At 44.4% G+C, this 124,161-nt stretch overlaps 2 protein-coding genes across 2 annotated transcripts; one reads left to right on the forward strand and one right to left on the reverse strand.

Annotated features, from left to right (window-relative positions):
• Positions 1–1,281: 1,281 nt before the first annotated feature.
• Positions 1,282–2,777, forward strand: CT47C1 (cancer/testis antigen family 47 member C1). The gene is given in 3 exon segments (XM_057537688.1): positions 1,282–1,819; positions 2,637–2,751; positions 2,753–2,777. Coding segments are annotated over 3 exon segments (678 nt in total).
• Positions 2,778–7,103: 4,326 nt separating this feature from the next.
• On the reverse strand, positions 7,104–59,429 carry KIAA1210 (KIAA1210 ortholog). The gene is made up of 13 exons (XM_057537689.1): positions 59,255–59,429; positions 48,405–48,493; positions 47,781–47,847; positions 37,556–37,626; positions 31,759–31,927; positions 25,082–25,208; positions 24,617–24,766; positions 21,135–21,290; positions 17,988–18,096; positions 13,525–16,224; positions 12,188–12,351; positions 10,639–10,741; positions 7,104–9,181 (listed from the first exon to the last, which is right to left on the reverse strand). The coding sequence occupies exons 4-13, from the start codon at positions 37,581–37,583 to the stop codon at positions 9,006–9,008; spliced, it is 3,882 nt and encodes a 1,293-aa protein (XP_057393672.1). The 5' UTR covers positions 37,584–37,626; positions 47,781–47,847; positions 48,405–48,493; positions 59,255–59,429; the 3' UTR covers positions 7,104–9,005.
• Positions 59,430–124,161: the final 64,732 nt, after the last annotated feature.

The raw sequence follows: 124,161 nt of genomic DNA on the forward strand, positions 1-124,161 counted from the left end.
ACAACTAACATTATTTGAATCAAAGTAATGTCAGGCTGCTTTATACTCTTCACATGCTTTCTAAAGTTAAACTAAGAAGCAAATCTCTATTCCCATACAAATTTACAGTAGATATATATTCAAGCTCAGACTATAGTTCCAGCAGCTTTTTTTCAGACCTCTATGCAAGTACAAAGGAAATTTCCATATTTCAGACCCACTTAACTCTGCAGTTGAGGAGCTTCCACATAAACTTCAATTGGAAGGGATTATTCTGCAATGTAATGACATGCTAAAAGGCAAATATCAAAAGAAGAACCTAATAGAATTCTACAATTCCCTTCCAAGAGATGAATATGCTAAATTAAAATCATATGCTTGTGGATTGATACTAGTATTTAGAAGTACCTATCTCATGGACTGATATCAATATTTGCCAATATCTGTGTGAAAAGACATTTGCAAAGGTGAACTACATAAAACTTCATTTCAGAACAACAGATGAACATATGCTATTTTGATAATAGAGAACACAAACTCTGGTTGTCAATTAAGCAAAATGTTATCCTCCCAAAAGAATTCCATTCTTCTCATTAATAGACCTATATTATTAAAAAATTGTATGCGATTATTAATATTTTTTAGTTTCAACAGTAAAATATTTGTGGACATTTGTTTCCTCTTCTGTTATGTAAGTACCTACATAATAATCTCGATTTTACCCCTGAGCACCTCCAAACCCAAAATGTTAACTCTCTTCCCTTTACAGAAGTTTCCTCAAACCCAGGTTGTCAATATATTGGACCACTATGGTTTTTTGGACAATCATAAAATTAAAAGGACAGGAGCCTTGTGAACCTGAACTTACGGTAACACCTGAGGCGTCAAAGAACAGGGAGGCGACTGACCAATCCTACAACCGAAGGGCCTTGGTCGTTCGCTGGGCGCAGGGCACGTCAATCCTCGCTTGTCAGCAAATAAGCTTGGAGCTCGTGACGAGGGGGCACGGCCCACTGGCTACTCTTCTGGCCCCGCCCCCCGTCTGCGGCCTAGAGGAATCTTTCCCACACGGCCTGGCCGACTGCTATCTGAGGCCCAGCCTCGGTGGGCCGCTCCCGGCGTCGGCCCCCTGCCCTCCCTGTCGTGGGGCCTCCTCTGTTGTCCCGTCAGCGGCCTCCCCGTCCGGCAGCCACAGCCCTCAGCCTCCCCTCAGGGCAGCCACCTCAGCGGCCACCGCCTCCGCGGTCGTCGTCGCCGCCACAGCAATCGACGCCCGCCTGGTTGAGGTAACTGCCCGGTGTCATGTCGGCCACGGGGGATGAAGACCCGGCCCTGGGAGGCCCAGAGGGCCCCGCGGGCGCAGTTGGGGCCCAGGCCGAGGCGGCCGGAGCCGGCGACCGGGGGCACCGCGACTCGGAGCCTCGCGGGGGCGACGCGGCGCCGGAGGCCGGGGCAGCTGGAGTCGCGGGGGCCTCGGGAGGCTCTGAGGAGGCGGCCCTGGAAGGCGGGGGCGCCGAGGAGGGCTCAGACATCGGGCCGGCAGAGGAGGAGGAGGAGGAGGCAGGGGGCCTGGACCTCGTCGTAGAAGTGCACCAGTTCTCCATGACGGGCTTCCACTTCGTGCTCCTGGGGCTGGTGTACTCACTGCTGCGCCGCATCCTGTACAACAACCACGTCCTCGTCCCGCTCCCGCCGAGATCGCACCACGGCTTGGCCTGGCTCCCCCAAGTCCCGGCGCCCGACGGGCAGGGGCAGGGGCCCGCGGCCCAGGAACCCGAGGAGGCGGAGGAGGCTGCGGCGCCGGAGCCTGAGGAGGCGGAGGAAGCCATCGCCCCTGAGGGTGAGCGGCTGGCCGGGGGGTCGGTCGGGAGACCCGGGATCCCGAGGGACCCAGGCTCAGAGGGGGGCCTCGGGAGGTGAAGCCGGGAGTCGGGGCCTCCAGGAGCTGAAGGCCAGAGGGGCCCAGTAGAAGCCCAACTCCATAACGACCTCTCCAGTTTCGGGGTGGGGGGGGGAATAAGCTGCCCTCTACCAACCCCTGGTAACAGGTCTGAGATGATCGGTGCCATTTATGAGGCCACAGGTGAAGGTCAGTGGAGGCAGGTGTTCGGGAGGGAGCTTGGGAGGAGATGGAAGAGAAAAGAGCAAGCAAACGGCTTTTGGATCCTGGCTTTTAAAAATGTCAAGATTCTTAGAAAGTTGATCCCAGTACATTATGCACTGATACGGGAGCACTTGGTCACGTGAAATATCCAGGGGGGTGAGGAACTAATGAGCTTCACCACAGATTTTTGTCGTCGAGGCAAAACATGTTTTTGCAACAAAGTTCTGACCAAAACATACAGAATGCATCAGACCCCGACGATTCTGATCCATTCCCTAAAGGGCCAGAAGTAATCAGCAGCACAGGGCGACAGATTTACTGGAAAAAGAGAAATAATGTCACTGTGAAAATGGTCAAGCAGGAGCAAAGTGAGGGCCATGGAAGTGTGACAGCAGCCAGAAGGAAGGTGCCCAGCTACTGTTTTCTTAGTTGCTCCTATCCTTCTGCGTCTCCTGAGGGTAGAGTACTGGATGTTGGTTGCTATTCCTTTTGAATTGGGATTTTTTTTTCTGTGAATGTCTCGTCCCAAAGTCTGTATTATTATTCACTAAAGGAACAACTAAATATCGGGATGAGAACGCCAATGAAGAGGCCCAAGGTGCTGAAAGTGAGGGGGAAAGAGAGAAGTTTAACAAAAAACAAGAACCTGAAAAGGATCTGGACCCAGCAGGACAGACCCAGAAAGCCCAGGTAGCTGTGTATAGCTTTGAAAATAACCCAACGGTTCCCAGGCACTTACCAATTTGTTTTCGTTTTTTAATTCTACCAGTGAATTAAGAAAAAATGCGTTTAAAATTAGTTTAACAGTTCAAATTTACCTAATAGAATGTTAATAGAACATTCATGCATCTAGTAATATAAAATGCATTATATACTGAAATATACTTCATGGCTACTCATTTGTCCTTGTGAGCTCTTTTGTCCTCTACCTGTAAGACTACTAACAAGTAGTAAATGTATCAATGCCTAAGACCAATCTTTGTTTAGAAAACAGTTACTAGAAGCAGCAGCAAAAGTAGCTGGGCTGTGTGCACTAGTGGGGCCTTCATTACTTGGCCACAGAAGTGCAGTCTCCTGTACTAAGAGATGACGACTTTTAGAATGTGACTACTTACAAATAGCAAAATGTTCAGAATTTCAGGTAGGACCACATTTAGTGATTAATACCTAAACATTTGTTCGGTTGTAGATTTTTGTATTTTATGTGACAGTCAAAAGAAAAGCAATTTAGTCACAGGATGACTCTCGTTTATCACTGAATTGGTAATGAAGTCTTAAGGTATATCTTGTCTTTGAGTATATTTAAATGATTAACATTTTTTTCTGCATTTTCACAGCTGTGTATTTCATGGTAATAGCCTTTTTCTCATATGGTAGATAATAGAAACTGAAGGTCTGGGAGGGTAAGGGAGTATCATTTGTGGAATGAGCATAGGCTTTTAAGGTGGAGAGAGTGATTTAAATCCCAGAATCGCCTCTCAAGGGGGAAAAAAGCATTTATGGTGTTGTGCAAGAGGGAGACAAGGTTGGTATGATCACATGATTGAAGCCATCGGTTGTACAAGCACCCTGTATCCAAGGTGCAGGTTACAAGAGGAAAACGTGTTCTTCTCTACTTGTTTAGATAGAGCCCTCAAATGCAGCACATACACAAAGGGCTGACCATTTTCTTAGATTTAGAAAGTCTCTGGTGCTGGTTAGTGCTGCATAATTGTTAATTTTCTCTCATTTTATCCTGCAGTTGGGAGGAATGGAAAGAAAATGAAGAAAGAAGAAAGGATCTGTTGTTCACGATTTTTAGGTTTTTCATTTTTCAGAAGCCCATGGGAATGTTAATAACAATGATTCCATTCCAAAGTTCATTACCCCAAAAATGATATCCAATAACATTTGACTTTTGTCTTTTACAGATATATTTGACAGCATTTTTTCTAGTTAAAAATTAATTTGTTTTAAATTAATAAACTGAAATGCAGGCAGATTTTATCTACATAAATAATCCTGACTCAAATCTCTTTTACCTTTCTTTAACCCACTTTACCTTCATTGAAAGGCATCACTTTCTACCATTTGGTAAGCCTGTTTTAAATTCTTTTACTGCAGCCCAAAATAAACTAAAATTTCAAGTTTAAAACAATTTTTGTGAAGACAGAAATGGAGGTCGAGCCTTTAGAGTTGTGCTGTTTACTACATTAGTCACTAGCCACGTGTGGCCGCTGAGCATTCAGAATGTGGCTAGTCTGAGTTGAGATGTGCTGTAAGTGTAAAAAATACTGTAAAGTCTCATTAATAACTACACATTGAAATGATAATATACTGTTAAACAAATATAACATTAAAATTACTTTCTCCGGTTTCTTTTTACTTTTTTAATGTGGCTACCAGAACATTTAAAATTACACATGACTTGTGTTATATGTGTATTTCACAGTACTGCTGTGAGCTTCTGAAGGAAACCTGATGGATGGCCCAGCTTGCGTGGAGGCCAGATGGTGCTGCAGAGCCTGAGCCCAGACACTGATTTGGAAAACTGGTTCTCAAAGTTTGGTCCTTAAAATAGCTTTATCAGCATCACCCAGGAATTCTTAGGCTCCACCCAAGACCTGCGAATCAGAAACTGGGAGTGGGGCCCAGCAGCCTGTATTGTAACAAGCCCTCCAGGGGACTCTGATGCAGCTAAGGTTTGAGAAGCATTGGTTTAGAGCCACACGGGGAGAAGCTGAGACCCACCTATGGTGGGACCAGCCTTCGTTCACTGGCTTGGGACTGTTTTAGGTAAACTAAACAGGATGGCAGGGGCTGGACTGGAGAGGAGATTAGAACTCACAGGGGCTGAGACACAGAGAGGTTAAGAATGGGTGATGGCAGGAAAAAAATGCATAAGGGAAAAAGCTGGTTCCAGAAGGATGCAAACATGATACTGTGTATATGAAGTCTAAGAAAACATTCAGTCACCATATACTGATTGTGGGTACATACAGAGAGTAAAAGGCAATGCATGTGAAAGATGTATACAAATGTAGCATACAGAAGGGCATGCAATGGAAAGATGAACACCACACTTAGGATATCGGTTACCTCTTGAGAAAAGAGAGGGAGGGGAATTCTATTGGGAAGGGCTCCGCAGGGGGCTTCAATTATATTTGTAATGTTACATTTCTTAAGCTGGGTTGTGGGTAAGTAGACATTTACAGTATTATTCTTTATAATTTTGTGTAGATCTGAAGTATTTCAATAAATAATGAGTAAAAATAAAAAGAGGAAAGGGAGAAAATGGACTTAATCTCTGAACTCTGTTTAAGGAAATAGAAAGATAAAGTTGTAGATGACCAGAGTAGAGGATCAGAGAAGGGGAAGGGCCTGGGGATTTGAGACCAGACAGCCTCATTTCTGCATTTAGTTAAGGCTTCCTAGGTACCTGAAATATGGTCTACCTGGGGTACACTTTGTTCCCATGGGCTTGTCTCCTGGCCTCCTTATAGATAGCTGATAACCTCTCATATTCTGTGGTGGCATGTCTTATATTCTAACTACACACACACACACACACACACACACACACACACACACACACACACACACACACACACACACACACACACACACACACACACACACATTCCACCTATTCCACCAACACCAGCCCCTGGACTGAACCTCTAAATGGTTGGGACCTTAAAGGGTTTTATTTATCTTTCTTTCCCAAAGCACTGGGCAATGAGTTTTCCTCTTAGTAGGTACTTAATGTCTATTAAAGTAAAGTAAACTTAACATCCCCACAATCTTTTTTTGGTCACCAGTGTTGACATTTTAAAATGTATTATCACATATTATTCCTTATGGCTAGAACCCCATGGTGAGACAAAAGGCAAAGCACTCCCTGTCACCGTTATTTAAACTGAAAGGGCAGGCCAAGTAGTATGATTTGAGGACCTTCAAACTGGTTCTGATTTGTTAGTGTTTATGCCGTGCTAGTTGTAAATATAGTATTGCTTCTAGACCCAGGCAAGAGGGACCTCTGTCCTGAGCTCTATGCTTTAGAGGGCCCACTTTGGCCTTCTTCCAACCACACCCGTCCCTATAGGGCCAGGAGCCCAGCCCATGGGAACAAGAGGTATGCCCCTGCTAGCCCATGCTCCAGGCACCTGGCACCCCTGAACAGTCCCAAGCCTGCTTCCAGGGCCTGTGTGCTCCTCTTAGAGCTGTCCTGGGGAGGGCTGACTGCGCTGCCGGGGTATGTGCTCCCAGGCCTTAGGGGAGGGGGGATTGTATGCCCAGAACAGGGGATGGGGCCTGGCCTAGGAGCCAGGGCATAGGCAGGGGGAGGGGAGAGGGGGCAGCTCTTCCCACAGCATTGGGGCAGAACTTAGAGATGTTGGCGAATTCTAAATCCCAACCTGGCCTTTCAGGTCATTATGAAAGTACATTTGTCTTGGAAGGAGATCCAGCATGTTTTATTTAATGGTTTATTAGGTGATTTAAACATTTCAAATATTCAGATATATCTTATGTGGATTCCCAACTGAACTCTTCTTCTGAACGCTGCAAATACTACAAATGTTACAGGAGGGCCAGGTTAAATATTCACTCTATCACCCCTTCCCCTTGCTCATTCTGTGTTACACTGTTACCTGAGCATAGCGGGGCCCCTTCCTTTTGATAATGGCTTGTTCCAGTAGCCCATCTTGCAGTAGGACTCAGGCCTAGTCCCGGGGCCAGGCTGGAGTACAACCACCATCTTGTCCCCTCTACTCATCCCCATCTGCATGTTCTCTCCCACCCATCTCTTTGCTCCCCAGGTATTTACACATGTGAACACCTCCTCTTCAATACCACCTCTCCCCCATACAAACACCCACCTGGAGGCCATCAGCTTGGTCAGGCACACCTGCGTAGGGGTCCTTTATGCTCCGCACAACCTCTTAAGATCAATTTGGTTTTCTGGCAACCCTTGGGTCTAAGTTGTCAATAACCTATTCAATTTCCCTCCCCACGTGACAGACGGAGACAGACTACAGAACAGGCTTTATTGAATTTATTTGCTTTGCATATAGCAGAAATCAAGAATGCTAAAAGAAGCTGAAAACTTGTCAAAATGTGCCTCTAGGCATTAAAAAAAGACTTAACCTCTTTACTGAAAACAGATTTTTGTTGCTAACTGTGAAAAGGAAATTGTTAATGGAGAGTTCTTAGAGTAAGAATAACCTAATAGTGGTCCACCCTGAGAAAAGGGGGAAGGGAGGTATAACAGTTAATCTACCAGCATTGCCTGGGTAAAGGGCATCTACCTTAATGAACTGTTCACTATGGGAATACAAAGGAAATCAAACCCAATCAATCAATCAAAAACCTAGCATTATCAAAAAGGTAAAGATATAGTATGAGGAAAAATAGATGTTTTACAGAGAAAACGCAAAACCAGCACATGATTGTACAATATCACGTTATACCATCATCAGGAAAACCAAGCACCAAGGGTTTAAATTAGCTCTGGCACCTCACAGCCTCTCTGAATTTGTTTTTTGCATGAGGCAGCACCCTGCTTGGGATTTAAAGGCACAGTTATGTCTAGGTCTGCATTTCTGTTTAAGCAAAGTAGCCCCAAGGTGACAGAGGCAGACACAGTGAAAGGTATACTAAGACACTTCTGGGTTTCCTGAGAAAATGAGCTAGGTACTGTCCAGGCATCCAAAGGGAGCTCTCCATTAGTGTTTAGTGTGTTTGGGGTTGGAATAGAGGGGAAGGACTTGGGGTGGCTGGTTCACTGGGGAGGTGGGGGCTGTCCAGCCTAGTGACTGTTGAGGTGTGTGTGCCTCTAGGAATGAGGGGAGGGAAAGGCTGCTTCAATCACTTCAGGCTTCCCATTAGCAGAAAGTCAGTTGTTCTGTGGCTTTGAGGGTGCAGTCTTGTCTTAGGTTAAAATCTTCTGAAACAGAGACTGCTGAGGGAAACGGACAAGAAACTGGGCTACTCGGAGGTTTCCACCTTAAGGCTGGAGACAGGGCATAAGATAGCTCTCTAGTGGCCCCAGACTTCCTTGTGGAAGGCTTCCCATCTGCTCCATTGAAGGCACAGCTTTTGGAATTTGCAGAATTTTGAATTTCAACAGGGTCTTAAGTGCTTTAAAAATAGGATATGTATGAAGTGCAGTACACTTCTGAGCAACTAGAAAGGGTCACAGTGGCACTGGGGCAAAAGGTCAGACACTGATGGGCTAACCATCCAGAGGAATATGATAATCCCCAAGGAATGTTATGCCCCATAGGAAGGTGCTCATTGCCGCCAGACTTGTGACAGGTTGACATGGGACGTGTGCAAAGAGAGGTCTGTATAAGTTGCAGGTGTTGGGAGCCCTCAGGGATACAAAGAAGGTGTTTCAAAGGGCAGTGGGCTGATTGGGGGACTGGCTGTGCAAAATTTTTCTTGGAGACCCAGAATTTTCACTTCTACCACCTCTTCTTAGGGGGCTTTGCAAAGTTTGGAGCAGCAACCAAAGAACTGAAGCATTTAACTAGGCTCATAAAACCTAAAAGCCAATCCTTGGACCAAATCATCTGGACATTTCCATTAGAATGAATTTATTTGATCAAGGGAAATGACCACCTCTTAGTTGCTCCAACAAAATGCTTTCTCCCTTCTACAGCACATTGTTCAAAGTTAAAGTGTTCTCAGTTCGACAACAGTGCAAACATTTTACACAGTTTTTATAGAGGAAATGCTGGGTTTTCAGATGCTGGCAGTGACTGTACTGAAGGTTAGGCATTCATGGCATCTGTGTCATTCAAATAATTATTAGCTTGATTTCCCCTTTTAAGGCTCTTATGCTTAATAAAAATGGTTACAGTAAATAATTCACTACGTGGCATTAATACAGCTACTGGGAATTATCATTTAAAATGCTGATACTCCACCCAGGAGCTATTTATTGCGTGAGTTTTGCTACATGGCTCCGTGCTTTGGCTTTCTTCTTGGCCAGGGAGAACCAGACTGGCTCAGCTGGCTCAGCCGGCTGTTGTAGCATGGCTGGGAGAGTTGAAGACCTTCTGGTTTCTTTTTCCATAGAAGGTACTTGAAATATCTTCTCATCTTCGAATCCCACTGGAACCATAGCAAATAACACACAAGCAGTAAGAAGCCCCAGAGATACTGAGGTATGTTTATGGGATGCAGTAAAAATTTTCCTCCTTTCAGGTTTCCTCTGGCTTCAAAAAGTCAGTGCATGCGCAATGTCATAGGGTAGTATGTGAAAAGGGTAACATCAGTATGGCTAGAGCCACAGGGGCCTGACATGGGAAGGTCTGAGAGAAAATATCTACAGCTATAACTGCCAATCTTTGGGTGGTTATTATTGGATTGTCTTACACTTTTGAATTGAGACCAGAGAGGAAACATGTTGTATCTGTTCAGTTTTTTAAATTTCATATTAGGTAATATTGTTTTTGTTTTGCCAATCCATTATGTTGTATGAAATGATTGTTGATGACTCAATAGATACACCCAGTAAAAGTCTATGCTAAATAACATTATATCAACTACTCCTACCTAGCAGCCTACTTCACTATTCCCCAATTCTACTCCTTCCCTCATCCTGCTTTACGGTTGATTGACTTAGTGGCTTAGACTCAACCAGTGGTTCTCAACCCTGGCCACACATTAGAACCACCTAGGGCTCTTTTTAAAAATACAAATGCACATGCTATTTCCTGAACTAATTGAATTAGAATCTCTAGCAATGGATCCAGGGCCATCTATAATTTTTAAAAAGCACATCAGGTGATCCTAATGCACAGTGAGAGTTGAGAACCGCTTGATAGGATTACTGTGCCCATGAGACTGTTCACAGCTATAAGCAGGTCAAGTGCTGCTATATCATGGCCAGATGGTGGGTTCCTAAATTCCTAGTTTAATTTCTTCATGAGGCGGACTAAGGCAGAGAACAAAGATGACTCAATATAAATCTATCCTCCCCTCCCCCTGCTCCTTCTGAAAAAAAAAATTCCTCTGGCACATGACTCTACTGATGAGACCCCATTCTGTTCTATCACAGCACAGTGTTTTTTTTCAGCTTTCAACATTTCCCCACCTCTCATACCTCTGCTCAGAATACAGAGGGGCTGAAACAAGCCTTTTAAATAGTTAAAAAACAATTCAATACCATTGGACATTTATAGTGGATTATTTTCCGCAGCTTCACTGGGAATGTAGAAGGTGAGAAAATACCGTTTTGCTATGGACTAGAAAGTGGCTTGGTTCTTTCCTCTTGAATACCAGCCACAGGAAAGTTCTAGTGAGTGATCACCATTTTGTTCCGATACAGCTTCCTCGATGGGGTAAAAGACTGGAAGACCCTCTGAAAATTACACATTGGACTGACTTATAGTAGTCATAATAATTGGATTTTCCTAAAACAAGCTAATATCTGTATCTAATGGAAGACCCATGAGAGAATCATAAGCTGATTTGGGGGAAGAGACATGTATTGTCTGAAATTGCAAAAGTTTTACAACTTCTGCCAGGGCTATTTTGGGAGTGGGGGGTTGTGGTGTGTTTTTTACCTGCTTTGGTAGACTTCGGTGGCTTCGGTGCTATCTTCTCCCGTCTGTTGACATCAGAAGTGAAAACCCTCCTTGGTTGGTTTTCATCTGCAAGGCCAGTTCTCTTTAATACAAAAATGAAAACAGAAAGCTTGTAAGTCCTGACATGAAAACAGCAAATTACTTATTCAGATCACAAGGTGCAAGTCCTGTCCTGGGTATTATAAGTTCAACATTAATCAAAAGGAAAGAGAGAGATAAGGAAAGAAATAGCACAGAAAGCACCTTGGTTCAGAATTTAGGTTCACAAAATCTAAGCTGATTCAACTTTATCACCTTTCTGAGCTGGGAGAAAAGGCTGTCTAATCATACAAACAGTGTAAACAGGTTAACATGAGAATTATGTAACTTGACAACAACCTTTTCTCTAGGACTTTGCCAGCACTTAACAGAAAGCTAACAGAAATGCGGTGGTCACAAACAAATCTTATCAGTTAACTGACGTGAGTTCCATAGATTTCTACGTAACAAAACCTATTTACATCTGACTTGCGCTCCTTGCATTACAAAGTGATATAACAATAGGTCTTTTCAGAATTGTACAGTTTAAGCTTTTCAAATTAACCTCTCCACAACTGGTCTAAATTAATTAGTTTATATACCCTAGTGTATTTCCCTCTGACAAAGCTTTAACCAAAGTGGACTTTGCCCCCTGTATGATCCTGCTCCCTTAAAAATACTAATAATGAAATGAAAAGATCTTTAAAGCAAAGAGTTAAACAGATTTTCACATGATCCCACAACAAATTCAGTAAGCACCTAAAAGTATAGGAACTTAGACATGTCGATACATAAATTTCATTGAGTTTTCTTGAGTCAGTTTTATGTAGTTTTGACAAGAGGGGTTCTCATTCTAAAACTTCCAAAGACATTGAAAATGGGACATTGGAAGCAAGACATCATCCCAGCATGCCTGATCCACATGTGGTACCATTAGCCTAGTTCATCACATAACTTCTCTTTTAACCTATAGGGAGGTACCAGACCAAACCAAATCAATATATGGAAACCCAAACACCAAACATTACCTTTATTTACATAAAGTTAAATCATTATGTACTGATATGGAAAGGTGCCCAGAAATAAAATAAGTGAAAAATAATATGTATAGTTTAATTCCATTTATATTTTCTTAAATACATATTTATAGGCCTAAAATATCTGTAAGAATAGTTACTCAACTCTCACCCCAGTGGTGACCTTTGGGGATTTTTAATAACTACTTATTTCTCAACCAATTTCATGGAATCCTGCTCTAGAACATTTAGGACAGGATTTGATTTACAGAATCTTCTCGTATTCATTACTTTTCACAAATCCTTTAAGAACATAAAGTGGAGCACATTTCTATGAGTATAAAGCAAGTCTTTTCCCCCAAAGAGTTCCCTTGCCTTGATTAATACATCCAAAGAGCTGGGGAGCTGCATGTCTGGGAAAGTTCCCAATGTAAGCTTAATCAGTTGGCTCCAGCACCCTTTTGGAGTGTTTTGTGGGCTGCTCCTGGTCTTACCCCATATCTAGGTTCCTCAGTCTCAGCCTTGGCTCCAGCTCTATTCTTGGTTTTTGGCTCTTTCACAGGAATGTTGGCCTGGAAACTCCCCTGCCTCTGCTTTATCATAGTTATCCAAGCTGGCTCTGAGGTGGCATGATCTGACTGTCGACCAGGAGCTTTTTCTGAGAAAGGAATGAAAGAAGTTAGAACTAAAGTGAGGCAGGGGCTTCCCTGGTGGCACAGTGGTTAAGAATCCGCCTGCCAATGCAGGGGACACGGGTTTGAGCCCTGGTCCGGGAAGATCCCACGTGCCGCGGAGCAACTAAGCCCGTGCACCACAACTACTAAGCCTGCACTCTAGAGCCCGCGAGCCACAACTACTGAGCCCGTGTGCCACAACTACTGAAGCCTGTGCGCCTAGAGCCCGTGCTCCACAACAAGAGAAGCCACCACAGTGAGAAGCCCGCGCACCACAACGAAGACCCCCCAACACAGCCAAAAATAAATAAATAAAATAAAGAAATTTATTTAAAAAAAAAAAATAAAGTGAGGCAGGCAGGGTCTTGAGACTGGCTGGGACCTACCCACAATAATAATGTCCCAAATGGGGATCCTTGTTAACTGCCAAATGAAAATAAAAAGATAACATATAGAGAAGGGCCCCCTTCTTTTGTGCCCTCCCCACAACTTGGCAAGGCAGGAGTTCCTTGAGTAGATAAGAAGCTGTACTTCAAAGTTTGCAAACCATCCTCTTACTGGTCCCTTTGCCTCCCTTGTCCATCCCTCTTCCTATCCCCATTTCAGGGTAGGACAATGGGTGCCAGGTGAGCTGGGAAAATTCCTAGGAGGCCAGACGCTTAGGTCACTGATGTCATTTCTCTGACTCCAAGGAAAATCTTATTGCATTTGTTACTTTGTGGTCTCTAATGCAAGTGTGTGGTTAAATGGATACGGTTATAGGCATGGACAGGACTGTGTGATGATGAGTCTGAAGGTACAAAGGCTTTGAGAGCGATAAATGCTCAAAAAATCACCTAGCCGTGGATTCTTAGACATTTCAGGTGAGTTAAGAAGCTGTGGAAGTACAAACATTTACAATAAATTAAGATTTCAAGCTGAGGGTCTGAACATAGTGCTCTGTTAATGAGCTGGCTTTTAAAATCTACATGGTGTTGAGGGGAGCATAATCCATGTAAAGGTATTTTGAGAAAAGCATAAACTCCCATCTACATGTAAGGGGGATGGGGAAAGGGGGATGGGGAGATGGTTATGTGTCCATTACAGAGTGTGGACAAATGTCCAGAGGGGACCCCTTTGGGAAACAGAAGGAAGCTTGGTAAAATCTTTTTTCTCACCCTTATACTTCTGTGAGGAAGAGGTTTTTCTCAGTCGGACCCCAAAAACGTTTTCAATGTCAGCCCAATTGGTGGATGAATTTGAATGGCTGTTATCTTGATCACCACTCTCAAGAACTTCCTCCTTAGAGTAAGTGCCCCCAGAAGTGGACGTTTGCGAGACAGGAGCATCGGTGAACTTCACAGCTTTGGTAGCAGGAATCAGGATGTTCTTAATGAGGTCTTCGGAGCCTTGGCTGTGTTTCTTGGTTTTGTCTGGAGAAGCTGGGTCTCTCCATAGGGACCAGCAGCTAGGATCGCTCTCCAAAATGGTTCCCTCAGCAGCAGCACTCATGGGACTTGAATAAGCCTGTCGCTGATGTGCAGGGACTGCAGGAGCCTGAAAAGGGTGTCTGGGACGCAGGTGCTCCTCCGAGCCGCTCCACTCCGCAGGTGCACTCACTGGGCCTGTTGCGAAAGCCTGTGGCTGAAATTCAGCCTCATCTTCGGCTTGGCCAGGGTGTCTGCCAGGCAGCTGCTCTTTAGAACCACTCCACTTTACAGGAGTGCTCTCTGAACGTGAGAAGACTTCTTGCAGGCCTTCAGGCCTCCCCAAGCACGGTAAAGGGCTTTTCGTAGGCAGCTGCTTCAAAAAAATGCCTCCCTCAATATCGGTACCCTCGTAGCCTGAGAGAACTTGGTGCCCGACTTTAGGCCTCGACAAAGATTTGGAAGGTTGATTTGAAGACAGAGGATCCTCGTAGATTCCCTCCTCAGTAGAAGGGCTCTCTGAAAAGATTTCCTGGACCATAAACTTCATGAACAACTGGAAAAGATGATTGGAAAGCAGCGATTCCTTTGATATGCCTTCTTCAACTGCCATGCTCTCTAGACGTGAGGACATTTCCTCAACTTTAAACTTTTTAACCAACCGGGCAGGATATTTGGGAGGCAGTGACCTCCCAGAAATGCCCACCTCAACAGCAGCACCCTCAAAACTTGACATTTGCTGGAGTTTAGGTCTCACAGTGGACTGGGAATGTTTGGAAGGCAGGAGCTTGGTAGAAGCACCCCCTTCAATGTCGACACTCTCTGGACCTGCAGAGATTGGTTGTTTGACTACTGGTCTCATCGGGGCCCGAGAAGTCACTCTGGGAGGCCGCGGCTCCGTGGAAATGCCCCACTCCGCAGCAGCGCTCTCTGGACCTGCAGAGGCTTGTTGCTCGGATGTAGGGCCCACCCAGGACTGGCAAGGGTGCCTGGTAGGCATCTGCTGCACAGAAGCACCCCACACTCCAGGTACGTTCTTTGAAGCCCAGGAGACTTCTTTTTGGTCTTTGGGCCTCCCCGAGGCCTGCGAAGGGGGTCCGGGAGGCCGATTTTCCTCACAGCTGCTCCAATCCTCAGCACTACTGTACTTTTCGACATAACTATTTGCTCCTGTGGAGACTTCATCTTCAGGCTCCCCCAGAGCCTGGGAAGCACATCTGGGAGCCAGCTGCTCATGGGAACTGCTCATTTGCACGACAAAACCTGATTCTGCAAAGACTTCTTGGCCATCTTTGGACTTCCTCAAAGGCCGGAGAGAGTGCCTGGGAGCCCGCTGCTGCCCAGAGCCGCTCCCCTCTTTGGAAGCACTCTCGTAACACGAAAGGACGGCTTCCACTTCTGGCTTCCCCAAGGACTGGGAAGAGTATCTAGCAGCCCACTGCCTAGGAGCCTGCCGCTGCTTGAGACCGCTCACTCCCACGGCTGAACTTTCTGATTCTGGGAAACCTTCTTGTTCATTTTTGTGCTTCTTCGAGGGCTGGAAAAAATATCCAGGAGCCAGCTGCTGCTCAGAACGACTGCCCGCCTCTGAAGTACTCTCTGAATCTGAGGCAACGGCTTCAGCTTTCAGCTTCCGCGAGGACGGGGAAAGGCTTCTGGGAGGCAGCCTCTCTGCAGAAATACCTCCCTCTACCAAAGCTCTCACGGTATCTGAAATGCTTGCTGTAAAGGCCTGGAGAACGTTTCCAGGAGACTTTTCTTTGTAGGTATCTTGATCTGACTTCATTTTAAATTGGACACTTTTCAAATCAAAGCTGGACGCTTCTTCCTCTTCTGACTGGCTATGAGAAGGATCCAGAAACCCCTGATCCTCCAGTGTCACTGAGAAAATATCTTGGGTTGTAGAAGGGCTTCCTACCACGGGTAAAAGAGCAGCTCCGGCTTCCGTCTTCTTGGCTCCAGAAGCCCCATCTTCATGGGATGGTGACAGACCACTAACCATGGACTCTTCCATGTCTTCAGTTATGGGTTGTGATGCTGATGCTTTTCTGGCTTCAAAATCTATACCGGCACTTCTCCTTCCCATGTCATCTTTATCTGAAAGCAGCTCCTGAGGAGTAGCGCTTTCTGTTCGTGCCGTTGGGGGCTGCTCCGCGACTTGCTTCTCCAAGGGCAGGTGCCAGGAAAGGAAATCCCTGGCAGTCTTACCGGCAGGTGGGGACCCAGCTCCATTACCTAGGCCAAGTGCTCGACTGGATGGTTTAAACCTTCTCCCTTTGGATCCACGCTCACTTGCTTCTGAAGTACTTGAGCCTCTATTGCCACATTGTCTTCTGTACGCTGCTGGAAATGCATAGCCCTGACTCTCAGCAGCTTCTCTGTTTGCAGCCTGACCTGTTGTCTTCTGTTCATAAATCCCAGCTTTGTTTCTCTGTTCCCAGCCTGAGGCACCTGTACCAAATAGAAGTAAGGAAAGGAAAGATGTGTACTTTTGATTTTGTAAAATAAGAATACTCCTCCCTGGCCCAATGGGTACCTATCTGCTACTGAATTCCCTAGCATGGATAAGTAGCTATTCAGAAGACAGAGAACAACTTGGTCATTATTAGCCTTCTGTGGTGGGAAATTTTTAAATCAAAGTAAAATCCGGTTTTATGAACTGATTCCAAGGTTGGCATGTCACCATTATATCAATACTCTGTTCCACCATTAGATGTGAGACACAGCAAAAGGCAATTTTTGAACTTGTAACAACGATTACCTTTTAGGAAACTGACTGGGGCAGGGTGAAGGGAAATTTTACTTCCTACCTAGTATTTATATTTTCTACTTAATTCTACTTAATTTTTATATAATATGCAGGTATTGCTTTATTTTTTAGAAAGGTGTCAACAGGGGTTATCTGGAAGGTAGGATTATGGCCCCCCATTTCTTCTGCTTTCAACTCTCTTTATTAAAATAATCTGATGTAATATACATGCAAAGCCATTCTTGGAAAGCCTTAACAATTGCATCGGTCCACAGGCTTCAGGTCAAGCACAAGGCAGCAGTTCTACAGACTGCTCCTCTCCTCTCTACTACTTTTACTAAGGAACTTATTTTAATCCCCAGGTGGGAGGGTCCTCGGGGGCCTCCCCTCCCTCCCTCATCATCCACTGGTCCCTAGCTCCATCTAGTGGTTTCACATCCAGCATATAGTGCCGAGCATGGGGTGCTGTACTCCAAACCACTCCCATGACATGGAAAACCAAAGTATCTGCCTTCATGGACACTGAATAAGTATTATCCTCTGTGTGTAAAAGTGACAGCTATTAAAAATAAATATGAAAAGAGGATAAAAAGAAAGCAAAAGAAATTACTCATTTAATTTCTTTCTTGTTTTGTCGTTGTTATGCAGAAGAGTTTTGTGGTTTTGTTACTTTTCATGGGAAAACGTATTTAGGGATATCCTGCCTTTGAACCCACATGTGAAATCCTTTGTGGCAAAAATATGAAATAGCTGTTTGACTTAATTTGTGGAACAGGAATTTTGGTTTATCAAGTATTGCTTGAAATTAGATTGCCATCAGCTGGAGCTAACATCCACGTACACACACACACACACACACACACACACACACACACGCACACACAGAGATGTTCACTCCAGTGGTATTTGTTGTTTGGGGATTTGATGGGTGTTGGCTGCCAAGGACATCTGTCTGCATCTGCCCAAGCCCTCTTTGCCCATGGATATGGGAACTGGTCTCACTGTTAACACAAGACCTTTTCTCTCTACTGGAAGAGAAAAGCAACTTTAAAAAACCAGGGTTTTTTTTCGCCCGTTCTGTTATTATTGTCTGGTTCTGTTGCTGAGGGGGAATGCTGAAGGGGAAATCACTGGCTGCCCTCAGATAGCTGGGCTCACTGAGGAACTCAGCACGTACATTAGACTTAGAATTAAACAAACTTACAAACAAACATAAAACACCTCTCTGGTTGGAAATTCATTTAGGTACAATAGGAACCCAGGTAGGACCCTTTACCTAAATCTCACACAAGTGGCAACTGTATTAATTGGGCAGTTTAGATGGATAAACTTGGACCACATTAGTATGCATCTTAAACTGAAAGCTCTCCGAGGACCAACAACAGCAGGCCTGGGTTCCTGTCGCGTAGCACCATGCCATTAAGCTTGAGGACATGTTTCTGGGTGAGGGTGAAGATGTGCCAACCTGTACTGTCTTTCTTCGGCTTCTTTTGGTCGGCTTCTTTCGGTTCGGTTGTGCTTTTCTCTTCTTCAGAAGCCAGTGGAAGGCTTGGCTTCTTCTGCTTTGGTTTTGCCTAAAAGAGGGAAAGAAAGAGCTTGAATCAGACTTAAGTGCTCTGAACCCACCCCTGCATGGTTGCCAAAGAAAAAAGCATCAGGAAAAAAGTCCTTACTATCCAAATGGCTCTGTTGGGAGCATAATAATACAATTCACAATGGAAATTATTTCCAATGGCGTCCATAACCTGGTGATCATTTTACCTATTGGGAGTGGTTCACCTAGATTTGAAGTTTCTGATCTCTGAGTGATATGCTGCAGGGAACTCTAGAAAACACCCCAGAAATCACTGACCCACACTGCAAGGCCATAAATCTGAAAACAGGGTTGCTGGGCCTGACAACAATCATACTCAACCAAAAAAGGTAATTAAGAAAACACTTCCATTTACAATAGCATCAAAAAGAATGAACTAATTGGAAATAAATTTAACCAAGGGGTTCAAGACTCGCACACTGTGAACTACAAAATATTACTGAAAGAAATTAAAGAACTAAAAAAATGAGAAGACATCTCATGTTCATGGATTGGAAAACCTAATGTTAAGATGGTGATACTCCCCAAAGTGATCTACAAATTCAGTGCCATCCTTATCAAAATCCCAATGTGTCTTTTTGAAGATATGGAAAAACTGATTGTAAAATTCATACAGAATTTCAAGGGATCTCGAATAGCCTAAACGATCTTGAAAAGGAAGAATAGAATTGGAGGACTCACACGTCTTGATTTCAAACCTTACTACAAAGCTACAGTAATCAGGACAGTGTAGTACTGGCATAAGCATAGACATATAGATCAATGGAATAGAATTGAGAGTCCAGAAATAAACCCATTCATCTACGGTTAAGTGATTTGCAGAAGGGTGACAAGACCATTCAATGGAGGAAAGAATAGTCTTTTCAACAAATGGTGCTGGGACAACTGGATAGCCACATGCGAAAGAATGAAGTTAGACCCTTATCTCACACGATATGTAAAAATAAACTCAAACTGGATCAAAGGTCTAAATATAAGAGCTAAAACTCTTAGAAGAAAACATAGGGTAAATCTTCATAATCTTAGATTTGGCAATGGCTTCTTAAATATGACACCAAAAGCACAAGTACCAAAAGAAAAAAATCAATAAATTGGAATTCAACAAAAATTTTAAAATTTTGTCCAATTTCGTTCTCTTGATAAAGTTAAAAAACAACTCACAGAATGGGAGAAATTTTTTGCAAATCGTATATCTGATAAGTGTGTAGTATCCAGAATATAAAAAAAAACTCTTACAACTCAACAACAACAAAAAAACAACCCAATTTAAAAATGGGCAAAAGACTTGAATAGACATTTCTCCTAAGAAGATAATACAAATGGCCAATAAGCATATGAAATGATGCTTCACGGCATTAGTCACTAGGGAAATGCAAATCAAAACCGCAGTGAGATACTTCACACCCACTAGAAACACTGTATATAAAAAAAGGAAAATAACAAGTGTTAGCCAGGATGTAGAGATATTGGAACCCTCATATATAGTTGGTGGGAATGTAAAGTGGTGTAGCTGCTGGGGAAAACAATTTGGTGGGTCCTCAAAAAGTTAAGTATAGAATTACCATATGACCCAGCAGTTCCACTTCTAGGTATATACCTAAATGAATTAAAAACAGGTGTTCAAACGAAGACTTGTGTATGAATGTTCACAGCAGCAATAGCCAATGGTGGATAGGACCCAAATGTTCATCAATGGATGAACAGCTAAACTAAACATGGGACATCCATACAATGGAGTATTATTCAGCCATAAAAATGACTGAAGTACTGATCTGTGCTACGACATGGATGAACCTCAAAAACATTATGCTAAGTGAAAGAAGCCAGATACAAAAGGCCACATATTGTATGATTACATTTACATGAGGTATCCAGAATAGGCAAATCCAGAGACAGAAAGCAGATTAGTAGTTACCAGGGGCTGAGAGGGAGGAGGAATGATGAGTGACTGCTTAGTGGGCCTGGGGCTTCCTTATGCAGGAACCAAAGCTACTCTGGAAGTGGAGAACGGTGATGGTTGCACAACATTGTGAATGTACTTAATGCCACTGAATTGTACACTTAAACATGATGAATTTTATGTTATGTGTATTTTACCATGATAAAAAATGTTATCTAATTCAATCCTTCCACCAATTCAGACTGTTCCAATTTGTCTGACTTAGTGCTATTGTCGTAGCCTAAATTCATAAATCAGTGAGCATCCTAATTTGGCTTTGAGAGTTTGACGGCCATCTGTCCTGAGCAGGAGCAGAGCCTATGACAGAAGCAAGCATGTCAGCTCCATGACAACAAGGAATGCTAAAGCCTGTGCTTTAACTTTGGTCCTAACCAAATTGTTCTTTTGTTGCCATATCTAACTGAAGGCTGCTTCCCTCCATAGAATCTTTTAACATCAAAACAGAGTTTTGCGCTGACTGGCCAATTATCTTCATAATAAATTACCTTTCTGTATACTTTTTAGTCCCCAAGGTTAATTGTTCTAAACTCTACTTCACTCTAAAAGCCCTCTCAAGTTCAAAAACAACCAATCAAATTAACCACACAATAGTATGAGAATGGAAGTGTTGATATGAGCACAATCTGCTGATTTTCCAATTGTTGATGGGTATTTTTTGGTTGGCAAAGCTAGACGTATGAAATACACATACCTGCCCTCTTGTGTCAAATGACTTTTCATACGAATGTGTGTCTATCAAACAATACTACATGATCTAACCTTTGAGATTTTGGCATTTGAATCTGTAGAGGCCTTACTTCCATAAAAATCTCTATTGTTTTCTTTGTGAAATAACTGAAAACATCCACAAACTTTTTTTTCAGAAATACGGTCTTCCATTGCTTATAAATTACAGTGCTAATTATTTGGTTTGTAGAATTGGACAGAAAATGTAAACCACCAGGCAAATCAAAAGCAAGAATGGCAGCTCCTTCCCCAGACATCCCCCTAGTATTGAGCTACAGCAGGAATAAAAGCGTCCCCCACAACCTGCGACTTAGGATGGAGCTAACACTTGCCTTCTTCAATGTCAAGGTCATGTGTGATGAATGCTTCTTTCGTGGGCTCTTCGGTGACTCATCATCAACAGAGATTTCTTCAAAATCCTTAGAGACTGTGTCAGATCGAATAAGAGGTGGGCTGATGCTGGGTTGGCGTGGGCACCATGGTGGGATCTGTCAAGGAGGAGGATAGAAGGAAAAAGTTAAAACTTGTGTGCCTTCCTCCAAATTACTTGTTGCTTAATGATTGAAGGGCTAAGAACCCAAAGTGAAAACAATGAGCCAAGGAAAGAATCTCCTACCTCCTTGTCTTCCCTTCCAGTACATACTCAAACCAAAGACGAATAGCCTTGGTTCACTCTCTGGGTTGCTGCACACTTTTGCCAATCCCCAAAGACAGAAACTTCAAATTGCTTGTTTGATCAAAACCAGAATCCTGGTGTTACCTCCTACTGATGCCAACTATAAATCTTGTTTGAGTCTGATCTTTGTTTTGATCTTGGCCCTGTCTTTGGAAGTCCAGATCTTGTGAAGGTGAGTCTTTGAGTTATGATCTGGGCTTGGCATCCAAACTCCAATCCTGATTTCTATCACTCTATCAGTCCAGGAATTGTCTGGATCAAATCTTGACCGTGGTGGTTGCTTATCTTAAGCCTGTCAAGATTGATTTTCTGGGATTTTTAGAAAATCTACAGAACTAGTCCTGGTTAGAACTGGTTTACTAGTTTTCTGAAGTAGATAAAATTGATCATTTGGGTTTACCTTGAGCTTCAGCAGACTGATTTAGTTGATTCCAGTTTGAAGTTCATGGTACACTTGAATTTGAGGCACTGGTCCCTGACATGGTCCTCTTGATGTGGATCAGAATACCTGATTTTATCTTTAACAAATACTGGCTAAGCATGTACAGTGTACCATACCCATTTTAGGCAGTGGGCCTACAGCAATAAACAGAACAAAATCCTTGTTGTCATGGAGCTGACATACTTGCTTCTGTCATAGGCTCTGCTCCTGCTCAGGACAGACGGCAGTCAAACTCTCAAAGCCAAAGAAAAGGGGCCACAGTGAGTTTCTGCCTGTGGGGTACTCCCAGCCAATGTCTAAGGTGCCCTCTTATTACTACCAGGCCCCACTGGGGGCTCTTGAGGAGAGACCTTGGGGATTAACCATCCCCAAGACCAACAGTGATAATAATCACTATACTAATGGCAGCTAACTTTTACTGAAGGCTTTACTCTGCTTTAATCTTTATTATTTCCTTCCCCTTGCTAGCTTTGGGTTTAGCTTGCTTTACCCTTTCTAGTTCCTTAATCTGGAGAGTTAAGTTATTGATTTGAGATTTTTCTCCCTGCCAGGCAGGGCGTGCTCTCCATAGATGTATTTCATTCAAACCTTACAATTCTTTGAAAGCATTTGCTCTTGTGGTCTCCATATTACCGATGGGGAAAACCAGGTCTGAGAAATTACATGACTGGCCCTAACTCTCACAGTGGCAGAGCAAGCATCTGAAAAGGTCTGCTTGTCTTTAAGCCTACGTTCTTAACCAATCTGCACTCCTGTCTCCTAACTACAAGGGCCAGGAAGGGGAAGTCCCATACTCAAGTTCAGGAAGTTTAAAGGCAACAGCCAGAAGAGGTGGTGTGCCTGCTTCCTTAAGAAGGGCTGCAGAGGGAGAGTTGGGTCTGTGAGCAATAAGAAAAGCTGCTTTGTAGTCTCAGTTTCTTAAATTACTGAATTCAGTTTGATTCAACAGTAAGAAGATGCTAATAATCTGCTATTACCTCTTCTTGTCAATTTGTCCTCAAATAAAGAGAACATGAAACATCTTGAAGAGTAATCTAAGCACCCACATTCCTAACACTTCAGATGGGACCTCAGGTGAAAATTTGCCAGTAGCATATGCTTGTCAGAGATGAATCCATGCGTGTCTAAGTATGCACAGCTGGGGCGGTGAAACTCCGAATGGCTCATGAAATCACTTATGGTTCCTTTGGCCGTTCACTCCTCTCCTACTTAGATAACTGTGGTAATTCTAGAGCTAATACATGTCGATGGGCGCTGACACCCCCTCTCGGGGGGTGGGGGATGTGTGCATTTATCAGATCAAAACAAAAAATTGGCTCGGTCTTGGTATTTCTAACAAAACTGTATGCCTGGATTTCCTCTCCCGCAATCTCCCAGTTGCTCTGAATGTCACTTAATCCATTAAGAATCCTGCTCCTTCAAGGGACCCAACCATTGGCCAAGTCCGTATTTACCCCAGCTTCTATGCAACACTGCATGTCAGGACCATTGACTTAATGCTATCAAGCACCCTGTCATTTAGGAATGTCACCCTGGCACTTAAGGGAAGTTTCCCACGCAAACATCAATCTGGTTGTTGATGACTCAGCTTCTGTTAACACCCTACTCTATCTTCAGCCCTGTTTCCCAGGGGAGGGACTAAGGGAGCAAACCAAAAGTATGAGGTCTGGGCCCAAACCAGACATTTAAGAAAACCTGTCTTTGGGCTACTGTAGTTTTCCCTGCCCCCTTCATTGTGGGAAGAAATGCCCCTAGAATCTTTTTCTTATCTTTTTTTATTTTAATGGGCTATCTCTTCTATAAGAGTCTCTTTGTTTCTGGGACTGAGAGGAGGAAGAGAAGGAGGAGTCCAGGAAACAGTTTTCCCCTTTCTGAATATGAGAAATAACCCCGTGGCATTTGGTCATGTGTACCTGGATTTTTGCCACTGGATGCCAAGGGAGTATAGCTGTGGAGACAAGGGAAAGCTGGTGTTGATGTTTAAAACTGAAGAAGACTGGAAAGTTCATGGAAGTGACTTTTCCTGCTGTAGTGCAAGAGGCCAACAGTCTGCTGACCTAGGGGCTGCTTTACAACCATAAGATCAGCGCTACTGGTGACCATCTCAATGTTTGCTTCTCCACCCTTCACGGCTAATGTACCCAGCAGAACTTCCACACACAGTATGAAAACCAGAGCGAGAGATAGGGGGTCTTAAGCAGACATGTCAGAAATAAGCCCCAGTTACCTCTTGCCAAATGCAAAATAATCAGCTCTCTAGTGGAGAAGAGTCTGACTGAGCAATGGGTAGGGGTAACTGGAGGTAAGAGACTTTTCTACGTATGTGTTGCATTTTACAGAGACTAAAGATGTACCCTCCTTCCTGTGAAGGCAGGGCCAGAGAAGCTCAACATCTTAGAGATTGGGGTAAGGGAAAGACTATGGGTTTGGAGGTCAACACATCTGGGTCAGAGTTCCAGGTCTACCACTAACTATATGGGTCAGCTTGAGCAATTTCTTTAATCTCTCTGAATCTTTATTCAATCCTCACGAGCAACCCTTTGAGGTAGATATTAATATTATACCCAATGTAGATGAGGAAAGGAAGGCTTAGAGAGGTTAAGCAATCAGCCCAAAGTCTCAGAGTCAATAAGTAGCAGAGCAAGGATTCAAGTGTAGGTCTATCTGTCCGACTTTGAACAATTCTCCTCGATTACCTCAGTGATCTTGGAGCCTGCTACCTCAGTGATCTTGGTGCCTGCAACCCAGACTCCACTTCTGGGCACATATTGCGGTGTAGCTCCAAACACAGCCCCATGCGGACTACCAGTCCAAACTCTAGGCAGAGTTCTAAAATCATGAGATCTCTGTGGAAGAAAGAAAAAACATGGGGGTTGGAATGCCTGCACATTAACAGTAGAATGTCACTGTCATAATACTTAAAGCATTCTTGGGGTGTGTAAAGAGAAGTGAATATGGTGATACCAGCCAACACTGTGTGCCGGGCACTAGGTAAGCACATCATGTATTTATTTGTTCTCTCATTCAATGTTTCCAACAGTGGGGTAGAATCAGCTGAGAAGCAGGTCCAAATTCCTCCCTCCTTGTTTTTTGACAGGAGAGGAGTCGGGAATGGAAGATGAGTAGTCCAATTAGGCACTGATGCTCGAGTTCACTATTACCTGAAGCAGTCTGCCTCTCTGGACCTCTGGAGAGGGGCATATTCTGCTTCCTGATCTTTCAGACTCACACTCCAACATGAAGATGCTGTCATGGGACAGGGCTTTGTTCCCCATGCTGCTCTTGGCCCTGGACAGGAAGGAAAAAGTCTTATGAAAGCAGCCAAGGGAACCAAAGGAACCAAAGACACATGTATCAATATGTCTATAATATGGCCTACCATAGACACCTCAGAAGCATATGTGCTGACACAGAAAGTTGTCCGTGAGATATAGAGTGAAAAAAATAAAGAATAGTATGGTCCCATTTAATACATATACATATATTACATACATATGTAGTTTGTGTTCATAGAGAAAAGTCTGGAAGGATATCCACCAAATTGTTAGTGGTGGTTCCTTTTAAGGAATGGCACTAGGAACAGGAGGGGTATTTTCATTTTATACTCTATGTACTTCTGCATAATTTTGATTTTTTTAAATGATCAACACGTATCTTTTTTATATAATAGCTTTACTTTTACTGAGATATAGTTTACATACCATACAATTCACCATTGAAAGTATACAGTTCAGTAGTGGCAACTCTGTGGAAGGGGAGGGAAGACCCTGAATCTTGCTATTATTAAGATGAGAGTTATAAAAGATCTTTCACACCCAATTTGTGTCTAATGTTTTTGTTTTGATTAAAAATATCAAATATGTGCCCAGATGCTGGATACTTTCATTCACCAGGTCTTTTCCTCTTTCACACAAGGGTTCTGCAATATATTTGTCCTGTTTTCAAAGTCATCTTATGCACCCACCCTACCCACCTCCAGCTTGCTAAACCCAGATGGAAACACCTTCTGATTGGGAATGGAACCAGGTTGATAAGAATTACATTAGGACAAATCAGGGGAAAGTTAGAAGCAAATGAAAGGCTAAAGGCACAAAACACTCCTTTGGGGATGTGGGAATATATTTCACCTTTTAAAATTTTCAACCAAAGACATCACAAGAAAAGAAAACTACAAACCAATATATCTTATGAATATAGATGCAAAAATCTTCAATGAAATACTAGCCATCTGAATCCAGCAACATATAAAAAGAATTATACACTATGACCAAGTAGGACTTGCAAGGAATGCAAGGTTACTTTAATATATGAAAATCAATTAATGTAATATACAATATCAATAGAATAAAAAGAAGAAACCACATACATGGTCACTTCAATAGATGCAGAAAAAGCATTTGTAGAATCCAACACTTTTTCATGAAAAATACACTCAACCTTGACGGAGAACATCTGTGAGAAGCACACAGCTAATATCATAATGATGAAAGACTGGATGCTTCCTCCCTCGGATCAAGAACAAGACAAGGATGTCTGCTCTCACCACTTCTAGTCTGCATTGTACTGGGTTCTAGCCAGGGAAATTAGGTAAGAAAATGAAATAAAAGGTATCCATACTGGACAGGGAGAAGTGAAATTATCTCTAATCACGGATGACATAATCTTGTGTATAAAACTCCTAAGGAACCCATTAAAAACTACTAGAACTAATCAATGAGTTCAGCAAGGTTGCAGGATGCAAGACCAATATACAAAAATTGATTGTATTTCTATATACTTGCAATGAACAATCCAAAAGTGAAATTTAGAAAACACTTCCATTTACAATACCACCAAAAAGAATAAAATATGGATGGACCTAGAGATTATTATGCTAAGTGAAATAAATCAGACAGAGAAAGACAAATACCATATGATCTCACTTATATGTGGAATCTAAAAAACAAAACAAAAAACAAGACAAAACAGAAACAGACTTATAGATACAGACAGCAAACTGGTGGTTGCCAGAGAGGAGGGGAGGTGGGGGGCTGGGCTAAATAGGTGAAGGGGATTAAGAGATACAAACTCCCATGTATAAAATAAATGTCACGGGGATGTACTATACAACATAAGGAATATAGTCAATAATACTGTAATAATTTTGTGTGGTGACAGATGGCTACTAAACTTATCATGGTGATCATTTCATAATGTATTTGATCAACTCAGTATGTTGCACACCTGAAACTAACATAATATTGTATGTCAACTATACTTCAATTTAAAATTTTTTATAAAAAAGAATAAAATAGGAATAAATTTAACAAAAGCTGTGTAAAACTTATACTCTGAAAACTATAAAACACTGATGAAAGAAATTAAAGAAGACCTAAATAAATGGAAAGACAACCTATGTTCACAAATTGGAAGACAATCTTGTCAAGAGGGCAATACTCCACAAATTGATCTACAGATTTAATGCAATCTCTTTAGAAATTTCAGCTGCCTTAAATTTTTTTTTGCAGTAATGGACAAGCTGATCTTAAAATTCAAAGCGAAGTGCTAGGGACCACAAATAGCCAAAACAATCTTGAAAACGATGCATAAAGTTGGAGGACTCACACTTGCCAATTTTAAACTTACTACAAAGCTACAGTAATCAAGACAGTGTAGTACTGGCATGATAGTCATATAGATCAATGAAATAGAATGGAGAGTCCAGAAATGAACCCATTAATCTATGGTTAACTGATTTGCAAGAAGGGTGCCAAGACCATTCAATTGGGAAAGAATAGTTTTTTTAATAAATGGTGCTGGGACAACTGGATAGCCGCATGCAAGAGAATGAAGTTAGACCCTTATTTCATGCCATATATAAAAATTAACTCCAAATGGGTCAAAGACCGAAATATAAGAGCCAGAACTCTTAGAAGAAATCATAGGGGTATATCTTCATGACCTGGATTTGGCAATGGATTCTTAGACATGACACCAAAAACTTAAGCAACAAAAGGAAAAAAAACAGATAAATAGATTTCATCAAAATTACAACCTTTTGTACTTCAAAAGACAACCCACATAATGGGAGAAAAACTGTATACCTGATAAGGGACTTGTATCTAGAATATATAAGAAACTCTTACAATTCAATAATAAAAATAAAAAAGAATGAAATTTTGCCATTTGCAGCAACATAATGGACTTGGAGGAGATTATGCTAAGTGAAATAAGTCAGACAGAAAAAGACAAGTACTGTATGATAGCACTTATATGTGGAATCTAAAAACTACAACAAACTAAGAATAAAACAAAAAAGAAGGAGACTCACAGATATAGAGAACAAACTAGTGGTTACCAGTGGGAAGAGGGAAGGTGGAAGGGCAATATAGGGGTAAGGGGGGAAAAGGGTTACTATGGGATTATATGAAATCATGTGTGTGAAACTTTTGAAAATTGTAAAGCACAATAGAATTTAAAGAATATTTCATTCAAAAAATAAAAAATAAAAATATAGATAACCTAATTAAAAATGGACAAAGGATCTCAATAAACATTCCTCCAAAGAAGGCATACAAATAGCTAACAAACCCATGAAAAGATGCTCAACATCATTAGTCAGCAGGGAAATACAAATTCAAACTATAATGAAATGCCACTTCATACCCACTAGAATGGCTAGAAACAAAACTAAGATAACAAGTATTGGCAAGGTTGTAGAGAAATTGGAAACCCCATACACTGCTGGTGGGAATGTAAAAGAATTCAGACACTTTGGAAAACAGTCTGGTGGTTCCTTGAAAAATTAAACATTAAATTACCATGTGACCCAGCAACCTCACTCCTAGGTATATACCCAAGAGAAATAAAAATATATCTATCCAAAAACTTATACACAAATCTCCACAGCAGCATGCTTCATAATAGCCAAAAGGTGGAAATAACCCAATATCTGTCAATTGATGAGTGCATAAAGTGTAATATATCCATGCAGTGGAATACAATTCAATTTTTAAAGGAATAAAGTACTGATACATGTTACAACATGGATGACTCCTGAAGACATGCTAAGGGAATCAAGCCAGTCACAAAAGACCATACATTGTATGATTCCATATATATGAAATATCCAGAATAAGCAAATTTATAGAGGCAGAAAGTAGATAAGTGGCCACCTATGATTGGACTGGGGTTAGGCAGGAATGGAGATTGACTGCTAATGGGTACAGGGGTTCTTTTAGGAAGGGATGAAAATGTTTTTAAATTAAAGTAATTTTTAATACTTCAAATACTTTTTTTCCATTTATTATCTTTATTACCAAATTATACATGTAGGTTGGCATTTTTAAAAAGAATCTGTAAATGGTAACTAGAGTAGCAGCTCAGGCAGTGTAGGGCTAGCACCCACCTTGTCATTGTGCCTGGCTGAGGGATGAGCACGTGGGATATTTGATTGTGACACACTCCGAGGACAATGTGGTGCTCTGGGGATTAAAATGGCACCCACGCTAAGGTGGCTTGTGGGCCAGCAGGGGAGGAGAGGAGGCAGATGTCTGCCACTTTGAAGTAAAGTCCTACCCACATTTTCCCTAAAACTCTCCTACCCAGGTGGCCCTGGTGGTGAAGGTAAGATTCTCTGCTTTATGAAAATAGCAGAAAATTAACGTGACTCTAGAGAAACACAACGGAGTTGTTTCTGATGCAGCACTGGGAGAGCATCTCTACACGTTCGCTCATTATGCACACATACACACTTCCACTCACTGCTTCTCTATGACCTGCTGGCTCAAATCAGGCTCGAGATCAGTGTAGGATCTGTGACTACCCCACCTCCCCTGCTTTGTGCAGAAAAACTGCAAGGAAATGTTAGGCCATAAGTGGGCTTAGAAACTCTGGCCTTTCCATGCCGTGCATCAGCCAGAGTATAACCATTGAACTGGCTCTCGAGTGTCAAGCCCTCCCTGATCAAAGGATTACATTAGCACCAGCTGTGGTCAGGGTTCTCGGAAACCAAACCTCCTGTCCACTCCCTGGAGGCAAAGAAAAGAAAACACATCCAAAATCCAAATAAAATCTTGGCCTTAATTAAAGGCAATAAAGTGTAGTACACCAGCATCCACGAAAAAATCAAATAGAGGAATGGGATTTGTCCGTTCTATCAGATACAGCTTAAAACACTCTTGGAAATAGATACTGGACCTATTGTACAGCACAGGAGAGGGCTGGCCATAAGTTTTGTTATGACTGATCGCTTCAATGGATGAAAAAAGCTGATCTCCCTAACTCCCGAGTGATATTCTCCAGGGTTTCTCCCCTAGCAATTAAGCAAGAGGTTCGGGTCAGGGGTGAACTTCAGGCCTCCTAAGGTATATTCTTAATTAATTTACGCTCCTTGCCAAAAAAAAAAAAAAAAAGACCAATCTCAGGTCCTTAGAAAAACACGCTTCCTCATGTATGAACTAGTTCATGCACTTATACTCACTCTCTCTCACTCTCCCTTCCTCCCTTCCCCTCACTCTCCCTTCCCCTCACTCTCCCTTCCCCTCACTCTCCCTTCCTCCCTTCCGCCCCGCCCCAGAGGTGCGCATGCACACACCTTCTTAGTCTGGAGAATACATCACACTAAGTGGACCATTTTGAAGGGAGAGGCGCAAGTAAAAAGGGGCAAGGTAGAACTTCAGTAGAGACAGCCCTTGCCAATTTGTAGAGACAAAGCAGAATAAACCCAAACTTCCCTCTCCCACCTCACTCTCTGGTTTTTTTGTAGGGCTAGTCTTAGTTTTCCTTAGACCTCTAATGCAATGGTCTATAATGGTATGATTTGTGAGGTACGAGGCAAGCCCCTTTGCAAAACCATCTCCCTTGCTAGTAAAGCTATCTGAAATACCTCACATTCAATGCACTCATTAAGGTCCTTTTTAAGGAGACCTACGTGCTGTTAGTGGGCAGTATAACATGTTTGCTAACTGTCCCATTACCTCCAAGTAAAGCCTTGAGGGAATGGGTAGCAGTACACGTGAGCTCTGTAGGGAGTCCAGATAAGCCTGGAGTTTAAGGCCAGGGGAACAGACCCAAGTGGAACTCCATAGACAGGAATCCAACTGATCCAGGAACAGCTGCAGGTACTGGGTGTCCAGATTTTCCACAATAAGATGTGGAAGTTGAGGCTTCAAAGATGAAAATTTGAATAGGAGTGGCAATGGTGGCTGAGAAACAGCCTTCCCCACCTCCTGTGACCGCTTACGGCGTTTCCCCCAGTCTCCCGGGACGGAGGGAGAAATGCATTTGGGTTCTTTGCTTGCTTGCTTTTTTGTTCTTACATTAACACAGTGATTTCACCCTTATGCCCCAACCCAGCTAGATGGCTTCACTATCTAAGACTTTAATCACGCATTACGAGATCTGGAGTCTGAGGGCTGGGCAAGCAAACCAGATCAAGCTTCCTAAACGACGGAGGCCATCCTGACCTTATGAAAGAGAATCCTCCAGCTCCTAACTAATGGTAGGCCCCTACATCTCACTGTAGCTGTGACAGCGCAGGTTGCCCTGATCTACCCGCACCCTCTCACGCAGCACTCTTGGGGGAGGGGGTATGCATTTGTCACGCTCCATCCAACCCACTGAGCTGTGCAGCCCAGACAGCAAACATATATATATATATATATATATATATATATATATATATATATATATATATACACGCGCACAGGGAAAGGCCTCCAGACCCAGCTCCCACAGGCAGGGAGGCCGAGAGTCCCTGGGACCAAAGGCCCATTGGAGATTTGGCTGCCAAAGGGGGACCTGGATCTAGCTACCTGCCCCTTGCCCCGCCCCCACTCCCCGCCCCACCTGAGCTTACCCAGGCTTGGTTTGTTGACGTTCCGAAACTGGCTTCACAGAAGAGATGTTAATACTGTCACTGGACAAGCTTGGTTTGAGCCTCCTCTTTCCCTGGGTATCTTCAGGCTCTTTTTTCTTCTTCTTGCCAAAAAATCTCTTGAAGCCTTTAAATTTGGATTTCTCCTTTCCTGGAAGTTAGAATTGAAAGTGAGGCAGAGTGTGATGGTGGAAGGGAAGACAGGAGAGGAAACGGCCCTTGTTGCAGGAATGAGCACTATGATCCCAGAAGCCCTCCAAGTCTCGGCCCTTGGCCCCAGTGCCCACAGCACCTTTCATCTGGTTTGTTCTCTTCTTAGTAACTCACTAACAAAGTATCTGAGTCTCTGGTGAAAGCAGAAGCTCAGATCCCAGCTTGTGGCCTCTGGGCAGCCTCTATTCTGGCTCAACTCACCGTGCGTTCACTTGCCACTCAATTTCAACTATTAACACACACCTCTTTAGAAGTTCATTCATATGCACTAAGAAGTTCATTCATATGCAGCAATTCTTGAGCCAACATAAGCACTTGGTACCCCAGTCGCTGGAGTCATGGTGATCCAGTTGGGGAGCGAAGCTTCCACATGTGACAAACTCTTCAGGACCCTTGGAAATCCCTGTGGGAGTTGGTACTGCCCAACCTGTGCGCTGAAAGGATGCAGACCCAAGGAGTGAGTGCAGTGGGGTTGGTGCAGTCAGGGAAGACGTCCTCAAGGAAGGGATTTATGAGCAAGGGAGAGGGCTGGGAATGGGGAAGAAAGGGCTGCTGGGCAAAGAAGCTCCCTGTGCAAAAGACATGACAAAATCACCTACCAAAGAGTTTTGCAAGGGAGGATGTGTGTGAGTGTGTATGTGTGTATGTGTGTGTGTGTGTGTGTGTGTGTGTTATGTGCATTGTGTATGTTCTTCAATTATTACTGATTGGTTCAGATTATCTACAGTGCTGATGCCCTCTGCACATGCAGATAATTGAAAGTTTGCTCTATCATAATAAAAAACCAGGGCAGCAGTGAGGAACGTGAGCTTTAAATGCTCCTCAGGCTCTGTTTGGGCTGATTAAACAGAGTTTAAGGGTGTGCTTTGCAACAAGACTCTTCTGAAACTTCAGCATGCCTATGTGTATGGTGAAGCGCCAAGAAACGGGGTAACGGTGTTGTCTCTCCGATGCATGTATGCAGAACGTCTGGCAAAACACACTTTGGGAAATGCTGAAGTAGGGCTCCTTCTAGAGCTGAATGCTATGGCCAGTTTGTGTACTGATTAATCCTAGGCCTGCCTATTCAAAAGGTTTCTAAACTTCAAGGCCTCTCTTAAGTCCAGTTTCCCACCATCACTACAATTCACGCTCCTCTCTGTACAGCTAAAACTTGACTGTCGGCACCACAAGTTTTACATCTGAATGTTCTCTAGTCTGTGCATTCATTTATTCATTCACCTATTCAATGAACGTTTATTAAGGTCAAGCACTTACTATGTTTTGGGTATCAGTGAGAAAGGAATAAGATACAGTTCTACGTCTTAGCTACTGTCCCCCACATCTAGGCTGTAGGCGGGCCCTCTTTAGCAGCCTCTTTAGCAACTAGCACAGTGCAAAGCACGCAGTGACACTCAAGAGACAACTGAGTCCATTGAGGGGTGCAGAATACCAACACAGCTTGTCACTTCCCTTAAACTGAGATCACTGAGCAAAGCCATCCTTAAGCACCCTATAATTTATACACTGGCCCTTACTGGGGTTGACATAAATTATAAATAATGTGGTAAAGAGCTTGGCATAGGATCTGGCATGTAGTAAATGCTAATAAATGTGAGCTAAAATTAGGGAATCAATAATTGTCTATTAAGACCAGATTCAATTCTATCTGTAGAAATGATCTATCAATTCTATCCATCTACTCTATCTATCTAGCGATAAGGGGAAGAACCCCATATCTATAACTCAATAGTTAACTCTAAAATATACATGATTAGAAGCAGAAGCCAGCACGGGTTGGGGCAATACAAGAAGATGGTAGGGCTGTGTGCTTGGTAATCGTTGCTTAAGTAACTTCAGTTTTGAATGATTTGAGGAATTTCTCATCTACTAGGATGTACCTATATAGATAGGGTCATGGTTAGGATAAACTTGGCAATTCTACCTTGAGATAGACAGAATAAAGAGCAAAGGTACAATAGGAAACATGTTTTCCCAAGCTTCCTTCTTCAATTTTTTAAGGAAAAAAATTAAACTAATTTCTATGATAATAAATTATTTTAAATGATATTTGACCTCATAGAACCACTGTGAGGATTCAACGTGAAAGTGCTGAAAAGTATACAGGATGGAGTAGGCTGGCTCTAAAGTAATCTCTATTTTGCTCTCCGGCCTTCTTTCTTAATCTTCCCACCCCCAAAGGATTTCTAAAATCCATGAAATAGTGAAATTTTTATGTAAAATCCTGATTACTATACTATACTAATTACTATAATCAGTTTTTTGCTGGGATGTATTTACCAACTGGACCTCTGGGGAAAATGCCCTTATTTGTAATATTTGCCTACTTCTGTGGTGTAAATCCTCCCATCATGGTCAATTTCAAGCTACTAACATGACATTTAGGGAGAGATGTGCACAGCCTCCCAAGCCAGTGTAAGGTAGCTCCAACACACCACTAAATAACTCCTGCCCAGTGAGGATGAACTGGGCAGTGTCCCCTCACAAACGGGAAGGAGCCTTTGCAGGCACTGCCATTGTTCAAACAGAAGGAATGAGACTTATTGATTCTTGACAGGTGGATCCTCTTCTGGCCTTCTGAAATGAGAACAACTTTCTGCTCAGAGTGTTTGGAAACATAATGATTATTGCCCTCCTTGCTTTGAAATCCCAGAATGGAAGGGAGGAGGGCAAAGCTAGACGATTTGGAGTTGCAAACCTGCTTCTCACAAACCAGCAAAGACAGAGGGGACAGAATCAGTAGGTGGTAGCTCAGTCTGTGACACAATCTACAAACACTTAATAACTGAATAAAAACACTTCTAATAAACTTTTCAGGCTGTAAAACTGAATGTACCAAACATAGTCATTGCATGAGCAAACCAAATTATGCATTAACACATTTTTATGTTCCTAAATTAACCAAACGACTAGTGACTATAGAACTGGAAAAGGTGTTAAAAATTAAGTATGCATATATTCCAATGTTTCCCTAGTCTTCCATTTTTGCTCGGCAGAAACAACTTATTTTCCCACGAGGATTTAAAATACCTTAAGCAATGCATGTTTCTTTCAACCCTGGCCACTAGGAGGCAAAGAATGTTTCCTTTTCTCCCTCGGGGGTAGCTCTGGGTATAGTGGTGGTATAGCTTTGTTGGTAGGGAGTTGGGGAGACACCAAGAGGTGGGTGGGCTGCCCATGGATCTGGGGCAGTGACTTGAAAACTGGACATAGCCTTACTAAGCAACCCATTGCCAGACATCCAGTTCAGCTGCAAGAGTCCAAGTCTTCAGCCTGCTCTGGCTTAGGAGAGCTCTCCACCCCCAACAGCATCAGACCCCGTGTATGGAGACCCTGGGAGTGAGATACAAAGCTGGGAACTGTCCACGTGCTATGTTACTTTCGAAACCCTAATGGAATCCGAGACACTTGCCATATATTCACTGGTGTAAATTGGCCTTTCAAACTTTCTTTTGCAAAGGGGTGCCTTTAAATTGCCAGCAGCTGGGGCTTCCCTGGTGGCGCAGTGGTTGAGAGTCCGCCTGCCAATGCAGGGGACACAGGTTCGAGCCCTAGTCCGGGAAGAGCCCACATGCCATGGAGCAACTAAGCCCGTGCACCACAACTACTGAGCCTGTGCTCTGGAGCCCACGAGCCACAACTACAGAAGCCCTCGTGCCACAACTACTGAAGCCCACGCGCCTAGAGCCTGTGCTCCGCAACAAGAGAAGCCACCGCAATGAGAAGCCCTCGCACCGCAACGAAGAGTAGCCCCCCCGCTCACCGCAACTAGAGAAAGACCGTGTGCAGCAACGAAGACCCAACGCAGCCAAAAATAAATAGATAGATAATTAAATAAATAAATTTATTTATTTTTAAAATAAAATTGCCAGCACCTGAGCCCTGTGTGGGCTGGTTTCCAAAGTTGCTGAAAGTGTAAAGGTAGATAGACCTAGACAGCAGGTTTGGGTCAAAACCCACATTTGTATCCAACAATGTCTATGGAGGTCATCTATACACTGGGTAGCTTATGCCACCACAAGGCACAGCAGTGGTGGTCAGTGAGCTGACAGCTGTTTGGACTTCTCCTGTAACAAAGCCATTGACTTCCCTGTCCAAGCCCAAGGACTACATATTCCCAAACAGGCAGTAGCTTTCAACATCCTCATCCACCGAGGGCCTGCAGTGCATCACATACCAGAAAACAGCCCATGGAAGCAGTCCTCTCCCCTTCCCCCAGACAAGAACACACTTAAATCCAATGAAGAGATCATTGCTTTGGGTTGTATATTTGCTTATTTACCATGCACACAGGCAGCCCTTCTGGGTTGAACTTGAGCTTTCAAAATGCATCGCGCATAATGGTGACCTTGTTCTCTTGTGTTGCTGCTTGGAAAGAAGACTCCTCTAACCAGCCTTTCTTCCCTTCAACCTCCCAACAGCACCTTATTCTCTGGCTGGCAATGACTAATACTAAACATGTACCCAAATGCTTGGTCTCTGTAAGAAAAACATCTTGGGAACAGAGAAAGGGCATTTCCTTACCTCCACTCTTTATCAAGATGCAGCGCATTGACATCTTTTTTTCTAGGCACCTGTCTAGCTCATATCCAAAAAGATAGATCAGTTTATTTGGCAGTTGGGGTTGCCTTGGTGAGGAGGCCTATCATTCATTTATTTATTCGTTCATTCATTACAAACTTTTGAGTGTCTAATCACTCTCTCTGAGACCCAATACTGAACAATGGTGACACAGAGATGAAGCGCCAAGCCCTGCCCTCAAGGATCCATGCACCATGTTCAGATTCCCCAACTCACATCATTAGTGAAGTCAGGCCTCCGGGAAGCCACAAGAAGGTTCCCCTCTCTCTGTCCTTCCAGACCGAGTCTTCTGCACCACACTAAGAAAACTCAGCAAACATTGAAGAACAACCCAGTGAACTGTTAAATTCAGTTCTGCCTTTAAATTCAATGGCTCATCTTATGTCTTATGGTTCCTCCCCTTCCCCCCCACCTTTTTTCAGTGTCAATAAAGCTTATCATTGTTTAGTGACCTTTGCCTCTCTATTACCCCACTCATGGTCTCCTATCATTCACAGGTGGCACCATAATTTATGCAATGGATAGGTTTTGCGAAAGAAATTTTTGTAAATTGATTCCCATTTAACAGAAGCCTATGGTGGCTTCTTCGTTACTATCCCCCCTTTACTCCTCAAATTACAAATTTATCTGTTGGTTAAGTCTGGATTATTATCTACAGCAAAACCTCAGTTGAATCTCTCAGGTCCTGGCCTGCTCTGATTCTTTTTTTTTCTGATTAAGCAGAAATACTTCGCCTGCCTCAGTAAATGGAACCTGCTAACCATCCCCAAAGAAGATTGCAGGGCCTAGACAAAACTCTTTTGACTATCAGAGTTTGAGATGAAAGAGAAGAGATTAGAAGATGGAAAACTAAATATGGACTGAGTCTAGTGTCATTAGAAATTTGATATGAACTTGTTTTCTTGTGACTTGATTCTTTTTTCTAGGGGTTAAACACATTAAACAAATCTAGTTCTAGTTATCAGGATTTTATTGGGTTACTTACCTTCATCACTGGCCTCCAGAACTTCCATACTGCCAGAAATTTCACTTAGTGATTCAGCTATAGTTCAATCACTAAAATAAAATATAGAGCAAAAAACAAAAAATCATTTACTATCTAGGATATAATACAATCATTTTACCCTACTCCTTATCCTCCAGTTAGATTCTTAAACTATGCAAGAAAAGATATACAAAGGGAATTGCCATTAGAGAGAATTATTCTTCCTTAAAAAAGACAATGATTCCACATATATGAAATGTCCAGGATAGGCAGACACATAGACACAGAAAGTGCCTTGCTTAGGGCTAGAGGGACGAGGGTGATTTTTTGAGTGATAGAGGACAGGGTCTCCTTGCTGATGACAGTGTTCTAAAATTAATTGTGGTGATGGTTGCACAACTCTGTGACTATATTAAAAAGCATTGAATTGTATACTTTAAATGGGTGAATTGTATAATATGTGAATTGTAGCTCAATAAAGCTGTTACCAAAATATAAAAGACAAATGTACAAAACCTGATCTATTGCTTTGTGTTGGGGCCCATTACATTTGGAGGCCTGTTACTATTCATGGGTGTGCCCAGGCAGACAAAATTGTATTGATAAGCCGTAAAGAAAAAAATTGAGATATTTGACTACATAAAAATTTTAAACTTTTGGCCAAAAAGAGTAAAGAGTCTACAAAAGAATAACAAATGAGGGAGCAATACTTACAACAAATATAGATAAAGGTGCCAATTTTCTTAATTTGTCAAGAGTGCATGGAAATCAATAAATGACCAGCAACTGGATATAAAATGGGGCAAAGGATACAACAGGAAGTTTATAGAAAAAGAAATACATAAAGAAAAGCTCAGTCCTACTCATAATTAAAGAAATGTAAATCAAAGTATCAAATTAACATGTTTACCTGACAAGGATGAGAAAAATGGACACGCTCATACATTATGAAGTGTAAATTGCTCTCTGAAGTATCAAAAGTTAAAAATACACATACCGGGCTTCCCTGGTGGCGCAGTGGTTGAGAGTCTGCCTGCCAATGCAGGGGACACGGGTTCGAGCCCTGGTCTGGGAAGATCCCACATGCCGCGGAGCAACTAAGCCCGTGAGCCACAACTACTGAGCCTGCGCGTCTGGAGCCTGTGCTCCGCAACAAGAGAGGCCACGATAGAGAGAGGCCCGCGCACCGCGATGAAGAGTGGCCCCCGCTTGCTGCAACTAGAGAAAGCCCTCGCACAGAAACGAAGACCCAACACAGCCATAAATAAATAAAAATTTAAAAAAAATACACATACCTTTTGATCCAGTAGCATCACCACTAGAACTTCACCCTGTAGCTGTACTCACACTTGTACACAAAAATATATATGCAAGAATGGCTATCACAGCATTGTTTTAAGCAGCCCAAAGTGGGAAACAACCAAAGTGACCATCAAAAGGATAATCCTCCCATGACTCTGATTCTATATCACGGGAGAATTGTCTGTCCCTGGGCTCCTTTCCATTAGTGCAGATAATCAATTGAGAGCCTACTGTGCACTTTCAGTCTAGCCTTCTAGCCAGGGAAGCATGTCAGTTGATAATCAAACCTTTATAAATCAATGCTGACATTTCTGATGGGAGTCTGTGGGTGGAGGGGAGGGGGATCTGATGAGCAGGCCCAGAGAAAGGAGCAAGAGCGCTGCGGAGAGGCCAGCAGAGACTGCGCTCATCATAGCTCGCCTTGGGGTCTGGATGTGACTGACTCAAGTACCATCAAGTTGGATTAAGTAGATTCTGGAGCCCCCCTCCCTACACTAGATCTGTCCTGCTCCCAGAAACAGTCAAGCTGCCATTGCTGTTTCATGGATGGGCTCCAGGCCCATCCCGTGCTGCCCTCTAGCCGTTAAGCCCCTGATACTTCTCTGGAGCTAGACAGGGGTGACCACAGGCTCTGAGGTTAAGGTGAATTTGAGAGGTCACTCACTGAGAGTGACTGAGGCCTTGGAAAGCAAAAGCTTCCCAACCACAGGGAGAGCCGACAGGGTCCTGGTGTCAAGATGGCTTGAGACCCTCTCACTGAGAAGTCCTATGGTTCCCCACAGTGTATGTTCTTTCTCGCTGCAATGAGTAATAAACCTAGCTTGTTCAACAGCAGGTGTGTTGCAGGTGGGCTTTGGCTGAAAGGTATTGACACTTTATTCAAGTCACTCAAACTCTATGAGCCAATATCATAATTCTACCTGAAGATGACAACCCCAGGCCCACACAATGCTCACTAATTACCACACACACATATACACACACATACACAAGTTCCATCTGGAGATCTGGACAGAGCAAAGGGGTAGGGGAATTCAGAAGGCCCTCAGAAATTCAGCAGGAGGACAGGAGAATTCCTTGGACCAGGAACAATTCACATCACTGGTGAGTCCCTAGGCCATCTTAATAAACATGGCAGCACCCCAGCCCCTGCCACTAAGAAAGGCTTCTTAGACACTGGGGAAATAAACTACCTCTGAACTTTAGAGAAGCCCGTGGAAAAGGAGCCCATTTTCCAAAATGCCAGGCCACAGCAGGCTAACATTGCCCCTGACCCACCACTGTCAGGGGCAGAAGAAGAAAGGGGAATGATAACCAAAGAGAAAAATATGAAAGACAAAGGCAGAACAAAGAAAGAGGGCATCATGGCGGCATCTGCATCCCTGGAGCGCTAATAGAATCATTGGATCTAACTAACTTTTGAATTTAAACTGTCTCAAATTCTTTCTGGCATACTTACCTTGTATCCCTGACTGCAGGCCCTGAGGACAGTAGAACCATTGGCTGAGCTATCTCCTCTTCCAAACCAACCAACCAACGACCACAACAAAACATATAAACCTCCCCGTGATTCGAAATCCTCTTCCTGTTACCACCCATTTCTCTGCCTCTCTTTAAAGCCAAACTCTGAAAGGTTATCTATACTTACTACCTTTATGTCTTCACTTCTTATTCTTCTGCACTCTCTCCAGCTGGCCTTCCAAATCCAACTGCTTCCAAACTGCTCCACTAAATCTGCTCTCGTTCCACCCACCCGTCTGTTACTTGACCTCCCGGCAGCGTGTGACACTCCCTCTTTTTTGAATAATTTTATCACTTGCCTTTCTGAACATCACGTTCCCTTCATTTTCCTCCTACCTCACTGGCTGTTCCTTCTCAACCTCCCTTGCTGTACCTTTCTCCTCTCCCTGTTTTTGAAATGTTGTAGCATCCGAGGGCTCTACCCTTGGCCCTTTTCTTTATCTACAGTCATTTCATAGACCAGCGCCATTAAATAGAAATGTTAATGTGAACCACAATTGCAAGCCACATAGGTAATTTTAAATTTTCTAGTAGCCACGTTCAAAAAAGCAAAAAGAAACAGGTGAAGTTACTTTTAATAATATATTTTACTTAACTCAGTAGAACCAAAATATTATCATTTCAACATGTAATCATTATAAAAATAATATCAATGAGATATTCTATGTTCTTTTTTTCATACTAAGTCTTTGAAATCTGGTTTGTATTTTTCACATATAGCACATTTCAATTCGGACTTAGCCACGTTTCAACTGCTCAGTAGTCACATGGGGCTAGGGACTACCATATTCTAGATGATCTCATTCACACCTTATGAATACTATCTAGACACTGAACTCCAAAATTTCTATGTCTAGACTGGATCTCATCCCTGAACTCCATATTCCTATAGCCAACTGTCTATCCAACATCTCCACCTAACGGTGCATATCGGCCGATTGGGTCCCCTCACACTCACTCCCCCTGGGTTTTATGTGCTCTGGCCCCATGCCCATGCCCCCCGACTGACCACCCATCCTGCTACCCTCCTACTTTCTCCCTGTGCTCCAGCCTCACTGGCCTTCTGGCTAATCCCCAACACAGCCAGCCCCTTTCAATCTCAGGGTCTTTGCATTTGCTGCTCCCCCTGCCCGGAGGGCTCTTGCCCCAGCTAGCTGCATGGCTGCCTCTTTGATAGCATTCAAGTCAGCTCAAAGGGTCCCTCCCAGAGAGGACCTCCATGATCAGCCTAGTTAAGGCGTCTAGTCTCTCTCCATCACATTATCCTTTACTAACATCTTCGTAGCACTCATCGATGTCTGAAATTATATTCTATATTAATTTAGTTACAGCCTCTTATCTGTCTCCTCCACTAGAATGTAAATTCCATTACGGCAAGGGCCTTGTCCATTTTGTTCATCACTGGATCCCCCAGCACCTGGAATGGTACCTGGTACATCTGTCAGGCACTTGCTAAATGTTTGTTCAATGAATGCGTAGATTCAATGAAAGAAGAAGTAACATAAGAACCATCTTTGTGGTCAGAAATTTCTTAGAAGTCGAGGCATGCTACAGGACGCAAAGGAAGACCTGTCGTGGGGGGGGGGGGAAGCTCCTTATTTGCCAGCTGAGCAGGACCTGCCTTCCCTCCTGGCAAGGTGGGCCCCTCTTGTCCTTGTCACAGAGGGCCTACTCCCGGGTGTCCCGGCCACGAGACTCCTGCGTGTGTAGCCCCACTCAGCTGGGCGAGGCCCAGATCCTCCTAGAGGAGGCTTCAGGAACAGACACCACCACTGGCAAAGCTTCTTTCCATCTACCCCGGGCTGACTTATTAACCAGAGCTCTGCTTCCCCAGTATCTCCTCACAGAGGACGAAAGACTGTATTTCTTTCATGTGTCTCATTATGGTTAATATAAGTTTAAAGTGAACTGGTTCCTTAATTATACCAGGGCTCTTTAATAGCGGCCTTGGCGCTGCCTCCAGGCTGGTCTCTATTTTTATTTATGATATTTAGCAAAATGTCACCTCAGTGGTATCTCAAAAAAAAAGTCACAACGCTCTCTCTAAAATACCAATCTGACCATGAGCTTAGACTAGTTCACAGACTTCCCGCTGCCTGCAGGACAAAAGCCAAGTTCTTCACAAAGTTCTCAGCGATCGGGTGCTCCCTGCCCCCCTCCCTTCTCCAGCAGTCCAACCCCACACGCACCCTCATGGTTTGGTCTCCCAGAATCACCAGTCATTCCCTAAATACACCATGTTCTTTTGCATTCTCTGTGCTCTGCACAGGCTGTTCCCTTAGCCCGGAACCTCGCCTCCCTCAGCTCCACATCCTTGAAATCCTACACATTCTTCAAAATCCAGCTCAAAGGTTACCACCCTTGCCTCACGCTCTTGCCCCTTGTACGTGCCCCTGTCATAGCTGATACCCCCTTGAAGACAGGGACCCCATTTCACGTATCTGGAGATCCCCAGCACCTAGCACGACACCAGGCCCGTGGAAGGTGCTCGCTGTGTGTTTTTATGGATGGATGAATGCAGGAGTTGGGGGAGGGATGCAGTGACAAATAGGCATCAGTGGGGAAATGACCCCCTTTTTTAAACATACAGGGACAACCTAAGACACACTTGCAGCAAAAGACCCCTCTGCATGAAGTCCCATGAAAAAGCTGGCAAGCCGTGTAAGGAAAGAGGAAATAATGTACGTTTTTATCCAGTAAAGGATGAGGGGCCTACAGAACCACTTCCAAAGAGCATCAAGTCCTGTAATAATGGTCATCAGGAAGTCTGGCCCAGCTGAGACATAAAGTTGCATTATCAGTCATTATTTAAATGCTTGCTTGCTCTCTCTAGGCCAACCTCAGGGGCTTAAGCCTCAGAACTGCCTTTTCCTTCTCAAACTGACTGAAGAGCTGAACAAGGGCTCTAGGGGGGAAAAAAGAGAGAGAAAAACAAGGAAAAAGGCCTGTCTTCCAAGGTTGTTGAAATTTTTTAACCACAGCCTGGTTCAGATTCAAGGATTCAGAAGACTTCGCTTGACAGATTTTCTGCCTTCCCAGGGTGGGGAATGCTAATGAGAAGCAGCTGGCCTAATTTTTTAAAAAATCTGATAGGATGAAATGTTTTTCATAGAGTCTGTGGTAGGCAGGTGGCCCCCAAGGTTGTTGCCTCCCTGGTTTGTATGCCCTGTAAATCCCCTCCCCTTGAGAACACTGTGGAGGTTCCTTAAAAACTAAAAATAGAGCTACCATACGACCCAGCAATCCCACTACGGGGCACATACCCTGAGAACACCATAATTCAGAAAGTGTCATGTACCACAATGTTCATTGCAGCTCTATTTACAATAGCCAGGACATGGAAGCAACCTAAATGTCCATCAATAGATGAATGGATAAAGAAGATGTAACACATATATACAATGGAATATTACTCAGCCATAAAAAGAAACGAAATTGAGTTATTGGTAGTGAGGTGGATGGACCTAGAGTCTGTCATACAGAGTGAAGTAAGTCAGAAAGAGAAAAACAAATCCCGTATGCTGACACATATACATGGAATCTAAAAAAAAAAAAAAGAAATGGTTCTGAAGAACCTAGGGGCAGGACAGGAATAAAGACGCAGACATAGAGAATGGACTTGAGGACACAGGGAGGGGGAAGGGTAAGCTGGGACAAAGTGAGAGAGTGACATTGACTTATATATACTACCAAATATAAAATAGATAGCTGGTGGGAAGCAGCCGCATAGCACAGGGAGATCGGCTCGGCACTTTGTGACCACCAAGGGGGGTGGGATAGGGAGGGTGGGAGGGAGACGCAAGAGGGAGGAGATATGGGGATATATGTATACGTATAGCTGATTCACTTTGTTATAAAGCAGAAACTAACACACCATTGTAAAGCAATTATACTCCAATAAAGATGTTAAGAAAAAATAAAAATAAAAGGGCTCTGGTTTTGCCTCCAGTTCTGCCTTCCCTTCCTCCTCATTGTACCTCACCCCTAGAGTAAACCAGGAGAAGCGCAGAAAGACCCAACTCATGCCACCCCTAACCCCTTAGATCTTCTGCTGGGGGCGGGGGTTAGTAATGCAGAGAACTTGACCTCAAAGTTTCTTTCTGCCATCTCCTTAGCGGCCTCAGAGCCTTGTTGATGGGGAGTTTTATTCTGTCTTGTCAATCCACATAGCCTCTAATTGAAAGCTCTGCTCTTTCACAGTCAGGGGCAATTCATATTACACAATTAATACAATGAATGAAATTGCTGAGTCCTAACTCTGTGCCAGCCTGGCACTGTGAAAATGGTTTTCCATGCATTATCTCATTGAATCTCACAAGAGCCCTATGAGGTAGGCTTTGTTATTTCGTTTTTATTATTTTCAGCCCCATTTCCCAGATGAGGAAACCGAGTCTCACTGAAATTAGGTAATCTGGACAAGGCCATACAAGTAATAGAGTTAGGACTCAAATCCAGTTCTGGAGGATTTCAGAGCCCATGATTTGACCACTACACTCTGCTCCCTCCTTACTTGGCAAAATCTGATAAGTATTAAATGACCACTCACTCCTACCCCAAAGAATCTCTTGTATTAGCCCATTCCAGGACTTGAAAGCAGGATAACTGGCCAGGTCATTATCAGCCCCTACTATCTTTGCCAAAGATTTGTTGGTCATTTTAACAATAGAGAGTCCTGCTAAAAATGGCTCACTGGACACATATATTGTGATGAGAGATCACACAATATTAAGAGGGGATAGGTCTGTAGCATGGGCCCCTTGGGTGGCCAGGCTGAAGTGGGGTACCAGCAAGGGGCGCGAGAAGCATGGGGACCCTGAGAGACTCAAGGAAGAGCCAGAATTGAGTTGAGGGGCCCTGAGGATAGATGTCACAGCTTTAAGTGCGTGTTGGATGCCAAGAGCTCTAGACCCAAACTCTCTGCCAGCTCTCAAGTCCATCCCAAGCAGAGTATGTCTGAGGCTTTTTATTTTATCCTGTATTTGTTGTGGCTGCTGTTATCACTGCTCCCAGCAGTCAACAAGCCATCAGTTGGGGGCGGGGGAAAAATCTCCAAGGAGGGAAAAAGGGCAAAAGAAGAAGAAAAGAGGTTGGTGGTGCTGAGGCAGGCTGTGACTTCTACGTGGCTGGTTAGATTCTGGCGGGAGATGCAGGGGAGATAAAGGAGGAAGAGAACTCAGCCACAAGAATGTGCCCCCCTTTCTGTTTGAATTTTTTAAAAAATCCCGCAAGGACTCAGAAGCAAAAAATATACACATCAATTTTCACTGCAAAGTAAAGGAGCTGTTACAGTGGAGGATTACTGGACTGAATGTCAATATTATGACATAGTATGAGTGTGTTTCATGTTTGGTAATTGCAATCATTGTTGCTTTTGTTGTGGTCATCCATGTACAATGCTTCGTGTCAGTCTATTTATCTCTTGTAAAAATAAAATACAGTGTGTGTGTAAAAAACAAATAATAATAATAATAATTCCTTATGATGCAAAAAAAAAGAACGTGCCCCCAGCCCAAGCTGAACTATCTACTATCTGTGACTTTCGTGACGCCAACTTGTACCTTTGGGGTTTTTAGGCCACAGGGAGGGGGCTGGAGAGGCAGTCGCCTCATGGTTATGATGAATAGCCTTTGGTCTCCCGGTTCCGGGCTGAAATAGAGAGAGGTCTCAGAGTGAACTGTGTCACCCCAGGGAGGGAACGGGCAGAAGGAAAGGTGTGCCGCTCTCGCCTAGGGGCCCAGGCCCGTGGAAATAAACATGCCTCCAAGAATCTGAGAGCCCTGGCCAATCTCAGTCAAGGTCATATTTAGGGGTCTTTAAATCCTCAGATTTCCTTAGCCCTTAACCCCACAGACAGCCCTGCTACAGGGCAAAGAAGCAGCTGTTTATCTGGGGCTGCAGGGAGAGTTTTCGAAAGGTTCTCTGGTCCCCAGATCTCCCCCTTTCTCCATGGCCTAAAATACCCACCATTAGAATTAGGACCATTAGAGTTAGAACCCACCATTAGAACCAGACAGCAAAGTCAGAATATTATTTCCCAGGGCCTCTCTCTTTGCACCCCAAAATCTTCATGCAGACCTACTATATACTCAGTCTTGTTTTGGGGGCCATGGAGACAATGACAAAATAAAACAGTTAACATTTACTGGGCATTTAATATGTGCAGACACTGAAGTGTTTTGCATACACCGTCTCATTTAATCCTCAGAGCAATCCTGTGTGGTAGGTACTATTTATTCTCACTCCTCCCCCATTTGGTAGATGAGGAAACTGAAAGGCTAAGTAACTGCCCGGGGTCACATGCAAGTACATGGTGAGGGCAGGATTTAAATTGAGGTCGTTTGACTCCAGAGCCCATTAAGTGCTAAAACAACCCACTCCCTGATGACGAAGAAAAACATACACGTGAAAAATTGAGAGCAGTGCTTGATTGGGAATCAGAAGGCCTGGGTCCTGATCGTGCCCTTCCTACAGATTATCCTTGTGGCCTTGCCCCAGACATAGCTCCTCGCTGGGCCTCAGTTCCTGCATTTGTGTTCTTTTGTTGTTGTTGTTGCTGTTGTTTTTTGGCCACACTGTGTGGCTTGTGGGATCTTAGTTCCCCGACCAGGGATGGAACCCACGCCCCCTGTACTGCTAGCGCGAAGTCTTAACCACTGGACCACTGGGGATGTCCAGTTCCTGCATTTGTAAAATGAGGAGGTGAGAGAAACTTGTCATGTGTTCTCTTAGGATATTTTAGGACAAGTATTCATTTTAAGATGAGGACTCAAAGGCTAAACTCTTGGGCACTGACTCCATATAGGAGGGGTCTGCAGGGCCCAAGAGTCGTGGCACAGGAAGCCAGAGTGTGTGTTGCACGCATGCGTGTGGTACAGGGGACCGGGAGGCAGAAATGGGCAGAGGGCCAAGGTTAAGCTGGAGAAGTGTGTCCAAAACATATCACCAAGCCGAGCTGGGCAGGGTGTAGCAAAGCAGGGCTAGAACACTGAGATCTGGCTGTTAGTGAGGTCAAGGGAGAGGGGAGGGAGGGTGAGAGTGAAGGGGAGCCTCAGATGGGAGGACTGGGGGATGGAGGCAGCACGGCCACAGGAGGTTCTGGAGGGCGCTTGTGTTGGCGGCTCCATTCAAAGCGAAAGGGACTGGAAGGGACCTCTCGGTGTAGGCTGCAGTCATAATGAAAGGCCTGGGAGGTGAAGCCCACCTTCAGAAGGGCCATTTGCTAGGCAGAAGAGTTTGACAGCTTGCGGCCGGAAGCACTGAGTGCCAGCATAGGTGAGCTGGGGATGAGGGCAGAAAGGGCAGGTGACAGCCACAAACGCTGAGTGACCAGGAAGAGCCTGAGGACTCTGGCCCGGAACGACGTGCTTGGGGCACTGAGGCTTGGGTGGTATATCTGGCTCACCTACGCCCCTTTGGCCCGAGGTCCAGTCTGCTCTCACACCTGACTCTCATGCCTCTTTGGTCCAGTGCTTGCAAGAGAAGCCAGAAGCTTCTGGAGAAATACTGACAAGCCACAGGAAGGAGATTCCAGGACAAGGGACACCAGATAGCAGCGGACTGGAAAATGGAGTGTCCCAGGGCCTGGGGCTAGACAGGACACCAAGAGGGTGGAGAAAGAGGGACCCCCTAAAAGAGGGCCCACAGCTGGGCCAGGCTAGATGGCAGCTGGTAGGGGAGGAGAGAAAGGCCCAGATTGCCCAGGGCAGAAAGGAGATTCCTGGTTCCCTCCGGTGTTCACTGCGGGCCGCAGAAGCAGAGGGGATCCCCACGCACAGCACTCAGGGCAACCTCACACTCATTCCCTCATTCGGCTGCCGTCACTCCCGGCAGGGAAGAAGTCAGTGATGTGTGCAAGGCTCTTCCCACCCGGGTGACCACCTCATAGGAAAAGAAAAGTGGCAGTGAGACCCAGGAAGGCAGAAAGCTACCAGGCTTCCTTCAACTTTAAGGTGTAAGAATCCCTAGTCAGAATGGCCTGGGGACAAAAAAAGCCACCCTGGGAGCAGTGCCCGGGGGGTGGTGCTTACGTGGCGGTGCGAGGTGGCCGGCCCCTTCCCAGGCTGGACACTGCTCTGTGGTCCACTTGAGAGTGAGAGGGAAGCACGCAGCCAGCATCTGAGGAATACATGAGATAATGCATGAAAAATAGCACAGCACCTGGTACAAAGTAAGTGCTCAAGAAATAGTGGGGGTGGGGGGGGAAGGATAAATTAGGAGATAGGGATTAACAGAAACACACTATTATGTATAAAATAGATAAACAACAAGGACCTGTTGTATAGCACAGGGAACTATATCCAGTATCTTGTAAAAACCTACAATCAAAAAGAATCTGAGGGACCTCCCTGGCGGTCCAGTGGTTAAGACTCCATGCTTCCAATGCGGGGGGCATGGGTTCAATCCCTGGTCAGGGAGCTAAGATCCCACAAGCTGCGAGGCATGGCCAAAAATAAATAAATAAAAATTTTTTAAAAAGAATCTGAAAAAGAATATATCTATATATATCTATATATATCTGAATCACTCTGCTGTACACCTGAAACTAACACAACTTTGTAAATCAACTATATTTCAATTTAAAAAAAGAAAAGAAATAGCAGGGTTTTTAAAACTACTAGTACAGATATGGACAATGGTGCGAGAAATGGGTTCGAGGAGGAAGGCTGTAAGTCACCAGCCTGCGTGACAATCACTGATTCCAGGGACCTCACCCCCAGGGATTCTGATTCTTCCACTGGGACGGGGCCCAGAGATCTGCATGTTCCGTAAGTTCCCGGGTGATGCTGAGGTACAGAGTTCAAACACCCCGCTTTAAGGAGACCCTGCTATAAATCATGTTGGCTACTGGGCCTGGCTGGAACAGAAAAGCTGAAATGGGAGCCATAAGAAATGGATGTGGTGGTGAAGAAAAAGCAACTCGAATGACATCTAGAGAGAACTGTGGCCGCAAAGGAAGGCATTTTGTTTTTCTAATGAACGTCTCTAAGACTTGAACCTCCAATGAGTCCTAGAGCAGCTGATGGAGAGTTGACACCCCAGCCCTGCTATGAATTAGCTGTGAGGCCTCGGGCACACTGAGTTCTCTTTCTGCGCTGCAGTTTCCTCACCTAAGAAGTAAGGGATTGGGCTGGACTTGGATCTAGGGGTCCTGTTAGCCCAGGCATTCCAGGATCCTATGATTCATCGAGACAATCAATCAAAGTTCCCAGTTCATCCCTAGAGAAGCCAGATTTTGAAGAGGCCCCCTATAAGCCTTGCTTGAGTTGGCCATCAGGGGACCAGCCTTCAGAAGCCTGTTGAGGGCTTCCCTGGTGGCGCAGTGGTTGAGAATCTGCCTGCCAATGCAGGGGACACGGGTTCGAGCCCTGGTCTGGGAGGATCCCACATGCCGCGGAGCAACTAGGCCCGTGAGCCACAACTACTGAGCCTGCGCGTCTGGAGCCTGTGCTCCGCAACGGGAGAGGCCGCGATAGTGAGAGGCCCGCGCACCGCGATGAAGAGTGGCCCCCGCTTGCCACAACTGGAGAAAGCCCTCGCACAGAAATGAAGACCCAACACAACGAAAAATAAATAATAAATAAATATTTAAAAAAAAAAAAAAAAAAAAAGAAGCCTGTTGATATTTTCAGAAAACGCTCCTACTTTTAGCTTGTTTAGAAACCTAAGCTATTTTTCCCATTTAAAAAAAATGCACAGGGTCACAGGAGATTTGATTTAAAATTCACCATTCATTTTTTCTTCACCTTTGAAAGAAATTTTAAAAAGTGTTTTTTTCAAATCAGGAGTTCATCCCTATCAGAGAATTAATACCTCATCTCAGAGTTTCCTTCAATTCTGAGTAAGCAAACATAGGCCATTTCTACATGAAATAAGGTCTTCAGATCATTGACATTTGGCTTCGGAAACCACAGGCACAGAAGGAACAAACACTCTTCACAAGTAAAAGTAAAATTATGTCCTTCAAAGACTGAAGATGAAGGTTTAGTGGGGATTTTTTTTCCATCTCATTCCCTTAAAGGGCTTCTAAAGACCCCCTCCAAGTATCACAAATGAATAGTGAACTAGTCCAGAAATCTCTGTTCATACGTTTTACGCAAACCCAGGAGAGCAGACTTTTCCTGCCTTACCTACTGGGCTCTGCTCAAAATGTGAACAGGCAGATATGCCTGGGTTCCCAGGACCCTTTCTGTTCCCTAACCTCCGTGGGGCTCAGAAGAGTCTCCCTCTGACTTACTTTCCTCTCCATTCTTCCGGAACAGTTGGGCTTATGGAAAGGGGAGATCTGGATGCAATAAGGAAGGGGAAGTAACCATGACCCACAGCTTACAGGATGGGCTGGTCCCTGGGTCATGAGGCCCCCGGGATAGGCATAATGACCTTGTCGATGTGAAAATGTAACATGACTTTATCAGTCTTTAGTAGAATATTTTCTGAAACACAGTGCCTACCATTTGTTGCTTTTTTCCTATCCATATCTAGACTTTCCCATGTCTGTATCTCTTCTTTTTCTTATCTAGACTTTCCCATGTCTGTATCTCTTCTTTTTCTTTTTTCTTGTTTCCATTCCTCATTTTGAACATCTACTGTATATGCTATAGTAGATAACTGAATTGTATTGTTATAATGTGTTGTATTCATAACAAGGAATATAGTTCCAAATGTTCAAAGAAGACGAGTACACTGTTTTATGTTTCAACTTTTTAAAAAATTCAAGCAAGTTGCTTTAACAATATGCGGCCCTTTGTTTATTTTTCCCATTTAGCCTTGGCCCCAGTAGATAACACCCTTCCCCTCCCTATCAGGGTCTGAGTTCTTTGAGGGTTAGAACATCAAACTAATAAGGATCCCGACAAGCTGTGTGACCTTGGACAAGTCATATAATTTGTTCATACCTCAGTTTCTTTATCCACAAAATGAACCTGTCTGGGGACAGAACTGGGGGGATGGAGGGAGTAGGTGGGATGAAGGAGGTATGGATGTCACAGTATCATGTCTTTTTGTGCAGTGTTCTTGAGTCTCTGATCCAGTAGTTTCTGATCCAGTAGTTCCTTTGTCACAGAAAGAGAAATATGGCACCTTGACCTTCTGAGGAGGAAGCATGATGTAGTTGCAAAAGGATTAGGCTACGGAGTGGGGCAAATCTAGGTGTGAATCCTGGCTCTTGTCAATGACTAGCCTGTGATCTTGGGCAAATCACTGAACTGTTCAGAAATGAAATTTCCTCATCTGTCTAGTGGGGCTAAGAGTACCTTCAGCATAAGCTAACTGTGAGGACTCATTCACTTAATAACTGTTTGTTGAGCACCTACTATGTGCTGAGAAGAAATCAGAATAGTGCTCAAAAAAGAGAAGGGCCCACTCTCACAGACAGTTTGGTGAACTAACTCACATAAAGCTCTTGGCATGAGGCGTAGCACATAGTAAGCTCTCAATACATGGTAGCTACTATCATTGTTACCCTCCCTTCTCCATGGGAAGGCTGTCCTTCCCCTGGTGTTAATGACCTATGTCCCCCTATGTCTTCATTGGTTTCCCAAAAGCAGGGGATGAGACTCCTGTGTTATCCACACTCTCTCCAGCAGCCAGTCCCCTGGAGACCAGCAGTGTTGTCAAATGGCTCTGTGCACTGGGGTCTGGGGCCTGGGGCTGTGTGAAGACAAAGCCAACTGCATCCAGCTTGTGTCCTTTGCTCGTTAGCTGTCACTGGGTCAAGCAGCCACAGATATGGCTTGAGTTTAAATTCCAAATGCCTGGAAAACCCACTGTCCCCAGAAAGCCTCTCTCTGGGCACACAGAGTATGGTGACTTCTCTCAGGGGAACTCCTGAGCCCAGGCGAGGCTGTTCAGGCTCCTCATTTACACTGTATCATGACTAACTCAGAGCCCTGTGCTTTAGCCTTCATCCTAGTCCGTCCCTAAACAGTTCAGACTGCTCTTCTGGACAAGGTAGTAGCACAGCAAGGAGAATCCTTTCCCCCTTTCCTCTTCTCAAGAAAGATCTAAACAGTTCTCCCAGGCCACCAGCAGAAAACTCTCATTTTCCTTTTCCCTCTCAGAAGAACAAAGACGGGATTATGACTCATTAGTTCGTTCAAAGTTGTTCTTTTTTTTATCAACATTAGGCGGCAAGGGAACTCACATTCACTAAGGGCAACCTATGTGCCTGTCAGTTACCTGATTGAATCCTTGTGACAACCCTGTGAGGTAGGAGTCATTCTCTCCATTTTACAGATGAGACAACTAAGGCCCAGGAAGGCTCTGGCAGTCACCCATGGCCACACAGCTAGTAAGTAGCATTGTGAGGATTCAAGCCCATGTCTTACTCCAAAGCCCCATGCTCATTTCTCTATATGGTGCCAAATACGTTCAGCAATTGTACATGTGTATCTCTCAGGCCAGACACTATGCCGGGTGGCTGAGCCCTGGGGCAGCGTGGCCTTCGATAGCACACTGTAAGCTGCTGTGAGGTGCCCTCTTCTCTCCTTTTGGGCCAGATGCCTTGCTCCTTCATTAGCAGCCTGGGGGCCAGGCTGGTCCATACACTGCTCTGGTTTCCCAACCCCAAATGCCAAACCTCCACGTATCCTTAAAGTGGTACCTGGGCTCTCCCGCCACATTACTGGCTGGGTGTCAGACTGAGGAGGGCCTGACATTGTGAAGAGCTCCTAACTTCTGCTGCTCTCCAATACAACCTCCCCGATTCAGGCGCTCCCATTCCGAACTTAAGATGGTTCTACCAAGGCAGAACTTTTGCACCGAATGTAAACAAAAGCACACTTGTGAGCAAACTTATAACATAAACCTTATACTTATAGACGGCCCTGTGCTCTTCAAAGAACTTCCACATCCATTTGACCGTCCAGACAATTCTGTGACATAAACAGGGAAGCGACATTGTTATTTTTATTATTCCCATTTTACAGATAAGAAAACCAAGGCCCCAAAAAGGCATGGGGACACATCTATGGTAATGCTGTGAGAGCTGAGTGTCAGGGCTCTGCTTCTGAAGTGACCTTTAAATAATACCCCAGGGGAGGACCCATTTGTAAGCCCTGCAGAAGCCCTATTTACATGATGACAATTACTATATTAATCATAAATCTCTGGCAATAATTACTAACATCTCTCAAACTCTTACTGTGCTGGGCACTGCACTACATGCTTCATTTCTCATGCATTATTTCTCAGTGGATACCATAATCCTTCGAGGACTAGGTCCCATTATTATCCCCATTTTACAGCTGAGGAAACTGGGGCTCAGAAGGCTTAGAGGAACATACACAAGGCCACAAAGCTAGGAAGTGGTAGACAGGGGACCCAAGCCCAGGACTCTGTGATCCCTGAACCACACTCCACTAGACTACAGCGCCTCTAAAGTTGAGTCCAATATGGAAGCCACTAGCCACATGGGGTTATTTAACTTTAAACTCATTAAAGTGAAATAAAATTAAAATCTCAGTTCCTCGGTCACATTGGCTGCACCGCATTTGCTCAATAGCCACACGTGGCTAGTGGCTATTGCATTGGACAGCAGAGATAGAGGACATTTCCATCACCACAGAAACTTCTACTGGAGAGTGCTGCTCTAAACACTTAAGGGCGGGCCTCCCTAGACTTCGACTTTGGTAAAATGTTATCCACTGAAGGCAGGGTTTCTCAATCCTGACACTGTTGACATTTGGTGCCAGTAGCACACCTTCCCCCTAGTCTTGATGACTGGACAAGTCTTCAGATATTGCCAACCACCCCCTGGGGGAGCCAAATTGCTCCCCACACCTCTGCTAAGAACCTCTGGGTTAAGGTTAGCGTATGTATTTGAAGAATCAAATGGCAAATCTTATCATTACCTTACCTTAGCCTCCTGAAGACAAGCCATTTCACTGACACTCATTTTTTTCTAGTGAATCGCAGTCTATACAGTAATTTGCAGTGAATGAGTGGGTTTAAAAGCTATTGAAGATTTCATGAAAGAGTAAGACCATTTAACGCAGCAGGATGAGCCAAGAAGGGATCACTGCAATGTACTGTACGATTAGTTCCTCCAATTTGCTCTCCATTGACCATAACTATGAAATTGCCAAGGAAGGATAAGAAATGAATTGGTTTAAAAAGCTAAAGGAATGTCAGCGTAGAAAATCAATGAGGAAACCACAGGAGCAATCACATCACATACTGCATTTTGGCTACCAATTTCCAGAAATAACAAAATATTGTGCTATTTGAGAAACTGGTGAAAGAATCCCCAAAATGCTAAAGTTGGCCCAACAGAATATGGGCTTTCAAGGGATTCAAAAGAAACTAGTGTAAACATTCCCATACAAAATGCTGAAATTTTGGTTACTGATGAAATAATATACTTTTCCACATTTTTCGTACATTCCCAAGGAAGCCAAAGCTCCTTTCAACAAATGGAACACTCCTTAGAAAGCTGCTAAAGACCAAATGGAATTTGTCAACCGCATCTTCAGAGAAATCTCTGAACGCTTTTATAACCATTCCCTCCTAAATGAATTTTCACAAAGAGTTAAATATTTTAATGATGTTATAGTCAAAGGAGACAAAGTTTCGGTAAACCGGTACATATGGCAAGTACTTTATTCAAGAACTTTCCAGAGAGCCGGCTTTCTCCCCACCTCCCCAGCAGAGGGTGAGGCTGGGGGCCTAGGGCAGCGCCCCCTGGGTAGGCACCTGCCACCCGATGGCTCCCTTATCACGCTCATGAATGGACAGGGCCTCAGACAGATGCCACAGGGTGAATGCAGGTTAGCAAAATGCAATAGCCAGTCTGGGCCCCTTGCCAGGGGAGCTGGAGTTAATAGCTTTTCTTCTAAAACTAGAAGAAGCAAAAAAAAAAAAAAAAAACAGAAGAAGGGAAGGAGAGAAGGATGCAAAGTGCCACAGGGATCTCTAATGACCACATTAAACCCTCTTAATAACAGTAAGGAGTGGAGGCTGGGTCTGAGCTGGCAGGCTGAGGGGCTGCAGCTACGGGCACATTTCTGGTGCTTTCTGCTAGTTCATATTTGCCTGCCCCAGCTGGAAGGTCAGATGGAGCCAGGCTTCAGGTTCATCACAGCTCCCCGGATGCAGGTCGGCCTCGGGTTCAGGAGAACAGATTGCAGGTGGGAGGGGAGATAGCCCTGAAACCGTCAGCCACTGGAAGGACCTGGGGGTGGGTCTCCTCCAGCATCTGGGTGCCAGGGGGCTACCCAGGGCCAAGAAAGAATGCATGGGCCCCCTGACTACCAACAACTGGAATTCAGAAAAAGTCAACATGTGTGTCCTCTAATCTCAAATAGCAGCCTGCACTGCTTTGGGGGGCATCAGGGAAGTTTTGCAGCCAAGGGGAGAAGACTGGCACACCAATTACAATAGTTCTTCCCTGGTTGGGGGTCAGGGGCTTGTGGCAGAAGCGCTCAGCCTCAGCTTCCTGCATCCTGCTCTTAGAGTAGAAGAAGCTGACCAGCATGATGTGAGGGACCCACCAACCTGCAAACTCCCCCTGATGACCCCCGAGCATCAGAGTGACACAAATGCATCCAGGTCATATCGAAATGCACATCGTCTGGAGTAATCCATCCAGGCCCACTAACCTAGCATCCATCGGCCAGTCTGGCCAAGAGCTAGCCCCTGGGCTGCAGGATGGCAATGTGTTAGCCAAGGGGAGTCCACAACCTGGGACACCAGAGGCTGGGAGAGGAGGGCAAGATTCAGGCCCAGAGCACCCGGAGAGGGAAGGGGCTGAAATGGGAAAGGGTTGTGACAGGACAGACTGAGGTTGCCAAAACCAAAGCTGCCCTAGCTCACTATTTTGCCTCGGGCTGAATCGACATCTGCAGCAGCCCACTGAGGGGCCACTGTATCCCATGATGCATGCTTTTCATCCTTTGCTCAGGGGATGATTTTTCCTCTTTCCCAGGCTGTACAGCTCTACACCGGAAGACGGGGTACCAAGGACTCTAATCTTACATTTGTCATTGACTGTGTGACCCAAGGAGAATCGCTTAACATCTTTGGGGTCTGGTTTCCTCACCCTTAAAAATGAAGACATTTTCACCCATCCCACATTACAGGATCTTGTCTGGTTAAGACAGTTCTTGGGCTTTTCCTCCATCTCCTCATGTACTTGTACCAAACAGTCTCGCATAACTCAAGAAGCCTACTATTTTCTCCCTTCTACCGATACACATATTAATTGATCCCTTGATAATTTGCCTGTCACCTGCTGTCATTCTATGTCTATGAAAAGAACAGAACTTAACAGCTAGTTATCTTAAGCAAGAGCTATATCTAACAAGAGCTAGTTCCGAATTTAAACACCAAAACCGGTACCCTAGCAACTCACTTGGTTACAGTGAGGGGCCAGTGGGGCTAGTGGCTTGGAGTCAAGCCTACAAGGATATGGATGCCTCTGAACATATTTCCGCCGCTGGCCAAACAGCTCCAACTCATATCATAAATGTAGCTACCTGTATATAAAATCTAGAATGCAACTGTGATGTGCAGAGGAAACTGTGAACCAATACTGTGTTTCCGCCCAAATTCAACTTTCAAAGCCTACTGGGCTTCCTTGAAAGGGTGCAACTCTCCTGAGGTGGCCAAGCTGTGATTCTAGGAAACCCCCCTCTGGGGGGGTGTTGAGGGGATGGAGGGTGGCAGGAAACCCAAGGCTCACAGGGGGAGCAGTGAATGTTCCAGCAGCCCAATTTCCCTCCTGGTCTTCCTCTCCCACTACCCCCTCGAAAAAGCTCAGAGAAGGGACCCTAACGCCACATCAAATAACTGGAAGACTGCATATTGTACAGGTTGGAACAAATTTCGAAAATGAAGACAACTCAGAAAACGTAAGGTGATTTTCTCCACTAACCCAAATTCTGCTTTATGTTTCCATTCCTGTCGCCTCCTTCTTCTGGTCTCTCTCCCACTTGTCGCCCCAGGCTTGTCTATCTCCTGTCCTCCTTTACATTCTGTCCTACTGAGCCTACACCTCCCACCCCACCTCCTGCAAACTGCTGCTGACAGGCCGACAACTCCCTAAAAAGGCAAGCTCCTCAAGGGTATCTTGGTTCAGTCAACAACATTCCTTCAAAAAATATTGGTGCCAGGCACTGTGCTCGCTTGGTTCCGGGAAAGGAAAGCGTAAGTTTCTTCCACGATGCTCAGCACAAAGCTTGCTACAGAGCAGGTGCACAATATTTTTGACCGCTTACAGAGTCTCCATACCATCTAGGTCCCGCGAGGGACTCCAAGCCTCTTATTTATAGAAGCCTTGACTCTATAATAATCTCCTCAAATGCTCTCTTATCATTTCTCTTATTCCTTCAGCCCAGATTCCATAAATCATCAGATGAGCTCGGGCCTATAACGGTGGCCACAGGAAGTGGCCATTTGGTCCACTGAGTCCCCTTTTTCCACCCCCAAAGACCTCAGGCTGCCCCAGATCCCCTGCATGGAAAGCGGACATTCGGACGAAGGGCCCCTGCTGCATTTGCAAGCAGGAGGATCTAATAGAAGCCAGCACTGAACCCCAGGGAGGAAGGGCTTGCACACCACCTGGGAGCAGCAACAATGCCCTTAGCATCTCCCACTGTAAGGACCGTCACCTCCCTCCTCCTCCCAAAGGCTTCACCATCTACCTCTCTGTCATCTGGTGCTATGGCGAGTTCCACAGAGAAAGCCTATAATTTCCACAGCATCCATCCGAGGCCAGAGGTTGAGGGCACAACAGTGAGCCCGGGAGCTGGGGTGATAAAACAGTTGCAAGGACGCTTTTCAAGTTTCAAGAGTCCAGGCCCATGCCCCACCGGAAGCGCGGGAGCGCGCTGGTGCCAACCGTGAGGAAGCCGCAGAAGGGGCGGCCAGCCTACCCACGCCTCCACGCGTGAACCTCCCGTCTTTGGCGCCTCAAATGGAGTGCCGCGAAAAATCACATGGAATACCACGGTGGGCCTGCAGGCCAGGCCCTGTCCAGTCCCTGCCACACGGTGCCTTTCCATGAAGGCAGAGGACTGCAGGGACCCGCCGAACCCGTGCAACTCTCGGCTGCTGGAGACCTGCAATGAGTGAGGTGAGTTTCTGGCATGATTCCAGATTGTGATAGCTGAGGGAGAAGAGTGTTAGCTTCATGAACGGAAATTGCAAATAACTGCACACCCACTCATCAACCATATGACTAGATCTATGGTGCTTCTTCCTGCTGTCACTGCTTGAAATACGTACACACGACATCCAAAATCACCTCCATGGACACGTAGTGAGCATAAACTGGAGCTAACGCCACATCAAATAAGTGGGAGACTGCATATTGTACAGCTTGGAACAGATTTAGAAAATTAAGACAACTCAGAAAATTTGAGGTGATTTTCTCCACTCCCCCGAATTTCCCTCTCTCTTTCCATCCCTCTCTCCTCCTTTCCCTCCTCTTTCTCCCATTTCTTGCCCAAGCTCCCGGGGACTCAGGTGAGCCAGGTGGAGACGGCGGCGGAAAGCAGAAAGCCTGCAAGTCGGGAACCTCTGGGTCCAGCCACCCCGCCCCGCCCCGCCCCGCCCCGCCCCCTCCAGGCCGGCCGAGTCCTGGAAGCGCGCGCCCCGCGCCCGCGCCCCCGCCGCCGCTTTCCCACGCACGCGCACACGCACGCACACCTGCGCGAGCCCTCCTAGGAGCGGGCCGCCCGCACGCGGCAGGCGCGTCGCCGCGAGTTCGAGCCCCGGGGACGGCGCGTTCCCCGCCGCGCGCCCTCGGCTGGCTCACAGTTGCTCCTCTTCGCGGCGGGCGCCCCGATGGGGCGGGAGGCGGTGCCCGCACCGGCGGCCGGCGTTCTGCCACTCTGCACTCCGTGCAGTCCGGTTGCAGTGCTTACTGCGCCCACCACTTACTTTGGAGTCTTCAGGCAACCATAAAACCCAGCCATGGTGCCTCCCAGGGAGCTGGAGGCCGGTTACGCGCCCTGTCCGCTGGGGTGCCTAGGAGCCCGCGCTGTGGGCCTGCCCTTGGGGGCTGCCACGTGGGGGCAGCTCTGTACGCCGAGCGCTCACGCGCACGCAGCCCCAAAGCCACCGGCCAGTGCAATCACCAGCCAGATAAAGTTTCTTCTCGGAGGCCTCTCTCTGTCTTCTGAACTAGTTCCAAAAAGGGCTGAGCTTGTTCCTTACATGATTGGGAACTAACTCTCCCTTTTTCCTCTGCCTCCAACTTGCCGCCACCACAGCATCCTTAGTGCAAAATACCAGATGCTCTTTCTTAGCCTCCCTGTGTCCCTGCACGGCTGAGGAGTGTGAGGAGTAACTTGGAGCGGAAGCCCTGAGGAGTTAGAGACTTTGATCCAGGCGGGGAAGGACACTCAACAGTTCTGGGAAAGAGATGTAAAGGAGTCGCTTTCTGGCATTTTAGATCTGCAGGCTGAGGGCAGGGAGGAACAGAGGGAGAGAGAGAGAGGTGAAGCCTCAAAGGGAATTTAAATAGCAAGGCTGCAAGTATTCCCACCTCAACCTGAACACTATTTTTGGACCCATTTGTTCCTGTTAAATCTCAAGGGAAACGATTTACTCCCTAAGCAAGTCTGGGGTCACAAACAGAAAGAGCAAGAATGTCTTTAAAGTTGTGCGATCTCAAGGGATGCCCATGAGATAAAAGTCCCCACCAAAGGTTGCGTATACACAGTGGATCCCAGTCATAACATGGCTCACCTTGCATGGATTCATAGATACTGCTGATTAGATTGTGTCTGCCCCAAACCAAAAGGTCTGGCGAGAGCGCAAAAGTGTGACCTAACGCTGGCTACCCGGAAGGTCCAGTAGGGCATCTCTCCCAGTCCCAGTTCGATGAAGGGGTGTCCCTGCCTTGGTATCTGAGACGCAGAGATTTGCAAGATTTTCACTTTTGAAGTGTCTGGTGAAAGTATGAAAAGCAAAGCAAATGCAGATGCGGGCTTTAGCTTCTTAAAATTACTGAGCGAAATCAAGGATTTTAAAAGGTCAAGATTTCTCCTGTGACTGCATTCAGGGAGGTCATTAAGCACCGCAGGACTGGTCTAATCTGACAGCCTTTCTAAATCTGGCTTCCCTGAATAAAAAGAAAGAAGAAAGCCAGGTCAGAGCCCCTCAGGGGGTTTTGGCTGATCTGTAGCACAGGGCCTGCTTTCTCCTTCAGGCTGCAGTGGGCAACACCCTGCTTCTGGAATTTCATTGGGTGAGTAGACTTGGGCCTCTGGAGCAGGGCAGTGTGTGGAACTCTCTCTTAACATAACTGACCAAGGACTAGATTTATATTGTGGATACTGAACCCTGACCTGTGGCTAAAATTTCTAGCTAGAATTCCTTTTTAGCTGGAATTTGTGGTCAGTTCTCTATTATTCGTGTATGGCTTACCTACTTAGTGGACTTTCTGCTACTGTGCTTTTTTTTTTAACATCTTTATTGGAGTATAATTGCTTTACAATGGTGTGTTAGTTTCTGCTGTATAACAAAGTGAATCAGCTATACATAGGCATATATCCCCATATCCCCTCCCTCTTGTGTCTCCCTCCCACCCTCCCTATCCCACCCCTCTAGGTGGACACAAAGCACCGAGCTGATCTCCCTGTGCTAGGCGGCTGCTTCCCACTTCTGCTATTGTGTTTTAATCAAAGAACTTCTGGGGTAGCTACCCCAGTTGTAATGTCAGCGGGTGGTTGGGAAAGACCAATTTTAATATTGGCCAGAGAAGAAACTAATTAGGAAGGCAAATCTGTGTCATTCCCCTCCCACCCAAATAGAACACACTCCGAAAACCATGGAATTTGGTTTTTTGATTATGCACGCTTTGTGATTATTTGGCCAACTCCTTTCTTCCATTGCTGTGAATAATTAGGAGTAAGGGTCCACAGAAAATCCATCCTGTAATTCCCAGACTGCACTGATGGCTCCTTCTGCTGAACTCTCAGGGAACTTGCCATTTGTACTCTGGAGTGAGAGCTGGGTTCAAATGCTGCCTCTGGCTAAGTTTGTGAGATGTGATAACTGCATTGGCATTTTGTGGGAAAATGTCTTTGTTCTTAGGAGATGCACGTTGAAGTATTTAGAGGTGAAGTGGAATGATGTCTGCAATTTATGCTCCAATAGTTCAGAAAAAAATGTGTAGGGGTGTGTGTGTGTGTGTGTGTGTGTGTGTGTGTGTGTGTAGAGACAGGGAATGATAAAGCAGAATGTGGTAAAACGTTAACAGTTGGTGAATCTAGGTGAAGCATACGAATATTATACTATTCTTTCAACTTTCCTGTAGCTTTGAAGTGTCTTTAAAATTAAAAGTCGGGAACAAAATCTTAGCTCTGCCTGCCTGCCTTTATCAAATATATAGCAGCAAATTATTTACTCTTTGCAAATCTGAGTTCCCTCAGCTCTAAAATGGAGATATTAATAGAACCTACCCCATAGGGTTGTTAGGAGGATTAAAATGAGATAACAAATGTAATGCCCTAAGCATGGTGCCTGTTCCTTAGGAAGGTCTCAATAACTGAGCGGAATTGCTATTATCATGCCGCTGTCATTTACCATTCGGTTATATGCTGTTTTTTATTGTTCTTAAGGTGTTTCAAATGCATATATCCTATCTCCTTAACTTTGGTTTTAAGCCTTCAGAGGCTAAAACGCATTTCTTACATTTTTTTTCTTGTATCTACCATAGTGTCTGGCACAGCACTTTGTGAATCATAGTGAACAGAATGCCTTGTTGAGTTGACTTTGAGGTTACTGTTCTGTGGGATCTGAGGTTGGTCATAACATGACTTGAAAATGATCACATGCCCAAAGGCATGTTGTTTATGACAGACCAGTAGAAGAGAATGTTAGCATTGCATGGTGGGAGCTGGGTAAGAAGATAGGACTACAAAAACAACTACTTTGGGGAATAGATTTTTTTAAATTCTTAAAGTTGAAGGTAGATACCTTCATGCACATCCAGACTTTTGGGAAAAGCGTCACCTTTTGTAAATGCCAGAAAGGCATACATTCCATTACTTGGCTTTCAGGATGGAGATGGCCTCTACTAAGCAAGGTGGGCACATTCTTAGGATGCCAGGCCAATAAGGCAGATTTCCAGAGGTAGCAGGGTACAACTGCTCCCTCCCAACAAAAGGGGACGTGCAAACACTGCAAGTGACTGCCCCCGTTCTTGGATAAATGCCTCCATCGCTTTTGGAGGGAGTCTGAGCTTCCTGGCTCTAATCAATCATTCCAGTGAGTCTAAAACATGCAGGGTAAATTCAGCTGAAACCTTCAGGACTGACTTTAAAACCATGCCAAGACTTTTAAACATCTGGCTCTTGAAAAAAAAAATCTGTAATCACTAGAGCCTGAAATAGAGAATGGTGAGACTCACTTCTGAGCAGATGCAAACCATTCCAGAAGGTTCCTCTCAGTCCCGTGGCTTGTGGCTTCTGTCTCCCTCCTCCTTTCCCTCTCCCCTCAGCTTACCTCCTGAGGCTCACTGTATGAGTTCCCATTAAAGGCTGGCAAAGAAATGGTGGGTTTAGGGGTTAGGAATGAGAAACACAAAGCAGTTTAGTGTCTGAATCCATGTGGCCCTGCTGGTCACAGCGTCCCAGATGGAGTGACATCTCAGAAAGCCTGGGAGGATAAGCTATGGAGCCATTGATCCAGACATTTCAGAGTGCCTTCAGAAAATCTGCCCTCACAACACCCTAGGGAGTCTGGGGGCAAGTGAGATTCAGGAATTAAAAACCAACAGAGCCAGAGCTATCTCTAAGGGAGCTGGACTGGGGGAAACTGCACTTGGTGGGGCAAGGACCTCCCCCAGTCCCCCCAACATTTTTAAACAGGTCAAGTCTGATGCAAATTCACATTCAGGGCAGAGGAGGTAGGAATGGGGAGAGGAAAGCCAATAAGATACTGTGGTGGGAGAGTGGCGAGGAAAAGATGCCTCCCTGGGATTGGAGGGCTGAAAGGGAGGAATTCCTACATAATGAGGCTTATAAAGCCATCGGCTAATGGTAGACCGCAGTCCTGACTACTTCTTCCTTCAAACCCTCCTCCCCCGTTCCCTCCTCCTCCTCTTCCTCCTCTTCCCCCTTTCCCTTCTCCTCCTCCTCCTCTATCAGGCAGTCTTCAGAGCCATTGATCATCTCCTTCTGCCTCGACACCTTGGATTGGGGAGGGGACAACCAGGAAAGTCACCATCACTTGCCACACTCCAGGCTTGTTCTTGTGGTGGAGGAGAGCAGCCAGATTTGGAGGAAGTCTGTATTCTATAGAATGTTTAGGATGTAGTTTTATTACTTTCAGGCTCTGTATCCAATAACACAAACTTGGCTCCAGGTGTGGTCCTAGGGGACCCTCCTGACTGAGCAGAGATGAGAAGAGTCTGTAAATAGACATTGTGAAATGCTTCTAAATGCACACCCGTCCATCTGCCTGCCTGCTTGGTTTGCCTGTGTTTCAGATTTTCCCTTTCCTGAGTGGAAACTGGAGCTCAGATGGGGCCAGTGATGTTGGGAGTGAAGGTGCAAGGAAGTGGGAGATCCTTGCCAGTTTCTTGCTGGATGCCTTCATTTCCTTTCTCCTGGCTGTGTGAAAACTCTAGAATGATTCCCCCCACTGCCACCCCAGCTCCCCGGCCCTCAAGAGCCTGAGGATGCAACAGTGCTCAGGGAGGAGGAGGAATCCAATTTTCTTTTTCCTTGCTTCCCTCGTGGCCAAAATAATGATCTCCAACCTGAAAATCACCAGGAAAGAGAAAGCACACACGTTTATCACTCACAGTTTACTTAGCCCAGAGCTAAGAATGAAGGCTTCCTTGCCCGGGCAGCTGAGAAGGAAGCGACCCCCCAGGTCTGGAGTCAGTGATTCACACTGGCCGACCTCAACAGCCTCCTGTTGTCGTTTTATTTCCTTCATTACTTAACATCCTGGAGAAGGGGTTCCTAATCCTCCCTCCTAGGCCACTGGCATCCTGAGTCGGATGACTGGTCAGTTGGACAAGTAAAGGCATGTAGCCAGGGCAGCTGGCCTTCAAGAACTCCCAAGAAAGAAAGAAAAAAATGGTTGAAAATTCTAATGGCACACAAAGATATAACATGATGAAACTTGAAAGCCCTTCTCTACCCTTCATACCCAACAAGTCCATATCCTCATTCTTGGATTCTTTCCAGGAAACAAAAGAGTTGTATGCATATATAGTTTTGGTTCTTTTTATTTACAAAAACAACCACCAAACAAACAAACAAAAATGAATCACGCACTACACTGCTTTTTCATTTGCTTTTTTTCCACCTAATAAGCAATCTTGGCAATCTCTCCCTCCCAGGCCAAGGAGGTGTCCCTCCTTCTTTGATAACTGCACACCAACAGACTCTCAATTGATCTTTGAGAATGAAAATTTGAGAACTGCTCACTCCCAAAGTCTGTCCTGTTTCCTCAATAGCTTGCTGTGTGGCAGGTGACAATAGCTGATAACAGTAATCATGTCAACAAATATGTTGCTTCTCTCAAGCCACAAAGAGCGTAGGCCTGCTAAAAGACGGTCCCAGAGAGTGGTGTCAATGGTGGGAGGTTTAGGTATCATGGCAGGTCCAGTGCAGAAGCTATTTGAGTTGGGGTGGACTAAGGAAAGGATATTGATTTTCAGGCCACCTCCTATATGCCACCTGCTTGACTGCCGTGCTCTGGTGAATTACCACCAGCCTCAAGATGACTTAGCTTTTATACATCAGTGCTGACCCAAACAAGGGCCCAGGAGAAGGGGATAAACAGAGAAACAGAAAGGTCTTTTCTTTCTTGATTAAACTTTTTATTTAGGGCTTCCCTAGTGGCACAGTGGTTAAGAATCCGCCTGCCAGTGCCAGGGACACGGGTTCAAGCCCTGGTCCGGGAAGATCCCACATGCCCTGGAGCAACTAAGCCCGTGCGCCACAACTACTGAGCCTGCGCTCTAGAGCCCGAGAGCCACAACTACTGAAGCCCGCGCGCCTAGAGCCCGTGCTCCGCAACAAGAGAAGCCACCGCGATGAGAAGCCTGTGCACCGCAACAAAGAGTAGCCCCCGCTCGCCACAACTAGAGAAAGCCCAGGCACAGCAACAAAGACACAACGCAGCCAAAAATAAATAAATAAAATAAATAAATTTTTTAAAAAACTTTTTACTTTAAGCTAGGTTTACATGCAGTTGTAAGAAGTAATACAGAGAGATCCCATGTACCATTTGCCTAGTTTCTCCCAACGGTAACATCTTGCAAAACTATAGTGTAATGTCACAACCAGGGAAATAACATTAATACAATCAAGATATAGAACAGTTTCATCACTACAAGGATCCCTCATGTTGCCCTTTTACAGTTACATCTACTTCCCTCCCACCCCAACCCTCACCTCAATCCCTGGCAACCACTAATCTGTTCTCCATTTCTATATTTTGTCATTACAAGAATGTTATATAAATAAAATCATATAGAATTATTTTATAAATAAAATCAACCACTATGGAAAACAGTATGGAGGTTCCTCAAAAAATTAAAATAGAACTACCATATGATCCAGCAATCCCACTGAGTATATATCCAAAGGAAGTGAAATCACTATCTCAAAGAAATACCTGCACCCTCATGCACATTATTCACAATAGCCAAGACATGGAAACAACCTAAGTGTCCACCAACAGATAAATAGAGAAAGAAAATGTCTCTCTCTCTCTTTCTCTCTCTCTCTCTCTCTCACACACACTCACACACACACACACACACAGGAATATTATTCAGCCATGAAAAAAGAAGGAAATCCTGCCATTTGCGACAACACGGGTGGACCTTGAGGGCATTATGCTAAGCGAAATAAGTCAGACAGAGAAAGACAAGTACTGTATGATCTCACTTACATATGGAATCTAAAAAAGTTGAACTCATAGAAATAGTAAAATGCTGGTTGCCAGGGGCTGGGAAGTAGGAGAAATGGGGAGATGTTGGTCAAAAGGTACAAATTTCCAATTATAAGATGAATAAGTTCTGGGGATCCAATGTACAGCATAGTGATTATAGTTAACAATACTGTATTATATACCTGAAAGTTGATGACAGAGTAAGTCTTAAATGTTCTCACCAAAAAAAAAAAAGTAATTATGTAAGGTGATGGAGATGTTAACTATCTTTATTGTGGTAAGCATTTCACAATATATATGCTTATCAAATCATCACACCCTACGTCTTAAACTTATACATGTTATATGTCAATTACATCTCAATGTAACTGGAAAAAATCATGCAGTAGGACTTTTCTGGTTTTTGGTTCTGCACACAGGGAGCTGGGATGTCACCACTCTGTTCTAACAACAAGTAAAAAGCTGAACAAACTATAAAATCAACAACTCTTCCTGGACCCATAAGAGAGGGGAGGGCTCAGGGCAAACTGCTGCCCCCGAGACTGGGAGTCAAATATAGAGAGTCATGGCTCCCCAAAGCCAAGATTCACAGGCAGAAACTGCTGCAGGAGCCAGTGGCCGGGTAGGAAAACCTGAACAAATTACTGAAGGCTTCATGTGGACAACTCTGACAGTTAAAACCAGCCAGGCTAACTAAGAAAAAAAAGAGAAAGGGTACAAATTACTAATATCAGAAATGAAAGAAGGGACATCACTACTGATCCTATGGACATTAAAAATATAATAAAGGAATACTGTGAACAACTTTAAGCCCGCAAATTTGATAACCTACATGAAATGAACCAATTCCTTGAAAGACACAATTTGCCAAGTTCATACAAGAAGAAATAGATAATCTAAATGGCCTATATCTATTAAAGAAATTAATTATTGAAATTACTTATTGAAGTAATAGCCTTCCAAAACAGAAAGCTCCAGGCTAGGTGGGTTCACTGGTGAATTCCACCAAACACTCAGGAAGAAATTATGAGAATTTGTAGAAAGAGATTTCTACAATCTCAGAGGATGGAAGCAGAGGGACTACTTCCTAACTCATTCTATGAGGCCAGCAGTACCCTAATACCAAAACCAGACAAAGAAATTACAAGAAAACTACAAAGCAATATCTCTCATGAACATAGATGCAAAAATTCTCAACAAAATATTAGCAAAGAGAATCCAACAGCGTATAAAAAGAACTGTACACCACAACCAAGTGACATTTATCCCAGGTGTGCAGGGCTAGTTCAACATTCAAAAATCAGTTATGTAATCCATCACGTCAACAGGCTAAAAAAGAAAAATCACATGATTGTATCAATAGATGCAGAAAAATCATTTGACAAAATCCAACACCATTCATGATAAAAACTCTCAGTAAACTAGGAATAGAAGAGAACTTCCTCAACTTGATAAAGTATACCAACAAAAAACGTACAGCCAAGATCATACTTGATGAGGAACTCAAAGTTTTCCCGCTAAGATCAGGCAAGGATGATCATACAAAGCAAGGATGTCCTCTCTCACCTCCACTTTTCAACATCATATTGGAAGTATAGCTAATGCAATAAGACAAAAAAGGAAGTAAAAGGTATACAAATTGGAAAAGAAGACACAAAACTGCCTTTGTTTATAGATGGCATGATTGTCTAGGTAGAAAGTCTGAAAGAATTGACAAAAAGACTACTGGAACTAATAAGCAATTATAGTTAAGGAGGTAGGATACAAGGTTAATATACAAATGTCAATCACTTTCCTATATATGAGCAATGACTAAGTGGAAATTGAAATTAAAAACATAAGACCATTTACATCTATACCCCCCCCAAAATGAAATACTTAGCTGTAAATATAACAAGATATATACAAGGTCTTCAAGTTTCCTATATGAGGAAAACTGCAAAACTATGATGAATGAAATGTTTAAAAGACCTAAATAAATGAAGAGATATTCCATGATCATGGAGAGGAAGGCTCAATATTGGCAAGATGTCAGTTCTTCCCAACTTGATCTATAGATTCAATGTAATCCCAATCAAAATCTCGGCAAGCTATTTTGTGGCTATCGACAAACTGATTCTAAAGTTTATATGGAGAGGCAAAAGACCCAGAACAGCCAACACAATATTGAAGGAAAAGAACAAAGTTGAAGGACTGACACTACCCTACTTCCTGACTTAGTATGAAGCTACAGTAATCAAGACAGTGGGGTATTGGATAAAGAATAGACATAGATCAACAGAACAGAATGGAGAGCCCAGAAATAGACCCACATAAATACAGTAAGCTGATCGTTGACAAAGGAGCAAAGGCAATACAACAGAGCAAAGATAGTCTTTTCAACAAGTGGTGCTGGAACAACTGGACATCCACATGCAAAAAAGGGAATCTAGAAAGGAATCTAGACTTTATATCCTTCACAAAAAGTAACTCAAAATGGATCATAGACCTAAATGTAAAACCAAAACTATAAAACTCCTGGAAGGTAACATAGGAGAGAACTCGGATGACCATGGGTATGGCAGTGACTTTTTAGATACAACACCAAAGGTATAATCCATGAAAGAAATAATTGATAAGCTTCACCTCATTAAAATTAAAAATTTCTGCTCCGTGAAAGACAACATCAAGAGAATGATAAGACAGGCGACAGATTGACAAAATATATTTGCAAAAGACACATCTGGTGAAGGACTGTTAACCAAAATATACAAAGTACACTTAAAACTCAACAATAAGCAAACAAACAACTTGACTAAAAAATGGGCCAAAGATGTTCATGGACATCTCACTAAAGAAGATACAGATGGCAACTAAGCATATGAAAAGATGCTACACATCATATGTCTTCAGGGAAATGCAAATTAAAACAGCAGTGAAATACCACCACACACCAATTAGAATGACCAAAATCTGGAACACTGAGAACCCTAAATGCTGGCAAGAATGTAGAGCAACAGGAACTCTCATTCACTGCTATTGGGAATGCAGAACGGTACAGTCACATTGGAAGACAGTTTGGCAGTTTCTTACAAAGCTAGACATACTCTTATCATCTGATCCAGCAACCCTGCTCCTTGGTATTTACCCAAAAGAGTTGAAAACTTATGTCCACACAAAAACCTGCACAGAGATGTTTATAGCAGCATTATCCAAAATTGCCAAAACTTGGGAGCAAGCAAGATGTCCTTCAGTAAGTGAATGGATAAATAAACTATGGTACATCCAGACAATGGAATATTATTCAGCGCTAAAAAGAAATGAGCTATCAATCCACAAAAAGAATGGAAGAAATTTAAATTCATATTACTAAGTGAAGTAAGCTGCTATGGTCTGAATGTTTGTGTCCCCTCCAAATTCATATGTTGGAAACCTAAAGCCCAAGGTGATGGTGTTAGGAGGTGGGGCATTTTGGAGGTGATTAGGTCATGAGGCTAGAGCCCTCATGAATGGGATTAATGCCCTTATAAAAGAGGCCCCAAGGCTAGGTCGTCCCTTCTGCCATGTGATGACAGACCAAGAAGTTGGCAGTCTGCAACCTGGAAGAGGGTCTTCACCAGAACCCAACCATACTGGCACCGTGGTCTTGGAATTCCAGCGTCCAGAACTGTGAGAAATGTTTGATGTTTATCAGCCACCCAGTTTATGGAATTTTGCTATAGCAGCCCGAATGGACTAAGGCAGAAGCCAATCTGAAAAGGCTACATCCTGTATGACTCCAACTGTATGACATTCTGGAAAAGGCAAACTTTAGAGACAGTAAAAGATCAGTGGTTGCCAGGATTCGAGTGGGGAAGCAATGAACAGGCAGAGCAGAGAGAATATTTAGGACAGTGAACATACTCTGCGTGATAGTAATAATGATGGCTACATGTCAAAGCCATAGAATGTACAACACCAAGAGTGAACCCTAATGTAAACTATGGACTTTGGGTGATAATGATGTGTCAATGTAGGTTCATCACTTATAACAAATGTACCCCTCTGATGGGGGATGTTGATAATGGGGGAGGCTATACATGTGTAACAGTGGGAGAATATGGGAAATCTCTGTATTCTGTTTAAATTTTGCTGTGAACCTAAAACTGCTCTTAAAAAAGGAAGTCTTTACCAAAAATAAATAAACTAATTAATTATTTAAATTAATGGGAAAAAGTCACAGTGGGGGGCGGCACGGGGGAACTAAAACTACTGATTTGCTGCAGAGGGTAGGCTGCAATTGAAAAAATGTCTTGGAGGCTCTTTCACACCCATCCCATTTAATTTTGGGGGCGCTCACTCTTGAGTGCCCTCCTCCAATCCCAGCCTGGTATTATTAGACTGAGCATAGCCCCAAAAGCCCAGACATTGCCCCCCCTCCCCTCCGCTAAACTTTTTATCTGAACTCTCTTCTGCCATACACAGCAAACTACTTTCTGATGCATGACGGTGACAGGCACATATGGGTCAATCAAAATCAATCGAATATTGAAAACCCTGTTAGGGTGGGTGTTAAAAAGCTCCAGAATCACAGTGCCTTAAACCCATGGGAAAAGACGTATTTTTAAGGACCTAAGGAAATAATTTCTTTCTTTTTAATTCTGGTAATGGACATTTTAGCCACTGCAATAGATTTTTCAGGTAGGGTGATTTTTTCACTCCCTTATATTGAAGGCTGAATATACAAACAGACAATAGCCAGACCGTATATGACAATAGAACTCTGACCCACACCTTTACAACAACCAGCAGGGAAGTCAAACCACAAGCTCTCAGGAATCAGCTCAGATTCCCTATTTTTGCTGCTATCCCACCCGCCACCCCCTCACCCCTTCCAGCTCAGGAATAGCCGGAGGGAGCCAAATAGGCTCCACAAACTGATCATATAGGATGCCCTGCTTCTAGTTAGCCCACCTCCAGCTTCCCCATGACAACAGCCTCCAATCGGGTCGTACCTGCAGCCATCCCCTTTTTTGCATTGTGAAGTTTTCCCACTCCCCTGCCTGCCACTGAGTCTCTGCCAGATGAGGGTGGTTGACCCCCTGGTGTAGTAAGCTCTGAAGCAGTAGCGTCTTTGGTTCTCATTTGGGTAGTCTTTGTTTATTTCCACAATGTCACACCACATGGCTGGCTCCCTGCTTTAGCCTGCTACGTGCTCTTGGCCAGGGCAGCCCAGAACGTCTATACTGGCGCGCTTGAACCGTCACAACCGCATCATAATACAGCACTTTTATGGTTAAGTCCCCTCCCCCACCCCCGGGGCCTTCTGGCGTCTTGCTGTAGTGATTAAAAATATTGATATTGGGCTTCCCTGGTGGCGCAGTGGTTGAGAACCTGCCTGCCAATGCAGGGGACACGGGTTCGAGCCCTGGTCTGGGAAGATCCCACATGCCGCAGAGCAACTGGGCCCGTGAGCCACAACTACTGAGCCTGCGCGTCTGAAGCCTGTGCTCCGCAACAAGAGAGGCCGCGCACCGCGATGAAGAGTGGCCCCCGCTCACCGCAACTAGAGAAAGCCCTCGCGCAGAGGCAAAGACCCAACACAGCTATAAATAAATAAATAAATTTAAAAAAAAAATATTGATATTGAAGCCAGATACTCCAGCATTTATTAGCTGCATGACCTCAGGCATGTTACTTACCCTCCCTAGGCCTCAGTTTTCACATCTATCGGGTGGAAGCATCTCTGGTGGGAGACATTGTTGACCTAGAGAGGTGTAGAAATGCTTGGGTCCCTGACCCTCAGAGCCACGGTCCCAGTCAAACGCCCACTGCTGACCAGTGGGCTGAAAAGGAAACACAATCACTGGCAGAGCTTTCATGTGGGAACTGTGGGTCAGGCTCTGGCTCAGGTCCCAGAGAGTTCAGCACACCCAGCTTTTCCTGCCCATGTGGCCCACGAGCTGGGGAAGGAATAGGCTTCTTTGAGGAGTGTGCAAAAAGATTTAGTGATGAATGAATGAAAAGTTCAAGGATCCTTGTTTTATTTCTCATTTTGCCACCAATTGGGGCTTTTGATAAGGCGTTGAAGCTTTCTGAGTCTCAGTTTTCCCCACCCTTCCTGGCTGACTGGTCATTATAAAGACGTGATGGAATAATGTGTGTGAAGCTCTGTTAAACTTTTAAGTGTTATGTAGATACAAGGAACTATTCTTAGGGGACACACATTTACAACGGGAGTCCTGGTGGAGAGAGGCCAGTGAGAAGGACACATCTTCTCATATTCTTCGCGTCTTGTGGCTGGGCTCCAAAGCCCATGGTCTGTGTGCACCAAAGGCCCTGCGCCTAGCAAAGGCCTCTCCCTGTCTCCTCATGATCCTTGTGTGCCCCAGAGTGGCCTGTCCACGTCAGTGAACCCTCACTGTTCTCTGAATATGCCCAGAAATGAAAACCTCTCTTGTCTCTTTAGAGCACTTAACAGTTTGCAGGCCTTCCTCACACCTTGGCTCCTCACAAGAGCAGAGTAAGGGAGGTGGCCTGGCTAAATGGCTGAATGTATGGGTTTTAAGGCCAGGCTGTTTGGTAGCATCCAGCTCTGGCACCTACTGGCCTTAGGCAAGTCACATACTCTCCGTAACCAAGTTCTCTCATTCATAAAATAAGGATGAAAATAAAATAATACCTACTTGACAGTATTGTTCGAAGATTAAATGAGTTAATATGTGTAAACAGAACAGTGCCTGGCACTTGGTAAGTGTTGATAAATGTTTGTTATTATTATTATTGGGCAGGGCGGGGTGTGTTATCCCCATTTTAGTCAATTGTAAAACTAGGAACAGGACTGGGACCCTTGTTCTAAGAAAAGTCATTCTATAAAAATGAGTGTACCCATGGAATGGGAGAAAGTATTTATAAACCATATATCTGACAAGGAATTAATATCCAGAATATATAAAGAACTCTTACAACTCAGCAACAAAAAATAAACCACCCAATTTAAAAATGGGCAAAAGACTTGAATAGACATTTCTCCAAAGAAGATATACAAATGGCCAATAAGCACATGAAAAGATGCTCAACATCACTAACCCTTGGGAAATGCAAATCAAAACCACAGTGAGATACCACCTCATCCATTAGGATGGCTACTATCAGAAAAGCAGAAAGTAACAGGTGTTGGTGAGGATGTGGAGAAATTGGAATCCTTATGCACTGTTGGTAACAATGTGAAATGGTGCAGCCGCTATGGAAAACAATACAGTGGTTCCTCAAAAAATTAAAAATAGAGCTATCGGGCTTCCCTGGTGGCGCAGTGGTTGAGAATCCGCCTGCCGATGCAGGGGACACGGGTTCGAGCCCTGGTCTGGGAGGATCCCACATGCCACGGAGCAACTAGGCCCGTGAGCCACAATTACTGAGCCTGCGCATCTGGAGCCTGTGCTCCGCAACAAGAGAGGCCACGATAGTGAGAGGCCCGCGCACCGCGATGAAGAGTGGCCCCCGCTTGCCACAACTAGAGAAAGCCCTTGCACAGAAACGAAGACCCAACACAGCCATAAATAAATAAATAAATAAATGAATAAATATTTAAAAAAAAAACTATTAAAAAAAAATAGAGCTATCATGTGATTCAGCATGAGATTTGTACACCCTTGTTCATAGCAGCATTATTTACAACAGTCAAAAGGTGGAAACAACCCAAATGTCCATCAAAAGATGAATGTATAAACAAAATGTAGTATATACATGTGATGGAATATTATTCAATCTTAAAAAGGAAGGAAATTCTGATGCATGCTACAACATGGATGAACCTTTAGGACATTATGCTGAATGAAATAAGCCGGTCACAAAAAGATAAACACTGTATGATTCCACTTATATAAAGTACCTAGAGCAGTCAAACTCATAGAGACAGAAATTACAATGGTGGTTACCAGGGGCTAGGGGAGGGGAGAATGGGGAGTTAGGGTTTAATGGGTACTGAGTTTCAGGTTTGCGAGATGAAAGTTCTGTCGATGGATGGCGGTGATAGTAGCCCCAAAATGTGAATGTACTCAATGCCATTGAACTGTACACTTAAAAATGGTTCAGGGCTTCCCTGGTGGCGCAGTGGTTGAGAATCTGCCTGCCAAAGCAGGGGACACGGGTTCGAGCCCTGGTCTGGGAAGATCCCACATGCCGCGGAGCAACTGGGCCCGTGAGCCACGATTACTGAGCCTGCGCGTCTGGAGCCTTGCTCCGCAACAAGAGAGGCCTCAATAGTGAGAGGCCCACGCACCGCGATGAAGAGTGGCCCCCGCTTGCCGCAACTAGAGAAAGCCCTCGCACAGAAACGAAGACCCAACACAGCCAAAAATAAATAAATAATAAATAAATAAATTTTTAAAAAAATGGTTCAGATGGTAAAGCAGTTATACTCCAATAAAGATGTTAAAAATAAATAAATTAATTAATTAATTAATTAATTATGAAATCCATTAAAAAATGGTTAAGATGGTAAACTTTATGTTATGTGTATTTTATCCCAATTTTTTTAAAGATTTTTTTGATGTGGACCATTTTTAAAGCCTTTGTTGAATTTGTTACAATATTGCTTCTGTTTTATGTTTTGGTTTTTTGGCCAGGAGGCATGTGGGATCTTAGCTCCCTGACCGGGGATTGAACCCACACCCCCTGCATTGGAAGGTGAAGCCTTAACCACTGGACAGCCACGGAAGTCCCCCAGCTTTTAAAAAATTAAATGAATGTAGAGTGGTTGGAGGGGAGACTGACAGAGTATAAAAGCAGGATCACAATTGGGAAAGTGCTGTTAAAGGAACAGAGCCAGACCCACAATCCCAGTAGGCCATAGGTCTCATCATCTTGTCAGGCTTTTCCCAGGCTAAAGATTTCTGCTCCATTTCAGGAAGATTTTTCCTCTTGGAACCCCAAAAAGTAGGAAATGAGCTTTATTTATGTGTCAGTGCACTCATGTATGTTCAAAGAAATAAAACAACTCTTTCTTTTCTTTCCTCAGTAGTAAATTGCCCCTCCAACAGGCTGACATTTTCAAAAAGAACTTGAGCAAGAACTTCCTATGGCCTTATGACAAAGATCAAACTCAGCAAGGCTTTCAAGGTCCCGCATGGCTTGGCCTTGAAGGCCTGCTGCCTTTGCAGTCTCAACTCCCACCATGCATCCCTGTAATCCTCTTTCTGCTCCACCACACTGACCTTCTTCTAGGCCCACCACAGGGCCTTTGCATATACTGTTCCCTCTGCCTGGAATACCTTTCCCTCCATTCTTTGCCTAGTTAAAGTCTACTCATCCCTCAGGTCTCAGCAAAATCCTCACTGCCTCAAGGAAGCCCTCTCTGATCTCCTAACAAATCAGAACTCCCCCATTATGTGCTCTCACAGCATACACTTCTGCTTTCTAGAACTTTTCACAATTGTATTTTAGCATTCATTTCTGTGATTATGTTATTAATGTCTAGCTTGCCAACTAGACTCTAAGTTTCATGAGGGCTGGGACCATGTGTAGTTATGCTGTAGTCAGCATAGTGCTGGCCATAGTAGAGAGTTTAACAAATATTTGTTGAATGAATGAAAGAACAAAATAAGATATTTACAAAAAATCAAAAGCGTATACAGTTAAGTTTCCAAAGTACAGATTTCTGATCTTAAGGATTCCAAATAAAAACAGTGGGATGTTTCCCTAGGTCTTGAAGCGCCTCAAAACCCTTTCTCTTAAGACAATTACATTCTGATTAGGTGGGACAGGTTCATAGAAACTCAATCTGCATCCCTCCCACCATACCCCTACTTGTCCCCCAGTCCCATGGCCCTTGGGTGTCACCTCCCCATACATCAGAGGTGCGTTCTGCTGATGCCCATTGAGAGTGAGGCAAGCCCTTAGCCCAATAAGCATAATGCAGGATCCAGAAGGCCAGGGATGGATAGCAAATTCTTGTGGACCTGGAATGTGAAAAGGTCAGGGTGAGGGACTGGGGAGGAGGGAGGGAAGCACCCGGAATCCTCCCTCTGGAGTCAAGGAATAACATATCCTGGGCTACCCACACAGCTCTCCACACGGCCCCTAAGCCCTGCCTAACTGGAGGCAGGTGGGAACTGCCGGCAGATTCCAGAGGGGAGTCAAGAAGAGATTTTTCCTCCATAACTTGGCACCTCTGTTCATCTGCAAAGATAAATACAGACCCAGCAGAAAGGGCTGCCTTCTGATCTATGAGGACTCCATGACAAGGTAGTCTGGGAGCCAAGCGAGCTGGGATTCCATCCCCCACGTCTTTACATCTGCAGGGCAACATTTTTGTGGGAGGAGATGGGAAGTTGATTAACTTTTGACACCATGTCAAAAAGTGGTATTTCCTGACCGAACACCAGGGCAGCCAGAAGTTTATAAATGAAGACTCTATGGTTCCTTTGTTTGAAAATATGTAAGTTGTCATTGGAGTAAAGAAGCTTTAGTTTCTTATCGGAAATATTCTGTGCTGGGTAAATAGAAGCCATAAGCCTGTTCCACTGACAGTGTGGCTTCGGCCTGGGCAGGCTAATGAAATGTCCACTGTCAGCCTGGACTGCACAGGCACACGGCAAGGGCAAGGCACACACTGTCGCCAGAGTTGAGGGTAGCCCATGGAGTAGGTGGAAATCAAATCAAGACTTCCTGGACTTTGCTGAAGTGTGTTCTGAACAACGTGGCTTTGTGGTTGCTCCTCGTCTGTTTCTTCCTGTACATGACCCCTTAGCACCTCTAGGATTTGCTCATGCTGGTCTTCCATCTCCTCTGCCCCAGAGGGAGAACACTGGCTGGGGTGTCAGGAGCCCTAACCCAAGCAGGTCCCCACTCCTCTCTTTCTATGTTTCTTCATCCAGGAAATGAGAAGTCTGGGCTGGAATCTAGTAACCGGATGTTTTCTCTGGTCCCACCAAGCACTGATGACTTCTGAATTCTCCTAGTTGGAACCTAGAATGCCTCGCTCCATCTGTCTGTCTCTTCCTTCTAGGTGGAGAAATAGCTGGCACTCATCTCTTCCAGAAAGCCTTGCCTTATTCTGAATTCCACCAGATCCTAGCTTCAGACTGCATCATCTCATTCAAGTCACCTCATGGGTATCTTTTGCTAGGTAGGTCCTTGAGTACAGGAACTGTGCTTTCTGGTTCTTTTGTCTCACACCCCACCCTCAACATGTAGTATAGCTCTCCTTTTAAAACTGGTATGCAATCCAGGCTGTTGACTGACTGCCTAACTAATCAGACAGTTACATACTGAAGATGAAAGAAAACCAGAAGGCTTTCTGAAAGAAAAGCAACAGCAATTACAGTTAAACAGCCTTCCTAAGCAGGCCAAGTATGGTTAAGAATAAGGATTCCAGGGGCTTCCCTGGTGGTGCAGTGGTTGAGAACCTGCCTGCCATTGCAGGGGACACGGGTTCGAGCCCTGGTCTGGGAAGATCCCACATGCCGCAGAGCGGCTGGGCCCGTGAGCCACAATTACTGAGCCTGCGCGTCTGGAGCCTGTGCTCCGCAACGGGAGAGGCCGCGATGGTGAGAGGCCTGCGCACCACGATGAGGAGTGGCCCCCACTTGCCACAACTAGAGAAAGCCCTCGCACAGAAACGAAGACCCAACACAGCCAAAAATTTAAAAAAAAAAAAAAAGAATAAGGATTCTGGAGTCAGATGCAGGTAGATGTGGGTTTGAAACACAGCTCTACTGAGTACTAACTGTGGGTTTGTGAGAAAGTCATTCATATTCACTGTGCCTTTTTCATCTATTAAAATGGGCATAGTATTAGTACTACCTTGGGACTGTTACCAAGTTTCAGTGAGATCATGCATGAAAAGTCTTCAGCACACTGTCTAGCATATAGGAAATGTTCCAAGCTGTTGGCTCTTCAATGATAATGGTAGTGATGATGATGGTGATGAGATGTCAACCAATCCCAGGAGGCTTGGCCTCAAGGCAGAATGTCTATGGACATTTGACCCACTGTTACTTCCTTCCCGTTCCTTAAAAAGTACAAGTGACTTCTAGAATCTTGAACAAATGCCTGATTGCCTTCTGGAATATCCACACTTGACTGCAAGGAGTCAAGAATTGATGATCTGAGATCTTCTTTTAATTGCCCTCATGATATAGGGAAATGTTTATGTAAATAATGGGAATTCAAGGGTGGATATGTGATGTGTTATGAATGATGCATATGGGGATATTGGGAAGGAGAAAGTATAGAACCTTAGATATCACCAAAATCTGTTCTTAGAACTACATTAAGAGTAAAAAGATTCCTTTTTAATATATAAGGAGGAAATTCACACAGGATCCAGAAATCCCTCCTAAGAAACACTTTTCAGCTGAGCCTCTCTCATTATCTAGCTGCCTACTGGACACCTCCACTTGGGATGTCCCATAGACACTTCAAACTCAGCTGGTCCAAAACTGAACTTGTTTTCTCTCCTTAATCCACAATCCCCTACACCTTTCCCTCCCACCCAATAAGCCAGGTCACAAACTGGGAAGTCCTCCTCAGCTCTACCTTCTCCCTCAACACCCACTGTCAACTAATCAATAAACTGTACAGATTTGAACTCCCAGATAGCTCTCCAATCCACCTGTAGCTCACGCTCTCCACTGTACTGCCCCAATTCATCAACTCTCAGTGGACCAGAGAAGTTTCTTCTTGATAGCTCTTTGGCTGTTACTCAACTCATTCCATCCCCACCATCTACAAAACCACCAGAGGGAACATTCTAAAACTCAAATTTGTCCAAGTCAATTCTTGTTTTCAAATCACCTCCCTGTCTCCCTAGGGCCTTCAGGTGAAGTGGAAAAACTTGGTGAGACAAAAGCAATGGCCCCAGCTACATTGTGCTCAACACTTCCTCTTCCCCTGGGGACCTCAGACCATTTACATCAACTAGAGGAGGGACAGACTATAGACCTACAAGCTGCCTAGCTGTGCTAATTCATCACTGGTATGCCATACTATTTTCACTTCTCCACCACCTCTACCCAAAGTGCTCCCCCCTTCCTCCCCCAACATGGTGAATCTCACCTACCTCCTTTGTGAGGTCCTCCCTGTCCCCTCTCCCCAACTATAGCCTCTCTGCTCACTAGTGTCTATATAAGGTCTTGGACACACCCATCACATTGTAATTGCTCAAACTAAGCCCTCTCCAGGACAGAGATAATACTTTATTCATCTGTATATCTTTAGCACTCAACACAGGACCTAGTCAGGGAGATCAAAAAGTACAGACTTCCAGTTATAAAATAAATAAGTCCTGGGGATGTAATGTATAGCATGGTAGCTATAGATAATGATACTGTACTGCATATTTGAAAGTTGCTAAGAGAGTAGATCTTAAAAGTTCTCATCACAAGAAAAAAATTTTGTAACTATGCGTGGTGACAGATGTTAACCAGACATTATGGTGATCATTTAGCAATATATACAAATATCGTGAATCAGTATGTTGTATACCTGAAACTAATATCGTGTTATATGTCAATTATACCTCAAAAAAAGGCCTAGCCCAAAGTAAGCATTCAGTAAAGGTTTATGGAATGAATTAATGGCCTCACTAAATCTCTATCCCCAATAACAACAGGTCAGTACCTAATGAGGGTTCCCTGACTTTGGGCAAGAACAGAATCTGAAAAATTTCAAGGGACTTGAAGTCTGGCCTTGACTGGTACTCAGTGTGACTTCTTATCCCCAACTCAGCTCCTCCATCTCCAGTCCCAGATAAGAGGCACAAAGAAAAACAGAGAAGCAGTACTGCATAGCCTTGAGCCTTTGGTCACATAGTTTCTCCACACTCTCCAAATCTCCCTTCCATCCTTTGAGGCCTAGTCTGGAGCTTCTTTCTCCGTGAAGAAAGGTCATCCTCACCCCAATTTGACAAGGAATTCCCCCTCCTCTGAACTCCTAGAAAGGCTATTTTCCTAGGTAAGTCTGGCACCCATTATAGACCACCTTGTTGGGTCAGTTAATTGGCTTACCAGGGAATCTCAGAATGTCAGAGCAGGAGAAACCCAGGAAGATCATCTGGTCTGACTGTCTCATTGTGCCCAGGGCCCTGAGGCTTGGCGAGAGCAGTAGCTTGCCAGAGATTGCAAGTCTCCTGGGAAGTGTGATCAAATAGGTTCCTAGACTCCACCCTAGACCCATAAAATCAGAATAAGGCTCTGAATGAGCCCCAAACTGCCCTATGCTACATGTTTGTTGCGTTTCCTCAAGAGGCTATTTGATGGCAGAGGCTCTTTCTTCCTAGCTCTCTGTGTCTCCCACAGCACTCAGCACAGTAGTGCCCTATGAAGTTTTCTTCAGTGATAAGCCCCTGGGCTATTATTCTCCATGAGAAAACTCAAATAAACATAGAAACCCAACTTGAAGTTAGTCTAGCCGAGGGTACCAAGGAAGAGGTGGCTTTGGTAGCCCTCCCCAAATGCTGCTTTCTGTCTGATTTTCCAAGTCATCCCTGACCAAAATGATTTCAGGTTAGAAGATTCTACTTCCTAGGAGGACAAAGGGTCAATTACTTGGACCCCCTCAAACATTTTCCTTAACTCTCCTTTAGGGAAAAAAATCAACATTCCAAAACACACACACACACACACACACACACACACAAATGTATGATTACCCGGACATCTACTGGGGTCACAATATTACACTCTACTGGTGTCTATCCTCAGCCCAGGCCATGATCCCAGAGAGCCGTGAAGCTTAATCACAAAGGCTCATTACAGTCACAAGGCTGAGCTCAGGAAGGCAGGAAGAAGGCCTCAGACACTTTGGTAACTCTTTCAACAGGGAGGATGACAAAATAGGCTTTCTGCTTGAGCCTCAGTTTCCCAGAAATTCCCACAAAGCCCCTTCCCCAAGATTCTGACCAGTCAAGGTTTCCCTCTGCCGAGAAGGCCAGAGATAGCTCAGGCTCTCTCCCCACTGGCTCCACTGACCCTGGGAAGAAAAGTGGCCTACCTGCTTGTCAGCCGTCAGAGAACAGCCATGGAATCGGCCCCAACCTGGCCCCAAAGTTCCTTCCATTAACGAAAGGCCACTGGCCTGTCCCTGGATCTGTGAGAGCAGTTGCACAGGCAGGAGAACTGGCTCGAGGAAGGAAGGGTTGCTCCCTCCCTCGCCAGCCATCCACTTGCAGCAACCTAGACAGCAAGTGCTCTCTGGAGTCCGTTACTACTCATTCACATCCACAGCTTATCTGGCCACTCCCCTGGGGATGGAGGTGACCAGGCAAGCTCCCCCGAGCAGGAAGCCCAGAGGCAGGACAATTACCTGAAGTCCCCAAAAAAGTATGAGCTGTGTCCTGGGAGAGCAGAGGGTCTGCGGGGGCGGGGGGGGGGGGAGCGGCGGGAGAAAGGCCATGTCTGGTTGATAATTTCCAAGGGCTCACGCAGAGCCAGCAACAAAAGATGTGACCTGAAAAGTCAGACACCAGGTAGACACTGGAATGGAGGTAGGCTTGGAAAACAAGGGTGGCAGCAAGTGAGAAAGTCCAATTACCTTGAAAAGGGTTGGGGGTGGGCGAGTTGAGGCCTCAGGGTTCATGGGCAGATCATCCTGCTTTAAAGCCCAGGGAAGCTGGGTAGATGCTACAATTTTCTGGTGAGGCCTAGACAGGGCCTTGTCCTCATAGAGTTTAGCCTAGCAGGGCCTTTCCCTCACTTAAAGAAATCCAGACCCAGCACTGATGCCCCCCAGCCCTGTGTCCCCAGAGACCACCACGGTTTGGAAGCTAGAAAAGGCCATTGGCATCACAGTGAGGCCTCGTGCGTGTGAGAGGATGTCAGGCACTCATCCCCAGTCCCCCATCAGCTGGATGTGAGCTTTGAATTCTTTTCCTACAAGTGAGAGGGACTAGCCCTGAGTCATCCACATTCTCTCCTGGAGTCTCCTGTGTGGCCAAGGAAACCAGTTCACCAAATCGGGCTGGCTTTGCTATGGAGGGTTTCTCAACTGATGTACCACTTACCAAACGACTGAGATAACAAGACCACCAACGCCAGGAAGGCGCCTAGGGCAAGAAACACTCCAGTTCCACCCAGGCCCATGCAGCTTGACAATACCACCTCAGCCCATCAGTTTACTGAGCTTCATTCTTGTCAGCTGAAGTCAGTAGAGCCCAGAGGACCCATGGATTATATAAACTTTCGGATACATTTTAGATCTAGACAAGTCTATGAGAAGGACAGTAAACCCTTATAATCCTGGGGGGAGTAAGGGGAGCCCTTCCAAGGTCTGTCACTCTGGGACATTTTAACGAGAAAAAGAAGAAAAAGATCTATCATCCAATTGAGCGCCATCCTTCATGCAAGGCACCACTCGCATACTTTACGTGTATTATCTAACCTAACTCTTATAACAGTAGGGCAGAGGTGCTATAAGTAGGCCCACTTCAGAGAGGTTTCATGACTTGCCCGGGACCACACAGCTGATATGAGGCAGAGCCAAGGTTCAGGCCCAGGGCTGTGGGACTCCAAAGCCCGTGCTCTTAGCCACCGCACCTGTGCTTCTCAAAGCCAGAGTTTGGTAAACACGAGCAGATTCCCAGGCCCCATGTCAGATCTACTGACAGAATCCTGGAGCGTGGGCCTGGGAATCTGCATGCTTAATACCATGCCAAGGGGCTCTGAGGCACCGGGAAGATTTAGGGCCCCGCTCGACACTCTGCCACCTCCTGAGGTGGCATACAATGTAGGCCGGAATGCTAAAGCCTCCACACCAGGCCCAACGTTGCTCGGCAATCCTCCCAGCAAATCTGCCACCTGGTACTGGCCACTAAAAACCAGGAGTCTTTTAGCCGGGCCAGGTCTGCTTAGCCCCTTCCTCTAGACCAGTGACTCCAAGCTTTTATGGGGTCACACACCTCTTTGAGGCTTGTTGAAGGGTCTGGGTCTTCCCCCTCCTCCCCCCAGACACATCCACGCAGAGTCCCGCACTCCTTTGGGGGCCCCCTCACAAAAAACACACAATCCTTTGTATAGTTTCAGGGAGGATAGAGATCCTCTGAAGCCCCTGCATGACCACCCACCCAGCCCAAGGACCCCATATTACAGAAGCTTCCAGTCCAGAAATCTGAACCCAGATTAGCTCCTGTGGTTTTATTTTATTTTCATCCTTTCTGTGTTAGAGATACACAATGGAGTATTATAGGTGAAATGACGTGTTTTCTGGGATTTGTTTTAAAATACTCCCAGGAGATGAACTATAAAGGAAGTGCTTTATTCCTTCATAGAATCAAACCTCAAAATCCTAAGGTTCATAACAAGTGAATGCAACTTCTGACTCTGAATGCTGTACTGAAGGAGAAAAAGGGTGCAAAGGACATCACTGAAATATGGATGGTGGAGTAGAGGAAAGTATGGTATATTAACCTTACTAAAAGTGAAGTGGACATGCTTATGAAAAGAGAAAATCTCGATTCTTAGGAAGCCCATACATGTACATGAAGCATTCAAAAGTACAGAGCTTTGATGTATGTAACTTAGCCTCAAATGGTTAAAAATATTATATATAATAAATAGGAAACATAAAATATAAATACATAGAGAATGAGCACAGATAATAAAGCAAATGGTGTAAAATGTTAAAAAAATAATAAAATAAAATACTCCCAGGTATGTGAGGGTGAGGGGGGGGGAGGAGTGTCAGGATGGATGCCACAAGATTGGCCACTGTTGAAGCTGGGAGATGGGTACATGGGAATTCATTCTACTGTTCTCTCTACTTTTGTCGAAGTTTAGAAATGGCCATAATAAAAAGCTATAAAAAGTTAAGTTGAACTGCATGGTATGTGAATTATATCTCAATAAAGCTGGTTTTTTGGTTTTTTTGTTTTAAACCAACCTACTGTTCTAGACCTGCCTAAATCTGCCAATGGACACACTAAAGGCCAAGAGAGAAACATTTACTTTCCCGCCTGCTGTTCCTTCAGGCAACAGAACAGTTAGTCAAGATCTCTTGGTCTTGCTAAGATGGCAGGAACGGCCCCCAGCAGGCCGCAGTGAGGTGGGGAGCATGAGGGGGGAGGGTGTCTAGCTAGTTGCTGTATATGAAGGGCCACAAGCTGGAGGCCTAATTGCCTCTAGTAATAGGCGTTACTCCGCTAATAATGAGCACAATAACGATAATTATCACTTACATTCCATGTTCAGAGCACTTTACAAAGAGAAACTTAAATGTAGCGGACATCCCCTGAACAGGCCTGCTTCCCTGCTGTCTAAAGCTTGCAATAAGAAAGAGGTTTCCTGAATGATTTTTTATAAAGGAAGATAGTTCTTAAAGCTAACAATTGGCCATGAGATTTGTTAACAAGACAGACCGCAGAGTAATCACCAACAGGCTTTCTATACAGAAGCCTGGGGGACGAGGGGCTGAGGAGTGACCCCACTGCCTACATGCAAACATCTGCAAAGAGTCCGCTCACTCCTCTTCGTACCTATGAAGCCTGAAGCGGCCTCCTCCCGTGGGTCCCCCCAATACTGCAGCCTTTGCTTGGGGAAGTGACTAAACATACAGCAATCTGCAGAGCTGGCCTAGCCACGCCTTCATGTTTTACAGCATGGGTCCCTCTGTCACTGTAATTTCTTTGTAAAATGGGGATGACAATGGTTGACGTGGGGTTTCCATGAGATTACGGGCATATCTCATTTTATTGCGCCTCACTTTATTGCACTCTGCAGATACTGTGATTTTTACAAATTGAAGATTTGTGGCAACCCTGCGTCGAGCGAGTGTCTCTGGGCTCCATTTTTCCGACAGCAATTGCTCAGCGCTTTTTAGCAATAAAGTATTTTTTAGTTAAGGTATTACATTGTTTTTTAGACATAATGCTATTACACACTTAATAGACTACAGTACAGCATAAACATAACTTTTATATGTACTGGGGAACCAAAAACATTGGTGTGCATCGCTTTACTGAGATATTTACTTTATTGCGGTGGCCTGGAACCAAACTGGAGATACCTCTGAGACGTGCCTGTGTCTAAGTAAAGCCCTCGGAACCGGGCCTGGGCACAGAGGGAGTCCTCAGTGAATGTTATTCTCATTCATGCTGTTTTCTTTGGATGGCTGCACTACAAGCCAGTCCCCCAGAGCTCACGTGGATGTGCTCTAGGCCCGAGAGGAAGTGACCAGAGTGTGACACTCCAGTCTTCACTCAGGGTGGGCCATCCAGTGGCCAACACTTCAAGCGCAATGACAAACTCTGATGGATTACAGTGAATCCGCACCTCGTGGTCAAATGGCAATTAATTCCTTCCTCGAATTCTCCAAATGGAAGTCTTACATTAGCTACAAAAGGAGAAGAGATGGCTTCGTCCTGTAACCTACTTCTTTGCTATTCTCTTGCTTTAATTAGTTTTGTTTTTAATAACTTTATTTCTTTAAACAATTTTTCTATCCAGAATGGTATTAAGGCATTTTTAACCAGTCCAACCCTCTAAGGATGCCCTCTGAAGTCCAACCAGTCTGCAATTCTGTAAGTGGAGCCCTGTAATCTGCTCTTACACATACACCCTGCTCCTTATTTTGATTTCCTGAGTGGTACTTAATAAGAATGCCAGCTTAACAAACAAGACTGAAAGAAACCTCTGCAACTCCTAGGAAATAAGCAACATGGGGCATCTGATTTTCCCTACATAGAATCCTGAGGGTCTCTTGGATGAATTTTTAAAAATAAAAACAAACCCTGCTTTAGGAAATGTAGCAAAGACCATAAGGAAAGAGTAACTAGCAAGCTCAGGGCAGGTCCAGCTACACAACAAAACAGACCCCACTGCCACAGTCACTGCCATTAGTCACAGCCATGTTCCTCTGGGACCCTGGAGACCACATCGGCAAAGAGCCACAGGCTTTCGGGGCCTGGTGAGCAGGGGTCAACAGATGACAAACTGTGTGGGACTCAGAGCCCAAAGAGCCTATTACTAGCTCTGCAACAATAGCCCTTCTGGGTGACACTGGCCCCGTTGTTCTCCCACTTCCATTGTTCTGCCCAGGACCCAGGGTTTCAGGGGCAGGCTCTAGCCATCTTTGATGAAAAGGCTCGGTTGTGAGAAACCACAAATGGGAGATGGTGGCATATGCACTCTGGGCTGCACTTACAGAGGGTGCTACAGCAGGAGCTCAGCACCCCAGCCATCTGACCCCTGTGGCAACAGAGCAGGGCTCTCTGCCTTTTGAGGAGCCACTCGGCCACCAGCTTACTGCCCGCCATATAGTCCGTTGTCTCTGGATCCCCTTTTCTATCCCTGCCTCTCTACCCTGAGCCTGATGCCAGATGCCAAAGCAGTAGCCACACTGTGGAGCAGAACAAGAAACCCACATGTTAGCGAAGCAGCAGATTCCTCTGGGCAATCTGGATCCAGCTATAAATGTGGGGAGCATGAGGGAAGGCACACAGCTGGGCAAGAAATGCAGCCAAGTCCATTTTTCCTTAGGCAGATGGGATTCGTCTGCTTTGCAGATCACTATGATAAATTTTAAAAACAATAATTCTGGACTTCCCTGGTGGCACAGTGGTTAAGAATCCGCCTGCCAATGCAGGGGACACGGGTTCGAGGCCTGGTCCGGGAAGATCCCACGTGCCGCGGAGCAACTAAGCCCGTGCACCACAACTACTGAGCCTGCGCTCTAGAGCCCGTGCACCGAAACAGAGAAGCCACCGCAATGAGAAGCCCGTGCACTGCAACGAAGAGTAGCCCCCGCTCTCCACAACTAGAGAAAGCCTGCGCGCAGCAATGCAGACCCAACACAGCCAAAAACAAATTAATTAATTAATTATTTTTTTAAAAAAAGACGAATATGTAAAAAAAAAAAAACCCAATAATTCTATCACAGGTATGAAATGTACAGTGTGGGGAATCTAGTCAATAATTATGTAATATCTTTGTAGGGTGACAGAAGTCAACTAGACTTCTCATGATGATCATTTTGAAATATACAGAAATATCAAATCACTATGTTGTGTACCAGGAACTAACATAGTGCTGTAGGTCAATTATACTTTGAAAACAAACAAGTAAACTCATAGAAAAAGAGATCAGATTTGTGGCTACCAGAGGCAGGGTTTGGGGAGGGGAACTGAATGAAGGGGGTCAAAAGGTCCAAGCTTCCAGTCATAAGATAAATACTTACTAGGGATGTAATGTACAACATAATAAATATAACTAACACTGCTGTATGTTACATATGAAAGTTAAGAGAGTAAATCCTGAGTTCTCATTACAAGGAAAACATTTTTCTTCTATTTCTGTAATTTTGTATCGTATAAGATGGTGGTTGTTCACTAAACTTACTGTGATAATCATTTCATGATGTATGCAAGTCACATCATTATGTGCTGGGCACCTTAAACTTATACAGTGCTGTATATCAACTATATCTCAATAAAACTGCAGAGGGGGAATAAAAATAAAGCAATTTCTTTAAAAAAAAACAATTCTAGATTAGCTTCTCTCTGATGCCCAAATCTCTACTGCTGACTGTAGTGCACACAGGGAGATCACACTGGTTTTGTTATGAGTGTAAGTCGGGAATGGACTGGAAAGGCATAGATGTGCTATAACAAACTCTCAGACTGAAGTATAAAATATTTCAATTCCCTTGGAGCTAGACCTGAGCCTCAATGAATTAAAACTGTCTTGACCAGAGACTTCAAATAATCAGCAATTTTGTCCTGGCTTGCCCTAGCCCCTTATAGGGAAATGGGCCAAATCAGAAGACAGTGGGGAAATTTTTGAAGTGGGGAACATTTAGAGCACATCCACATGCAGCCCAGTCTCCCAGGTCTCTCTCTCTCTCTCTCTCTCTCTCTCTCTCTCTCTCTCTCTCTGTTCTTGGCCATTGGTTGTCAAATTTTAGTGGCACCGAAATCACCTGGGACACTTGTTCAACAGGCAGCGTCCCAAGCTTGCCCCCAGTCACTCAGTTGGATAGTCAGCTAATATTCACGGAATACTGCTACATGCCAGGCACTGTTATAGGCACTAGGGATCCAATAGTGAACAACACAGAATCCCTGTTCACAAAGAATTTACAATTTAGTGGATGAAATAGGCAAGAAAGAAAAAAGGTAATTGCAAACATCCATGAGTGCTATAAGGTGGATACAATATGGATGTGATATGGAGAGACTAGCATGGGGTGTGATTTTAGAGATGGTGATCGGGGCAGGCCTCTCTGAGAGGGTGACATTTGACTGAGGCCTGAGTGAACAGAAGGAGGCGGCCATGGGGAGGGTGTTATGTCAGAAGGAAGAGCACATACAGAGACCATGCTGAGATAGGAAAGTGCTTGATTCACTCCAGGGTAGAAGGACAGACAGACGGAAGGCCCAGAGAGTCATTTTCAGTAGATCTTAGAAAAGGGCCAGGAAGCTGCATTTTTAACAAGAGCCCCCTGCCAGGTGGGTCAGAGGCGCAGGCCCAGTTGAGAACCCCCAGACTCCACTGTCATTCAGAACCCTGACCTCCAGGCCTGCAGCATCACCCCACTCGGCAGACACATGCTAAGTGTTATTCACTGAGAAGGGAAAGATTTCAAAAAATAATTCCACTGGAAAGTTCCTTGGGAGAAGTGATTTTGTCTGTTTTCTGTCCATGGTGCCTAGAATTGTGCCTGGTACACAATGATAGCTGATGAATGAATGAAGGGCGGCCACACCAAAAAGCTCCTGGTGCTTGATGAGTTAATTTTCAATGAACCAGAGTTTTTCTTAAACAAACCTTCATAAAAACCTAAATAAAAAGCTCTTGCTTCCTGCCCACTAGTTACCCAAGAATGCTTCATGAGAAGCTCCCACTTTCTGAGCAGCCATGTCCTGGGTAGTCTCTGCATTCTGAGGTAGGAGCTCAGTCTCACTGCAGGGCCCTGTGGGCTTAGAGGAAGGAGAACTGGTTGAATCAGCTGAGCTCACACTTGGGACCAACCAGTCATGGCCACAGTCACTGGACTCCCTGGAAAGCCCACATCTGAATTCCTTGATGCCAGGTGCCACCTACAGGCTGCTGGGAGTCTGGCCGATTCACTCAGACATCCTGGTCAAGGCTGCTGTGGGGCCTGCCCAGAACTTCTGAAGCCTCGGCACGATCCATTTGGATAACTTGGGTCTGGGCCATGTTTGGGGGCCTCCCACCTGCCCTTTTATGCATCCTTCTCAATACCTCTTACCTCAGGCAACCAAGACCATTGGGATGACTTTAACCTGGACCCATGATGGTACCTGGCCTAGAGGCAGGCCCACAATACCTAGGCGGGGCTATAAAAATCTGAATTCCAGATATCTTTCTCTCTCTCCGGCCTCCTTTACCAAACAAAACCTTCCTGTGGAGACTTCTGCTTCCAGGAAGATGGAGTGGATGTACTTTTCCCCATTCCTCCCGCTAAATACAAATAACAACACTGGACATTATGTAGAAGAAGACGGACTAGAGGCCTTAGGACACGAAGAACAACAATGGTGGGGAGTTCCCTGGGCGTTCTTTTTGCCTCACATATCTCAGACTTGGGCTGAAGAAGACAACAACTGAGAAAGGACAAGAGACGCAGTCCAAAAACAGCCCCAGGAAAAGCCTGCTCTCCCTAGCCAAAGAACCAGGAAAAGGAGAGGCCATAAGATAGAAAACAAATTTTAAATAAATACTCTACTCCAGCCAGACACCACAGAAAACCTGTGGCCCCATCCCCGTTAAAGGCAGCAAAGGCCTAGTGGGGATCCCACACTTCCACCCTCCCACCAGGATGGCCTCCGAGGAGGCCTAGTGGAAAATGAGCAATTTCACTGCTGCCCAGCAGTAATGAGGCGCCGCCACATGGGAAGGCACACAGATGCAAAAGGAAGAAATAAAATTGTCCCTATTTGCAGATGACATGGTTGTATAAATAGAAAATCCCAAGCAAGCTACAACAAATCTAGAACTAATAAGTGAGTTTAGCAAGGTCACAAGATACAACACAGAAAAATCGATCATATTCCTATATGTTAGCAATGAATGCGTGGACACAAAATTTAAAAAATACAATACCATTTACAATCCCTCAAAAATTTTAAATATTTAAGTATAAATCTAACAAAATATATACAACACCTGTTTGCTGAAAATTTCAAAACACTGATGAAAGAAATCGAAGATCTAAATAAATGGAGAGACATAGGGATGTTCATGAATTAAAAGATTCAACATAGTAAAAATGTCATTTCTCCTCCAAGTTATGTATACGTTTAATGCAAAACCCAGCAAGTTTATTCAAAACTGCATATGGAAAGGCAGAGAAACTAGAATAGATAAAACAATGTTGAAAAATAACAAGTGGGTGGAATCAGAGTGATAGACACAGATTAATGAACAAAACAGAGAACCCAGAACTAGATACACAAACACACCCAACTGATTGTTGATAAAGGTGCAAATGATGCTGGAGCAAGTAGGCATCCATAGACCAAAAAAAATTAACTCAAAATAGATGATGGATTTAAGAATAAAATGTAAAAAAACTTTTAGGCAAAAACTGTAGAAGAAAATCTTTAGGATCTAGGGTGAGGCAAAAGTTCTTAGACTTGACACCAAAAGCATGATCCATTAAAAAAAATGGATAAGATGGACTTCATCAAAGTAAACACTTTTACTCTGTGAAAGACCCTATTAAAAGGATGAAAAAACAACTAGAGAGAGAAAATATTTGCAAAGCACATGTCCAACAAAGGACTAGTATCTAGAATATAGAAAGAACTCTCAAACTCAACCTCAGAAAAACAAACAATCCAATTAGAAAATGCCAAAATGACATGAACAGTTATTTCACCAGAAAGGATATACAGATGGCCAATAAGTACATGAAAACGTGCTCAATATCACTAGCCATTAGGGAAATGAAAACTAAAATCACAATGACATACCTAACAGAAAGGTTAAAATGAAAGAAAATAGTGGCAACGCCAAGAGTTGGTGAGGATCTAGAGAAACTGAGTCATTCATATGTTGCTGGTAAGGCTGTAAACTGGTTTGGCTACACTGGGAAGCAGTTTGGCAGTCTCTTAAAAAAATAAACATGCAACTACTGTATCGGGTCTTGATACATGCCAACAACTTGGATGAATCTCCAGAGAGTCATGCTGAGTGAAGAAAGTCAATCCCTAAAGGTTACACCTCTGTATAATTTTATTCAGATAACATTCTTGAAATGACAGAATTATAGAAAGGGAGAACAGATAAGTGGTTGCCAGGGATTGAGGAAGGGGTTGGAGGGGGGGGGAACAGAAGTTGGTGTGGCTGTAAAAGGGCAACATGAGGGATCCTTGTGGTGATGGAAATAGCCTGCATCTTGACTGTATTAATGTCAATACCCTGGTTGTGACATTATGCTATCGTTTTTCAAGATGTTCCCATTGGGAGAAACTGGCTAAAGGGTACATGGGATCTCTCTGTATTATTTCCTACAAGTGCATGTCAACCTAGCTCAAAAAAAAAGTTTAATTTAAAAAGAAAAGACCCTTCTGTTCCTCTGTTTGTCCCCTTCTCTTGGACCCTGCTACAGTAATCCACCCTGAGGTGTTAGTGGGTAGTCAGGGCACTGAAATTATCCCCATCTCCCATTACATCTCAACAAGGGCTTCTGGAGATCATAGAAGGGCAACTTTTTATAGAACTGCCTTGAATTTAAAATCAGGACACCTTGAGGCCTGGTCTTAATATGCTTTGTGACCTTGGACAAATTGCTTAGCCTCTCTGAGATTCCATTTCATCCTTGTAAATAATTTTTGAAGATTAAATGGAAGTGTGAAAGCACTGGGTAAGTTGTAAAGCAGTACACAAAACGGAAGGTCTTCCTCTCTCTCTCCCTCCTTTCCAGTCCTCATTGCTACTGATTGGAGGAGGGGACTGTGTCCTAGGTCTTCTTGTATGACCATGGCTTAGCCTGAGTCACTGCCCCAGGAGGTGTTTAGTCAGTGCTTATTAACGCTGTTAATGGCAGAAGATGTAAAGCCAGGGGTTAGCGCCAGCGGGGGAGAAGGGAGGTTCAGAGCCCAGCAGGACAGTGGTGAGACTTTGAAGGCCCTTCGTAGCATCCCACGTAGAGGGCTCCCTGCCCTGGGCAAAACTCCACTCCGAGATGCCATGGGATGGAGAGCCCGGGCCCATGGAACAGGCCAGCTGCCAGTTTGGGGAACCAGAGATGATGGGAGAGAAGAAAAGCTTCTCACTTTGACTAAGAACTTTCCTCTCCGTTATCACCTCCGCTCCCCATCACCATCCTGAAGCAGGCCTGGCAGGGGGCATCCTCACTCCACATTTACAAATCCTAAAGCGAGACAGGGCTGAGACCTGCCCAAGGTTCACACAGCGAATGAGTCAGTGGCACAGCTGGGGCCAGACTCCCGGGCCAAGCATTTCCCACAGCATGGATGGCATCCAAATGGAAAAGCTAAGGCAAGGGAAACGCAGCCCCGCGCCACCCCGACCTGGAGCCTCTCCTGAGGGAATTGTGGCCAGCCTCCCCAGGCCCTTCCCCACAACTTCTGATCTGCAGGAGCTGCTGTCACAGTGGGCCTGGCAGTCTCTGCGGGGTGCTGCCCAGGGAGGTGGCTTCCCTTTCTCCCAGCTCTGAGCTTTCAGTGACCTATTTAAAGGCAGAGAAACCAGTCTGGGGTTTGGGTCTCTCCCAAGAGGGTGTCTCCCACAGGTGGCTCTCCAGGGCCTTCCCAGGCGCCTCTTCCGGTGGCGACAGCTGGGGTGAGGTGGGGAGGGTGTTTTCCTCTTATCTGTCCCCGAAGGCCCAGTGTCCTTGGGGGGAGGTGGCAGTGCCCCACCCCCCCGCCGGGCTCTCCCCACAGTGCCTCACCAGGTCTCCGATGATAAAACTGAAATATGAAAGTGCACGTGCTGCTTGGGAGGCGGAGAACCGGAAGCTATGTTCTGGGATTAGTTCATCCATTTGCAGATTGCCAACTTGGAAAGCCGAGCAGCTCTGAGGCCAGGAAGGTTTGAACGGGGGATTAGGGGCAGGGGGAGCTGCAGCAAGGACTCTTGAACTGTCAGCAAGTCACTGGGCCAGCCCTTCCTGAGGACAGCCTTGGGTCTGGCCCCAGGCTGTGCCCGCAGGCCACTGCTCCTGCCCTCTGGTTGCTCTCGGTCTGGGATGAGGGGACAGGACAGAGCTCCCAGGGGAGACATGAGGACAAGAGCATATAATCAGGCCAGTCAGTTTTGGCTTCCAGGCAACTCGTTGGACCTTCAGAAATTCACCTAACCATTCATTCGTTCCTTTACTCATTCACTCTTTACCCATTCCTTCACTTAATAAATATTTATGCTGCGCCTATTACATGCTGGGCCCTGGAAGCACAGTGGTGAACAGGGCAGGCTCTCTGCCCTTCTGGAGCTTACAGCCTAGTGGAGGAGAGAGGGGCAGGGGGGCTTGTTTGGATAGGGGACTTAAAAGAGGCCTCTCTTACCACGAGGCCACACCCCACCTCCTAAAGATCCTAGGATGCTTTCCAGTTAGTGCTGCCAAACCTGAAATCTAAGTGTCCTGAAGAAACTGCCAACATTTTGCAGACATGGGTCCCTAGCACCTCATAAAAACCTTCTCCCTTCTCAGGGCCTCTCACCCGTAAAGGAAGGTTGGAAGAGGGAAGAAAGAGGAGGATGAGGTTACAGTGAGGAGGCCCCTTGAACAACCAGCTGTTCAGCCAGTGTGTCATTCAGTAATCCCTGCCTCCCAGTCGCTCCAGAAAGTCCCTCCCTGTCTTTTAAAGTCACAGTAACTCAGGACCAGTTGGTTCGACTTTCCTCCATCCGTGCACTCAAGAAGAATCTGCTGAACAGCCACAAAGCGCTGACACTTCTCTGGGAACTGGAGATGCAAGGGTGAACTGGATAGCCACGTTCTCCTCGGGAGCTTAGAGTCTAATCAGTGGAAGCAACAGAGATTAATTCCTTTCATGAATAACTAATTAATTACAGCTGTGCTAAATGCTTTGATAGAGAGGCAAATCCTCCCCATCGGTTCTCCCCCATCCACTGCTTGATGCTCGGTATTTCCCCCTCAGGGTTTACATCCTCCAGCTTAAGGCCAGACTCCCTGTTACAGCCCTAATCTTACCTAGGAGTAGATTTTGATCAGAGGAGACTCTGCCAGCTCTCAGTTGAGGGAAGAAGGGAAGGCAGGATACAGGTAAGAAGGGGGAGAAGTCTTCCCTCCTCAGCCTTTGTGGATATCTCAGCCGGTCAGGGCGCATGCCTCACCCTTCTTACCCGCTGCGGAGAGCTCAGTGCGGCGAGGCAGAGTGAACAGCCTGAGCTGCCGTGTTCTAAGTGTCTGCCATGTGCCAGGAACGAGGCAGACATTTTCTCTCATTTTCACAACAAATCTTACAAAGAGGATACTATTTTTAGCATCTCTTTAAAGATGTAGAAACTAAATAAATAAATAAAGATGTAGAAACAGCTTCAGAGAGGCCAAGAAGCTTGATATACCCCGGTTAAGATCCCAGGTCTAGTCTGGTCCCAAAGAACTTCTTTGAAAGAGACTATAATAGGAGGGGTCAGGGAAGGCGTTCCAGAGAAAGAGTCCAAAGGAGTCTTCTCCAGACCCCCCTCCATCCTCGGGACCCAGCCAGCACTTGCACATCCACAGCTGTTAGGCTCCCAATTCCCTGGAGACAGGCTGTAAGCTGGAGATCAGATAAAGAGCCAGGGGACGATCAGGACCCCAATTCAGTTACATGTTTGGTTTCAAACCTCCCGCTCCATCAAGTCGGGCATCCCCCAACCCTCACCCAGAAACCTAAGTGGCCTAAAATCTGAGTGGTGTAATTTCAGGGTGCCTCTCCCCACAATTTGCTAAACCTGAACTTCCATCCTTCCTTTAGTTTAGGGCCGTTTTCTCCTGTGTGGGGTAGGGACCAGCTAGGTCCCCTCAGCTGCCAAAATGCACCTCCCCGCCGCTGCCAGGAGAGGGCGCGTGCTAAGTGTTCTCACAGTGAATCTCAAGTACGAAAAAGCTTTCAGTGGCTGTGGAGATAAGAGAGATGGTCGGGTTGGAAGGGAGAAAGACCATACTGGGAAGAGGGCAGGCCTGAAGAATCATGGTGGTGGAGTGTCCTAACTTTGTGGATGTCTCAGAGGAGAAATCAGTGTCTCCTAAAGTAGCCAAAGAGCAGGCTTAAAGTCTTTATGCAAAGAAAACCAATAAATGAAAACCTGGGCACTGAAGAATTGACCAGAAGGAAGAACACTAAGTTAATACTAGTTGATGCTAGGTTATGGGAATATGATATATATACATATACAGTCGCCCCTTGGTACCTGCGGGGGATTGGTTCCAGGACCTGCTGTGGATGCCAAAATCCAAGGATGTTCAAGTCCCTTATATGATGTCATAGTATTTGCATATAACCTATGCACATCCTCCTGTATACTTTAAATCATCTCTAGATTGCTGATAATACCTAATACAATGTAAATACTATGTAAATAGTTGCCTGGAGCCTGGCAAATTCAAGTTTTTCCTTTTGGAACTTTCTGGAATTATTTTCCCTGAATATTTTCCATCCACAGTTGGTTGAATCTGTGGATGGAGAACCTATGGATATAGAGGGCTCTCTCTATATATATACACATATACATATATATATACACACACACACATATATATATGCACATATATATGTATACATATATAAAAATATAGGATTACAATATATGATATAATGATATAATGATATGATATTCGGAGAAAGGGAGAAGCATTCCCCACCACCCAGGAGCTGGCCTTGCACTCACAGCTAGGCTTTGCTTTTTCCTGTTGAATATAAACAATTTCATGAACAGTAACATTGTAACAGGGAGGAGCCAAATCTGGCTGCATGTTGGATCAGTTTCTTTTACTTTAACCTTTGCTCCCATTGCTTTTGTTCACTAAAAAGATACTATCTATGCATAATGGCCTGCCTGGGGAGACCCTGCCCCTCTGCCTGAATGTTAAACCAAAGTTCCTTTGTTCAGGGAAACATCTGGACCCTGTTCCCCTGTGGATGGCTGCAAGAAACAAGAAATTAACACATCCCCTCCGGGAAGCTGGCCATTCCAGGGGATATTTACAAATCCTATGGGCTTTTTATTTTACTTCCTCATCTCCTCCCCTTCTCTGTGCTGTAAAAGAAACTGGCATCCAAACCCCGACAAGATAAGTTATTTTGAGACTGTAGTATGCCATCTTCTTGCTCTGCCGGCTTTTCAAATAGAGTCCTAGTCCCTGCCTCAACACCTCGTCTCTGATTTATTGGCCTGTCATGCAGCGAGCAGAGTGAGCTTGGACCTGGTAACAACATCAGACAAGGCTGCTCTGTGACAGTGATGGACCAAGGCAGAAATATGACCACTCCTTAATCGTGTCTGAACCCAGGCAAAACATGACCGTTGTCCAAACCACAGAAATGACCAAACATCTCCCTCTCCTGGCTAATATGAGTGGCTGCTGCTTGTTTACCAATTATAGCTTTAGCATCTCTCTAGTCTGCCCTCCTTCTAGATAAAATTTCTTGAAATATTCAGTCACAGAAGTGGCTCTGCTTCCTAATAGCACCCAATCTAGAGCAAACCCTGGCTTCCTTAAACCCTCCCCACATCACAGAACGCAAGCCCATATCCTGTAGGTACTTTCTAACAACCTCCTCTTGAGATGGCCATGGTTCCCCATAGTGTGCACTGCTTCTTGCTGCTGGAGAGTGCTGAATGTGTGTGTGTGTGTGTGCATGTGTGTGTGTGTGCGTGTGTGTGTGTGCGTGTGATAGGTAGATGGACAGAAAGAAATATATAAATGTTCGTATAAATGTATCTCACACACATATAGTTTTTTCCTACATGATTTGGTCTTAATTTTAAACTCTTCACTTAACATTAAAATGGAACCTTGGTTGGACCTCTGAAAAACAGTAAAATCTCATTAATTGAAAGAGCCATAATTCACAGTACATGAGTACAGACAGCCGAAGTTTACCTTTGCCCCAACTATAAAAAAAAAAAAAATGAGTAAGCTATGAAAATTAATCATCTGAATATAAATGGCTGGAGACAGTTCAACTAGTTTGGAAGGAGCATCATTTGCATGCAATTATGCACTAATTACCTTACCTATTCATTAGCAAAGGTCAAGGTTAACCTCTACTTAGTTATATCCTGTTAGGCATTAGTTAAGTTTACTGTTTTACTTGAAGATAACTTATTCTTAAACAGTCTATGAATTGGACTTTTTACTATTGTAGGGGGCCTTCATCTACTAATTATTCAGAAACAGTGAGACCAACTACCTTCGGGGTTCTTCAGTTGATTTGTGGGGCAAAGGCCTGTGAATCAAAACAGTTATTCAGGCCATTTTGGCAGACAAGTAATTTGATAATGATGGTGATATTTCTTCACCATTCAGAGCTGAGCCCCGCCTCTCAGTCCTCTCTAATCCACGGTTTCTCAAACTTGCATTGTAGACATCTGGGGCTGGGTCATTGTCTGGGGGTTGGGGAAGTCTGTCCCGTGCATTATAGGATGTTCAGCAGCATCCGGCTTTCTACCCACTAGATGTCAGTAGCACCTCCCTTCCCCACCCGGCCCTCACGTAACAATCAAAATTGTCTCCAGACTTTGGCAAATGTTCCTGGGGTGCAAAATCATCCAGCTGAAAATCAATGTTTTAAGCCCAGAGTCTTGCTAAATGGTTTGCACTTCTAATCGCTTTCACCTCCGCTCCCCACTCACTTAAAATAGACAATGGAGAGTCATCTGTAGTCTTGACCCTGGCCTACTGCTGCCTCCACATAGGTGAAAGGGCTACATAAAACCAAGGCACAGTTGGAAGACTGAGGCTCAGAACAAACCCCCACTCAGCCTCCTGCAATGGAGGAGGGTTCCCAGGCATCTCGCTGTCACGGGCCCCTTGGCCTTTGAGGGGTTTTCAGAGGTGACCATTGCTTAACTCCCTTTACCCTACAATTGTAGGAGGGAGCCCTTGCCTCCCAGCTAAGTGCTAAGTACTGGGCACCTACTATGTGTTGGCCCTGGGTTAAAGAGAAGGCTAAGGTGACAACGAACAGACAATCCCAATACAGTTTGACCAGGGATCTGAGAGAGGAAAACCCAAGGAGGCTGTGGGATCCCCAAGAAGGGTGCCTGGCCCAGGGAAGGGGCCCCAGAGAAGGTGACATTTATTGCTGTTATGAAAAAAGAATGGGAATTAGCAAGACAAAGGCTAGGCTGGGCTGGGCTAAGCTAAGGCCAGAGAGGGGTCTAGAGCAGATGGTTGAGACAGCATGGTCTGCGTGTGGAGGGCAGTAGTTACCCCAGGTTGCTGAATATTTCCCCAGCTTCAGGAGGGAAGAAATAAGAGATGAGGGCAGAGTGGTAGGCAGGAGCCTGCTCACAAAGGGCCTCGTGTGCCAAGCTAAGAGGGGCATTCTTTATCCTGAAGGGTTGCAGGTCTTGAAACACCCCAAGAAACACCTGGCAGACTTGTTAAAATGCAGATTGCCTGCTCCTGCCCTCAAAGGTGCTGATTCACTTGGTCTGAACTTGAGGCCCAGGCATCTATATTTTCTTCTTTAGACTGTTAGTATGGTGGATTACATTGGTTGCTTTTCAAATTAGATTCTGCCTTACATTACATTATCAGATAACTCCACTTGGTTGTGGCATATTCTTCTTTTTCTATGTTGCTGAATTCTATTTACTAATATGTTATTGAAAATTGTTGTGTCTATATTCATGAGGAATACCGGTCTGTGGTTTGATTGACTGATTTTTGGACCATCTTCATCTGGTTTTGTTATCAGGTCGATGCTGGCCTCATAAAATGAGTTGAGAAGTGTTCCTTTCTCTTCTGTTTTCTGAAAGAAATTAGGTAGAACTGGTGTTATTTCTCCTGTAAATGTTTGGTAGAATTCACCAAGGAAGCCATCTGGGACTGGGCTATTCTTGGTGGAATGTTTTAAATTAGTAATTTAATTTCTTTAATAATTATAGAACTATTCAGGCTATTTAATTCTTCTTGGGTGAGTTTGAGTGGTTTGTGATTTTCAAGGAACTGGAACATTTCATCTGAATTGTTAAATTTATGATAGAATTCTTGGAGGTATTCCCTTATTATTCCTATGATGTCTGCAGTGTCTGTATTGGTATCCCGTTTCATTCCTGATATTAGTAATTTGTCTTCTTTCTTTTTCTTTGTCAGTCTTACTAGAGGTCTGTCATTTTCATTGATCTTTTCAAAGAATCTGCTTTTGTTGTCATTACTTTTTTTCTGTTGTTTTTTTTCAATTTCATTTTTTATTTCCTTATTTCGCTTGCTTCGGGTTATTTTGCTCTTCTTTTTGTAGTTTCTTGAGGAGGAAGATTAGATCATTGATTTGAGACCTTTCTTCTTTTCTTATATAAGAATGTGATGTTTTAAGTTCCCCTCTCATCACTGCTTTAGCTGCATCCCACAATTTTTGATATGTTGTACTTTCATTTTCATTCAGTTCAAAATATTTTCTAATTTTCCTTGAATCTTATTCTCTGACCCATGGATTACTCAGAAATCTGTTGTTTAGTTTCCAAGTATTTAGAAATTTTCCTCTTATCTTTCTGTTATTGATTTCTAGTTTGATTCCATTGTCATCAGGGAAATTACTCTGTATGATTTAAGTTCTTTTAAATTTACTGAGGTTTATTTATAACACAAGATACAACCCATCATGGTGCATGTTCTATGTACACTAGAAAAAAATGTGTATTTTGCGGGAGTGGGTGGAATGTTCTATATATGTCAACTAGATCAAGTTGGTTGATGATGTTGAATTCTTCTATACCCTTGCTGATTTTGTCTCAGGCATCAACATTTTAAACCAGATTTGGGGAAATGAAATGCAGCCCTCACTTAAGACCCACTGCTCTGGGAACTGAGTAGAGGATGTTGAAAATCTGATTTAAGGGCACCAGGAAAAAGGACTCCCTGACCCCAAGTCTCTCCCACACAAGTGCAGAATATAATGGTTTCACTGACCTAAAGCTCCATGTTCCCTGGGACGAAGCACTTGGGATTAGATACATTTAGCTGATTAAGTCTTTTCCACCCACAGAGCAGGATGTAGAGATTGGCTGGCCCCTAAGAGAGTATTGACTCTCTTAGGGAAGAGAGTCTCTTAGGGGAAGGGAGCACAAGCAGGGGCAGCATTACACTGGAGTTTCTATTATAATTGTTCCTATTACAGCTTTGCCTAAGGCCTGCCCCCTGGCTCTGTGGGCCTGGAGGAGCCTGGTGGGAAGGCCCTCAGAATGCTGGCAGCTCCCATAGGGCAGGTGGGAATGAAGGAAACCTAGATGTTCCTCAACTGGCCTGGCCTGGCCTGGGCCTCCACCCCAGGATGGTCCTGCCCAGCCCAATGCCCATGCTTATCTGAGCACAGTTCTCTGGGGTGCAGGTAGCCTGGAAAGTCAAAGCCAAAGGATCAAAGATAGCACCTTCCTTCCTTTCTTCCCTGGGGCAGCACAAGTAAGGGCCACAATTTCCTCCTAGCATGTACTGTTTGCTTGTTCCAGCCCCAAGGAGCACACTGCCCTCTACTCCTCTCTGAGCATGGGCCCCACAAGCCCCCAGCCGCACACCCCCAACTGCAGTTTTCCCTGGGAGCAGCAAGGTGGGGGCAACAGTGTGAGAAATTGTAAGGGGGTGCATGGAGAACCCCAACTTTTAGCCAGATCTCTCCACTCCTCCTCTCCCTTCCTCCTCCCAAAGTATGGCTGGAACAAAGATATGGGCTCCCAAGGAGCCAGGTACAGGAAGGGGAGGTGGAGACCAGAAGAGAAAGCAATCAAAGGTAGTGGTTCTTAACCATCAATGGGTCCCAGAGTCTTCTGAAAATTTGATAAAATAGTTTTGGACTTTCTTCCCAGAAAAAAAAAATGCCCCTGGGATGGACCCACAGTTATGCCTTTGGTTTTGGGGTGTTTGCAACTACCTAAGGAGTAATCCTTGGGCCCCACTCTAAGATCTTCTGGATTAGAGGAAGTGGCAACCTGTATGTCCCTCTTCCCCTTCAGGGGGCAGAAAGCTTCCTTTCTCTCTAACCCCCCAAGGCATTCTCCTCTCCATCTTCTTGAGTAGCCAAGATGTTATATCCAATGACAAAAGACAATAGGCAGAGTCTTAAGGGACTCCAAATAGCTAAAACAATCTTGAAAAAGAAAAACAAAACTGGAAGACATACTTCCTGATTTCAAAACGTATTAAAAAGTTACAGTAATTAAAACAGTGTGGTATTGGCATAAACACTAATGGAATAAAATAGAGAGTTCAGAAATAAACCCTTGCATATAGGGTTTTTGACAAGGGTGCCAAAACCATTCAATGGGGGAAAGGACAATCTTTTCAACTAATAGTGCTGAATAGTGCTGGGACACTGGGTATCCACCTGCAAAAGAATGAAGTTGAACCCTTACCTAGCACCATATACAAAAATTAACTCAAAACAGATCAAGGACCTAAATGTAAGACCTAAAACAATAAGACTCTTAGAAGAAAGCATAAGACAAATGTTTCATCACATTGGATTTGGCAATGATTTCTTGGATATGACACCAAAGGCACAGATAATAAAAGAAAAAAAAAGACAAACTGGGTTTCATGAAATTTAAAAAATTTTGTGCATCAAAAGACACTATCAATAGAGTAAAAAGGAAACCCACAGAATGGGAGAAAATATTTGCAAATCATATACCTGATAAGGGGTTAATATCCAGAATATATAGAGAACTCCTAAAACTCAACAAAAAGAAACCCAGTTCAAAAATGGGCAGAAGATCTAAACGGACATTTTTCCAAAGAAGACATACAGATGGCCAACAGGCACATGAAAAGATGCTCAACATCACTAATCATCAGGGAAACGCAAATCAGAACCACAATGAGATAGCACCTTACACCTGTCAGAATGGCTATCATCAAAAACAAAACAAAACAAAACAAAACAAAACAAAACAAACCACAGAAAGCAGTTTTGGTGAGGATGTGGAGAAATTGGATCCCTTGTGCACTGTTGGTGGAATGTAAAATGGTACAGCCACTGTGGAAAACAGTACGATAGTTCCTCAAAAAATTAAAAATAAGAACTACCATATGATCCAGCAATTCTACTTTTGGTATATACCCAAAATAATTGAAAGCAGGATCTTGAAGAGATACTTGTATACCCACGTTCATAGCAGCATTATTCACAATAGCTAAAACATGGAAACAACCCATATGTCCATTGATGGATGAAGGGATAAGAAAATTGTGGTATATACATACAATGGAATATCTTTCAAACTTTTTTTTTAAAAAGGAAATTCTGAAAGGTGCTACAACATGGATAAACCTTGAGAACATTATACTAAGTGAAATAAGCCAATCATAAAAAGAGAAATACTGTATGATTCCACTTATATGAGGTACTTAGAGTAGTCAAATTCATAAAGAAAGAAAATAGAATGGTGGTTGTCAGGGACTTGGGGAAGGGGAGAATTGGGAGTTATTGCTTAATGGATATAGAGTTTCAGTTTTACAAGATGAAAAGAGTTCTGGGGATAAATGGTGGTGATGGTTGCACAACAGTGTGAATGTATTTAATACCACTGAACTATGCACTTTAAAATGGTCAAGATGGTAAATTTTATGTTGTGCATTTTACCACAATTTTTTTTAAAGACAGTAGGCAGACAGGAAGGCCATAGCTAGCTATTCACCTAGCATTTGATCATGAAAGAATGATTCTCTCTCTCTTAGTTTTGTGTCCTTCAGCCCACTTTTGATCTCATTGATTTGTACTTCCAGTCCTTAGCCATTTGGGTTTTAGCCATTTGAGTTGTTTCCAGGATGCAAAATCCATTGATTTTCTAGGTATCACTATGTCTGGAGACAGATGATGATGCCTAGGCTATCTTCCATGACTTCAGATTTGTGCAAAGTAAGATACAAGGAGTAAGTTACAAGGGTGAAAGGATGCTACACACTTGAAGTTGGTCGCAGTACCAAAGGAACTTAGAAAACATATATATAGGGCTTGAGGGGTGAGGGGAGGGAAAAAAAGGGTTTGGTGGGGGCTCTGAATCCCTGTTAAAGTAACTTCTATTTACCCCACAGGGGCAATGTAATAACCCCAAGATCAAAATGCATCTTGCATCATTTTACGATGTCACTTACTTTAACTCTTTAACTGATGCATCTCAGGCTTTCTCAAACCAAGAACATCCTTTGTTTTATCAGGCAAGAGGAACAGAAAAATTGACTTGGCTCTCCTGCTCCATCTCACCTCTCAGCCCAGTGAGCATTTTCTCGGGGAACCTTCCAAGGATTGTGGCTAAGTGAGAACAAAGGCCTGATCTGCATTTCTCTCTTCCCTTTGCCATGTTCAGATCATTCAGTAACTATTATCCTAGACACGAGGCTCCTGCTCAGGCCCAGACAAATACAAGTAGTTGTACCCAAGGAGCTCTAGCTCCTAGGGCTTGGAGGTACCTCTGAAGGTGACAAAAGAATCCATCTCCCTGAAGATTCATTGGGTACCTCATCAGATTCCTGCCTGTGTATGTATATTTCCACCACATGCTGACTTCTGTGCTCTAGTGGCCCTGAAGGATAAACAAAGACTGTGGTCAAGTTGGGGGAAGCAGTTGGATACTGTGATGCCCTGGAATGTTTGGGACATATACCTTCACCTTAGGATACTGGCCTCAGACCCTGGAGCCAGATAAGGGCTCTGTTTCACAGAGTGCAGTAAATGAAACCATTTCAAGACAAGAGCTGAAATACCACCCTGTATCTCACTCAGCGATGCAGTTTTTCTTTTTAAAAAATTTACATTTTCATTTGCTTATGAAATTGTGAGGGTATTTCTATGGTTGAAAACTCAAAAGGTACAAAAGGGCATCCAGGGAGAAGCCTCCCTCCCACGTCTGTCCCACTCAGGGTCCCTCACCTGAGGCAAGCACTAGGACCAGTTTCTTCTATGTCCTTCCATTGACACTTTGCTTCATTCTTTATTACCTCCTCTCCAAGTTCAGATTGGGAATTTTTTCCCAGCATTTCTAGTTTGTTCCTGCAAACACGGAAGGGCTTGCTCTTTACTCGTAAGCAGAGGTCACAAAACAAGTCTTTCCTTTGCAAAGCACCGCTCTGCATGGCTTGCTACTGCTTGGACTGCATTTTAAGCACTTCGATTCTCTTCCACAAGAACTAATGCTTTGTACCCTGCTCTAGGCCCTGTGAAGGACCCCAAGATGAGTAAAGCCTTTGTCCTGATCCGAGGGAACTTCTTTGTTAGTTGGGGACACAAGACTACCCATCCAAAATAAATGGCTAGAGCAGATGGGGTGCACTGGAGATTCGTGGGACTGGTTTCTGGAAAGCCTCGAATGCTAGGAAGAGAAGTTTGACCACAGTATTGCTGGTCTTCAGTAACTTGGTGTTTAAATGTCTTTGGAGTCAGAAAAGATCTAGGCTCGAATGCCAGGTTTGGTGCTTGATCAATTCTCTTAACCTCTCAGAGGCCCAGTTTCTTTCTCTGTAATATAAGGATAATCATTTGCTACCATGGGCTTGTTTAGAGGATTAGACGAGATGGTGAAGATGCAGCACTTGGCATGCAATGGATACTCAAAAAGTGGATTGATTGTACTTATTTGTAGGAGTATCTACATGAAACTTGGGCCCACAAGGACTGTGTGTATATGTATGAGTGTGTGTGTGTGTGTGTGTGTGTGTGTGTAAGAAGTACTGACAGTCAAGTTCATGAGCTCTAAGGAGGGTGAGCAGGGACAGGGCCGCGGGAGAGACTAGATGGGGGCCTTACCTGCATGTGGAAGCTGACGCTGAATCCACGGGGTTGAGCTTTCCAGTTGACCACTAGGGCAGGAAATGGGGTGGAGGATCTTTAACAGATTATGAGCACAATCATGACATGGTAAAATTAATGTTCAACGGGGGTCATTTAAGAGCAGTGTGGAGGCTGGTGTGGAAAGAGGCAGGACTAGAGGCAGAGAGTCCAGTCAAGACTGTCATCAAGGTGACAGATTCTGAGGCCTGGTGCCTTGGTGGGTATAGAGGAAAGGGATGAGTTAAGGGTGACCAAAGGGCTTCCAGCCAGGGGACCTGTGATACTGCCTTTAAGAGAAGAAGGAAGGGGGCTCAGTCTGGAGGGAAAAAAATAGGGTGGTACATGCCAGCTGTGTCCTTGGGACAGCAAGACACAAAACTGAAGCAAAACCTTCTACTGAAGTAGGTAGCTTGAGACTGATTCCTGTAAATGAAAGGAATACAACTGGAAAGGTTGCTGAGCCTTAGGGGATGCTGAGATAGGGCAGATCACACTGGGCCAGTTCCGCAGTTTTCTGATCCTCCAATGTATTGAGCAGAAGAAATCTGCCTAAAAGGAGAGAGGGAGAAGCAGAACATGTGTCATTAAATGGTGATTTGATATTAGGGGCTGTCTGGATTGCCATGGTGACGAAGATGAGGAACATGATGCTTTTACCATCAATCATATTTTAGGTTTGCGTTCCTATGTGCTGCCTGGTAACAAAGGTTCTGAGCAGTTCTGTTTGCCTCATAGTCTGAACTAGGTGAGGGATAGACCTGGGGCTGCATCCTGACAGTTGGTGGAGAAGGATTTGGAAGGGCTCAGCTACACCACACTGCCCGGTGAGCACTGGCCTGGGGGCAGCCCCATGGTTCCATCATCCCTGGTCTCTCTGGATTGGGAAAGAGAGCGATGCTCTTCATGATACCAACTTTTCAAGTCCTCATTACTCTAGGTACATTCCTAACTCCCCCGTCGTGATGGCCTGCGTGGCATCTTCTCTTGGGCTTGTTGCCTAGAGGATGATGTGGATAAAAGTGCTCAGAGGCACATTACAGGAACGTGACATGAGACCAGAAAGGGCACATATTGTCTGATTCCATTTGTATGAAAGGTCCAGAATAGGCAAATCCATCGAGACGGAAAGTAGATTAGTGGTTGCCAGGGGCTGGGGGAGGAGGGAATAGAGAGTGACTGCCCATGGGTACAGGATTTCCTTTTGGAGTGATAAAATGTTCTGGAATTAGATAGTGGTGATGGTTGAACAACTCTGAATATACTAAAACCCACTGAATTATATACTTTAAAGGAATGAACATTACCAGAGGTGAATTATTTCTCAATCAAGCTGTTATTTCAAAGAAATGATCTTAACCCTGGTGGTCCAGTGGTTAAGACTCCATGCTCCCAATGCAGGGGACCCTGGTTCGATCCCTGGTCAGGGAACTAAGATCCCACGTGCTGCAATGAAGATCTGGCGAGCTGCAACTAAGACCCAGTGCAGCCAAAAAAAAAAGACCAGATAGACGTCTGTATTCACGTCACATACGAAGCCCATAAATATGTATACACACTGAGGGGTAACTGGATTTTCACTGTCAAATTGCTCTTAAGAGTTGGTATACTATATTAATATTTAGCCGTTGCTTTTATGTTTTCTAAATGCTCCTTTGCTAAAACTAAGAAACCCTAGGGATGGGATAAAGGTGGGTGGAGGACTGTTTTCTCTGATTATGAGGCTACTGGAAAAAAAAAAGGCTTAAACGAAACCTACCAAAACAAAAACAAAGCCCAAGGAACCCCATGAAAGTGATTAGTGTGTACATTTCAAGTAACCTAAGGTTTCATTGGCCCTGGCAATACTGCAGAGGAATCTTGCCATAAGGATAAACTGTGCTCACCCCGTCTCCCCGGGATTCTAGGCATGAACATGTTTTTCCTCAACATCTGGCTGACATTTCATTCACCTCCCCATTTTGAATGTGCTATCAAGGGTGTTTTCAATGCCTAGTCAGCATACATCCTCATCCACACTGCAATGAATATTTCCCCTCAGAGCTATATGAAATATAGCTATATGAAATTCAGCTCAGCAAATGTTTACTGAGTGCCTGCCAAGTGCAAGGCACCTAGAAGAACAAGATGGCTCCTCAGGCTATCTTCTTCCCCCGGCTGCACAATCTCTCTCCAGAGCAGTGTTTACTGGATGCCAAAATACTCCAGTGAAAAGGGGGAGGCATGATGAGCATGTGCCAAAATCAGGCTTCATTCCTGAGGGCTACTCTTTGTTTCGGTGCACGGGCTCTAGGCACACGGGCTCAGTAGTTGTGGTACATGGGCTTAGTTGCTCCACGGCATGTGGGATCTTCCCAGACCAGGGGTTGAACCCGTGTCCCCTGCATTGGCAGGCAGGTTCTTAACCACTGTGCCACTAGGGAAGTCCCCTTTACAGGTTTTTCTAACGTGGTCATCTTATGGTTTATAGAACCATAGCCAATGAGGTGTATCAACCTAGAAGGGCAGCCAGGAGGGGGTTAACACTGAGACCAGGCTTGGGAGTCAGTGAGATACTTCCCAGAGACCAAGAAAAGAGGGGCAGGAGGCAACAAGTTGTGACAGATTCAGTTACAGGTTGATTTCCACAGAGAAATAAGCTGATGATCTGGGGCAGGAGGTGGTATTTCTGCTTGCCCTGGATTAAGAAGCAAGCCAAGGGAAATGGGGCTTGTTTGGGTGACTGGTTAGAAACTTTTCTTAAGTTCATAATGGTCAAAATAACCCCAGGGGGGTTGACCTTAGATGTTGTCTGTGTTTAGGAGTGTCGGGAACATAAAGACTCCTTTGCCCCCATCAAATACCTCTTTTCCCAGCTTACTGTTACGAAACCAAAACAAAGCAAGATGAAAAGCCCACACACAATCAACAAATCTCAAGATGATAGTAACATTCATGGGGGGGAGGGGCTTACAGTGTGCCAGGCTCTTTGCTAAGAACTTTATTTCCATCCAATATCTCATTTAATCCTCCCACCGACTCTCTGAGGTAGGGGCTATTACCACAGTAATAGCAGATGAGGAAATTGAGGCACCTAGTCTGTGTTCAGAACTCTTCCAGGGACTCTGGGGGGATACCAGATAGTAGATTCCCGAAAATCTGGAATGGTTCTGTGAACAAAAATTGTGTCGGTTGTTTAGGATAGAGTCACTGAAAGGATCTGCAAGAACTGAAGGAGAGCATAGATAGTTTGCAACTGGTAAAATTTCATTTTCTAGCTTGAGGATAAATTTTCGATGTTTAGACTAGACTGTCCCAGAAAAAAACAGAACCATAACTCATGTCTTGTAATTTATGTAGAAGACTGAATGTGCCTTCAGCTGTTTTATCGTGCTTCCTGCAATGACCATCTTTCACTCTCTGGAAAGCAGAGGGGTAGCATGTGACCTCCTGTCTCCGTGCATCTTCAATGCCTGGCTTTGCCTCCAAAATGAAGAAATGGACACCTTCCCTGGGAAAAGAGAATATGTATTTCCAAACATGGAAGGAAGAAGACAAGACGGCACCCGCCCCCAGCCTCCCCCTCCCCTGCCCCGGCCCTAGCCCTGGCCCCTGAGCGGGGTCAAGAGCGGACTGCCCATGCTTCAAACACTCCGTGTTCTTTCCACATCTGTGCCTTTGAACAGGCTGTTGTCAAGGCCTCTCACTCTCTTCCCCTTCTCCACAGACAAGTTTGAAATTCAGCTAAGATCCAGCTCAAATACTGTCGCTGCATCTTGTGAACCCCATCACCCGTGCCCCCACATACTTCAGCAGACTGGATTTCCCTCCCGTCCCCCTGTGCACCAAGGAGAGGACAGGGCTATGGCAAGATACGGTCAATGCATGCAGCGCGGACTCCCCAGCTGGACCCATCTCTTCAACTGTGCACTTTCCCCAAACACACACACACACACACACACACACACACACACACACACACATCTTACAGAGTACAGTATTGTGGTTACGTGGGTGAGCTCAGGATTCAGACGGCCGGAGTTTGAGTCCCAGCTTTGTCACTAACTAAGTGAATGACCTTCGGAAAATAACTGACCCACTCTGTGACTCAGTCACCTCATCTCTACAATGGGAATAATAACAGTACTTCTCTCACGGAGTCATTTTAAGGATCAAATGCGAGGATATATAGAAAGTGCACAGACAGCACAGTGCCTGGCATATAGTAATTGCTCAGTCAGTGGTACTTGGTATTATTATTACACAGGGCTTGGCACCTAAAAGGATGCCAGGTACATATCTGAGTGAGTGGTTCACTCAGTAAGGCTTTTGGTGTTTAAATTAGGGATGGGTCAGGGTCAGCTGGGCTACACAAGGAAGCTGCTTCCCCTGACCTCATTAGTCTCTCACTGCACCCTGTTCTTTTCCTTCAGTGTACACACCACAGTTTGTAATTATTTGTTTGGTGCCAGTCTTTCCCAAGAAACTAAGCTCCATGAGGCCAGGGCCCATGTGTGTTTTCACCACCATTATATCTCCTGTACCTGGAACAGTACCAGGAAGATGGTAGGTGCTCAAGAAATAGTTTTTGAATTAATGAATAAATAAAAGTAGAATTCAGGAGCGATGTGGGATGTAGGTGGCCCTGGAAGATGGTTAAGGATTGAGTAGGTGGGCAAGAAGGCTTCCAAATGGAAGGAAATCCCGAGAAACCTGAGCTTGTATGAGGCACTTGGGGGGAATACAGCCAGTAGCTCCATTTGGCTGGAAGAGCAAGAGACTGTTCCCATAGCTCAGGTCATATACGGGGTAGCAAGATAGGAGATTAGTGGGAGGAGGTAGGGAATGGCATTGAATGCCAGGCCACTCAGGGATTCATTCTGTTGGCTAAGGCTTTGGCCTCTATCAACATGCAAATATTCCTGGGAATAGTATGTATTATCAGCCAAGTACAATTGAGTATAAGTTCATTTACTTACTCTTTGCATTACAGAAAACTTTGCTTAGAGGGGAACGTGATGATACCAGGAGGCCACTGGAAAGAGAAAATAGTGCCCCGAGATGATCCAAAAGCATATGAAGAGGGAGGTGAAGATGAAATTTATCCATCTCCAGTGTTGCCTTGGTCCAGAACCTGAACCTCAAATTATATATAAATCATTTCATTGAAAAATGACTCTTCTTTATAAAAGGTATTGATGGGGAGTAGGAGTGGCCTGTGTGATAAGAGGAGGCTTTTGATCACTGATTCAATCTCTTTACTTGTTATAGATCTGTTCAACTTTTCTGTTTTTTCTTGAGTCAGTTTTGGTAATATGTGTGTTTCTGAGAGTCTGTCCATTTCATCTAGATTGTCTACTTTATTACTGTACATTTTCCTGTGTCATTAAAAGTCCTTTGTAAGTATCATTTTTGATAGCTGCATAGTATTCTATTGTATGGCTGTCCCATGTTTTATTTAACCATTCTCCTAATGGTTCTCCTCAGGTTATTCAGAGCTGAAATGAATGTCTTTGTACAAAATCTCTGTCTGTATTACTAGTTCCTTAGGATAAATCCCTAGACAAGGAGTTTCTGGGACAAAAGCCTGGACTTTTCTTAAGGTTCTTAATGCATCTTGCCAAACTGCCATCCCCAAAGGTCAGACCAATTCGTTGTTCTCATCAGTGCATGCAAGTGCTTTATAATGTTAGGGGTTGTGATTTTTAAAACATCTTTGCCGATTTGATGGGTGAGAAATGCCATCTTATTTTTAGCTGTTATTTTAAAATTTCAAGTGGGGTCAAAATTTGTTAATATTTCATTACATATTTGTATTCCTTCATATGCAATTCATCTATTCAGTTCTTTATCCATTTGTTTGTCTTTGTTCTTTTAGTGTCTTTCTTATTGATTTGCATTGTCTCTTTATCAATTATCTTCAGTATTTATTGCAAGAATTTTCAGGGGGTTTTTGCCTTTAAATTTGTATATGCTGTTTCTTGGTGTCCAGAGGCTTAATTTTTAGGTAGGCATACCAATCAATTTCTTCCTTCATGAGCTCTTCTATCTTATGTGTGCCTAAAAGCACTTCCCCACCCAGGAATCAGATGGGTAATCTCATTTCCTCCCTCTTAAAAATTTATCTTTTATACATGCAGAATTTATTTCAGTGTTTGATGTGATTATTTTTCCCCAAATCGCAAATCACCCCAGCACTGTTTATTGAATAATCCTTCCCTTTCCCATTGATTTGTGATCTTTCCTTTACCTTATAAATTCATATATATGTATGCATACGTATGTACACACACACACATCTATTTTTGTTTTGTTTTTCTGGGCTGTCTATTCTGTTTCATTGATTTGTCTCTTCTTGCACTACAATCACACTGTTTTAAATGCTGTGGGGCTCTTTTGGTTGTCTTTTTTAAAAAGTATATAACAGTTATTAGAATAGATTTCTTTTTCAGTTCAAATTTTATAACGTTTACTTACAAAAGAATTCAATGAGAATGATGACGCTACTTTGACAAACAAAATTTTATTTATTTAATTCTGTGGTTTTATAATATTTTTTTGATAGCATTACTCCTCTGACTTGAACTTTTCTTAGCTATTTATATTAGTTTTCTTTTCAGATAAATATTACATTTTGTCAGGAGGGCCGGTTCCTTCCCAGAGCCCACGTAAGTTATACAAATTGGGGGCTGCCTAGTTCACCTACTTGGATCATTAAACAGCATCCTCATAATGAACAAAGCAACAGTCCACATGAGCCAGGCTCCAATTGTGCCTTTAGCTTTCATACCTTCTTTACCTCCTAGAGGGAGAGATCTAAAGAGGGAAGAAGATTTTGGCCACAGTTGCCTGAAGAGCTGAAATGAAAAGGAATAGTTCACCATGCCCACCACTTTCAAAGTCTACTTTTCCCTCTCTCCAAAGTGGAATTACTCTCTCAAGGGACAGATTATTTTTTATTTAATTTACCTTAATTTTATTATCCACATTATGGAATTACAGATATAAAAGCTCTTAGATTTGTCTCTGTCTGTGGAGCATGAACCAGTTACTCAGCCTCTCTGAACCTCAGTTCCCTGAACTGCAAAATGGCAGCAAGGACCTCATTATGCAAAATGCCTGGCCCAGAATCTGACTCAGAGCAGGCAATCAGTAAATGGCAGCTAGAGCATAGTTATGAGAGCTAGGAGAGCATATGGGTTAAGACTACAGGCTCCGCCTGCGCTCCAGGGCCCGCGAGACACAACTACTGAAGCCCGTGCGCCTAGAGCCTGTGCTCCGCGACAAGAGAAGCCACTGCAACGAGAAGCCCATGCACCGCAACGAAGAGTAGCCCCCGCTCGCCACAACTAGAGAAAGCCCATGCGCAGCAACGAAGACCCAACGCAGCCAAAAATAAATAAATACATAAATTTATTTATTTAAAAAAAAAAGACTACAGGCTCTAGGGCCAGATTTCTTGGGTTCAAATTTTTATCTTTTTAGCACTAATTAATGTTCTGATCTTGGACAAGTTACTAAACCTGAACATGTTTTGGTTTCCTCTTCTGCAAAATGTGGGTAATGAACGTACTTGCTTTACTGGTTGTAAGGAATGAGTTCATTCTAGAAAACACTTAGAACAGTTTCTGGCAATATTAGGCACTCAATTAATGTTAGCTACTCCTGTTGGCAGTGCCCTTGGTAGTGGTCTTACTGTCCTAAACCTAGTTATTTGGCCACTTACACAATCAAGACTGTATTACCTCATAGCACCATCTAGTGCTTATCTGGGGAAACTACACATCTATCCTTTAAGCAACAGTCATTTGCTTGAGAGAATATTTTAAAGGGAAAAAAAAAGAAGAACCATTTTTAGGAATACAAAAAAGGTTTTTGAAATATCTTATCTTGATTTCAATATTTCTCTAGTCTATCTGGGCTTGTATTTATAACTTTCAGAATTGTTGACTGCAAACAACAGCAACAGATTGACTGAATTAAGCAAATTATTGGGCATTTCACAGAATCAACAGGAAGGCAGATGAACCAAGCTAAGGAAATGGGCAGGAAGCCAGGGAGGCTTGGAGTGGGGACCCCAGCTAAGGTCATGCCACAGGACCAGCTTGGCTAGCATGTCACTACTGGCAACAGCTCTGTCCACTGCTTCTAGATACCATCACCACAAACCGTTGCTGCCTCTGGACTCCGCTGATCCCACGTTGGTTGCTGGGGCCTCTGCTAGATGCAGTTTCTATGAATAAATTCAAAACTTCCACTTTTTGTATAAATCTCTCAGGATTCAAAGTCTTTGATGAGAGCCTGAGCCCCCTGTTGGTGCCCTAACTGCCCCAAGGCGTATGGATGAAGAGGCAATATGTGCTTCTCTTGGTTTCTGTGGTGGGAGTTGAGGCTTTGCTTTCCAGATCCACAATGAGGGATTACCTCAAAAAAGAAGAGGGCTTGACTAACACCACATTATAAATCAGCTATACTCCAATAAAAATTTTTAAAAAAGAAGAAGAGGCCTTGGATAGTGACCTCAGGGAGGGTTGCCAGGTAAAATACAGGACACCCAGTTAAATTTGAATTCAGGGAAAAAAAAGAATGCTTTTTTTTTAGTATAAGTATGCAAATATTGCATACTGAGAGCAAAAACTTAAGACAATCATGCCTAGTTTGGGTGAGGAGGGAGACAAGTAGTCTTATTGACTGCCAGTAGGCGCATGCACTAGTACACCCAAGTGTATTAGTCACGGGTCTCCAGAGAAACAGAACCAATGTGTATATAAGAGATTTATTATAGGAATTGGCTCACGTGACTATGGAGGCTGAGAAGTCCCACAATCTACCTTCTGCAAACTGGGGACCCAGGACAGCCAGTGGTGTAATTCCAGTCCGAGTCCAAAGGCCTGAGAACCAGGAGCACTGATGGTGTAAATCTCGGTTCAAGGGCAGGAGAAGACCAATGTCCCAGCTCACGCAGGCAGGGAGGGGTGGGGGTGAGGAGCGAATCCTTCCTTCCTCTGTTTTGTTCTATTCTTCAATGGATTGGATGATGCCCGCTGCCTCTGGGGAGGGCAATCTGCTTCGAAGAATCCACCAATTCAAATTCAATCTCATCCGGAAACACCGTCACAGATACACCCAGAAATAATGTTTAATCTGGGCACCCCTTGGCCCAGTCAAGCTGACACATAAGATCAACCATCATACCAAGTGCATTAAAAATATTCACAACCTCTGACCCAATAATTCTATTTTTAGAACTCATCCTAGCCTTTGACCCAGAAGTTGAATTTTAAGGAATGTATCCTAAGGAAATGGTCAGAAATAGGCAAAATAATTTGTATGCATAGTGCTCATCATGGAGTTATCATTCATAAAGAAAAATGGGAAATAAGCCTAAATATGCAACTAGGAGAATGGTGAAATAAATTATGGTTAATACATATGATGGTATCTTATGCAGTCAGTAAAATTATGTTTATGAAGCATTTTAGCTGTGTGGAAAACTCTGACAAAGGAATGTTCAGAGATAAAAGCAGGGCAGATAATTGCAGATATAACTCACTAGCTATATAATCTTTGGCAACTTAACCTCTATCTGTTTACTCATCAGTAAAATGGGGATAATATAACGACAGAACATAGAATGGTACCTTGCACACACCAAGTATTAGCTGGTATGTGTGTGTGTGTCTGTGTGTGTGTGTGTGTGTCTGTGTGTGTGTGCGCACGCGCACACGTGCATTTGAGGAGAGAGAGAGAGAGAGAGAGAGAAAGAGAAATGGTGGTCAAGAGAAAGTTGATTAATAATGGTGACAACCCAACTCAGTGTTCCTATATCTCAGCAAGTCTCTTGGATGTTGGGAAGCAGTTTATGGTGGTGATGGCAGTGGCCCAGCTTCCCTGGATTGCAGCTACGGGGCTGTGTTCTTGAGGTAAATAGTCCTGGTAGAGGCTTCCTGATTGCCCACTTCCCTGACTGGGGCAGAGGCGCCCCCTGGTGGGCATATGTAGCTGCAGCATCCTGGAAGTCATTCCTGCCGCTCTATTCCTCCAATTCGTCTAGTGATTTTGTGAGCACTTAATTCCCTGTGTTGAAATCCTTTTTCAAAATAACTAAACAGTTTCTGTTTCTTACCCCTGAACTCTGACTAATACGAGGATGAAATAGAAAGACCTGTTTGGGACATGGAAAGATTCTGATGCCTACGGATGTCAGGTATGCCTAAGCGGAAAGAAGAGTCTGAAGTCTGGGATAAGACCAGAGTAAATAGTTTAAGTATGTGAGTCATAAGTCTCTGAATCACATTTTAAGTCGTAGGACTGGATGATGGATGAAATTATCTAGGGAGAGAGTGAGAACAGATGCTGGCCCCGGACATACCTAGTGCACTCCAACATTTAAAAATCTGCTAGGGATTTCCCTGGTGGTCCAGTGGTTAAGACTTCGCCTTCCAATGCAGAGCTAAGATCCCACACGCCTCGCAGCCAAAAAAAAAAAAAAACCAAAACGTAAAAACAGAAGCAATATTGTAACAAATTCAATAAAGACTTTAAAAATGGTTCACATCCACATATATACAATGGACTATTACTCAGCCATAAAAAGAAATGAAATTGAGTTATTTGTAATGACGTGGATGGACCTAGAGACTGTCATGCAGAGTGAAGTAAGTCAGAAAGAGAAAAACAAATACCATATGCTAACACATATATATGGAATCTTAAAAAAAAAAAGGTTCTGAAGAACCTAGGGGCAGGACAGGAGTAAAGACTAGGACGTAGAGAATGGACTTGAGGACACGGGGAGGGGGAAGGGTAAGCTGGGATGAAGTGAGAGAGTGGCATGGACATATATACACTACCAAATGTAAAATAGATAGCTAGTGGGAAGCAGCCGCATAGCACAGGGAGATCAGCTCGGTGCTTTGTGACCACCTAGAGGGGTGGGATAGGGAGGGTGGGAGGGAGACGCAAGAGGGAGGGGATGTGGGGATATATGTATACATATAGCTGATTCACTTTGTTATAAAGCAGAAACTAACACACCATTCTAAGGCAATTATACTCCAATAAAGATGTTAAAAAAAATGGTCCACATCAAAAAAATCTTTAAAAAAAACTGGTAAGAGAGGTGGAAACCGTAAAAAGAAAAAAAAAAAAGGCTGAGGAGGAGTAGCCAGTGAGAAAGGAGAAAAACCATTAGAGTATGTGTATCCCAGAAACCAAGTAAGTAAGGAAAGCATCTTGAGGGGCAGAGATCAATTCTGTCAAATGCTGTTGAGAGACTAAGTCAAGGTTACAAAAATGTCCCTGGGATTGGGAGCATAGACAAGAATGGTTTTGAAGGAGTGATGGGGGCAAAAGCCCAACAGAGTGGGTAGAAGAGAGAATGGGAGGCGAGGGTGTGGAGATGGTGTGTGTGAACAGACAACCCTCGTGAGAAGTTTGGAGATCTAGGGAGCAGATAAATGGGGCAGTAGCTGGAAGGAAGATCTGGGGTCAAGGAAGGGGGTTTTATAAGAGAAGAAACACCAGAGCATGTTTATCTGCACAGAGGTATGATCAAGTAGAGAGGATGATATGTATATGCAGGAGAGAGGGGGTGGATAACTGTGGGAGCCAAGGTCTTGAGAGTATGTGAGGGAGATGAATTCAGAGTCCAAGGGGCAGGTCCTTGATAGGAGGAAGGACACTGCGCTGCACCAAGCAGGAAAACAGAGAATGTAGATAGAGATGGGGGTAGTTAGTGGTGGGAAGATGATGGAATTTCCATCTAACTGCTTCTACTTTCTTACTGAAATACAATGCAAGGTCATCTGTGGAGAATGAGAATAGAGAGGGAATATGGGAGGTTTGAGGAGTGGAGGTGGTGTGAGATAGCGCTCCCGGAGAATGAGAGCAGGAGAGAGTGAGAGAGTGGGAGAAGGAGAGTGGCTGTGACTGTAGAACATAACTGTTGGACTGCATTGTCCATTTGTGAATTATAGTCAAAAATTTTCAAGTGAGCCCCTCCCCATTCCCCACCCCCAGGCAGCTGCTGATCTGCTTTCTGCTATTATAGATCAGATTGCATTTTCTGGAGATTTATACTGATGGAATCATATGTATGCCTTTTTGTCCCAAAATATTTCATATTTTGATGCTATTGCAAATGATAACTTTTTCATTTCAATTTTTGAGTGTTTTTTTAAAATTTTTATTTATTTATATTTATTTTTGGCTGTGTTGGGTCTTTGTTTCTGTGCGAGGGCTTTCTCTAGTTGCGGAGAGCGGGGGCCACTCTTCATCGTGGTGTGCGGGCCTCTCACTATCGCGGCCTCTCTTGTTGCGGAGCACAGGCTCCAGACGCGCAGGCTCAGTAGTTGTGGCTCACAGGCCTAGTTGCTCTGTGGCATGTGGGATCCTCCCAGACCAGGGCTCGAACCCATGTCCCCTGCATTGGCAGGCAGATTCTCAACCGCTGCGCCACCAGGGAAGCCCAATTTTTGAGTGTTTGTTGTCATTATATAGAAATAAAATTGAGATTTTTTTTCATAAATTTATTTATTTTATTTATTTTTGGCTGCGTTGGGTCTTCATTGCTGCACATGGGCTTTCTCTAGTTGCAGCGAGTGGGGGCTACTCTTCGTTGTGGTGCACGGGCTTCTCATTGCGGTGGCTTCTCTTGTTGTGGAGCACCGGCTCTAGGCGTGCAGGCTTCAGTAGTTGTGGCGCACGGGCTTAGTTGCTCCGAGGCATGTGGGATCTTCCCGGACCAGGGCTCGAACCCGTGTCCCCGCATTGGCAGGCAGATGCTTAACCAGTGTGCCACCAGGGAAGCCCAAAATTGAGATTTATTTGTCAATTTTGTATCCTTCAACCTTGCTAAACTCACTCATAAGTTCTAGGAGCTTATTTGTAGCATCCATTGGATTTTCTATACAAATGATTGTGTCATCTGTGAATAAAAACAGTTTTACTTCTTATTTTCCAAAAAAAATTTTTTCAAGTGAGACCAGCCACTAGAGTATGATGCCTTCTGCTACAATATCCAGTCGTTTATGTGCAATTAGGGAATAAGGGGACGATTGGGTTTAACCAGAGTTGTGCTTTCAAAAAGGTCTAGTGTGTGATCAAGAGAGAGGGTGGCTGACGGGGGCAGGGGGTGTAGAGGAAAAGGTCGTTGGAGCTGAAGAACATCAAGGAAGTGGGAGGGGAGGTGTGGGATGGGTCAGCCATGTGGATGTTAAAGGCACCGCATAACCTTAGGCAGGACAACTGAGCCTGGAGGAAAAGTCTCTCTCAGTACAATTTACACACCTCCTGCTGCAGGCTTCTGGGAAGTAAAGGGGTCCAGGGCCTAGATCCTGGATACTCTAGGGCTCTGCCTCCATGCCCAGTGTGGGGCCAGGCTACGGGGATCTAGCACTCTCCGGGGCTGGCCTGCACTCATGCCCCCCCCCCCGCCGCCCTCAGAGCCCTCCACCCTCAGACAATCCGGCTCTAAGCTCTCAATAACCTAGACTTTTCAAAAACAAATGCCTGTTCACTCTCCTCCTGAGGCAAGTAAAGCCCAGACCTCCATGTCACAGGCCTTGGCCACCCTTTGTGGCAAGATTGAGTAAGGGAGAGAAAAATAAATTTTACTTAGTGATGAAGCTACAGCAGAGAAAAGAGGCAACAGTTAGATTATGCTGCCGCACAGAAAAAAAAAATCAAAGAAGGAATAATTCCCACATTTTAACACTATATATTTCTGGTTGGTGGTATAGTGGAATCACACCTATACACATGCAGAGGTATGGAGTGTGTGTGTGTGTGTGTGTGTATGTGTGTGTGTGTGTCGGTAGACACACACAAGTACAAGGAAATAAAGGAAATTTGTCTTTGACACCTACTGTCTGCCGCTTATTTGATGGTTCCTCCCATTTTATTGGAGTCTCTTGTCCCAGGGCCACTCCTGCCCCTCTACATTCCCTTAGCTACAGAGGATGCCCGCTGTGTGCTCTGTGAAGCAGAACTCTCCCTGCTTCTATCCCTACTCACCAGTTCTCTTTTAAGTGACAATGGATGCGAATGGGTTAACGAGATTAAAAACAACCTACTGTTGCTTTAGCAAACCACTGAGTTTCCTAGGCAACATAATGCCTGGATGTCTCCTGTTTCTTCCTGTTTCTAAAAGCCCCTATGGAAGGAATGGTGAAAATATTAATCTTGGCTAACACTCAAGTCCCTGCTCTTCCCCCCCCAACTCCCCACTTTACTCCCCCAGCAGTTGACCTTGCCTCCTGCTTCATGGAAAACATTGAGGCTGTCAGGTGTGAATTCCCTCTGCCTTGAGGTCCCTGCATCTTTCTCGCCCTCCTCTTAAAGGATGACGTACAATCCCTGCCTCCGATCCCTACCCCTGTCCCCTTCCTTGGATTTCATCCTCTTCTGTCTCACCTCCTGCCACAGGGTTGATTAATATCCCCTCTCTTCTGTATTTTTCAACCTCTAAACACCTACTAGCTCTGTGACTACAGCCTGAGTCTATCACAGCTCTCAGAAAAACAAATCAAACCAAGAAATCCAACTGCCCTCTGTCCTCCATCCCCCTCCCTTTAGTCAAGCTCCTCAAGCTTATTGTTTGAGAGCTGGATCTCCTCAATCCTCACATCCCACTCACTCCCTAGGCCCCTGGAACCAGGCTTTGGTCCTTCTCACGCTCCCACACTCACAGGACTGTGGCATAGGTAACCTGGGACTTCCAAGTGGCCTAGTCCAGTTTACTCTTTAGTCTTCATTTTTCTTGATCCCTCTGCAGCACTGTGAACCTCTCCCTCCGGGAAACTGTCTCCCCTCCCTTTGCTTCTGTCAGACCACACTCTCCTAGTCGTCTGTCCATCACTGGGAGTTTGTTTGGGTTTTTAAAAAATATTTATTTACTTACTTATTTATTGATTTATTTATCGTTGCAGCACGCAGGGTCTTTTCGTTGTGGCGCACAGGCTCTCTAGTTGTGGCACACAAGCTCTAGAGCATGCGGGGTCAGTAGTTGAAGCGCGCAGGCTTAGTTGCTCCGCGGCATGTGGGATCTTATTTCCCCAACCAGGGATCAAACCCGCGTCCCCTGCATTGGAAGGTGGATTCTTAACCACTGGACCACCAGGGAAGTCCCCCATCACTGGGAGTTTTTAATCTCAATCTCCTTGGTGGGTCCTTCTTCCTCTCCCTCTCCCTAAAATGGCAGTCTTCCCCCAAGATTCTACCTTGGCCCTCATTTTCTTTCTACAACTGGCTAACAACCTATAGATGACAGGCAAGTAATTTGAATGAGTCACGCGAGGATGGTGGATACGTGACAATGTAGTACGTGCTGGAATTCACAAAGAAACCTGCTCTCTCTTTTTTTTTTTTTTGAAGCAATAGTAACAACCCTCTTCCCCTCTTCTCTATCTTTCACCTTCCATTTTCAATGGAGTCATGGGTACAAAAAAACATTTGACTATCCTCTTTACTATTAAGAAAAACAGAGCAAATATGCTAAAAGACGACTGATATTTGGTCTTGGCATTGGGGATACAGTAGGGAGCAGTGGGCTTCCTGTAGGTGTGCCCTCTGAGGGAGGCAGCTGCCAATCAGCTCTGCCAACTGTTGCCACACAGGGATCCAATGCCACATCGTCCAACTTTTGTTTTTCTTAACATCTTTATTGGAGTATAATTGCTTTACAATGGTGTGTTAGTTTCTGCTTTAGAACAAAGTGGATCAGCTATACATATACATACATCCCCATATCCCCTCCCTCTTGCGTCTCCCTCCCACCCTCCCTATCCCACCCCTCTAGGTGGTCACAAAGCACCGAGCTGATCTCCCTGTGCTATGCGGCTACTTCCCACTAGCTATTGATTTCACATTCCGTAGTGTATATATGTCCATGCCACTCTCTCACTTCGCCCCAGCTTACCCTTCCCTCTCCCTCCCCGTGTCCTCAAGTCCATTCTCTACATCTGCGTCTTTATTCTTGTCCTGCTCCTAGGTTCTTCATGACCTTTTTTTTTTCCCTTAGATTCCATATATATGTGTTAGCATACGGTATTTGTTTTTCTCTTTCTGACTTACTTCACTCTGTATGACAGTCTCTAGGGCCATCCACCTCACTACAAATAACTCAATTTCATTTCTTTTTACGGCTGAGTAATATTCCATGTATATATGTGCCACATCTTCTTCATCCATTCATCTGTCGATGGACACTTAGGTTGCTTCCATGTCCTGACTATTGTAAATAGAGCTGCAATGAACATTTCGGTACATGACTCTTTTTGAATTATGGTTTTCTCAGGGTATATGCCCAGTAGTGGGATTGCTGGGTCGTATGGTAGTTCTATTTTCAGTTTTTTAAGGAATCTCCAGATCGTCCAACTTTTTAAGAGAAGTCAGAAATACGGGTTTTATGTAAAAATCTTTTGGTTAAGTGTTTACATCTAATACTTTTTAAAGTAACATAAATGCGAGGGTCAAATAAGCATGGATTGGAGCCAGTTCTTGTCACAGGGCCAACAATTTTCAGCCTTGGGTTAGCACACTGTGCACTGAACCTTGGCAGCACCTCTGCCCTATGTTCTCCCTGGTGATCCGATTCAACGCCAGTGACATTTCAACTCCCACTCGCAGCCTGGTCCCTCCTGCCTTTATCTCTCCGGTCCAGACCCCTAGCCTGAGCTCCAAGCCCCAGTACTCCACTGGCTGCATTACTGGATCTCTCCAGCATGTTCCTTCTGTCTGTGCTCTTCTCTTTTTTGTATTTTTAAAAATTTTTAAATTTTATATTGGAGCATAGTTGATTAACAATGTTGTGTTAGTTTCAGGTGTACAGCAAAGTGATTCAGTTATACATATACATGTATCTATTCTTTTTCAAATTCTTTTCCCATTTAGGTTATTACAGAATACTGAGCAGCATTCCCTGTGCTATACAGTAGGTCCTTGTTGGTTATCTATTTTAAATATATCTGCCGGTGCTTTTCAAACATTAATGTGCAGGTGACTCATGTGGGGTCTTGTTAAAATGGAGATTCTGATTCGGTGGGTCTGGGATACTGCCCAAGATCGTGCATTTCTAACAAGCTCCCAGCCAATGCCGCTGGGCCATGAACCACACTTTAAGACACAGCCCCCATCTGAAGACAAGGTTCTTTCTGCAAGTTTGCTCTCCCCCCACATGCCTCCTCTTGGTGGATGATAGAGCTTCTGTCCACACACCCAACCAAGGGTTTGGGACATAAATTGGATGTAGAGAGAGTAGGAGAAGTAGAGGAGGAATCCTAAGCTCTGTCCCATCCAACTCCTTAACATCGATCCTATTCATCCCCGCATGTGTGTCCACACTGTCACAACCTCACTGGTGTCCCTGCTCTAGCATTCGCCCCTCCAGTGCATCCTCAATTGTCCTACCGGTATGATATTTCTAAAAAGTGAAATGATCTTATGGAAAGCCTGGGCCAGACTTGTGGGTTTAAATCCCAGCTCTGCCTCTTAACTAGCTGTGTGACTTTGGGCAAGTAACTTCACCTCTATGTATATCGGTTTCCTCATCTATAAAAAGAGAATGATAGTAGAACCTAATTCGTTGTGAGATAAATGAGGCAATATTTGTTAAGTGTTTGTAGCACTCAATAAATGCACATTAGCTGCGATGTTGGCCACGTCACTCCTAGCTTCAGTAAAGTTGGAGTGTTGAGGGTAAGGAGGAAGTAGAAAGACATAAAGCAGGAGATAGGTAGGCTGAGGCCAGATCATGGAAAGTTAGAGTCTCAAGTTGGGGTCCCTGGGAAAACAGGCTCCGTGATGGAGGTTAGTGCAAAGGAAATTTATTGGTCAGTGTTCTTGGGTCCTGTGCCTGAATGGTCAGGCCAAGAAGCAGGATCAGGCAGAGGGAGAAGTTGAGCTGAGGTGAGGTCACAATACAGCCTCAGTCACTCCCACAGGGAGTGCCCCACACGCCATCTGCCTCAGAGTGTTTTATGCAAAGACCAAGAGTTATCCAACCACTAAGAAGGAATGATAATTAGGTAACGAGATAGAGGTGCTAATTATCGCTACAATGGCAAATATATTACAATATATAAATGTATCAAATTAACGTTGCTGTATACCTTAAAGTTACATGAGGTTATAAGTCAAATATATTTCAATAAAAAAAGGAGCACAAGCGTTATTCCATACAAAGGGTTTAGAACATTGCCTGGCACATAATAAGTGCTCAAATAAGTGCCCAAGTAATGTTAGCTATTACTAAAGATGCAGATTCTCAGACTTTACTTTAGACCTACTGGATCAGAATCTTTGAGGGCTGATCCTAGGAAGAGACATTTTATAAGTACCTTCTCCCCTCTCCAGATTATTCCGATCCTCACCGAAGCTTGAGAACCACTGGTTTCCCTAGAAAACTCATCAATTTCCTTGTCCATCTGGCGAACATTTTCAAGACTCAGCTCAAATGTCACCTCTTGTACAAAACCTTCCTGGATCAGACCTCCCATCCCTCCTTTGCCTACCTCCTTCTTACTGTGTGTAGACCACGATCACAGCATCTATAACACTTTGGCTGTCTGTCTCCCCTTACTAGAGAGTGAGCTCCTTCCTTGGGGGCAAAGACTTTGAATCCCCAGCACCTACCACAGCGCCTAGCATGAAATAGGACTTCAAGAGAGGATGTGACGGGCAGACCCCTTTTGGGTCTCTTTAGAATCTCAGCACCAAGTGCTGCCTACTCTAGTCTCTGAAATTGAAAGTGTGGCATCCATATACTCCTATTACTTAAGACATAGTTGGCAACTTTGGAATTCTTTTTAATTTTATTGACGTATAGTTGATTTGGAATTTTGTATTTATCCCTTAAAAGTTTGAACTTTGTATTGCTTTTTATAATAATAAAAGAAATTTATGCTCACTATATAAAAAAGTAAGCAAAAATTACCCATAATCTCACAACCCAGAGATAACTGTTATTAACTTTTATGTGTATTTCCTTCATATTTTTTTTCTGTACATGTATATTTAACATAATGGGTTGCCATATTCAAATCAAGTCCACAAAAGAAAAGGGAACCCTCCTACA

Source organism: Balaenoptera acutorostrata, chromosome X (assembly GCF_949987535.1).
Source record: "Balaenoptera acutorostrata chromosome X, mBalAcu1.1, whole genome shotgun sequence".
Lineage (NCBI taxonomy): Eukaryota > Metazoa > Chordata > Mammalia > Artiodactyla > Balaenopteridae > Balaenoptera > Balaenoptera acutorostrata.

Coding starts and splice junctions, on each gene's coding strand:
- KIAA1210 (XM_057537689.1), bottom strand. CDS start 37,583: ATGGAAGTTCTGGAGGCCAGTGATGAAG. Junction 24,767..25,081: donor AGAGAGGCAGACTGCTTCAG/GTAATAGTGAAC, acceptor TTTCTTCCACAG/AGATCTCATGATTTTAGAAC. Junction 16,225..17,987: donor GCCGAAGAAAGACAGTACAG/GTTGGCACATCT, acceptor TATTTGGTACAG/GTGCCTCAGGCTGGGAACAG.